This window comes from Oncorhynchus mykiss, chromosome 9 (genome assembly GCF_057628025.1).
Source record: "Oncorhynchus mykiss isolate SJ-2025 chromosome 9, ASM5762802v1, whole genome shotgun sequence".
In the NCBI taxonomy this organism is placed as follows: Eukaryota; Metazoa; Chordata; class Actinopteri; order Salmoniformes; family Salmonidae; genus Oncorhynchus; species Oncorhynchus mykiss.
The window spans coordinates 19,885,820-20,008,651 of NC_143030.1; the positions used below are offsets into that span (position 1 = coordinate 19,885,820).

General features: G+C 44.8%; 8 protein-coding genes, 1 long non-coding RNA gene, 3 other non-coding genes and 4 pseudogenes across 31 annotated transcripts; 10 read left to right on the top strand and 6 right to left on the bottom strand.

Annotated features, from left to right (window-relative positions):
- The first annotated feature begins 268 nt into the window (after window positions 1-268).
- On the top strand, window positions 269-1,515 carry LOC149980816 (uncharacterized; annotated as a pseudogene).
- Window positions 1,516-12,063: 10,548 nt separating this feature from the next.
- LOC149980817 (uncharacterized) lies at window positions 12,064-15,314 on the bottom strand (annotated as a pseudogene). The gene has a single exon (XR_016483491.1). The product of XR_016483491.1 is annotated as an uncharacterized LOC149980817 (transcript).
- Window positions 15,315-15,322: 8 nt separating this feature from the next.
- On the bottom strand, window positions 15,323-19,323 carry LOC149980818 (uncharacterized). The gene has a single exon (XM_090183692.1). The coding sequence runs from the start codon at window positions 17,589-17,591 to the stop codon at window positions 16,026-16,028; it is 1,566 nt and encodes a 521-aa protein (XP_090039818.1). The 5' UTR covers window positions 17,592-19,323; the 3' UTR covers window positions 15,323-16,025.
- A 735-nt stretch (window positions 19,324-20,058) lies between these two features.
- On the bottom strand, window positions 20,059-21,382 carry LOC149980819 (uncharacterized; annotated as a pseudogene).
- A 2,382-nt stretch (window positions 21,383-23,764) lies between these two features.
- Window positions 23,765-29,476, top strand: LOC149980820 (uncharacterized; annotated as a pseudogene).
- Window positions 29,477-30,367: 891 nt separating this feature from the next.
- On the bottom strand, window positions 30,368-36,688 carry cideb (cell death inducing DFFA like effector b). Of its 2 annotated transcripts, none has more exons than XM_090183704.1 (5): window positions 36,540-36,688; window positions 34,235-34,358; window positions 33,687-33,845; window positions 33,082-33,272; window positions 30,368-31,491 (listed from the first exon to the last, which is right to left on the bottom strand). In XM_090183704.1, the coding sequence occupies exons 3-5, from the start codon at window positions 33,828-33,830 to the stop codon at window positions 31,350-31,352; spliced, it is 477 nt and encodes a 158-aa protein (XP_090039830.1). In that variant the 5' UTR covers window positions 33,831-33,845; window positions 34,235-34,358; window positions 36,540-36,688; the 3' UTR covers window positions 30,368-31,349. The 2 variants fall into 2 exon arrangements, with proteins under 2 accessions (XP_090039830.1, XP_021470604.1); XM_021614929.3 differs by lacking the exon at window positions 36,540-36,688 and adding an exon at window positions 35,308-35,354.
- LOC110531630 (TERF1 (TRF1)-interacting nuclear factor 2) lies at window positions 36,148-50,357 on the top strand. 6 transcript variants are annotated; one of them, XM_090183698.1, is made up of 8 exons: window positions 36,149-36,454; window positions 40,634-40,836; window positions 41,068-41,166; window positions 41,315-41,410; window positions 43,316-43,550; window positions 43,673-44,536; window positions 45,240-45,296; window positions 49,430-50,357. In XM_090183698.1, the coding sequence occupies exons 1-6, from the start codon at window positions 36,274-36,276 to the stop codon at window positions 44,359-44,361; spliced, it is 1,503 nt and encodes a 500-aa protein (XP_090039824.1). In that variant the 5' UTR covers window positions 36,149-36,273; the 3' UTR covers window positions 44,362-44,536; window positions 45,240-45,296; window positions 49,430-50,357. The 6 variants fall into 6 exon arrangements, with proteins under 6 accessions (XP_036843364.1, XP_090039824.1, XP_090039825.1 ...); XM_090183699.1 differs by having other exon boundaries at window positions 43,673-44,521; XM_090183700.1 differs by lacking the exon at window positions 36,149-36,454 and adding an exon at window positions 36,685-37,814.
- Window positions 50,358-51,694: 1,337 nt separating this feature from the next.
- Window positions 51,695-52,626, top strand: LOC149980821 (uncharacterized). The gene is made up of 2 exons (XR_016483140.1): window positions 51,695-51,824; window positions 51,931-52,626. It is a non-coding gene; the product is annotated as an uncharacterized LOC149980821 (long non-coding RNA).
- Window positions 52,627-52,672: 46 nt separating this feature from the next.
- Window positions 52,673-58,507, bottom strand: dhrs4 (dehydrogenase/reductase 4). 6 transcript variants are annotated; one of them, XM_090183703.1, is made up of 9 exons: window positions 57,903-58,507; window positions 57,155-57,297; window positions 56,698-56,875; window positions 56,336-56,437; window positions 54,064-54,134; window positions 53,934-53,985; window positions 53,674-53,808; window positions 53,465-53,520; window positions 52,673-53,217 (listed from the first exon to the last, which is right to left on the bottom strand). In XM_090183703.1, exons 2-9 carry the CDS (start codon window positions 57,292-57,294, stop codon window positions 53,103-53,105), a joined length of 849 nt encoding a protein of 282 aa, XP_090039829.1. In that variant the 5' UTR covers window positions 57,295-57,297; window positions 57,903-58,507; the 3' UTR covers window positions 52,673-53,102. The 6 variants fall into 6 exon arrangements, with proteins under 6 accessions (XP_090039829.1, XP_090039828.1, XP_021470615.1 ...); XM_090183702.1 differs by having other exon boundaries at window positions 53,441-53,520; window positions 57,903-58,467; XM_021614940.3 differs by having other exon boundaries at window positions 57,561-58,063.
- LOC110531629 (embryonal Fyn-associated substrate) lies at window positions 58,082-69,809 on the top strand. Of its 2 annotated transcripts, none has more exons than XM_090183693.1 (8): window positions 58,082-58,221; window positions 59,313-59,675; window positions 60,861-62,294; window positions 62,474-62,593; window positions 63,452-64,435; window positions 65,953-66,027; window positions 66,806-67,063; window positions 67,383-69,809. In XM_090183693.1, exons 2-8 carry the CDS (start codon window positions 59,664-59,666, stop codon window positions 67,563-67,565), a joined length of 3,066 nt encoding a protein of 1,021 aa, XP_090039819.1. In that variant the 5' UTR covers window positions 58,082-58,221; window positions 59,313-59,663; the 3' UTR covers window positions 67,566-69,809. The 2 variants fall into 2 exon arrangements, with proteins under 2 accessions (XP_090039819.1, XP_090039820.1); XM_090183694.1 differs by lacking the exon at window positions 58,082-58,221 and having other exon boundaries at window positions 67,383-67,608; window positions 67,776-69,809.
- A 271-nt stretch (window positions 69,810-70,080) lies between these two features.
- acin1b (apoptotic chromatin condensation inducer 1b) lies at window positions 70,081-97,235 on the top strand. Of its 5 annotated transcripts, none has more exons than XM_036987458.2 (16): window positions 70,081-70,294; window positions 71,714-71,779; window positions 72,080-72,191; window positions 73,880-73,968; window positions 74,113-76,119; window positions 76,579-76,655; window positions 85,650-85,788; window positions 92,477-92,522; window positions 92,679-92,815; window positions 92,971-93,120; window positions 93,211-93,379; window positions 94,071-94,324; window positions 94,577-94,684; window positions 95,037-95,397; window positions 95,587-95,687; window positions 95,774-97,235. In XM_036987458.2, the coding sequence occupies exons 1-16, from the start codon at window positions 70,160-70,162 to the stop codon at window positions 96,170-96,172; spliced, it is 4,350 nt and encodes a 1,449-aa protein (XP_036843353.2). In that variant the 5' UTR covers window positions 70,081-70,159; the 3' UTR covers window positions 96,173-97,235. The 5 variants fall into 5 exon arrangements, with proteins under 5 accessions (XP_036843353.2, XP_036843356.2, XP_036843355.2 ...); XM_036987461.2 differs by having other exon boundaries at window positions 95,599-95,687; XM_036987460.2 differs by having other exon boundaries at window positions 92,682-92,815.
- LOC118966195 (small nucleolar RNA U6-53/MBII-28) lies at window positions 71,494-71,593 on the top strand. Its single transcript, XR_005053461.2, has one exon. It is a non-coding gene; the product is annotated as a small nucleolar RNA U6-53/MBII-28 (small nucleolar RNA).
- On the top strand, window positions 72,580-72,681 carry LOC118966194 (small nucleolar RNA U6-53/MBII-28). The gene has a single exon (XR_005053460.2). It is a non-coding gene; the product is annotated as a small nucleolar RNA U6-53/MBII-28 (small nucleolar RNA).
- LOC118966193 (small nucleolar RNA U6-53/MBII-28) lies at window positions 76,216-76,315 on the top strand. Its single transcript, XR_005053459.2, has one exon. It is a non-coding gene; the product is annotated as a small nucleolar RNA U6-53/MBII-28 (small nucleolar RNA).
- A 182-nt stretch (window positions 97,236-97,417) lies between the features above and the next one.
- On the bottom strand, window positions 97,418-109,297 carry LOC110531634 (LIM domain-containing protein ajuba). 2 transcript variants are annotated; one of them, XM_021614944.3, is made up of 9 exons: window positions 109,212-109,297; window positions 106,495-108,057; window positions 101,386-101,487; window positions 101,203-101,270; window positions 100,695-100,757; window positions 100,419-100,549; window positions 98,950-99,001; window positions 98,742-98,810; window positions 97,418-98,427 (listed from the first exon to the last, which is right to left on the bottom strand). In XM_021614944.3, the coding sequence occupies exons 2-9, from the start codon at window positions 108,026-108,028 to the stop codon at window positions 98,296-98,298; spliced, it is 2,151 nt and encodes a 716-aa protein (XP_021470619.3). In that variant the 5' UTR covers window positions 108,029-108,057; window positions 109,212-109,297; the 3' UTR covers window positions 97,418-98,295. The 2 variants fall into 2 exon arrangements, with proteins under 2 accessions (XP_021470619.3, XP_036843363.2); XM_036987468.2 differs by having other exon boundaries at window positions 100,419-100,552; window positions 109,212-109,277.
- Window positions 109,298-109,785: 488 nt separating this feature from the next.
- mrpl52 (mitochondrial ribosomal protein L52) lies at window positions 109,786-120,406 on the top strand. 2 transcript variants are annotated; one of them, XM_090183708.1, is made up of 6 exons: window positions 109,825-109,881; window positions 110,671-110,736; window positions 110,976-111,045; window positions 111,177-111,244; window positions 119,890-119,954; window positions 120,111-120,406. In XM_090183708.1, the coding sequence occupies exons 2-6, from the start codon at window positions 110,703-110,705 to the stop codon at window positions 120,255-120,257; spliced, it is 384 nt and encodes a 127-aa protein (XP_090039834.1). In that variant the 5' UTR covers window positions 109,825-109,881; window positions 110,671-110,702; the 3' UTR covers window positions 120,258-120,406. The 2 variants fall into 2 exon arrangements, with proteins under 2 accessions (XP_021470621.1, XP_090039834.1); XM_021614946.3 differs by lacking the exon at window positions 110,671-110,736 and having other exon boundaries at window positions 109,786-109,881.
- Window positions 120,407-122,832: the final 2,426 nt, after the last annotated feature.

Consider the following 122,832-nt stretch of genomic DNA (forward strand, 5'->3'; position numbering starts at 1 on the left):
CATCATGCACGTTTGCATCGTCCTAGACCTTATTATCTCACAAGAATTTGCATTATTTCAGCAAATAGGCGAAACCGGTATAATAATAATAATGAACCAGAACAAATACAAATAGAACAAACACTCCTCTATATATTCTGTATGTTGTTTGTTATACTTGATGGCCTGTGATTAGTTGCATTAACAAGCTTTAATAACACAAAGAAATTTAGGTGAAAGCAACCAATAGAATATTTTCTTGTCTTTATCTTAGGTCAGGGTGAGGTTCATGGTCCAGCTGCTGTGCTATGGGATCAGCTGGGTTACAGAGGAGATCTGCGAGGCACGCAGAAAGATTTGCAGACCAAACCAGATGCAGGAGAAGGAGGAAGACAAAAAGGAGAAAGAGGAGAAGGTATTGGAGGTGCCTCGCCTCAGTAAGGAGGATGACGGGAGAAACAGGAGGGAACATTCACCCGTCTCTTTTCTTGCAGGGCCCCAAAGCCCTCCACTTCCTCCGCGCTCAGTGGCGCCCCCCACAGCCACAAGGTCAAACCTAGAAAACCAAAACAAAGCCCATGAAAACAATGTCAAACCCCACATGCTCTATCAGGTCTCTGCTGTGGTGGAGCTTCGATCGTAACAAAAAGCCTTTGAAGGAGGAGCCCCATCGTCTGCAGGCCCTCACCAGGCTCCACATGAAGTACATCCGCAAGTGGTTCTGTAACCGACGCTTTTCGCTTGCGCTTTCCACTGGGTCAAGGCCGACCCAGAGTCAGAGGAGAATGGCCAATCACAGCCCAAAGGCCTCCTGTCGTCACAGACACTGCTCTTTCAGCATCTGACACAACCAGCACCACCACAACGTGACTGCATGGACAGACCACCACCGAAGAAGAAAAGGGTCTCTCAGGCAGATGATGTCAACATCATAAGCAGGAGCTGCAGTGGTAGCCATGACAACCCTGCTAACACCACCCACCAGATTAGGTCAAGCTTGGAGGGGAAGGAAGTAGAGATAGAACCACCAGAAGTACAGAAGAAGAAGAAAACACAAGACCAGAGCTGGAGTTAAGAGATGCAAAGAAAACAGCAAGAATTCCCCAAAGGACAAACTGAAGGAGGAGCGGAAAGGGGTGGGGATCACAACATTCATAAACAATCCACGGAGAAGAACAAGCTTTCAAAATGGGCCCGTGGTCGAAGAACAACACCATGGCCCAGCTGGAGCTCCTGAGACAGAAGCAGACTGGCTCTTGTGGAAGGTCCTCACCAAGTGGTTCGGAGACACCCGTTACCATCTCAAGCAGGGCATGGAGCCCTGGATGAGTGGGGAGGAGCGCCTGAAAGTCCTGGCGCAGATCAGGGAGAAGCAGAGGCTCCGGGAGAGGGACCAGTTGATGACTGGAGACAGATCCATCAGAGTCCACCATGCTGTCGTTGTGTCTTGTGACTCGTTGTGCTGATGAGGTGGCTGGGAGGGAGGAGGAGGGAGAAGGGCGGTGGAAACTTGCGGATGGGGTGAAGCAGAAGTGACCGCTGGGACAGACTTGGGGTACATCTCAATAGGGGTACATCTCAATCTCAATAGTGTAAAGAGGCTTCCTCTCTGGCATGACCTACTAACAGATGAAATTACATGTTGAAACTTGAAAGCCTATCTTAACCTTTTATCTGTTTGCAGTGTGTAGTGGATATTTTAAGCAATAATGAGGAGAGACAAGGTTAATCACCAATCAGGATATTACCTTTATTCAAATAACTTATCAATTAGGGGGCTGGTCACAATACACACACCAAAGGAAATAGAACGAGTTGGGGCTTGCATTATATAGCCCAACCTTGTTACATTTTCTTCATCCACCACAACTGTCTCAATGTGTCGAACCAATTGATAGTCTTCTGTGTTCTCGTACTAAGAACTGTTTATTCTTAGAATAGAGGATAAGGAGAGAGTTGTACGGAACAGAGATACCTCTTTCCGAACATGCAAGTTTCAGACTTACAGGGGTCGGGGTAAGAACAGCCGTGGTGGATTTAGATACAGAGTTAGGTGACAACAGCATCTTACACAACCAGAGTAACAGGATTGTACATACCGATCATTTAAAGTAATGCTAATACTAATCCCCCCCCCCCCCCACACACACACACACACACACACACACACATTCCCCTCTCAAGGGACTATGTTCCTTTCAGGAAAAATGATGAACAGTAGCATGGCAAATCTTACTAACATTTGTTACAGAGTATATAAAACATTTAAAAAATCGGGAATCAAACCCCTTCAATGTCGAGTACCTTATTTCCATGTAAGATTCCTCCGTTAGGAAACTGAGTTTACAATCTTTATTCCTCAAGACATACTTGCACATGTTTAATCATACAGAATAATACATTGTTGAGGAAAATACAGAAATAAGAAACTGCTCCCCAAGTAACAGGAGAACAATGTTTAGAGCAGTACAGTAACTTACCATATCATCATCGCAGCCCATCAGAGTCAGCTTGTTCTGTGGGAAAGGGGTATTTAGCATTCTTATAGGTCTACCCGTCAAAATCTTATGGGGGGCCAGCCCAGTGGTTCTGTGTGCCCGCCCCCTCATGTACATCAATGCGAGTGGCGTTACCGTGACGGGGGGAAGCCGGTTTCTGCCATGAGTTTCACCATCCTAAAAATATGAATTCTTACTTCCCATTTCCTTTCTTTCCCACTTTCTTTGTTACTTTCACTAACTACATATCTGTTTACTTTACTCAGAAACCCTCTCAATCACCATCACCCAATACATTTCTCTTCCCCTCAAACTTTCCAAACTATTTCCTTCTACAATCTTTACTATACTCTACCTCTGTCTTTCCGTCTAATGCTCTAGTTTCCTTCTACAATCTCTACTATACTTTACCTCTGTCTATCCGTCTAACGTTACTTTACCAGGTAAACAAAAAGTTTAATTATTTACAAAATCGACCACTCCCCCTTTGACACATGGCACTGGCCATGTGCCAAATTAGCAAGGCAGGTAAAACAAGAATGTGGCAGAGTTGGGAGCCCACAGTTTCTGCACACTGTCTTTTTTACACAGTCTCTTCCACTTCCTCAACTGGGCAGGACCTACAGAGGATTGCAAGTCTGAAATGTCAGTGGGGGAGAAGAGATTCATAATAGGAAGTTAAACCATCTGCAACACAGGAGAATCAGCAGACACAACTGCTGCTTTGGCTGCCAAATCAGCCATTGTGTTGCCCTTGGAGACAGGATCAAAATAGTTAGTATGAGCCAAACATTTACATACAGAACAGCTTTAAATAGGTTATCAACAAGTTTCGAGCGAGAAATAATTTCCCCACTGGACGTGAGGAACCCACACTGTTTCCACAATGTACCAAAATAATTCACTACCCCAAATGCATACCGGTTATCAGTGTAGATAGTAACTGACTTATCTTTCACCAGTATACAAGCTCTTTTGAGTGCAAAAAGTAATGCAGCCTGCGCTGAGAGTTGTGATGGCAATTTAGCACTTTCAAGTGTGGTTGCCACTGTTGTTACAGCATGTTCTCAGACCTCTGAGCAGAGCCATCTACAAAGATTTCCAAATCAGCCTTCTGGAAAGGGACATCAGTCAAATCTGACCTTGGTTTAGATACAAGCTCCACTAGAGCTGTGCAGTCGTGTCCTCGATTGAGCACAGTGCACCTTTTCAGGGTCACATGAGACATGGTTGAAGAACATTCTGATAGTGTAGCAACCTCGCTGGAGTCAGATGAGTAGTCTTAGCCTGTGAGGTGAGAGCATAAACAGTGTGTGGTACATGCACAGTTAGTTGACACATAGCAACAATGTCAGCACAGGCCAGTACAGCCTCGGTAGCCGCAGCCACCACCCTCAAACAACACACCAAACCTCTCGCCACACTATCCAACTGCTTAGAATAGTAACCCACTGGTCTCTCTCTGGACCCAGCTGCCTTTCTCTTTCTCTCTCTACATCCCCTCTTTCTCCTAACACTTCTATGCATTGTCATGCTATATGAAAGCCATATGCAAAAAAATAGATGTAGAGTATTTCACTTTATGAAGTATTTACTATATCAAGAGTACAGGTCAAGATTATCCCAAAAACATTGTTTTAATTATTTTAGATATATTCAATAGATGAAAATATTCCTTACAATTAGCAATATTGATATTTCTTAGTCCTTAAATAAGTGAGTTGAATGATTTGCAAATGTTTTAGATGGTATTGTATTGATCTTTTTTTCCCAATAGCTAGTTAGTTGTGTTATTTTCATGCAGACCAAGTATTAAAGCTAGGATGTAATAAATAGAGTGAAACTACTGTCAAACATCTGTTTCATGCTCTGTAGAGACACACTAGTACCTCAGTCAAATTACACCCAGTATGTTGAGAGGAAACTGTTGGTGGAATACAGAATGTGTTCAAAGTATGTTCTTAACATAGGCTAAAGAGGTGAGGGAGACTGTCATGTATTGTCATGTTGTGTCTTGTTCCTGTCCTTTCTCTTCACTCCGTCTCCCTCTGCTGGTCCTATTAGGTTACCTGTTCTTCCCCTCTTTCCCCCAGCTGTTCCTTGTCTTCTCTAAACTACCTCGTTCACCCCTTTTCCCACCTGTTCCCTTTTTCCCTCTGATTAGGTCTCTATATCTCTCTCTGTTCCTGTTCCTGTCTTTGTCGGATTCTCGTTTGTGTTACTCATGCCTGAACCAGACTATCGTCATGTTTGCTGCAACCTTGTCCTGTCCTGTCGGAATCTGCCTGTTCAGCTAACCTTGTCCTGTCCTGTCGGAATCTGCCTGTCCATCTGAGCCTACGTGTGTTTCGTCATTAAAGAAACTCTGTTTTGTTAATTCGCTTTTGGGTCCTCATTCACGCACCTGACAGAGACAGGACAGCTTTGAGTGTTACCTTGACTTACTGTTGATTTCACACTTTTCTCAATATTTTATGTAGTCAATGACTATATAAAATGTCTATGCAAACAGCATTTCACATTATTGTACTTGACTGTGTCAGTTATTTTGAGAGAATGTTGTTTCTGTCTATGCATTATTCTGTACTTGTAACTGACTCGTTTTCGCAATGGAGGATAATTCCATTTTATATGTGTCTTGTTTTGCACACTTTGTACAAAATAATAAAATGCAGTACTACAGGATATTTCTTAACGTAGCTCTTTATTAGCTAGCTATAACTGGCATGTTCACGTATCGCCAACCAGGATCCAACTGCCGATGACCTAACCATGTGGGTGGTCTTAACCAATCATAGCACAGTATGATATGGCGGTAAAATGCATCCAATTACAATTCAGTATGTTTACACATATGAATATTACACCCCCCTTCTTTTAAAACAAAATAAAAATGTTTGCATATTCTAAGGGTTTCTTTTGATACATGCTCTGTAGTTTGATCTCAAGGTAGGTAACCATTTATATTGCATACTACACCAACTGATTCAACAGACTCAAACAATAATCCAACATACTGTTACTTTTCAAACAAGGGATTCTCAGCAACTCAGCTTTCACTGTAGAAATAACATCTTAACATTTCAAACAAATACAAAACATTTCAAGTGAACTTTCAATAACACGTTTTCAGTCTGGAACTCTTTTAGGGCAGCGATCCGCCTACACCCTTTGACATTTCACAGGTCTAGGACAGCTCTGGGCCTGACCTCTCTTCCTGACCTTGTGCGATATGATGCTGAGCATGCTTCTGTGTCAGTCAACAGCTCTTGTGGTGTTGCAGGTAAGTATGGTGTATGTTGTGCTGTGTGTGTGTTTAGTCCATCACGTTCTCTTTCAGGGGAACAGTTCATCTCATCAGTGTGTTGTTCTTTGGTGTTCAGTAGGTGACGACAATTGCGGCGGTACACCGCTCCTTCTGCGGTGCGGACGTGATATGAACATTCAGTGTCAGCTGGCTGGATGACGACTGCTGGCTTCCAGAGGCCATACTCCTGGATTCTAATTGACTCTATGTCGATCAGTGGTGGCAGTGGTCTAGCTGACTTGTCGTAGTATCGCTTTTGTTGTTGTTGTCTCTGTGTACGTTTTCCATGCATTTCCTTGTAGCTGACGACCTCAGGTTGCAGCTGCTGGTTGGTGCTGGGAAGTATTGAGCGAAGTCTGCGGCTTTGGTGAAGTCACAGCTGGGCAGGTGATTTGAAGTTGTCAACTGGAGTGTTGCGGTATTCAAGGAGACTGAGGTAGGGGTCTCTTGTCTGCTTTTGCTTTGTCCATGAGTGATTTATCAATCTGCACAGATTTTTCAGCAAGGCCATTACTTTGAGGGTAATGTGGGCTTGTGGTGACATATGTAAACTCCCATGCTTTTGTGAAGGATTCAAACTCATTTGATTTGTAACAGGGGCCATTATCAGATATCAAAGTCTCTACAATGCCATGCCTGGAAAAGGCTGCTTTCAGCTTGTGTATCACAGCTGCAGATGTGGTGCTGTGAAGCTTGTCGAGTTCGAAGTATCTGCTGTAGTAGTCCACTGTTACGATGTAGTCCTCGTTTTTCCAGGTGAACAGATCGGTTGCCACAACCTGCCAAGGTTGGTCTGGGATACAGTGAGGTAACATTGGCTCTTTGGTGTTTGAGGGGGGTCGTTGAGGGGCGTCGTTCAAGACATATGGCACATTTACCAACAAATGTCCCGTGCTCTCTGTTTGCACTTTTCCATGCCCATGTGTACAGCATGGATCTTTGTCAAAATCTCTTCTCTGAGACTGGTAGTGATAATGATTTTCTCTCCTTTGAAAATTATTCCGTTGATCTGTGATAGTTCATCACGATGGTTCCAGGATTCTGAGACGCTCTGAGGGCATTTTCTCCTCTCCTCAGGCCATCCATCCTGTATGACTTTACTCAGCTGTGCGAGTTGTGAGTCCTTTTCTGTTTCTGCTTGGATCTCCTTCAGTTTTGTGTCACTAACTGGTAAGTTGCTGTACACCATGTGCAGTTGCATGTCCACGACTTCACTGAGGCTGCTGTCCTTATAGGTAAGAAACTTCCTGGAGAGTGTGTCTGCAACAGGGATGTCTTTGCCTGGACAGTGAGTTATTGTGAAGTTGTATTTTTGTAGTTGAAGGATCATTCTCTGTAGCCTTGGCGGGCTGCGGTTAGTGGTTTCCTCATAATTGACTCAAGGGGTTTGTGGTCGGATTCCACAATGACTTGTCGTCCATATATGTACTGATGGAACCGTTTACATCCGAACAGAATGGCGTAGAGCTCCTTTTCAATTTGAGCGTAGTTGATTTCACAGTCTGTGAGAGATTTGGAAGCGTAGCTGATGGGCTTTCCTTCTTGCAGTAGCGCTGCACCTAGTCCATACTTTGACGCGTCCACTTGGAGTCTGAGCTCTTTGTCAGGGTTGTAGTAGGCAAGGATTGGTCCTGGTTCTCTCGTGATTAAGTCTTTCACATTCTGGAAAGCAATGTCGTGTTGCTTGTCCCAGAGAAACTCACTGGACTGCTTTAGCAGTTGACGCAGGGGTGCATTAGCATTGGAGAGGCTGGGTGCAAACTTGGCTAAGTAGTTGACAATGCTAAGCACAGTTTCCAGCTCTGCACGGTTCTTTGGTGGCTCCATTTCTTTTATGGCTAAGATCTTCTGTGGATCTGGCTTGATTCCAGTCGCTGTGAGAGGATGTCCGAAGTAGCTGACCTCTGTAGTGCCGACTGTGCTCTTTTCGGGGTTGAGCCGGACTCCTCTCTCGTGGGACCTTTGCAGCATCGCGCGGAGGTTTCGGTCGTGCTCCTCTTTGGTTCGACCATAGACAAGGATTTCGTCCACAATTGCCACAACTCTGTCGAGGCCTTCATACACTTCGTCGATCTTTCGCTGAAACTAGTCTTGGGCTGAGATAATCCCAAAAGGCAGGCGACGGAACCTGTAGCGTCCGAACGGTGTGTTGAATGTTGTGAGCTTAGATTACTCTTCTGTGAGCTTGATAACCCAGTAGCCTGATCTAGTGTCCATGACACTGGAGTAGTGTGCTCCTGCTAGCTTGTGTGTGATGCCATCTAGCGTCGGTAAAGGATAATGGGGGCGTTTGATAGCCTTTTTCAAGTCTCTTGGGTCGAGACATGCTCTGAGCTTGCCTGTGCGTGGTTTAAATCAAATCAAATCAAATCAAATTGTATTTGTCACATACACATGGTTAGCAGATGTTAATGCGAGTGTAGCGAAATGCTTGTGCTTCTAGTTCCGACAATGCAGTAATAACCAACAAGTAATCTAACTAACAATTCCAAAACTACTGTCTTATACACAGTGTAAGGGGATAAAGAATATGTACATAAAGATATATGGATGAGTGATGGTACAGAGCAGCATAGCAAGATACAGTAGATGGTATCGAGTACAGTATATACATATGAGATGAGTATGTAAACAAAGTGGCATAGTTAAAGTGGCTAGTGATACATGTATTACATAGGAATGTAGTAGATGATATAGAGTACAGTATATACGTAGACATATGAGATGAATAATGTAGGGTATGTAAACATTATATTAGGTAGCATTGTTTAAAGTGGCTAGTGATATATTTTACATCATTTCCCATCAATTCCCATTATTAAAGTGGCTGGAGTTGAGTCAGTGTGTTGGCAGCAGCCACTCAATGTTAGTGGTGGCTGTTTAACAGTCTGATGGCCTTGAGATAGAAGCTGTTTTTCAGTCTCTCGGTCCCAGCTTTGATGCACCTGTACTGACCTCGCCTTCTGGATGTTAGCGGGGTGAACAGGCAATGGCTCGGGTGGTTGTTGTCCTTGATGATCTTTATGGCCTTCCTGTAACATCGGGTGGTGTAGGTGTCCTGGAGGGCAGGTAGTTTTCCCCTGGTGATGCGTTGTGCAGACCTCACTACCCTCTGGAGAGCCTTACGGTTGTGGGCGGAGCAGTTGCCGTACCAGGCGGTGATACAGCCCGACAGGATGCTCTCGATTGTGCATCTGTAGAAGTTTGTGAGTGCTTTTGGTGACAAGCCAAATTTCTTCAGCCTCCTGAGGTTGAAGAGGTGCTGCTGCGCCTTCTTCACGATGCTGTCTGTGTGAGTGGACCAATTCAGTTTGTCTGTGATGTGTATGCCGAGGAACTTAAAACTTACTACCCTCTCCACTACTGTTCCATCGATGTGGATAGGGGGGTGTTCCCTCTGCTGTTTCCTGAAGTCCACAATCATCTCCTTAGTTTTGTTGACGTTGAGTGTGAGGTTATTTTCCTGACACCACACTCCGAGGGCCCTCACCTCCTCCCTGTAGGCCGTCTCGTCGTTGTTGGTAATCAAGCCTACCACTGTTGTGTCGTCCGCAAACTTGATGATTGAGTTGGAGGCGTGCGTGGCCACGCAGTCGTGGGTGAACAGGGAGTACAGGAGAGGGCTCAGAACGCACCCATGTGGGGCCCCAGTGTTGAGGATCAGCGGGGTGGAGATGTTGTTGCCTACCCTCACCACCTGGGGGCGGCCCGTCAGGAAGTCCAATACCCAGTTGCACAGGGCGGGGTCGAGACCCAGGGTCTCGAGCTTGATGACGAGCTTGGAGGGTACTATGGTGTTGAATGCCGAGCTGTAGTCAATGAACAGCATTCTCACATAGGTATTCCTCTTGTCCAGATGGGTTAGGGCAGTGTGCAGTGTGGTTGATATTGCATCGTCTGTGGACCTATTTGGGCGGTAAGCAAATTGGAGTGGGTCTAGGGTGTCAGGTAGGGTGGAGGAGATATGGTCCTTGACTAGTCTCTCAAAGCACTTCATGATGACGGAAGTGAGTGCTACGGGGCGGTAGTCGTTTAGCTCAGTTACCTTAGCTTTCTTGGGAACAGGAACAATGGTGGCCCTCTTGAAGCATGTGGGAACAGCAGACTGGTATAGGGATTGATTGAATATGTCCGTAAACACACCGGCCAGCTGGTCTGCGCATGCTCTGAGGGCGCGGCTGGGGATGCCGTCTGGGCCTGCAGCCCTGCGAGGGTTAACATGTTTAAATGTTTTACTCACCTCGGCTGCAGTGAAGGAGAGTCCGCATGTTTTCGTTGCAGGCCGTGTCAGTGGCACTGTATTGTCCTCAAAGCGGGCAAAAAAGTAATTTAGTCTGCCTGGGAGCAAGACATCCTGGTCCGTGACTGGGCTGGTTTTCTTCTTGTAGTCCGTGATTGACTCTAGACCACCTCTTGTGTCTGAGTCGTTGAATTGAGATTCTACTTTGTATCTATACTGACGCTTAGCTTGTTTGATAGCATTGCGGAGGGAATAGCTGCACTGTTTGTATTCGGTCATGTTACCAGTCACCTTGCCCTGATTAAAAGCAGTGGTTCGCGCTTTCAGTTTCACGCGAATGCTGCCATCAATCCACGGTTTCTGGTTAGGGAATGTTTTAATCGTTGCTATGGGAACGACATCTTCAACGCACGTTCTAATGAACTCGCACACCAAATCAGCGTATTCGTCAATGTTGTTATCTGACGCAATACGAAACATATCCCAGTCCACGTGATGGAAGCAGTCTTGGAGTGTGGAATCAGCTTGGTCGGACCAGCGTTGGACAGACCTCAGCGTGGGAGCTTCTTGTTTTAGTTTCTGTCTGTAGGCAGGGATCAGCAAAATGGAGTCGTGGTCAGCTTTTCCGAAAGGAGGGCAGGGCAGGGCCTTATATGCGTTGCGGAAGTTAGAATAACAATGATCCAAGGTTTTTCCAGCCCTGGTTGCGCAATCGATATGCTGATACAATTTAGGGAGTCTTGTTTTCAGATTAGCCTTGTTAAAATCCCCAGCTACAATGAATGCAGCCTCAGGATGTATGGATTCCAGTTTGCAAAGAGTCAAATAAAGTTCGTTCAGAGCCATCGATGTGTCTGCTTGGGGGGGAATATATACGGCTGTGATTATAATCGAAGAGAATTCTCTTGGTAGATAATGCGGTCGACATTTGATTGGAATTCTAAATCAGGTGAACAGAAGGATTTGAGTTCCTGTATGTTTCTGTGATCACACCACGTCTCGTTAGCCATAAGGCATACGCCCCCGCCCCTCTTCTTACCAGAAATATGTTTGTTTCTGTCGGCGCGATGCGTGGAGAAACCCGCTGGCTGCACTGCCTCCGATAGCGTCTCTCCAGTGAGCCATGTTTCCGTGAAGCAAAGAACGTTACAGTCTCTGATGTCCCTCTGGAATGCTACCCTTGCTCGGATTTCATCAACCTTGTTGTCAAGAGACTGGACATTGGCGAGAAGAATGCTAGGGAGTGGTGCACGATGTGCCCGTCTCCGGAGTCTGACCAGAAGACCGCCTCGTTTCCCTCTTTTACGGAGTCGTTTTTTGGGGTCGCCGGCTGGGATCCATTCCGTTGTCCTGGTTGAAAGGCAGAACACAGTTTATCCACCACCACTAACGCGTTTACCCAGTCAGTCGGTTCTGTAACCTTGGTGACTATGTCAGATTGCTCCATGCTCTCCAACTGGCTAGTAATCTTGTTCTTATGTTCTACTGTCTTTCAATTCTTTATTATGTATTTTCTGAATGTCTTTCTGTTTACACACCTGTCTGTAATCTGAGCCCCTCACTGGAAGAAAAAAAAAAAAAGTTTCCCACAATTATTTTTAACACTAGCCAGGATCCAAACTTCTACATGGAGCCCCAAAGAGTTCTACCTGCAACCAAAACTGGTTCTTCAAAGGTTCTTCAGACAAAGAACCTTTAAAGGTTTTGAATATCAACTTTTTTTCTAAGAGTGTAGACATTACACCAGTTCACAGAACACCCCTATATACGGCGTACCGATAACTCTCTTACATGTGCACATTGGATCCTGTTGAGACACATGCTGGTGGTAGAAAGACTGCTGAGTCTGCTGAGTCTTGGGTTGATCATGGACCGCTCCACATGGGCACCCCCACTGCTGCTCTGGCTGAATGTTCGCTCCATAGAGACCGTACTCTCCATAGTGCTTTTATTGACTGTAATCTCCATACTGTCTGGCTCTGGCTGGGCTACCTCCTATTCCCAGGGTGACAAAGGGAGTTAGGTCACCCTGATGATGCTCAATCTCCATTCTGTGCAGTTCCGTCCTCTGGTGATATCTGCCCCTGCTGGACACTGTAGCTAGCCAACCTCTACCTCTGCTCCTTGTCCCACCTCCTTAGTTTCAGGCTCTGGTTCTCTCTCTCTGGGCCAAAGCCTTCTGCTCCTCCTTCAACTTCTCCCTCAGCCCTTTGTGTGCTATAGGAAGGGTCTTCATGTTGTCGACGCAATGCTGGTCCTCGATGACGCAAGACAGGCACACACTGGTTGGGTCGTCCAAGCAGTAGTACTCGAGAATCTTACCGTGGTGGGGGAATTTCGTGGACAACCCAGCTCCCTCAGCCCCCGGTGCTATGGGTTCAGCATGTGTCTGCAGCAGAAATGGGACTGAAAGGTGTGGCTCCAAATGCTGGGCACACATGGACATTTCACATTTGATGCATGTCTTCAGTGCTGGCTTCCTTTCTTCTGTACATAGGTCTCAATCAACGGCCTGGCTCTCCGGTAGCGGCAGAGCCTGGCAGACCTCAGACATGTCTTGTGAGCCCTGGATCAGTTGAAGCTGCCACAGTAAATGGTGGTGGGAATCGGGTGCTTTGCGTTGTCCTTGACCTTCGCATGCTAAAATACCTCTACCCTGGTAGCCCCTATGATGCTTCTAATCTCAACTTTTTACCTGTCAGTCCGTTTGCTTTTGTTCGCTCTGTCTCTGGTCTAATCTACGTTTGAGGCCACCTCGTGTAATATATGCATCAGTCCACCAAAAGTTCCTGGTTGCTAAAATTATAATGGTTCACTTAATTTTAGTTTGTGTAACAAAACATGCTAATCGTTGTACAATCTAAAGCATTGTGAAATATCCTTTCAATAAAATATTGTATTTTCAGCTGTCAGATGTCGCAATACGAAACCGAATGTAAAAAGATTTAAAAAACACAATTTTACAGACATTTTAGAAAAAAGGCACATAGAACAGATCTATCGCTTCTTAGACTTATTTTCAATTAGTATGAGAGATCTATACTTAACATTTCAATGTGAATTTGGTCACATCGCCCAAAAATCTGCCTTGCTATGTACATGACTGGCAATGGGTGTGTTCGAGAAGTTAGGCTAATGCAGTCGGCTACACACAAATACTGATTGAAGTCAACAGGGGAGACGCATCTGCAGCAACCGAAAGTCAGAAACAGTTTGATGCGAGTCAAATACAGATTTTTTCCATATCCAATTTGAATCTGTTATTTTTCCTGGAGTCTGATCAGCCAATAAGAATATATGAAATGGGATATTTCAAGCCACATTTCAAACCACCTACAAAGCCACCTCCAACTTTGTTTTAGAGAATTTCGCAGTATGCCCAACCGGCCTCACAACCGCAGACCACGAATAACCACGCCAGCCCAGAACCTCCACATCCGGCTTCTTCACCCATGGAATCGTCTGAGACCAGCCACCCGGAGAGCTGATGAAACTGAGGAGTATTTCTGTCTGTAATAAAGCTCTTTTGTGGGGAAAAACTGGGGTGGGCCAATACCCTCCCAGGCCAATACCCTCCCAGGCCAATACCCTCCCAGGCCCACCCACTTGAAAATGGGCCCGCGGCCGAAGAACAAGACCATGGCCCAGCTGGAGCTCCTGAGACACTTCTTCTTGACCTGCCAGTGGCCCACCAATAGGGACTGCATGAGACACCCGTTTCCACCTCAGGCAGGACATGGAGCATTGGATGAGTGGGGAGGAGGGCCTGAAAGTCCTGGCACAGATCAGGGAGAAGCAGAGGCTCCGGGAGAGGGACCAGTTGATGACTGGAGACAGATCCATCAGAGTCCACCATGCTGATGTTGTGTTCCGTGACTCGTGGTGCTGATGGGGTGGCTGGTATGGAGGAGGGAGCAGAGGGGTGGAAACTTGTGAATGTCGTGAGGCAGAAGTGACCCCTGGGGCTGACTTGGGGTACATCTCAAAAGTGTAAAGATCTTTCCTCTCCTTGTTTTGTTCTCTCCTTTGCGAGCACTGATCTGGCATGACCTAACAGGTGAAAAGACATGTTGAAACTTGAAAGCCTATCTTAACCTTTTATCTGTTTGCGGTGATGATGGAAATAGAAGCCTTGAGTATTGAGACACTCCCCTGCTATAATGTTACTGGAAATGTCTGGAGGGTGCTACAGGTCAAGCTGATCCCGAATTAAAACCATCAATTTGTATTATTTTAGATAGATTCAACAGATCAAAATATTCATTATAATGAGCAATATTGAAGATTTTTATGTTAAAATATTTCTGGTTATTTAAATTAATCCTTTTCAAACTCACCCTTAATAATTATATATTGCCTTTAATGATTTGCCACTAGTACCCCTGTCAATCAAATGACACACTGTGGGAGAATGTCAGTTGCAGTCCTTGGTTCCTCCAGTCCGCTCTACTTCTCAAAACCAATTGTATGAAAAGGTCAGAGGGGCAGGAAACTGTTGGTGGAATACAGAATGTGTTCAAAGTATGTTCTTAAAATAGGCAAAAGAGGTGAGGGAGACAGGACAGCTTTGAGTGTTACCTTGACTTCACACTTTTCTCAATATTTTATGTAGTCAGAGACTATATAAAATGTCCATGCAATCAGCATTTCACATTAGTGTACTTGACTGTGTAAGGGAACATTTTATGGTCAGAAGAGATAGCCTTGAATTGTACATTATGACTGTCCTCTCACTCTATCTTGGTTCGTGCAGATGACTATGACCACCTCCTCAGACCAAATGCCCAGAATATGTTCTGGAAGTTAAGATAGGAGACATGTTCAGTTTCTTAGGAAACTGAGCCTGCGCAATAACAGCCAGTCACCTGCAGGAACCAACCCTATGAACCATGCCTACGTAGCTTTTTTTGTGTAGCAGAAAATAAGAGAACTGAAGGGACCACCCTGGAGGAACTTGTGGCAGACTTGTAGTTTGTATGTGTTTGTTGTAACTTCTCCAGTTAACTGATAAAAAAAAGAGTGATTCATTTCATATTGACTTCAGGTGTCCCTGGTGTTGAATTTCCAACACAACTGTGTATTCAATTACTTTGCGAGAATGTTGTTTCGGTCTATGCATTATTCTGTACTTGTAACTGACTAGTTTTCCATATGGCGGTATATTTACTTTACTTCACTGTGTTTTGGAAGATAATTCCATTTTATATCTATCTGGTTTTAGCCAAACGTGTTATGCAGGTTTTATGGCACTTTTCTTCAGTCTTCTCACTTCTGACCAATAAAGAGCATTCCATATGATTTGTGCTTTAGAGTTCATTGTTTATTTTTCATAATTTTAACATTAAATCTCAACATGAAAATTAAAGATCCACCCATTTATACAAAATACAGTACAGATATTAATTGTACTGTTTGTTAAAATGTCAAACTGTTAAGAAATTCAGGATGTAATTAGACCTGTTTGACCTGTTAATTACCCAGTTGAAAATATCTGAACAGAAACATCAGCATCAACATTAAATCAACTGACTATTTACATGATTTATTGTACAATAATATATCAACCGTACTCTGTTGTGTACTATCTCATGTCATTTCATAATTGACAATGTATAAAAATGTTGTAAGCTATAAGAAAATAATTTACAGAAGAATTACAGACTCCTTAATGAATTAATTAATTTGAACTAATTAAGCATTTGTTTTAGTTTGGTGTTTTGGCTAGTAATCTTGTTCTTATGTTCTACTGTCTTTCAATTCTTTATTATGTATTTTTTTAATGTCTTTCTGTTTACACACCTGTCTGTAATCTGAGCCCCTCACTGGAAAAAAACAACAAAAAGTTTCCCACAATTATTTTTTAACACTAGCCAGGATCCAAACTTCTACATGGAGCCCCAAAGAGTTCTACCTGCAACCAAAACTGGTTCTTCAAAGGTTCTTCAGACAAAGAACCTTTTTAAGGTTTTGAATATCAACTTTTTTTCTAAGAGTGTAGACATTACACCAGTTCACAGAACACCCCCATATACGGCGTACCGATAACCTTCCCACATGTGCACATGGGACCCTGTTGAGACACATGCAGGTGGTAGAAAGACTGCCGCTGCTGAATCTTGGGATGTTCGTGGACCACTCCACATGGGCACCCCCACTGCTGCTCTGGCTGAATGTTCGCTCCATAGAGACCGTACCCTCCAAAGTCATTTAACTGACTGAAACCTCCAAGGAATTGGGCACTAGATTGTCTGGCTTTGGCTGGGCTACTTCCTGTTCCCAGGCTGACGAAGGGAGTTAGGTCACCCTGATGATGCTCGATCTCCATTCTGTGCAGTTCCGTCCTCTGGTGATATCTGCCCCTGCTGTAGAAGGACAGGGATGGTGGGTTGGAGGTTTTGTCCCAGAACACTTCTAATTCTATGGGACGGGGTATTGTTTCAGGTTGAGCTGCAGTTTTCCCAGGAAGATAGAGTAACTGAGACTTTAAGTCTGCCTGTGAACTCAGTTGGCCCTTCTGCCAGCGCAGAGCAAACACGTTGGCATTCCCAGAAGAAGAAATGTTGACACATAAGCCAATGGTCCAATCACAGTCCTCAGATAGTTTGACCACCCACCTAGGATTGGCATCAGAGCCGCTATCCTGGCACAGAAGAGTATGGGTGGTGAGTTTGGCAAGCGGGGTGTAGAACACTTTCCTGTGGTCCTGGGAAAGAGACATTCCCCTTCCCAAGCTCTTGGGGTCAAAGGTCATTGTGGTGGAACCCTGTGCTTTCTGGTGGTTCTCGGGGTCGACCAGAGCCAGCAGAGAACTCCAAAGCTGTGTCATCTGCTCCACGAGCTTTCCTCCACTCTGCTGTAGCTCCTGGACCAGCCTGTCCTGGTTGGCCCCAGGCTCCAGCCCCTTCCTCAGATCCACAGCACGGGCATTCTCCACAGCCTGGTGCACCCCTGCATAACCCTGGAGGAAGCGGAAGGAGTCCCCATCAGACAGGGCAGCCTGCATGGTCTTCTTGGAGGTATTTATGGACACTATGCGAGCTGAGACGGAGGTCTTGACGCTGGTTAGGGCGCTGTCGCACAGGACGGACACTCCCTCGATGAGCCGGACACTGGAGCTAGACAACCTCTCCCTCTGCTCCTTATCCCACCTCTCTAGATCCTGAATCTGTCTCTCTCTCTGGGCCAACTTCTTCTGCTCTTCCTTCAGCTTCTCTCCCAGCTCTTTGTGTGCCTTAGGCAGGGTTTTCATGTTGTGGACACGGTGCTGGTCCTCGATGGCGCAGGACATGCACACACTGGTTAGGTCGTCCAAGCAGTAGTACTCAAGAATCTTACCATGTTGGGGGCATTTGGTGGCTGCCCCAACTCCCCCAGCCCCCGGTGCTATGGGTTCAGTCAGGGTATGTGTCTGCAGCAGCAATGGCACTGTCAGGTGTGGTTCCAAGTGCTGGGCACACATGGACATCTCACATTTGATGCAAGTCTTCAATGCTGGCTTTTTTTCATCCACACACATGTCACAAACAACAGCCTGGATCTCCGGCAGAACCTGGTACACCTCAATCATTTTCACTTCTGGGATCCCTGGTGCAGTTGAAGCTATCTCAACGAATGGTGGTGGGAATCGGGTCTTTCGAATGTTAAAAATACCTCTTAGTAACCTCTCTCAATCTTACAGAGCGTTTTAAGCGTTTTACTTGTCGGTCTGTTTGCTTTTGCTTGCTTTCTGTCTCTGATATGTTCTGCGTTTGAGGCCACTCCTAGATTCATCTCATGCAATATTGCTGCATTCACAACCAGGTGGGAAGGTGGTAATTACCAATTGTGAAGTCGTAAATACGAGTTGGGTACAGAAATGTAATCACTCAAATTCATAGACAGGGCTATGGATGGCCATCAATTGACATATTACAGTTTAAATCATGTTTTGAGGCTATACAGGGTCTGTTTATAATTATTCGATCTATTTACAAACATTGGAATAAAAAAGCTTATTTTGGGTTCTGATTTGGGTTCTGATATTTTGCATTCTAATGAGGTTGGTCAGTTGAATTAAGCTCATGAGGCATTTATAAGTTATATTCTTCAATAATAAATGGTACATACATAGCATTAATTTATGTCCAAAAATTAATGTAGCAACTGCTGATTCCCCTTTAATGGTGACATTTCTCCACCATTTCCTGGTTGATAATATTCTAATTTCAGTTTAAGTGACAACAAACAATGAATAGTGTAGATAAGCATTGTACAATCTTTTTTTTTTTTTTACATAAATAAAAAAAATGTATAAGCAAAAATATCGTATTTTCTAATGTTTGAAGCTCGTGTACAAAAACGAAAGTAAAAATACGAGAACGGGAAGAAGCATAGTTATTGCGCACATAGATCGGTCTTCCACTTCTCTGGCTTCTTTTGAACGAGAATGACAGATCTATAATTCACTATTCATTTAGGAATTTGGTCGGGCAGCCCAAATTGCCAGAGAGGAAGAGAGAGGCCCAACTCAACGGAAAATCTTTCTCCCTCCAGCAGTTGGGGTCTTTTTGTTGTTTCGCCTACCAAGAAATTTGTTTTTAAAGTAAATATTTATATGGAGGTAAATGAGAGTTTCGAATTTGATCAACTAAAAAATGTATGGCTTATTTGCTACGTGAGGTTAATTTGATCGAATACACGTTTCGTAATTATAAAGTTGTTACGAGTGTACTGAAATAAGTAGGACACGTGGCATCCCGTCAACTTTGAGAGAAAAAAAAAGACAAATAACAAATAAATCAATCAACAACAAATAAATAAATCAAAAATCATCCCACTCCTTCAGTCACAGTTCAAATCACATCCCGACACAGGCTCAGGGGCCAAAGAGGACGGGGCACCCACTGACAGGCGACAGGACTCCCTGCAATAACCCCGCCGCAAAAATCCTGGGTCCCTAAACACATTCAGCCGCGATCACAACGATGCCTGCCCATCCTCTACAACTTTCTCGCTTGAGCTGCGCAGCAGACAACCAACGCAACAAACGCTACGAAGTCCACCTTCCTAACTTGCAACATGTCAGTATCCCTCTGTATAGAGTTACCTTGCGAGAATGTTGTCTCTGCATTATTATGTTAAGGTGTGTAACTGACTAGTTTTCACTAGGGTGGAATATTTACTTTACTTCATAGTGTTTTGGAGGATAATTCCATTTTATATATTTTGCTTTTAGTAAAACGTGTTATGCATTTTGTAACGGTTCTGTTTTGTTGTTACAGTCTTGTCAGTTCTAACCAATAAAGAGAAATCTGTATGATTTGTATTCTAGAGTTCATTGTTTATTTTTCCTTTTAGCATTAAATCTAAACATGCCCATTAAAGACCCACCCATATATACAACATACAGCACAGATATTAATTTTACAGTTTGTTAAAATGTCAAACTGTTAAGAAAATCAGAATGTACTTCTCAGACATGTTTGTAAATGACCCAGTTGAAAATATCTGAACAGAAACATCAGCATTTACATTATTTATTGTACAATAATGAGGTCAGAAAAATGTGATTAAGGGACATGAAAAAGTGAAAGTTCTTGGAACATTGGGACAACGTTGTGATAGGTGGCTGACTTGAGTTACAGGGGGAGACAAAGTCCTGCCTTGCATGTAAACTCAAATCCAACCAGTGAGTCCAACACACATAAGAATCCTACTGTACCAACAACAACAACACACTAGTGGAGATCCAAACTGAACTCAATACACTTAAGACATAGCCTACATTACACAAGCTGACAAAACACCTCTATATTCGGCATACCGATAACCCTCTCACACTTGCACTCAGAAGCCTGGTAAGACCCATGCTGGTGGTAGGAAGACTGCTGCTGAATCTGATGGACCTCTCCACATGGGCACCTCCACTGCTGCTCTGGTTGACTGTACTCTCTATACTGTCTGGCACTGACTGGGCTACTTCCTGTTCCCAGGGTGACAAAGGGAGTTAGGTCACCCTGATGATGCTCCATCTCCATTCTGTGCAGTTCCGTCCTCTAATGATATCTGCCCCTGCTGTAGAAGGACAGAGATGGTGGGGAGGTTTTGTCCCAGAACACTTCTAATTCTATGGGATGGGATATTGTTTCAGGTAGAGCTTCATTTTGACCAGGAAGATAGATAAACTGAGAATCGACGTGTGTCTGTGGAGGTTTATCTGTATAGGTCATCCCGTCACTACGCCTAATACTGTCATAGTACTGAGTGCAAACAGAGCTCAGTTGGTCCTTCTGCCAGCGCAGAGCATAGACATGGCCATTATTGAAATTCCCAGCAGCCTCCTTGTCACATACGCCAACGGTCCAATCACAGTCCTCAGAGAATTTGACCACCCACCTAGGGTTTGCATCAGAGCAGCTATCCTGGCACAGAAGAGTATGGGTGGTGAGTTTGGCAAGGGGGGTGTAGAACACTTTCCTGTGGTCCTGGGACAGAGACATGCCCCTTCCCAAGCTCTTGGGGTCAAAGGTCAATGTGGTGGTGGGAGGGCACCCTGGGGAACCCTGTTTCTCCTGGTGGTTCTCGGGGTCGACCAGAGCCAGCAGAGAACTCCACAGCTGTGTCGTCTGCTCCAGGAGGTTTCCTCCGCTCTGCTGTAGCTCCTGGACCAGCTTGTCCCGGTCGGCCCCGGGCTCCAGTCCCTTCCTCAGACCCACGGCACGGGCCTTCTCCACAGCCTGGTGCACCCCTGCATAACCCTGGAGGAAGCGGAAGGAGTCCCCCTCGGACAGGGCAGCCTGCATGGTCCTCTTAGAGGTCGTGATGGATTTTACACGAGCTGAGACGGAACTCTGGACACTCTTCCTCTTCAGGGTGATGTCGCGCAGGGCGGATACTCCCTCAATGAGCCGGATACTGGAGCTAGCCAACCTCTCCCTCTGCTCCTTGTCCCACCTCCTTAGTTTCAGGCTTTGGTTCTCTCTCTTGGCCAAAGCCTTTTTGCTTCTCCTTCAACTTTTCTCTCAGCTCTTTGTGTGCCTTAGGCAGGGTCTTCATGTTGTGGATGCGATGCTGGTCCTCGATGGCGCAGGACATGCACACACTGGTTAGGTCGTCCAAGCAGTAGTACTCGAGAATCTTACCGTGGTGGGGGCATTTGGTGGCCAACCCAACTCCGCCAGCCCCCGGTGCTATGGGTTCAGTCAGGGTATGTGTCTGCAGCAGAAATGGGACTGAAAGGTGTGGCTCCAAGTGCTGGACACACATGGACATTTCACATTTGATGCAAGTCTTCCGTGCTGGCTTCCTGTCTTCTGTACATAAGTCACAAACAATGGCCTGGCTGTCCGGCAGCGGCAGAGCCTGGCACCCCTCAGACATGTCTTCTGTGAGCCCTGGATCAGTTGAAGCTGCCACAGCAAATGGTGGTGGGAATCGGGTGCTTTGCGTTGTCCTTGACCTTCGCATGCTAAAATACCTCTAGCCTCGTAGCCCCTATAATGCTTCTAATCTCAACTTTTTACCTGTTGATTCGTTTGCTTTGGTCTGATCTACGTTTGAGGCCACCTCGTGCAAGATATGCGTCAGTCCACCAAAAGTTCCTGGTTGCTAAAATTATAATGATTCTCCTGATTTCAGTTCATGTAACAAAACAAGCTAATCATTGTACGATATAAAGCATTGTGAAATATCCTTTCAATAAAGTATTGTATTTTCAGCTGTCAGATGCCGTTGTACAAAACCGAAAGTAACAAGATGAAAAAAAACACAATTTAAGGGAAAATTTAGATATAGGGTACATAGAACGGATCTATCGCTTCTTAGACTTACTGTCAATGAGTATGGGAGGTCTATACTTAACATTTCTATGTACATTTGGTCGTGTCGCTCAAAAATCTGCCTTGCTATGTACATTTGGTCATGACTGGTGACTGGGAATGGGTGTGTTCGAGTAGTTAGGCTAATGCAGTCGGCTTGTGCGCAACTACTGATTGAAATCAACAGGGGAGTCAGACACAGTTTGAAGCGACTCAAATACAGACCTTTTGCATATCCAATTAGAATCTGTTCTTTTCCCTTCAGTCTGAACAGCCAAAAAGCACATGGAATGGGATATTTCAAGCCACATTTCAAACCACCTACAGTGGCAAGAAAAAGTATGTGAACTCTTTGGAATTTCCTGTATTTCTGCATAAATTGTTCATATAACTTGATCTGATCTTCATCTAAATCACAACAACAGACAAACACGGTGTGCTTAAACTAATAACACACAAATTATTGCATTTTTCTTGTCTAAATTGAACACATAATTTAATCATTCACGATGTAGGTTGGAAAAATTATGTGAACTCCAAGACTTCTCCAAAAGCTAATTGGAGTCAGGGGTCAGCTAACCTGGAGTCCAATCAATGAGACGAGATTAGAGATGTCAGTTAGAACTGGCCTGATCTATAAAAAACACTCACAAAAATTGAGTTTGCTATTCACAAGAAGTCTTTCCTGATGGGAACCATGTCTCAAACAAAATAGATCTCAAAAGACCTAGGATTACCAATTGTTGACTTGCATAAAGCTGGAAAGGGTTACAAAAGTATCTCTAACAGTCTTGATGTACATCAGTCCATGGTAAGACAAATGGTCTATAAATGGAGAAAGTTCAGCACTGTTGCTACTCTCCCTAGGAGTGGCCGTCCTGCAAAGATGACTGCAAGAGCACAGCGCAGAATGCTCAATGAGGTTAAGAAGAATCCTAGAGTGTCAGCTAAAGACTTACGGAATTCTCTGGAACATGCTAACATCTCTGTTGACGGGTTTACGATACGTAAAACACTAAACAAAATGGTGTTCGTGGGAGGACACCACGGAAGAAGCCACTGCTGTCCAAAAAAAAACATTGCTGCACGTCTGAAGTTCGCAAAAGAGCACCTGGATGTTTCACAGCGCTACTGGCAAAATATTCTGTGGACAGATGAAACTACAGTTGAGTTGTTTGGAAGGAACACACAACACTATGTGTGAAGATAAAAAAAGGCACAGCACATCAACATCAAAACCTCTTCCCAACTATAAAGTATGGTGGAGGGAGCATCATGGTTTGGGGCTGATTTGCTGCCTCAGGGCCTGGACAGCTTGCTATCATCAATGAAATATGAATTCCCACATTTATCAAGACATTTTTCAGGAGAATGTAAGGCTATCTTTCTGCCAATTGAAGCTCAACAGAAGTTGTGTGATGCAAAAGGACAAGGACCCAAAACACAGAAGTAAATCAACAACAGAACGGCCTCACTAAAATAGAGTCCTCACTATAATAGAGTCCTCACCTCAACCCGATTGAGATGCTGTGGCATGACCTCAAGAGTGCGGTTCACACCAGACATCCCAAGAATATTGCTGAACTGAAAAAGTTTTGTAAAGATGAATTGTCCAAAATTCCTCCTGACCGTTGTGCAGGTCTGATCCGCAACTACAGAAAATGTTTGGTTGAGGTTATTGCTGCCAAAGGAGGGTACACCAGTTAATAATTCCAAGGGTTCACATACCTTTTCTTGCCACTGTACGAAGCAGCCTCCAACATCGTTTTAGGGAATTTAGAAGTATGTCCAACTAGCCTCACAACCGCAGACCACGTGTAACCACGCCAGCCCAGGACCTCCACATCCGACATCTTTACCCATGGGATCTTCTGAGACCAGCCACCCGGAGAGCTGATGAAACATAAGTATTTCTGTCTGTAATAAAGCTGTTTTGTGGGGGAAAATGCATTCTGATCGCCTGGGCCTGGCTCCCAAGTGGGTGGGCCTATACCCTCCCAATGCACTTTTGCAACAGTGCCTGACTTGGGCAGGAGCTCACTGATACTCTGTACCATCAACTCTTATTTTCTACTGCATAAGATCCTGCACGTCTTATAAAATATTGGCTAAAAGTATTGTGGAGTTCTTGCACCTAAATATAAACAGTACAGGCACCCAAAATGAGTACCAGCACCTATTTCCTTCCCAGTCAAGCACTGGAAACAAACATGGAAATATAGCTGCAAACAGCAATGCTGGGGTTCAGCTAAGGGGCCACTGTGCCACCACCAGGAAAAATTTGACACATTGACCTAGGACTAATTACTTCTGTACTGTTTACCACACTTGGCAAATATCAGATCTTAAAATAAAATGGATCATGCAATATGCAGTTAAACATGCATGCCAGCTGTTCTGGAAGACGGTGTGATCACGCTCTCTGTAGCCGATGTGAATAAGACCTTTAAACAGGTCAACATTCACAAGGCCGCAGGGCCAGACGGATTACCAGCAAGTTTCTTCACTGACATTTTCAATCTCTCCCTGTCCGAGTCTGTAATACCAACATGTTATAAGCAGACCACCATAGTCCATGTACCCAAGAACACGAAGGTAACCTGCCTAAATGACTACCGACCCATAGCACTCACGTCTGAAGCCATGAAGTGCTTTGAAAGGCTGGTCATGGCTCACATCAACACCATTATCCAAGAAATCCTAGACCCACTCCAATTTGCATACCGCCCTAACAGATCCACAGATGACGTGTGGAGCGCAATCTCCAGTGTGGAGCGCAATCTCTATTGTGCTCCACACTGCCCTTTCACACCTGGACAAAAGGAACACCCATGTGAAAATGCTATTCATTGACTACAGCTCAGCGTTCAACACCATAGTGACCTCAAAGCTCATCAATAAGCTAAGAACCCTGGGACTAAACACCTCCCTCTGAAACTGGGTCCTGGACTTCCTGACTGGCCGCCCCCAGGTGGTAAGGGTAGGTAACAACACATCCGCAATGCTGATCCTCAACACAGGGGCCCCTCAGGGGTGTGTGCTCAGTCCCTTCCTGTGCTCCCTGTTCACTCATGACTGCACGGCCAGGCACAACTCCTACACAACTCCTACACCATCATTAAGTTTGCAGATGACATAACAGTGGTAGGCCTGATCACAGACAGCCTATAGGGAGGAGGTCAGAGACTTGGCCATGTGGTGCCAGGACAACAGCCTCTCCCTCAACGTGATCAAGACAAATAAGATGACTGTGGACTACAGGAAAAGGAGGACCGAGCTCACCCACATTCTCATCGATGGGGCTATAGTGGAGCAGGTTGAGAGCTTCAAGTTCCTTGGTGTCCACATCACCAACAATATAACATGTTCCAAGCACACCGAGACAGTCGTGAAGGGGGCACGACAAAACCCATATCCCCTTAGGAGACTGAAAAGATTTAGCATGGGTCTTCAGATCCTCAAAAGGTTCTACAGCTACACCAGTACATCACTGGGGACAAGCTTCCTGCCATCCAGGACCTCTATACCAAGCGGTATCAGAGGAAGGCCCTAAAAATGGTCAACGACTCCAGCCACCCTAGTCATAGACTGTTCTCTCTGCTACCACACAGAAAGTTGTACTGGAGCGTCAAGTCGAGCTCCAAGAGGCTTCTGAACAGCTTTTACTCCCAAGCCATAAGACTAATGAACATCTAATCAAATGGCTACCCAGAGTATTTGCATTGCCGCTACCCCCCCCCCCCTTTTTATACCGCTGCTACTCTCTGTTATTATCTGTGCATAGTCACTTTAATAACACTAGCTACATGTACATATTACTTCAATTACCTTGATTAACTGGTGCCCCCGCACATTGACTCTGTGCCGGTACCCCTTGCATATACAGTGCCTTGCGAAAGTAGTCGGCCCCCTTGAACTTTGCGACCTTTTGCCACATTTCAGGCTTCAAACATAAAGATATAAAACTGTATTTTTTTGTGAAGAATCAACAACAAGTGGGACACAATCATGAAGTGGAACGACATTTATTGGATATTTCAAACTTTTTTAACAAATCAAAAACTGAAAGATTGGGCGTGCAAAATTATTCAGCCCCCTTAAGTTAATACTTTGTAGCGCCACCTTTTGCTGCGATTACAGCTGTAAGTCGCTTGGGGTATGTCTCTATCAGTTTTGCACATCGAGAGACTGACATTTTTTCCCATTCCTCCTTGCAAAACAGCTCGAGCTCAGTGAGGTTGGATGGATGGAGAGCATTTGTGAACAGCAGTTTTCAGTTCTTTCCACAGATTCTCGATTGGATTCAGGTCTGGACTTTGACTTGGCCATTCTAACACCTGGATATGTTTATTTTTGAACCATTCCATTGTAGATTTTGCTTTATGTTTTGGATCATTGTCTTGTTGGAAGACAAATCTCCATCCCAGTGTCAGGTCATTTGCAGACTCCATCAGGTTCTTCCAGAATGGTCCTGTATTTGGCTCCATCCATCTTCCCATCCATTTTAACCATCTTCCCTGTCTCTGCTGAAGAAAAGCAGGCCCAAACCATGATGCTGCCACCACCATGTTTGACAGTGGGGATGGTGTGTTCAGCTGTGTTGCTTTTACGCCAAACATAACGTTTTGCATTGTTGCCAAAAAGTTCAATTTTGGTTTCATCTGACCAGAGCACCTTCTTCCACATGTTTGGTGTGTCTCCCAGGTGGCTTGTGGCAAACTTTAAACAACACTTTTTATGGATATCTTTAAGAAATGGCTTTCTTCTTGCCACTCTTCCATAAAGGCCAGATTTGTGCAATATACGACTGATTGTTGTCCTATGGACAGAGTCTCCCACCTCAGCTGTAGATCTCTGCAGTTCATCCAGAGTGATCATGGGCCTCTTGGCTGCATCTCTGATCAGTCTTCTCCTTGTATGAGCTGAAAGTTTAGAGGGACGGCCAGGTCTTGGTAGATTTGCAGTGGTCTGATACTCCTTCCATTTCAATATTATTGCTTGCACAGTGCTCCTTGGGATGTTTAAAGCTTGGGAAATCTTTTTGTATCCAAATCCGGCTTTAAACTTCTTCACAACAGTATCTCGGACCTGCCTGGTGTGTTCCTTGTTCTTCATGATGCTCTCTGCGCTGTTAACGGACCTCTGAGACTATCACAGTGCAGGTGCATTTATACGGAGACTTGATTACACACAGGTGGATTGTAATTATCATCATTAGTCATTTAGGTCAACATTGGATCATTCAGAGATCCTCACTGAACTTCTGGAGAGAGTTTGCTGCACTGAAAGTAAAGGGGCTGAATAATTTTGCACGCCCAATTTTTCAGTTTTTGATTTGTTAAAAAAGTTTGAAATATCCAATAAATGTCGTTCCACTTCATGATTGTGTCCCACTTGTTGTTGATTCTTCACAAACAAATACAGTTTTATATCTTTATGTTTGAAGCCTGAAATGTGGCAAAAGGTCGCAAAGTTCAAGGGGGGCGAATACTTTCGCAAGGCACTGTAGTCTCTCTATTGTTATTTACTGCTGCTCTTTAATTACTTGTTACTTTTATTTCTTATTCTTATTCATCTTTTTTTAAACTGCATTGATGGTTAGGGGCTTGTAAGTGAGCATTTCACTGTAAGGTTGTATTCGGCTCATGTGACAAATACAATTTGATTTGATTTTAACTGATTTATAGGGATTTGTGTGCGAGACCACGTGAATGTTTTAGGTCAATGTTGTTTTTGGTACAAGCCTGGAAAAGATAGCGCTGAGAGACCTTGGTCTGTAGATGCCACTTGTTAAGTTTGGTCATTGGGTTCCAGAGGAGTAGTGTTTTAAGTGACTTGCCTAGTTAAATAAAGGTTACATTTACCATCATGCACATTTGGGTCCCTCCAGGCCTTATTATCTCACAGGAATTTGAATGATTTCAATAAATTGGCGGAACCGGTATAATAATAATAATGAACCAGAACAAATACAACAGGTTTTCACCAGCTTCACTCCTGAACCCCTAATGACACCTTCATTGTTTATTGTACATCCGACAGTAGCCTATATTACATTTTATATTCATCATAGTAGGAGATCGGTGATGACCAAGAGAAGACTGAGTTAGCTCTCCTAACATACAGATCAGCCAACCTAATTGATTTATAATTTAACTTGGCAAGTCAGTTAAGAACAAGTTCTTCTTTTCAAGGACAGCCTAGGAACAGTTCTGCCCCTGCCTTGTTCAGGGGTAGAACGACAGATTTTTACCTTGACAGCTCAGGGATTTGACCTTGCAACCTTTTGGTTACTAGTCCAACGCTCTAACCACTAGGCTACCTGCCACCCCAATGCCAACACCACCATGCACTGCCTCCCTCCCTGGCCCAGATCCCTTCCCTCCCTCAGGGCCTGCTGTGGGAAGCGAGTAGGGCATTCACTCCGAGTTGACTTCGAGATAGCGTGGGAAAACTACCAATGCGTTGTCCTTGCTCAGCATCTTTCCATTAGCAGCTTTTTACAGCAGCCATTAGGGGTCAGCAGCCATGTATCAGGGCAACCACTCCTCTATATATTCTGTGTGTTTTTGTATGTGCTGTCCTGTAATTAGTTTCATTGACAAGTTTTAATAACACAATGCACATTTTGGTGAAAACAACCAATAGAATATTTTCTTGTCTATATCTGAGGTCAGGGTGTGGTTCATGGTTCAGCGGCTGTGCTACGGGATCAGCTGGGATACAGAGGAGATCTGCGAGGCACGCAGAAAGATTTGCAGACCAAACCAGACGCAGGAGAAAGACAAAAAGGAGAAAGAGGAGAAGGTATTGGAGGTGCCTCGCCTCAGTAAGGAGGATGACGGGAGTAACAGGAGGGAACATTCACCCGTCTCTTTTCTTGCAGGGCCCCAAAGCCCTCCACTTCCTCCGCACTCAGTGGCACCCCCCACAGCCACAGGGCAACACCTAGAAACCCGAGACAAAGCCCATGAAAACAATGTCAAACCCCACATGCTCTATCAGATCTCTGCTGTGGTGGAGCTTCGATCGTAACAAAAAGCCTTTGAAGAAGGAGCTCCATCGTCTGCGGGCCCTCACCAGGCTCCACATGAAGTACATCCGCAAGTGGTTCTGTAACCAATGCTTTTCGCTCGCGCTTTCCACTGGGTCACAGCCCAATGGTCTCCTGTCGTCACAGACAGCTCATTCAGCATCTGACACCACCACTGCCACCACAACGTGACAGCATGGACAGACCACCACCGAAGAAGACAATGGTTTCTCAGGCAGATGATGTCGAGATCATAAACTGCACCTGCAATGGTAACCATGACAACCCTGCTAACACCACCCACCAGATTAAGTCAAGCTTGGAGGGGAAGGAAGTAGAAATAGAACCACCTGAAGTACAGAAGAAGAAAAATAAGAAAACACAAGACCAGATCTGGAGTTAAGCGATGCAAAGAGAAAGGCAAGAATTCTGCAAACTGAAGGAGGAGCGGAAAGGGGTGGGGATCACAACATTCATAAACAACCCACGGAGAGGAACAAGCTTTCAAAATGGGCCCGTGGCCGAAGAACAAGACCATGGCCCAGCTGGAGCTCCTGAGACAGAACTGTTAAGGGAATTTTTATCAATGATGACTAATTATGTATACATTTTAATCAGGACTGACTAATCAGAATACTATTATGTTACTGTATATGTACTAATCAGAATACTATTATGTTACTGTATATGTATGAATTTTCTTTTTAATCCTAGTACTGAATATAATGTGTGTAAATATAATCAAGAATTAGAACAATGACTGTCTGTACCATGGTAGAAATGAATGAACTTATAGCCAAACTGGCTAGAAGGCTTATCTACACAAGCTGGCCTTGGCTCGGTCATATATTATCTTAATAGGGAGAGACGATGTGAGAACCATACAGCCATTGTACTGGAACGGAGATGACACGGGCTAGTAAGTTGAAACTTTAAAGCCTATGTCTCTTTTCCTTTTACCTGTTTGCGGCGACGATGGAAAAGGGAGCCATGAGTATTGAGACACTCCCCTGCTATAATTTTACTGGAGAGGCCTGGAGGGTGCTGAAAATGGACTGTTAGGCTACATGTTAGGAGTTGTCACGAATAAGACAGCATTCTGTTGTATGTTACAAGCTGCTGATTATGTTAATGATGAAGTTCTACAGTCTGCTGTCATTTTAGCACTACTAACTTCCTGTTCACATGGTTCCTAATTCAAATGTCAATTTATGTTTCAAGCTCTATCACAGGTTTGTGCTTGGAAGTTTCTAACTATGTCATTGCATTGATGTCCCTTGTTTGATATGTTCAGCGTGTAAAGAATTGGGGAAACTAGCGACAGCATATGTCCATGAGTGCGTTCCAATAATCTCTCCTTCCTCCTGAAGCGTTCGCTACTCCCCACGAAATGTAAAGCATTGGATTGATGTACTTGGAGTGCCAGTCATTTTCTTTCAAATCCATGAAGGGAAGTGAACAAGTTCTCACTTCGGGAGAAAGATTATTGGGATGCAACCATTGTTTAAACAGAACTGAACAAATCAAATCAAATTTTATTTGGTCACATACACATATTTAGAAGATGTTATGGCGGGTGTAGCGAAATGCTTGTGTTCTTAGCTCCAACAGTGCAGTAATATCTAACAATTCACAACAATAGACACATCTAAAAGTAAAAGAATGGAATTAGGAAATATATAAATATTAGGACGAGCAATATCGGAGTGGCATTGATTAAAATACATTAGAATAGAATACATATGAAATACATATGAAATGAGTAAAAATGAGTAAAGCAGTATGTAAACATTATTAAAGTTAGCAGTGTTCCATCATTTAAGTGACCAGTGATTCCATGTCTATGTATATAGGGCAACAGCCTCTAAGGTGGAGGGTTGAGTAACCGGCTGGTACCAGTTTAATATTTGATAATGTTGTTGGTAATGTTACTCAGTATATTCACTATCTGACCTCATACTGTGCTTATGCAGTCTGTGTCCTTGCCTTTTGGCAGATCTTGTGTGGTCATGAGTAAGAAAGTAATTAACTTATATATAGCCTAATTAAAGGTACAGCAACAAAAGGCTCATGTTAAATCGTATTGGTTCCTCAAGTGCTGGTCAGGTTTCCTCATACCCTTCTATGAATGAACAGAACTGTTTCTCCTTGTTCTGGAAGTGGGTGTCTCTGACAGTGGACTGAGTGGATGTAGCAACTGAAAGCATTCATTAAACACAAGATGAGACAGTGATTAGAAACCACAAAGAAAGTGACAAATAATGCATACTCAGTTTTTAAAAATTCATTGCTTCTATTTGTGGACTTCGTGGTACATTCTCAGAATTGTTAGAGAAAGATAAGTCCTATTTTACAACTAACCTTATAAAAAATCTAAACAACGTGTAATTATCCTCCTGTTTGATCACAACACACAACCTTGCATAACTCAATCATAAACATACACTCAAGTTAGGATTGATTTGGTCATTAGAGAGCGGTCGGTCCCAGTCCTGCCTTAGTTCCAGTACTCTGTGGCCTCCACCCTCTGAGGCTGCCAGAACTCTGCTCCCTCGATTATCCGCTTGATCAGATTGGCTGAGGTGATCAACATGTGACCTGCCATCTGGAGGAGGGTGGAGGCCATGCGGAGGGCCTCTCTGAGAGAGAGAGAGAGAGAGAGAGAGAGAGACAGACAGACGGGAAGTGGGAAAGAGAGAGAGATCGTCACCTCAAACAGGTATCAGGTTAAGATAGGCTTTCAAGTTTCAACATGTACATTAATTTCACAGCACAACAGATTTTGTACCTTGTCAGCTCAGAGATTTGATCTTGCAACCTTTTGGTTATGAGTCCAACACTCTAACCACTAGGCTACGCTGCCAATAGGCTACGCTTGCCTCAAGTCTTCTTGGGTAAGACGCTACAAGTTTGGCACACCTACATTTGGGGAGTTTCTCCCATTCTTCTCTGCAGATCCTCTCAAGCTCTGTCAGGTTGGATGGGGAGTGTTGCTGCACAGCTATTTTCAGGTCTTTCCAGAGATGTTTGATCGGGTTCAAGTCTGGCTGGGCCACTCAAGAATATTCAGAGACTTGTCCCGAAGCCACTCCTGTGTTGTCTGGGCTGTGTGCTTAGAGTTGTTGTCCTGTTGGAATGTGAACATTTGCCCCAGTCTAAGGTCTTGAGCACTCTGGAGCAGATTTTCATCAAGGACCTCTCTGTACTTTTCTCCGTTCATCTTTTCTCCCAGTTCCTGCCGCTGAAAAACATACCCACAGCATGACGTTGCCACCACCATGCTTCACTGTAGGGATGGTGCCAGGTTTCCCCCAGATGTGATGCTTGGCATTCAGGCCAAAGAGTTCAATCTTGGATTCATCAGACCAGAGAATCTTGTTTCTCATCTGAGAGTCCTTTAGGTGCCTTTTGGCAAACTCCAAGCGGGATGTCATGTGCCTTTTACTGAGGAGTGGCTTCCGTCTGACCACTCTACCATAAAGGCCTGATTGGTGGAGTGTTGCAGAAATGGTTGTCTTTCTGGAAGGTTCTCCCATCTCCACAAAGGAACTCTGGGGCTCTGTCAGAGTGACCATCGGGTTCTTGGTCACTTCCCTGACCAAGGCCCTTCTCCCCCGATTGCTCAGTTTGGCCAGATGGCCAGCTCTATGAAGAGTCTTGGTTGTTCCAAACTTCTGCCATTTAAGAATGATGGAGGCCACTGAGTTGTTGGGGACCTTCAATGCTGCAGAAATGTTTTAGTACACTTCCCCAGATCTGTGCCTCGACACAGTCCTGTCTCGGAGCTCAACGGACAATTCCTTCGACCTCATGGCTTGGTTCTTTCTCTGACATGCATATAGACAGGTGTTAGCCTTTCCAAATCATGTCCAATCAATTGAATTTACCACAGGTGCTCCAATCAAGTTGTAGAAACATCTCAAGGATGATCAATGGAAACAGGATGCACCTTCGAGTCGCATAGCAAAGGGTCTAAATAGCAAAGGGTGTAAATAAGGTATTTCTGTTTTTTATTTTTAATCAATTTGCTAATTTCAAAAAAACGTTTTTTGTTTTGTCGTTATGGGGTATTGTGTGTAGATTAATGAGGATTAAAAAACAAACAATTTTAGAATAAGGCTGTATGGTAACAAAATGTGTACGAAGTCAAGTGGTCTGAATACTTTCCAAATGCACTGTACATCTCAGCAGGCTGGAGACGTCCTCCCATCCCCTTCCTCTCCACTTACCTGAGGACTTTTTTGGGCCCCAGACATTGGAAGTCAGCGCTGACGGAGTACCGGCCTGAGAAGGTGCCCTTCACATTCAGGGAGCCAAACACGTCCTTGGGGTTCTGCCGGTACAGGTCAAAGGTCACCCGGGCTATGTCTTTTCCTGTCCGCGACTGGTTAGGGTCCTGGCCTTTGGAGAGCACTGCACCCTGTGGGGTTAGAGTAAGATATGGGGCAAGGTGAGAGACAGCGACATGGTCGGTGTCACCGTGTAACCGAAACAGGAAAAACTCTGGGCATTTAATATTTTCCTGAACAGGGCCCATATCCACATAGTGACTCAGAGTAGAAGGGCTGATCCAGGATGAGCTTTGCCTTTCAGATCAGAATGAATAAGATTATATGGACAGATCCTAGATCAGCACTACTACTCTGAGATGCTTTGTGGATACGGGCTCAGGTCACGTGATAGGCCTAGAGGAAAAACTCAGGGCCCTACTCATCTCACTTGGCAGCAGACATGAGTGTATATACCTGCACATACTGTCCAATCACTAACACAGGTCAGACGAAACAAATGATAATGTCCAGATCACGACAGAGACAGACAGTGTCAAACCCACCGGAGGAGGTTTCCATGTCTGTCCAGGTTCCAGGGCCATGAGGACAGTGTTGTCGGGCAGATACATCAGGAAGTCTTCAGAGTCTACCACTGTCCCGTCCTCCTCACACACTAGCACTACAGCCAGACTGGACAGGCACAGCATCAGGGCCTGACACACCTGGGGAAGCAGCACAGAGAGACATGTTCAGAGGACAGACAGACACCATGTGGGTATTTTGTAGGCACAATTACATTCTCCTTTGGCATTCACTCCATGGTTCTTTGTAGCTCAGTCGGTAGAGCATGGCACGTCTAACGCCTGGGTAGTGGGTTTGATTCCTGGGACCACCCATAGGTAAAATAAGTGCATGCATGACTGTAAGTTGCTTTGGAATAAAGTGTCTGCTAAATGACATCTATTATTGTCCCAGATCTGGCCTTGCTTGGGTCGTCACTAATTACCACAGCCATAAAGTTATAAACGCCCCCTTACTCATAATACCCCCCACCCTTTTTATTTAGCTTATTTCATTTTTTTTTAAATCAACATGTCTGTCTTTCTCTCACCCTCTCTCTCAGCTCCTCCAGGGTAGCTGCTGTGACACCCTTCCTGGTGCCCCTGTCATGGGAACACACCCTGAATGGTCTCTGGGGGGCCGGGGCCAACGACCACACCCGCCTCGTCACAGACCTGTGGAGGAAAAGGAGGAAGAAGATGTTCACAAGGCCAAATACTGCCAGCTTGAGGTAGAATTTGCCTAACCTGGTCCGAGTTCTGTTTATGCTCTCTAACCAATGCCTACAGTCATTGACATTTTTCACGCTAACAGATCTGAATCAAGCTAGAAGTTGCCCTGTTCTTGGATCAGTTTACCCCACACACCAATCTTAACCTGAACCATGAAGAGGATATACAACCTGACCCTGTATCAGTGGTTTGGGACAACTTCTACCTATTCCCTAGTCCATAGATACACAGATAACACATTTGTACTGCACATAATTTCATTTGGCCTAGGAAAGCTACCATAAGATTATAGTGCAGAACAGATACAGTGATACAACTGTATCTATATGTTTAGATGTTAACTAGATATGTTGCTATGTTTTTCTAATGCGTTCTGTAATATTTACTACTGCTGCTGAGGTATAGTATCTCGTGGACAGACTACGTCATTCAGGATCTGACTAAATTGCCAAGATTTGAGTTCTTGGTTAACCGAGATTAGCTGAGGTATAATGTGCTTTAATAAGGGCCCGTGTGGGCTGAGAGGGATACAAAAAGAGATTGAGACTGATTGGAAGACAAAGACAGATCAATCCTAGCTTCATCTGGTGGAGACAGTGTCTGTTTGACAACAGAGGGTTGAAACAAGTATAGAAAACCATTACTATTCTAACTGCCAGTCCAACTTCAATTAAAGCCCTCAATGATATACGTTTTCCAGTGGTTTGTTGCCATTGTGCCTTCTTGACAAATCTCTTGGCACTCAACAGCGTACACCTTTACAAGTACAGTGATAGAGTATTATTAGAAAACTCAGAAAACTCAGATATAGAACAATTGATTGAAAAATGTACACAAAATGTGTGGGGGAAACATTATCCAGACACAGCTATTAGGAAGTAAATGTACTTGCTTTATTAATGATGATGTTGACTCCATATCCCACTCTCTTTCTTTCCTTCTCTCTCTTCTTTACCTCCTATTTTTCCTTGTGTTGTTTTGGTAGCGTTGGTGCTATGTCGACTCTGATTCTGAATGTGTCTGACCCAGCTAATTCTTTAGGACAGACTTTGCCCTGATGAATCAGATACAAGACACATAGGGCAAAGTTCTCTGTCTGTGTGTGTACATGCGTGTGTGAGAGAGAGCGAGTGAGAATTGAAATGAAATTGAATTTCATTGAGACAGAGGGAGAAAGAGAGAGAGAGAGAGAGAGAGAGAGAGAGAGAATAACACTGGCCTATATCATTGACTTCACCATGGCATTACATCTACACTTGGAACATTTTTTACATGATATCAGCACATACTTTTGATTTAATTTATCAGTGAAGTTAAGGTAATCATGAAGATTATTTCACAGAACAATGAGACAGATATTTCACTGGATGTATAAATATGAAGCCTCCGCTTGGAGTTTCCACTCATTAGCAAATAAGGTAGTGAGAGGAATCCCACTGGTGCAGTGGGAGAAGATGGAACGAGATCGATTTTGGCCTACATGCTACAAATATTGTCATCGATGAAACATTTGATCTCAATACAGTTTTTTTCTGTTCCCAAAACTAGAATCTGTTATGAACAGAGTGGACTACGTTTTGTAGACTTTAGACTTTGCCAAAGTTTTTAAAAATGGCGTTGTTTAGGAGCGCAAAGTAGGCGTTCCCTAACGGAAATATGCAGATGTTGGCTATAACGGGCCAATAGGATCTCGCTAGCTCGTGTTTGACTCTGTCCACCTCCTTGCTTGTTCTGCCCACTATGACTCATCTGTTCCCATTGGAAACAACAGACGGTGGTCTATCTTCATTTAGTTATACAATCTTTGATTATACATTAATTCAGACGTCACATCCAGCAAGTAGAGAAGGCGGGGGAAATGTGGTTTTGGAGAAAGAGATGGCGGAAGCTGATGTGGATCTTGAATCAGGGAGTAGCGTACAGTGCTGAGAATGTTCCTTATCTTGTAGCACTATGGGTTATTAATGAGGAGAAGCGGATCGGATTACCAATCTTGAAGAACCCATTTGAGATATCCAAATTGGTGGAGAAAGTGCTGGGTAAATTGAAGGCTGTGAGAATTACGAGAGGCATGTTTGTTTAGATTTAATGTATTTCTGAGGATCAGAAAGAACGTAGTCTTACCCGAATTGAAAAGTTTGACGTGTCTTCGGAACACGGCCCCGTTAAGGGGATAATACCTGGCGTCTCGTGGGAAGTCTGTTACAGAGTTGAAAAATATTCCTGGAGTGATTGAAGCACGTCGGATGAATCGTGGGTGTGGGTGTGTGTGTGTGGGGGGGCTCGTAAAGTCTCTGTATTTTTTTTATATGGAGTCTCTTCCCTACTCAAGTGCAGTTGGGGTATTTAAACTACAGGGCCGAGCATTTACCCCCAAGACCAATGCAGTGTGATCACTGTAAAGCTTTTGAACATGTTTCAATCAAGTGTTTGCAGAAGGGGAGATGTTACATTTTCATCACTTCTAAAACAATTTCCACATGTTGCAATTGTAGTGGGAACCATGAAGCTTCTTTTGAATGCCCGACCAGGGTAGAAGAGAATTTGGCCAAAATCCGGGTTTCCCAAAGCATTTCATATGCAGCGGCTGTTAAGTGTTCGAATGGTACTCCTAAAGACTCCATGGTGTCATGGTGGTGGATAGGCCTTTGCTGCAGGGGTTGCCTTTCACCAACAGGACCTATATGTTAAGAAGGTGGACTGTGTGGCCTTCATAGCTATGGTGATTAATGGCACTACCAAGGTGGAGAGGAAATTCCAGAAAATAGATATCATTGTGGATGCGGCAGAGCGGTTCCCGGGACTGAACTGAAAGACTTCTCGGCGGAGGAGTTGCATGGAGTATTGTCACCAGCCATATCACCCTCTCAGGTCCTAGAGTCTGAGAAGGGAAATATGGAGATTTGAAAGAAGGAAGTGGGAGTTTTAGGGCTCTATTTCACTTTCTTAGAGGAACAGGACTAATGAGGACAATTTAATGTAGTTAGGCCGTGACTGGCCTTACACTCCCAGTACAGTAGGTGGCGATGTATGCACCTTGAAAGTTGGATGCGATCCGCCAACCCAATCCTGAAGAAGAGAAAGCAGGAGAACCCAGCGTGTTTTTATGCCTAAAATTAACAAACTCTTATGACCAAAGTCAGTGTAATAGATACAGAATAGCAACCTCGAGCGTTGCATGTTTTCTGTTTGTATTGCTAGATAATCACTTGTTATTGTAACCTTGTCGTTAACTTATCCAGCAATCTCAGAAGATACGCTTTGTTAGCCTAGCTAGCTACAAAGTTGTCTACAAAGTTGGCTTGGGAAGTGAGCTAAAGCTAGCTAGCCATTCTAAGTATAAAAATCGACCTAAATTCGGACGGGACAATATGGCAACTAAGAAGCCATCTGAAATGGGTAATTACTTTAGTCTTTGGTTTCCAACAGTTTTCTCTTTGCACTTACAGCTCGTGAGCTAACACTAGGAGTAGCAATCATTAACTGCAAAGAAGCAGTAGGAAGCTATTGCCGGTTAGCCAGACCTAAACAAACAACCTGATGGTTGCCCCTAGCTAGCTATATCAGTACAGTAGCCAAATAGTCTCCTAAAACAAGACGGATAGTCACAATGTTAGTAAAAGCAAAGTGACATTGACAGTTTCCTAACAGTTTTGCAGCCAGTCAATACATGCGGGTGTCTTTATCAACCATTATATAATAAGGGCTTATAGAAAATGGCTGCTTACAACTACTTGAATTTGAAGTAAAGTAGTAATTAATTACACCCTAACTATCTTAAAGGGATAGTTCACCCAAATTACAAAAAATACCCAATGGTTACTTCCCCTTTAAAACAGCACCGTTACTATGGTTACTCCATGGATTTTCAGTATGAGGGAATCCACCCTAAAAAAGACGCAATAGTCTCTAAAATCCAGAATGTTGAATAAAATGATATTTACACTTACTTTACCGGTTGTACATGCTGGTGCTTTTGGCGGTAGGAGGTGGAGATAGGGTATCCACAGGAAAGTGTTGTTTACTTGACTTTTTTGCGGTGCCGATAGTCATGGGTCCAATATTAGCTTTTTTTTTGTGCATCATGTCCAAATCATCCAAGATGATCTAAAATTGATTGTGAAGCTCAACAAAGTCACTTATATGATTTAAACATGACGCTCAAAAAAGGCTAACAGCCAGTCACTCTTCTAGTACTGAGCGATTAACCGAAATGTATATTTTTTGTTTTTTAAACATCTAATTGACTGACTTCAGTTCAATTATTATAATTGTTTTTTCTTTTTCTGTGAGCTCAATGTGCACATTGCAGTTTCTGTAGAGATAAATCAGATCAAGCCTGAACTATGCGATGTAGTGGGGAGTTGTAGTTCCCAACTGGCCAATATTCTACATAATTTAATGCAGAAAATGTGGTCATTAACTACAATGACACAATCCCTTGCACGCCTACTCCGGTATGTTTCTCTTTTATGCCTGCTACGTTAGGTTAGTGTGGGGCAGAGAAGAGACAGAATGTGCGATCGAGAGGAATAAGAGAGCAGTTGCTTCGAGGTATCTTTACCTGGAAATGCATGATCTTGGCCTTATTTACTTTGAAGAACTACTAAAATAGTGATTTTTGTCAGACTGCATAGGCGGCAGCTCTATAGAGATGACGGCCACCCTCGAAGCAGCGTTACCCATGCAGAGCAAGGGGAATAACAACTCCAAGTCTCAGAGCGGGTGACGTTTGAAATGCTATTAGCACGCACCCCGCTAACTAGCTAGCCATTTCACATTGGTTACACCAGCCTAATCTCGGGAGTTGATAGGCTTGAAGTCATAAACAGCTGCTGGCAAACGCACGAAAGTGCTGTTTGAATGAATGCTTACGAGCCTGCTGCTGCCTACCATCACTCAGTCAGACTGCTCTATCAAATCATAGGCTTAGTTATAACATGATAACACACAGAAATACGGTTAATATGGTCGAATCCGGAAACCATCATCTCGAAAACAAGACGTTTATTCTTTCAGTGAAATACGGAACCGTTCCGTATTTTATCTAACAGGTGACAACCATAAGTCTAAATATTCCTGTTACATTGTACAACCTTCAATGTTATGTCATAATTACGTAAAGTTCTGGCAAATTAGGCGGCCCAAACTGTTGCATACACACTGACTCTGCGTTCAATGAACTCAATTTCACCTGGTTAATATTGCCTGCTAATCTGGATTTATTTTGGCTAAATATGCAGGTTTAAAAATATATACTTCTGTGTATTGATTTTAAGAAAGGCATTGATGTTTAGGTACACGTTGGAGCAACGATACGCACCGCATCGATTATATGCAATGCAGGACACGCTAGATAAACTAGTAATATCATCAAGCATTTTTTTATTTTTTTTTATTTTATTTTTTTTACCTTTATTTAACCAGGCAAGTCAGTTAAGAACAAATTCTTATTTTCAATGACGGCCTGGGAACAGTGGCTATGTGACTGCCTGTTCAGGGGCAGAACGACAGAACGACAGATTTGCAGAACGACAGATTTGTACCTTGTCAGCTCAGGGGTTTGAACTCGCAACCTTCCGGTTAATAGTCCAACGCTCTAACCACTAGGCTACCCTGCCGCCCCAGCATGTGTAGTTAACTAGTGATTATGATTGATGTGATTGTTTTTTTATAAGATAAGTTTAATGCTAGCTAGCAACTTACCTTGGCTTACTGCATTCGCTTAACAGGCAGTCTCCTCGTGGAGTGCAATGTAATCAGGTGGTTAGAGCATTGGACTAGTTAACTGTAAGGTTGCAAGATTGAATCCCCCGAGCTGACAAGGTAAAAATCTGTCCTTCTGCCCCTGAACGAGGCAGTTAACCCACCGTTCCTAGGCCGTCATTGAAAATAAGAATGTGTTCTTAACTAACTTGCCTAGTTAAATAAAGATTAAATAAAGGTGTACATTTTTTATTTTTTTAATATGGTGTCCAAAAATACCGATTTCCGATTGTTTTGAAAACTTGAAATCGGCCCTAATTAATCGGCCATTCTGATTAATCGGTCGACCTCTATAATATATACAACACCTGAAATAAGAATGAATAAGTGATAGGCAGTAATGGGATGTCACTACCGTCATGGGACTTTAATTTAAAGATTATTTTATCAAACCAACTGACCTCAAAAGGCACTATTTGCTCCGCGTTACTCTCCCCTCTCTATCCCCTCAGACATCTTCCTTTCCTTCTCCCCCCTACCCCTCCTGGCCCCTCCCATCCGGCTGGTTTCTGCTGCCATGTGGAAGGTGATGAAGCAACGCGATGTAATGCATTATGGGACGCTGGAGGAGTTTGTGACATCCTGCTGTGAGGCTGTCCCTGGCCTGCTCACATCTAGACACCAGGCCAAGCTGGCTCTGGGGCTGAGATCACGGGTGTGTGTGTGGAGGATGATATTGTTGACCCATGGCCATAAGTCTTTAGACAGTTCTGTTGTAGTAAAAATGGGTTGCATTCATTTGGCACCAAATGGTTGAAAACCTGAACTTGTCCAATAAGAAAAGCTCAATTTTGTTTTCCGTTGCGACTTAATGAATATCACCCTGTATGTGCTTCCACTGTCAGACTGTTCAGTCCTTAATTATCATGTCTCTGGCCATTTGTAGCTGATCTTAGAGCTGTGCAATGGCTCAGACCCACCAGATCCAACGGTTATCCTTACCCAGCTGGAAAGGATCCGTGCTCCCAACCCGTCCTCTGCCCTGGTGAGTGACAGTCAGTTCTCTGTACTGCAAGATGGGTGTGGTATTTGAATGGTCTTTCATCACTTCACTGCTTTGTACCCTAGGAATGATTTTGTGAGAAATACAGTATGTTTGCTGTAAGTGATGTCTCTGCATGCCTATGTTGCAGAAAAAGGATGTGAAGATTGAAACAGCAGTGACCAACCTCCGGGACCTGGTTGAAAGCTTTCTGAAAGACCCCACAGAGAGAGAACTATTCTACAAGGTCAGACTGGCTTTGTTTTGTTTGACTCAGCAGCTTTTCGGGGCGGCAGGTAGCCCAGCTGTTAGAGAGGCAAGCCAGCAACAGGTGGGCTGTCCTGTCGAATCCCGGGGCCGACCGAAAATATCAGTCATGAAGTGAGCTGGCCAACCGGAGGGTTGCTGGTATCAAATCCTAGATTGCATTGTCTACTGTTGTGCCCTTGAGCAAGCCACTTAACCCCCCCACAACAACAGCTCCCCGGGCACCCAGTGTGGCAGCCCCCCACACCTCTCCACCCAAAACACTATGTACAGTGCCTTGCGAAAGTATTCGGCCCCCTTGAACTTTGCGACCTTTTGCCACATTTCAGGCTTCAAACATAAAGATATAAAACTGTATTTTTTTGTGAAGAATCAACAACAAGTGGGACACAATCATGAAGTGGAACGACATTTATTGGATATTTCAAACTTTTTTAACAAATCAAAAACTGAAAAATTGGGCGTGCAAAATTATTCAGCCCCCTTAAGTTAATACTTTGTAGCGCCACCTTTTGCTGCGATTACAGCTGTAAGTCGCTTGGGGTATGTCTCTATCAGTTTTGCACATCGAGAGACTGACATTTTTTCCCATTCCTCCTTGCAAAACAGCTCGAGCTCAGTGAGGTTGGATGGAGAGCATTTGTGAACAGCAGTTTTCAGTTCTTTCCACAGATTCTCGATTGGATTCAGGTCTGGACTTTGACTTGGCCATTCTAACACCTGGATATGTTTATTTTTGAACCATTCCATTGTAGATTTTGCTTTATGTTTTGGATCATTGTCTTGTTGGAAGACAAATCTCCGTCCCAGTGTCAGGTCATTTGCAGACTCCATCAGGTTCTTCCAGAATGGTCCTGTATTTGGCTCCATCCATCTTCCCATCAATTGTAACCATCTTCCCTGTCCCTGCTGAAGAAAAGCAGGCCCAAACCATGATGCTGCCACCACCATGTTTGACAGTGGAGATGGTGTGTTCAGGGTGATGAGCTGTGTTGCTTTTACGCCAAACATAACGTTTTGCATTGTTGCCAAAAATTTCAATTTTGGTTTCATCTGACCAGAGCACCTTCTTCCACATGTTTGGTGTGTCTCCCAGGTGGCTTGTGGCAAACTTTAAACAACACTTTTTATGGATATCTTTAAGAAATGGCTTTCTTCTTGCCACTCTTCCATAAAGGCCAGATTTGTGCAATATACGACTGATTGTTGTCCTATGGACAGAGTCTCCCACCTCAGCTGTAGATCTCTGCAGTTCATCCAGAGTGATCATGGGCCTCTTGGCTGCATCTCTGATCAGTCTTCTCCTTGTATGAGCTGAAAGTTTAGAGGGACGGCCAGGTCTTGGTAGATTTGCAGTGGTCTGATACTTCTTCCATTTCAATATTATTGCTTGCACAGTGCTCCTTGGGATGTTTAAAGCTTGGGAAATCTTTTTGTATCCAAATCCGGCTTTAATCCGGCTTTAAACTTTTAAACTTTCACAACAGTATCTCGGACCTGCCTGGTGTGTTCCTTGTTCTTCATGATGCTCTCTGCACTTTTAACGGACCTCTGAGACTATCACAGTGCAGGTGCATTTATACGGAGACTTGATTACACACAGGTGGATTGTATTGTATTCGCAAAGTTCAAGGGGGCCGAATACTTTCGCAAGGCACTGTATGTGTGTCTTTTAGGGGGGTTGGGTTGAAACAGGAAGTAATATTTTGGTTGGACCTTGTGCGTAATTGAACAATAACTTTATCTTAATTAGAGACAGTCACTGTAGCCTCATACTACCATCCTGGTCTCGCAAGCTTACATTCTGTTTCGCTATGGTCGTACGAGGCTACATCCACTGAGGAAATCTCAAATTCTCTGTCCCAATCTCGTCTACCCCATACAGGTGGAGTTTCTGTCAGAGTATGGGCCTCAGTTTGACCAGGAGCTGGAGAAACTGCTGTGGGAGTTCCTGCTCCGACTGGACCAGCTTCTCCCTGTGCCCAACCTGGCTCAGACGGTGTCGTGGCTCACTGCTGCCCCTCCTGTCCTGGAGGAGTGTGCGCAGGCTGCCTCCCAACCCCAGCTCCTGAGGACCCTGCTCCAGCACCAGATCTGCCTGGGACACCTGGATTCTGCAGGTGGGTCTACATAGGGTGCGTTCCAGGCCGACTACATTGCAGTCGCGAGCCAGATTTCACAACGCCTGGGATAGATTTTTAACATATCGACTAACCTCATTTCTTTTGTTACCTCCTATCAGCTTCTCTCTCTCCGTGTATGGGCGACTACCTCCTCTCATCACTCTCCCTCCCTCCCTCTGGAAGAGTGCAGCAAAGCGTCAAATCAAGATCTAAGCCTGCCTTGGTTTCCACCCCAAGCCCTCTGTCTTTAACCCCATTAACCGATTACAGACAAACGAACTTGTCATTGCCCGTCGCACCTGTGATTGGCGGGATTTTTAACGAAGACCTTCCAGTCATGGCTTCAGCCAATAAGAGGGCAAGAACTTTCCAGGAAGACGTTGTTATCCAATCGGTTTCAAGAGATGTGGAGGAGGACGCTGAGTCAACGGAGAGGTCCAAATATACATGGGTCAAAAGCAGAGAAGAGGAATCCGAAGAGGACGAGGAGATCATGGTCATGAGAAGAGGGAGGAAGAGGAGGAGTGTGAGAGACAGAGGGAGTGAAAGAGTGCTCAGGAGAGGGCGTGGGGGGGAGTTTGTTAGAGATGGAGAGGAGGATATGACGAGCGGTAGAGATGGAGAGACTGAGAGAGACCTTCTTAGGGACTGTTTGGTCCAGTTGGGGATCGCAAACCTCAAGGTTCCGGAAGACCATCGCCTCTATTCTTACATCACAGCCTGTCTCCTCAACAAACCCAGGGTGCTCATCCCCCGACTGACTTCAACAGACATCCCTGCTCTTTTGAAGTCACAACCTCCTTCCTGAGCAACGGGACACCAACAGCAGGGGTAGGGAGCTCTCAATGGGGACAGAGGCCCAAGTTGCCGGCGATAACGGCATGTCAGCTTCCTTCGACCTGGCAACGGAAGTTGAGTGACAGGTCATTGACCCTAGATATGGGGCTTCCAGCATCAGCTGACAAAGAGTAAGAGAAATACAGGTGCTGATTTAAACAACCAAGGATACTTTCCTATACTAGCCTGGTTGCCAGATCTGGCTGTGCTTTCTTTTGTAAAATGATGTTGTTCATTCATCGTTCCATACGTTCATCATCTCATACATGTAAGTGGAATGATGGCACACAACTGTAATTGTTTAAATCAGCAACGGATCGAGCAATCAGGCTAGTCAAATACCCACTAGTACTACAGTTTTTTTAGTTTTTAAATTGCTTTTATGCTATTTTCACAAGTATGTGGTGAATTTTCGAAAGGCTTCGTACAAAACTTCGAACTGGTAACACTTGTAACGCAGAAAGTCTCATATTCAAAACTTCATTCTACGTTCATTTTGAAGAAAACTTTCACCACACAAGGTGATACACCTTGAATTTCTCTCCCCCACCTCATCCCATTTTTCCCTTGACATGGCGGAGACTCTCACTTGAACCTTTTAATCTTGGTTTTGGCCCACCAGCTTCAAACAGCTGTACAAAAATAAATATATGTGTATATATATATATATATATATGTTTTGTTATTGAAAATGTCAGTGATTTAGATGGTACAATGATTCCCTAAACTATTCGCTGCTTGTTTTCTCACATAAACTGGAATTGAATTGATTTCTACATTGGCCCCTTGACCAGATTTCCACTATATAACAGCCACAAAGTCAAAACGGCTTTCCCATTTTGATAACAGATGCTGCTTCGGGAGAAATCAAAAGGCGAATATCACAGCCAATCACAACACTGGCGGGTAAGTAGTACTGAGAAACACTGTCATTCCACCATTACTGCAGATATATTATGGACTCCAAAATATACATTTATTGTGAAGTACCATGAACATTGCCAAAACGCAACACTATGATCTCTTCTCAATTGAGTTATTTTAACTACCAGTTAATCCAATATCAGAAACTGCAAGACACATGTTTGAAAATTGACCTTTGAATGTAATATGCTACAAGTGTGATTGAAGATGTCTTTCACGACCGTTGATGAAAAAAAAACGGATGTATTGTTCAGATCTCATTACAACATAGGTGTACAACAGTGCTAGTGTCAACAAAATGCATGTTGTGCTTTACTGGCTTAAAGTAGAGGAGCGATTTTCTGCACCATTTCTCGTTTTGTTAGAAATATTAACGTGTTGAACTCCAAACTGTCTATTCAATCAACTAACATACAGCTCTGACAAACATTCATATTCCACAAGACATTCAACCAGAGCTCTCTTCACTGTCCCTAAAGTCAAAACGAACTCAAAGCAATGCCCAGTAGTACTGTATATAGAGCCATGATAGCATGGAACTCCCTGCCATCTCTAATCACTCAAGCAAGCTGCAAAATTTGCTTTAAAAAAAAAAGAATAAAACTGCACACTGCCTCTGACCTAAATAGCTGGTAGCATCTCCCTTCCGAGCACCTCTGGTGCTTGGGGTAAAGATAAGATGTGTCCTTGGCATTAGGATATTGGGACCTGCTTAGAGAAAGCAATGGTAAAGCAAAGCCTCAGTAGAGTAAGGACTGCAGTTTCCTCTATTGCCGCAGGGTCGGTAAAGGGACCTGTTCTGTTTACTCGTTTATATAAATAATATTGGTCTATGTATTAAATCCTGTCATATTCATACAGTTCATACGGTTATGTACGCCATTGCACTGACTTGTATCAAGCTATGATAGAGCTGCATTCTGATTTTGTTGCATTACAGAAAGCCCTTGTTGATTTAAAACTTGGACTTAATGCGGGCCAAATGAAATCTGTTCTTTAATTCACTGATACATTTCTGATGGTCTACATATTCACTCTTTGGATGGCTCGTATCATCAAGTGGGTTCCCGCCTATAAATATCTGAGCGTCTGGATTGATAAATATCTGAGCGTCTGGATTGATAAATATCTGAGCGTCTGGATTGATAAATATCTGAGCGTCTGAATTGATAAATATCTGAGCGTCTGGATTGATAAATATCTGAGCGTCTGGATTGATAAATATCTGAGCGTCTGGATTGATAAATATCTGAGCGTCTGGATTGATAAATATCTGAGCGTCTGGATTGATAAATATCTGAGCGTCTGGATTGATAAATATCTGAGCGTCTGGATTGATAAATATCTGAGCGTCTGGATTGATAAATATCTGAGCGTCTGGGTTGATAAATATCTGAGCGTCTGGGTTGATAAATATCTGAGCGTCTGGATTGATAAATATCTGAGCGTCTGGGTTGATAAATATCTGAGCGTCTGGATTGATAAATATCTGAGCGTCTGGATTGATAAATATCTGAGCGTCTGGGTTGATAAATATCTGAGCGTCTGGATTGATAAATATCTGAGCGTCTGGATTGATAAATATCTGAGCGTCTGGATTGATAAATATCTGAGCGTCTGGGTTGATAAATATCTGAGCGTCTGGGTTGATAAATATCTGAGCGTCTGGGTTGATAAATATCTGAGCGTCTGGATTGATAAATATCTGAGCGTCTGGGTTGATAAATATCTGAGCGTCTGGGTTGATAAATATCTGAGCGTCTGGATTGATAAATATCTGAGCGTCTGGGTTGATAAATATCTGAGCGTCTGGATTGATAAATATCTGAGCGTCTGGATTGATAAATATCTGAGCGTCTGGATTGATAAATATCTGAGCGTCTGGGTTGATAAATATCTGAGCGTCTGGGTTGATAAATATCTGAGCGTCTGGATTGATAAATATCTGAGCGTCTGGGTTGATAAATATCTGAGCGTCTGGGTTGATAAATATCTGAGCGTCTGGATTGATAAATATCTGAGCGTCTGGATTGATAAATATCTGAGCGTCTGGATTGATAAATATCTGAGCGTCTGGATTGATAAATATCTGAGCGTCTGGGTTGATAAATATCTGAGCGTCTGGGTTGATAAATATCTGAGCGTCTGGATTGATAAATATCTGAGCGTCTGGATTGATAAATATCTGAGCGTCTGGATTGATAAATATCTGAGCGTCTGGATTGATAAATATCTGAGCGTCTGGATTGATAAATATCTGAGCGTCTGGATTGATAAATATCTGAGCGTCTGGATTGATAAATATCTGAGCGTCTGAATTGATAAATATCTGAGCGTCTGGATTGATAAATATCTGAGCGTCTGAATTGATAAATATCTGAGCGTCTGGATTGATAAATATCTGAGCGTCTGGATTGATAAATATCTGAGCGTCTGGGTTGATAAATATCTGAGCGTCTGGATTGATAAATATCTGAGCGTCTGGATTGATAAATATCTGAGCGTCTGGATTGATAAATATCTGAGCGTCTGGGTTGATAAATATCTGAGCGTCTGGATTGATAAATATCTGAGCGTCTGGATTGATAAATATCTGAGCGTCTGGATTGATAAATATCTGAGCGTCTGGATTGATAAATATCTGAGCGTCTGGATTGATAAATATCTGAGCGTCTGGATTGATAAATATCTGAGCGTCTGGATTGATAAATATCTGAGCGTCTGGGTTGATAAATATCTGAGCGTCTGGATTGATAAATATCTGAGCGTCTGGATTGATAAATATCTGAGCGTCTGGATTGATAAATATCTGAGCGTCTGGATTGATAAATATCTGAGCGTCTGGGTTGATAAATATCTGAGCGTCTGGATTGATAAATATCTGAGCGTCTGGATTGATAAATATCTGAGCGTCTGGATTGATAAATATCTGAGCGTCTGGATTGATAAATATCTGAGCGTCTGGGTTGATAAATATCTGAGCGTCTGGGTTGATAAATATCTGAGCGTCTGGATTGATAAATATCTGAGCGTCTGGGTTGATAAATATCTGAGCGTCTGGATTGATAAATATCTGAGCGTCTGGGTTGATAAATATCTGAGCGTCTGGATTGATAAATATCTGAGCGTCTGGATTGATAAATATCTGAGCGTCTGGGTTGATAAATATCTGAGCGTCTGGATTGATAAATATCTGAGCGTCTGGGTTGATAAATATCTGAGCGTCTGGGTTGATAAATATCTGAGCGTCTGGATTGATAAATATCTGAGCGTCTGGATTGATAAATATCTGAGCGTCTGGATTGATAAATATCTGAGCGTCTGGATTGATAAATATCTGAGCGTCTGGATTGATAAATATCTGAGCGTCTGGATTGATAAATATCTGAGCGTCTGGATTGATAAATATCTGAGCGTCTGGATTGATAAATATCTGAGCGTCTGGATTGATAAATATCTGAGCGTCTGGGTTGATAAATATCTGAGCGTCTGGATTGATAAATATCTGAGCGTCTGGATTGATAAATATCTGAGCGTCTGGATTGATAAATATCTGAGCGTCTGGATTGATAAATATCTGAGCGTCTGGGTTGATAAATATCTGAGCGTCTGGATTGATAAATATCTGAGCGTCTGGATTGATAAATATCTTTAACGTTTAAAAATACATTTTAAAAAAACGTATAGATGCGCTACACAAAGAGCTAAGATTTAAAGGGGCTTCTTTTTAGAAATTGCATATTGTACAGTCTCTGCCAGTTCTTGACTATGGTGACACCATTTACCAGAATGCAGCAGCCACTACTCTTAAACCATCGAATGCAGTCTACCATAGCGCCCTTCGCTTTATTACAGGTGAGGCTTTTTTAATACTCATCACTGCATCCTGTATCAGAAGGTCGGCAGGACCTTGGTTGGTTAATTCTTTGAGGTCCCACTTGTCTCTTGTATTTTACCAAATTTTTCTCCAAATTTCAATTATTTTCACGATCCGGTTGTGTGAGAGCCTGGGATCGATAGGGCAGTTTAAAACTAAGTGTGCAATTGCTTTAATGAGCTATTATAACTTGTTAAAATAGCCTGATGTGTTGTTTTGATTACATTTTTGTCCCCAGGGCACGGTGGCTGAGGTGAAAGCCTCAGTGGGAGCCAAGGACCTTAGGTGAAACTCCCATCTGGTTCAGTTTATATGAGCAGGAGCCTGGCGGCTCCATCTGATTCACAGGGATCTTGTTCATTTCATGAGCAGGTCCAAGGCCTTGTAAATACCTCAGATAACCCTTCATGGGCGGTAGACTGTAACACGTTACACTGTACCTCAACCCTTCATGGGCGGTACACTGTACCTCAGGATAACCCTTCATGGGCGGTACACTGTACCTCAGGATAACCCTTCATGGGCGGTAGACTGTACCTCAGATAACCCTTCATGGGCGGTAGACTGTACCTCAGATAACCCTTCATGGGCGGTACACTGTACCTCAGATGACCCTTCATGGGCGGTAGACTAACAAGGCTCAAGGAATGTAGCTCATTCTGAGCAGGGGTGACGGAAGCGAAGTGAAGCCTGTATGTCTGTTTAGTTCATTTTATTTTCTGGGGTGAAGGACAATAGGTGGAGGAGCCCTGTATGAACGGACATAAGTGTAACTGTCTTGGAATGTTTCATTTTACCTAATGGTAACTAACAAAAGGCCTACAAGTTTAAGAGATGACATGTTACCATAAGAAACCCATTGCGGGTAGTAACTGTAAAACGTCTATACTTTACCCCAGGATACCCATTACAAGAGGTGCTATAGAAACAAGGTAGCGTTATTCACGTCAGGGAAATTTATCAAAAAGTATCAGCCTATTTGCAACGCACCTTATTATTGTATTTTTGTTTTCATGGTTTGCACATGATTATGAAAGTGTATGTAATTCTGTCCTTGTGATGCACTTGTCTATTAATGTTCTGTGTCTTTTGTGTGGACCCCAGGAAGAGTAGCTGCTGCTTTAGTAGTAGCTAATGAGGATCCGAATAAAATACCCTGAAAAGTACTACTGTAATCACATGGAAGAAACAATGTTTAGCATACCACTAGTTTGCATCAAGCCTGACTTGAGAATTTTGGTCATACTTTAGGTTTTCATTGACATCACAGTGAATATCCTCATTGGGCATACCTTAGGTATTCATTAACATTACAGTAAATGTCCCCATTGGTCATACTTTAGGTTCTTATTGACATCACAGTAACTGTCCTCATTGTTCATGCACCTGGGGATAAACCTTTTGATATGGTGAATCCAAGCCTGACATTCTGTAGGTCTGGATTAATGTCATTGCACACCTCATCCATGGCCTGAAGGATGGTGGCACGCTCATGGGGATGTGTTCCTAATGTGTACAAAATGTTACAAACACCTATTTTCATGATCGTCATACCAGGTGAATCCAGGTGAAGCTTTGATCCCCTTTTGATGTCAATTCAATCAGTGTAGATGAAGGGGAGAAGGCAGGTTAAAGACGCATTTTTAAGCCTTGAGACAATTGAGCCATGGATTGTGTATGTGTGCCATTCAGAAAATGTGTAGGTGCTTTTGAACAGGGTATGGTAGTAGGTGCCAGGTGCTCTTGTGTCAAGAACTGCAACGCTGCTGGGTTTTTCACACTGAACAGTTTTCCATGTGTATCAGGAATGCTTGTGACACATTGTAGTCCATGCCCTGACAAACAGAAGCTGGTCTGAGGGCAATAAGGGGTGCAACTCAATATTGGGAAGGTGTTCCTAATGTTTTGTACACTAAGTTTCTTCTTCACAAACATATATTTTCATTATGTAGTTCTCAATCTGTAGTAGACAAACCTGTAGGTTTACCAAACGGTTAAGCGATTATCAATTAAGAGCAGTCTGATTAAGAGTAAGAGTAAAATGTATTTTAACAAAAGAGAATCATATTAAAAGTAGTGTGGACATTGTGAAAGGCAATTGCTTTATATAAACATATATTGCAATGTGGAACATGTATTTCTAGCTGAAACAGTGTTTGGTAAAATAGTGACCTATAATTGTGTGTTGTACTTAAGGCAATTGAAAATGTGCTTAGAGATTTGAAAACTGCCGTTTTGATCTGTTGAGGTTTGTACTAAGTTGTGATCACAAACTTGTGAAAATTGCACCGAAGCGACTGGGGGGGGGGGGGGGGGGATAATCAAAAAATACATAGTGTCATCACATTGATATTGTAAATGTCCAGTATTAGCAGAAGTGTAGGACTTTTACTCCACTGTTTACACCTCCAGGAACTGTGCATTGATTTCTGCATGTACTCTCAATTCTATGGTTAAGTGAGTACGTTATTTCAGTGCAGTTATCGTTGCCTAGCCATTACAGTGTTATTCCAAGCCTTACGTTTCTCCCATCTCGTTTCCATCTAATGGAATGTTAACTTCTCCAGTAACCGGTGACACAGGATGTCATTGGATATTCAGAGGATGAAGCGACAAAGAGTTTCAAAGGCAGTGTAAGTAGAGCCTTGGGAAGCAACTTTTATTATTAACCTTGCTTGCCCTCGTGCGTCTATGGTTCCTGAAACCACTGCAGTCTAATGTGCTCTCTGTCTCCCCCAGTTGTTCGTGAAGCCCTACTACAGGTCTAAGCACGACACAAGTGCCCAACCCTCAGGGAGTTCTTTAAGCCCGGCATGACCCGACACCACCTGCTGTCTCACGGCAACGGACACAGATGACACTCAATAATTCACAGGTCTACGGCAAAATCATTTCTCCTGGTCCCAGATCTGTTTGTGCTGTTATGCCAAATTATATGGTTTGTTTATTAGACATGGCAAAATCATTTCACCATCCACTGTAAGAAAATATTTAATAGTGACTGACTAGCAGAGTTTTACGATTCTTTGTATCTGAATCACTTTGGAATAAGCATTTTAAAAAACCTGGGTGACTTTTATTGTGAAGTCAAAAGGATTGACCTGTCACCAAAACTGCACTACCTGTGTGCTGTAATACTTGTCAGTTCAATTGGCCAACACATTTTCTTTTAGGGGTAATAGGAATATCTTGACATATTGATAACTGAGGAAAAAACTTGCACAAATTGAGAAGAGTTTTGCTAATTAGTTTGACTTATATATAATTATAGTTCAATTGTCCTTTTCTAATAACCAGATGCAGGATCTTCAAAAAGCAAATAATGAATCAAAGAGAAATGTATGCATCTGCCAAATAAGTTATTTTTCACACATCCAATGTCTTAGTGTGAAAACTACAATTTAATTGTGTATAGTATAATAAATGTTGTATTTACTAGTTCCTGTATCTATATTTATGAAGTCCAATAATCAAACACGTATGACAGCGTTAACTCTTGTTTATTAAGGCAATGTAGTTATAGTTCCTAAGGGCTTGATGGTGGGACAGAGCGAAAACAGACATTTGGACCCTGCTTGTGAGCTCAAATGCTTTAGAGTGCTATGACAGTCTTTGAAGTGTAGTAATAATACATTGTGTTCATTTGTTATTAACCCAATACACTGTATAGAGCCCACTGAAAAGCATACCAAGAATGTCAGTAATAATCTCAGCAGTGGTGTCAACACTGTCCACTTCCTGCCTTAGTGTCCTCATGTCACTACAGTCTTAGAGGATTCCATTTCTCTGCAATGTAGAATAAATCTACCTGTCTTACAGTCCATTCTTACATTACAAGCATGGTTTCCTTTTGAGCGTCACAGTCAGTCAGCGTGGCCAGATTCTATTGACACTTTACAGCCCGACTAGTCTCACAACCTGCAGCTCATCCCTCCAGTCACAGTGATGGTCTCTCCAGTGATGTAGGACGCGTCCTTAGAGCACAGGAAAGCGATCACTCCACCGATCTCCTCAGGCTCCCCAACCCTGGGAGAATAATACACAAGTAACAAATCAAACAGACCACCACGGTGAACATGCATAAAGACAGCCAAATACAGATATGACGTCAACACTGCAACATGTCTTTCAATGTTACACAAGCAAATTCTACCAATTCAGTCACAATGGGTCAGACACATTTGTGGACACACTACATAAAAACAATAACACTTGAGGGTAAGAATGTACACTGAACTAAACGATGTACCCTAAGAATGAAGTTGAAGGCAACCTTTTAATGCTAAGCTGCTTCTTGAGCTCGTCCAGAACGTCTTCGTCGTGCCACAACTGCGAGAGAATAAGAACACCGCATGATCAAAAACTCCTATTTGTGTGAATGATAGGAAAACAACAGCCAAACCAGTGATAGAAATAGAGGGTAAGCAAAGATGAAAAGAGTAAACCGGTGAAGATGACGATAGAAAGGGAGGGGATCCTCACTGCTTGGCTGAAGCGGGTCTTGATGATGCCGGGGGCCACACAGTTGACACGGATGTGGCTCTGGGCCAGTTCAGGGGCCAAGGCTCTGGTTAGGCCTAATAGGGCCGTCTTACTCACACTGTAAGGACCCAGGGCCTGGGGGGAATCAAAGGTCAAGTTGAAAAAATATTTCTTCATACTAATGTAAATTAACACTACACACAACAAATTCTGAGATGATCGACCGAGAGCCATTCAGAGGGAAAATCAGAGGAGCTTACCTGCATAGGCTGGTAGCCAGCGACAGAGGACACAAACACAACACTCCCGCCCCTGGGGAACACATACATTGTAATTGGTATAGTTCACATAACACCTTCCTACTTCATTATTTACATCTCACTCTCTCACCCCCTTTTCTCCATGTGAGGCACCACCAGTTGGGTCATAAGAAAGGCTGCCTTAACATTCACATCCAGGATCTGCATGGAAGTGAAAAGTAGAGCATTAGATCATGTAAACAAAGCAACTATGTTAAACCAACCAATGAATACCTAAGCATCTATGTGAATGTGTGAAACCTTTATTTAACTTGGCAAGTCAGTTGAGAACAAATTCTTATTTACAATGACGGCCTACACCGGGCCAAACCTGGACGACGCTAGGCCAATTGTGCGCCGTCCTATGGGACTCCCAATCACAGCCGGATGTGATGCAGTCTGTATTCGGACCAGGTACTGCAGTGACGTCTCTTGCACTGAGATGCAGTGTCTTAGACCGCTGCGCCACTCGGGAGGCCCAACTAATGAATAGTTGGTTAAACCAACTAATGAATACTTAAGCATCTATGTTAAACCAACTAATGAATACTTAAGCATTTACAGTTGAAGTCAGATGTTTACATACACCTCAGCCAAATACATTTGAACTCAGTTTTTCACAATTCCTGACATTTAATCCTAGTAAGAATTCCCTGTCTTAGGCCAGTTACGATCACAACTTTATTGTAATAATGTAGAGTGATTTATTTCAGCTTTTATTTCTTTCATCTCATTCCCAGTGGGTCAGAAGTTTTTACATACACTCAATTAGTACTCGGTAGCATTGCCTTTAAAATGTTTAACTTGGGTCAAACGTTTCAGGTAGCCTTCCACAAGCTTCCCACAATAAGTTGGGTGAATTTTGGCCCATTCCTCCTGACAGAGCTGGTGTAACTGAGTCGGGTTTGTAGGCCTCCTTGTTTGCACACGCTTTTTCAGTTCTGCACACAAATTTTCTATAGGATTGAGGTCAGGGCTTTGTGATGGCCACTCCCAATACCTTGACTTTGTTGTCCTTAAGCCATTTTGCCACGACTTTGGAAGTATGCTTGGGGTCACTGTCCATTTGGAAAACAAATTTGAGACCAAGCTTTAACTTCCTGACTGATGTCTTGAGATGTTGCTTCAATATATCCACATAATTTCCCTTCCTCATGATGCCATCAATTTTGTGAAGTGCACCAGACCCTCCTGCAGCAAAGCACCCCCACAACATGATGCTGCCACCCCCATGCTTCACGGTTGGGATGGTGTTCTTCGGCTTGCAAGCCTCACCCTTTTTTCCTCCAAACATAACGATGGTCATTATGACCAAACAGTTTTATTTTGGTTTCATCAGACCAGAGGACATTTCTCCAAAAAGTATGATCTTTGTCCCCATGTGCAGTTGCAAACTGTAGTCTGGCTTTTTTTATGGCAGTTTTGGAGCAGTGGCTTCTTCCTTGCTGAGCGGCCTTTCAGGTTATGTCGATATAGGACTTGTTTTACTGTGGATATAGATACTTTTGTACCTGTTTCCTCCATCTTCACTAGGTCCTTTGCTGTTGTTCTGTGATTGATTTACACTTTTTGCACCAAAGTACGTTCATCTCTAGGAGACAGAACGTGTCTCCTTCCTGAGCTGTATGATGGCTGTGTGGTCCCATGGTGTTTATACTTGCGTACTATTGTTTGTACAGATGAACGTGGTACCTTCAGGCGTTTGGAAATTGCTCCCAAAGATGAACCAGACTTGTGGAGGTCTACAATTTTTTTTTCTGAGGTCTTGGCTAATTTCTTTTGATTTTCCCATGATGTTAAGCAGAGGCACTGAGTTTGAAGGTAGGCTTTGAAATACATCCACAGGTACACCTCCAATTGACTCAAATGATGTCAATTAGCCTATCAGAAGCTTCTAAAGACCTGACATTTTCTGGAATTTTCCAAGCTGTTTAAATGCACAGTCAACTTCTGACCCACTGGAATTGTGATACAGTGAATTATAAGTGAAATAATCTGTCTGTTAACAATTGTTGGAAAAATTACTTGTGTCATGCACAAAGCAGATGTCCTAACCAACTTGCCAAAACTATAGTTTGTTAACAAGACATTTTTGGAATGGTTGAAAACGAGTTTTAAATTACTCCAACCTAAGTGTATGTAAACTTCCGACTTCAACCGTATGTTAAACCAACCAATGAATACTTATCACATAGTTATTACACAACTTATTGAATACTTCAAATAACTTGTTACATTAAACTAAGGGAAACACTGTTAGACATGTAACATATTTCATTGCATCAAGGCTTCAGTATATGGAGCAGATTTTCGGTCCAGTTGCTTTTCAAAACATTTGTAAGATGCTTGGACGCATAACGCACCTTATCCCAGACTGCTGCTGTGGAGTCCATGATGTTTCCAAAGAAAGGGTTGACTGCTGCATTCGAGACCAGGATGTCTATACCTCCACAATGTTCCACTGTCTAAACAGAATGGAAAATAATAACACTGACATTCTGTAAGGGCATGTGACTGATGGCTGTGCCTGTGACCCTGTGTCAAGAAGTGGGAACTACAGTATCGATGATGTACTGGAATGTCACTGTGCTGAAGTTGAGTGTGATGGTGGTCACAATTTGAAGGTGTATAATTTCAATACGATATTGTTGCGTGATGATCAACTGATGTCTACTCTGTGTGCACCTTCTAGAATAGGAGCAAAATGTATTGGCTTTTTCTTTACCATGTTAACCAGTCTTTCTCTGTCTTCACTTTTCCCAACGTTGCAAGTCGTTCCGGTCACTTGTATCTTCTCACTCTGCAGTAGTGCCACGGCCTTGTCCACGTTGGACTGACGTCTGCTGCTCACCACAACGTGAGCTCCTCTCTGACCGAGAGCCTGAGCTGCAGCCAGACCAATTCTGAAAGAGAAGAAGTAGAAGAAGACACAGTCAGTAGGAGAAGGATGATATATAGGGCCTAGAGCTTTCCCTGACTGTGTGGTCTGACCAGGAAAAACTCTGGCCCCTATTCCATAGACACTTGTTATGGCTTATAGGCTGACTTGGTGCCCATAGTTTTTCCAGGTCAGGCTAAGCGGTCTGGAAAAACTCATCATAGGACCATAGAGCAGGTGGGCAATTCACTATAAACTAATTAAATACATCCCCAGCAAAACAGTAGGCACAGTTATTCCTTACCCATCAGTTGAGGCAGTCACTATGGCGACCTTCCCTGCAAGACTGCTTTGAGACCCAGCAAGACTGCCCCCAGACATCTTTCTTGTTTGACCTGCGACAGGATTGGTCAAAAGGCTCCTGCTAACAAAACACCTCAGCATTACCTGGAAAGAGAGAAGATTTCTCAGTGCACACACATACAGTAGACACACAAATGCAGGTGCCAACCCACAAGTGACCCTTTCAAAACATTATGCCTTAGTTACTAGGTCCCTTAGTTATTACATTGCTTTATCCACGATGTGCCTCCTTATTGTGGCTATCAGTGTCTAGACCTCGGTTATGAAGAGCAGAAATTAGGTGAAGGTTGAATTGTGCAAGAATACAAGTGTTATGTTTAATTCAAAATACAATGATATGACCTTACCTTTGACTTTCTGATCAATAACGGCTACATGTAACACCAATAATCAAGGTTTGGCGTACTGTTGGTTTACAAATTGTAAGTTCAAAGTACCTCTGTGCAAAGTCCTTTACGTCCAGTAACAGAAGACAGGAATAAAAACACGAGTTTAAAGACGACGTTTCCGGTACTTCTCCAAAGTAAAAGTCCTATCCTGGGTGTACTGCTTTGTTTACAACTGCGTCTATTGACATTGCGCCTGTACTCTCGTCTATACGGCAGCCTGTGCTCCATTCAAACAGAATCCAAAAACCCGCAGCAAAGCAAATAGCATATAACAATTTATTGCGTTTACCATCTACTTACATTAAACGTAATTAGTTGGTTACAGCATCTCTCCTTGCCAGATAAAAATGGCCCAGATTGAACTATCTGTGTATGTAAAAGCACCAGAGTCTCCCGAGTGAAATGCTGAAGGCGGAGCTGTAATCTTCGGTTTCTCCATCCTCAAAAATGTTGCGCTTTACCGCAAGAGGGTCGTATCCAATTACGTAGTCCTTCTCCGGAGGGAGACATACGAGAAAAACCTCGTTTGCCACGAATTCCCTCAACTGAAATAAGGGAACGCTCGATAGCTGTCTTTCTTTTCTCGAGTATTGCATGAAATGTTTCTATTTCATCAAGGGTAAGTACGCTAGCGAACAAAACAACATGTGAGTGTCATTTTCAATGCAGACTGAAGTTTGCTTGTTAGCGAACTGATTTCATGCCCCCTTTTGTTTTGCCCATTGGCTATAGGCTAGCTAGCGGTTTACGTTACAGTAACAAGCTAACCTCCGCTCCATCGATTTAGATACAATTTGGCCCACATTATCCAAGTGAGCTAACCAAATATTGAATATTCATTTTTATTTTTTATCAGCGATCGGGTGAGCTGTGTGCTAACTTTAAGGGGCTAGCGAACGTTTGTTAGCAAATATTTACGTCATCTGAGTCAATCCATGTCATGGTCTAAAATTTCGTCTTGGCTGACTGATCCAACTGCCTGGTAACTTGATATGCAACCTCTGAGTTTTATGCTGTCAATTAAGTTTTTACAGAATAATTTGATATACATTTTTCTAATAACGCTTGTTACATATTTTGAACGCTTGCATTTTAACTGTAGATCTGTCATTGGGGTAGCATTTGCAGGATGAAATCTCTTGAGATGCTTGTTTTCAAGTGTTCAAAGGGAGAAAAAACTAAACAAACAATACTTAGTAACAATAATAATATGCCAACTACTGTCTAATAATAATATTTTTTAAAGTACATTAACAGAATAGCAAGTTATTGTACAACTACTAATGGGCCTACAACTAATAAAAACTAATGCTACAACTACTAATAAAACTAAGTGTATATAATACATACATATTTACAAATATCTTAAGATTGGTGATGTTTCTATTAGTTAAAAACAGTTTGTTCTTAATATTTGACAAAAGGCTTTCTTAAAATGCCCTGATTTCTATAGGTAAATTATTCCGGTCAGTTGAGCCTTTTTATCTGAAGGATCTTACTCTGTGATGGACCCTTGGAGTTGTTTGTCGAATGCAGTAGTGAGTCTTGTAAATCATGGATGTGTGACCACAACATGGGATATGGTAAGAAGACAGAAGTTATGAATTGGCTCTAAATACAAGTGGTAGATGTTGACATCCTCTAAGGATCTAGACTATGTTGTTTACAAAGTGAGAACAACACTAATGATTTCATCGTTTCCCTGACTAGGATTCTCCTTCAGTGGAATCAGGAGTGTGAAATGACGATTGCATCACAATCCGGCCGAACTGGCTTTTCTAATCTTAATCTCAAGAATGATCGACAACACTGAGCCAAGAAGAAGCAGTTCAATCATGCCCTCAATACAGAAGAACCCTATGGGCGTTGGTGAGTGAAGAAGGCAGGACATCTCGCAGCCTTGAAGGAGGCTGGTGGCGTTTCCCTTGAACACAACTCGGATCGTGTGTTTGGACTCCGCAGCAGTCCGCAGTTCACCTCTTGGTTCTAGATGGAGGACTCTGTCTGTTTGTGAGCCTGACCCAACGTCCTGACGGGAGCACTGTCTGAGGAAGAGTAAACATGTCCCTCTCAGTGAGTACCAATCGTGTGTGTGTGTGCGCACTTTTTGTATGAGATATGGTGGGTAAGCAGCCACTGATGAAATGAGCCCAACTGGTGACATGGCACTAGTTATTTTTCAAACCAGGGCCATGTTTGAATACTTAAAAATGTATCATCCTTCTTTGGGAGAATCACTGATATGACATAACTGGATCGGTGAAAGGCCATTGGCTGACGTGAACTTTTTTGTTGTCCCCATCCAGTACTCTCAAATCAGTGATTACATCATTCGGGGAAGGGAGGGAATGAAGGATGCGGTTTTTAAGTAATTGAACATTGCCCTGGCTTCCATCCACTGTTTCCAGCAGGCACGTTTCAGAGTAGAGCTAGTAGTGCAAAACGTTTTTCAACTGAAAACAAAATGCTGTGTTCTAATAAGACAAGATTGGACACTTTGACTTTTACATTTTTTAAAATTTAAATTTCCTTCATACTGAACGCAGCTCAGGGCTCAGCTTGTCTCTATAGCCAATCCCCAGGGGGTTAGGGTTTTGAAAAGGAGAAGATGAGAGGAGGCCCATGGGACGGCAATTAAACCCCAAACTAGGGACAGATGTTGCCTCCCTTCCCCCCCCTCCCTCTCTCTCCCTCCATCCATCCCTCTCTTTTCTCATGACCATTTACTCCTCTTGTCTTTTCAATCGTTCCTCCCTCCTCTGACTCTCTTTTTTACTCACCCTGAAAGTACTGTGTGCAGTAACTAAGTATATAGGGATTCAGCACTTATATCATTATGTGTTTAGTCATGATGGGACTGATGGGACTGAATGTGTTCTCTCTCTTTCTCACCACCACACTGTTTTTGTTTAGCTCCTCCCTCTTGCTCTTTAGCTCTTCTATTCACTTAAACCGTTATACAATCAGCTATTCTCAATCTCTTTCTTGGCATCAAGTCAATGCATTTGTCTGTGTGCAGTCCTGTCAGTATGCTTCCGGGTGTGATGTTAGGCTGTCTCTGTGTGTGCATTCTTGTCATCACTGCCCCCTATGACTAGTGTCCAAAGTTTTTCCTGACCACGTGACTTCATTAGGAAAAACTCTGGATTAACGCTGGGATAGTGATGGGTGTTTTGTGGATCTCTTATTTTGGAGAAATTCATGAGTTATTTCTGTGTTATATATGTTTTCCCTGTCCCTCTTTCCCCCCCTCCTCAGACGGTGCTGGCGAAGGCCCTGTTTGACAATGCAGCAGAGAGCCCTGAGGAGCTGGCCTTCCGGAAGGGGGACATCCTGATGGTTCTAGAACAGGAGCAGGGAGGGGGTCCTGGCTGGTGGCTCTGCTCCCTCCATGGGCGCCAGGGCATCGCCCCCGCCAACCGCCTCCGCCTCCTCCACACCACCCCGGGGTCTGACCCCCAACCCCCTAGCCGCGCCCCCAGCGAAGACTCTGTGTACCTCTCCCCTGGCCCGCTGGCCCGCACAGCAGTCTCCACGGAGGACATAGACGGCGTCTACCGCACCCCACCTAGCCTGGGGGAGGCCCTGTACCAGAGCCCAGGGGCGGTGCCTGTTGCCTCTAGACCAGGGGTCCTCCGACAGGCCGAGGTAGGGGGTCGCCCACGCTCCCGCTCCAGCTCTGGCACACGCCCCCTACCCGAATGGGACGGGGGGGTGACGGGGCGCCCGCGCTCGCCTTCCCTCCGAGGCAGAGATGTAGACTCAGCCGGGACTCTTTACCAGACCCCCTCCACCCCCACACTTCTTGGGCCCCAGCACCACAGATCACCAGGGGGTCTGACTGGAGTCCCTGGCCCAGAGAATGTCTATCTGGCCCCCAGTGGGATGCCCCGAGCTGTGGGTCTAGCTCCAGAAGGGCCAGAGGACAACACCTACCTTGTCCCCAGGGAGACTGTAGCGGCTGCAGGCCACTCTGACAGCTGTTACCTGGTCCCCAGAGGTACTGTACTGCCCAGCGAGGAGTTCTACCAGACCCCCACAGGAGGGGCAGCAGGGGTGGCCGTGGGGACCCAGGTTACCCCCATCGCTACCAGGATCCTGGAGACTCAGAGCCTCACCCCTTCACAGGTCAACGGGGACAGGGGGGCCCCCCTCAAGCCCCTCACCCCTCATTCCAAACTGGCACAGGGCACCCCTGGGATGATGTACCAGACCCCCACCCATGTGGGAGCAGGGATTCTCAGGACTCCACCCGTCCCTGCACTGGGATCCCCCAAACCTCAGCTGAAAGGCGTGATCCCAATAACCCCCAGAGGTCAGAGTGGTGTGCCCTCCACCCCTCCCATCGCCAGGGGGAAGCTAGCTCCGGCTACCCCCGTCAGGGGGTCCCCCTTGCTGGCCAGACCAGGACAGGGACAAGGCAGAGTGCCCAGGTCACCAAACTTTGCCCGTAAGCCACCTCCTCCAGCCCCTCCAGTGAGGGGTGTCACCAGAAAAGACTTGCCCCAGCCTGGAACCCCTGTGTCCACCTCTAAGCCTGCCATCTCCACCCCCCAGTCGACTCCTGTACCCTTGCAGCAGGAGAGCAAGGATGGGAGGATGACATCGGATGAAAAGAAGAAGAATGGGCAGAATAAGAAAGGAGAGGGCAGAGAGTATGCAGATCCTGATGACGAGAACCTTGATGAACAGGTGACAGACCGACAATCTCGTCATGACTAGGCCCCAGAGTTATTCCCCGTCAAGTCATGCATTCAGGAAAAACTCCAACCCTAGTTAACCAATGTGAACTATATATCTGACGTTGACCTTGTGCTTATAACAAGCATATAACAGTCTTATGACATGTTGTGTTGTGCCTGGTCTACTAGGTGTATGATACTCCTCCCAGCAGTAGGTGGCATCGGCAAGCCCCAGCAGTGCTGTGTGACGACGAGAACATCTACAACACCCCCCGCTCCCTCCCCCCACACACTGACCTAGAGTCAGAGGTCAGTCAGGATTCTTCCTCCACAGTGCAGACACCATCTCTCTCCTCTCCTACTCCATTTCTCTCTCTCTCTCCCTGGCTCTCTTCTTTCTCTGTCTTTTTCTCACTCCTCACTCTCACTTCATCTTTCTTTCTCCCTCTCCTTTCGCTTCTTTGTCTGATTCTCCCTCTCCCCCCTCAGCTCTCAACCTTCCCTCACCTGTTCTTCCCTTCTTCCCTCTGCCCCTCACTCACCCTCTCTTTCTCTCAGTACTCCCCTCTTTCTCTCAGTCCCCCTCTTTCTCTCAGTCCCCCTCTTTCTCTCAGTCCCCCTCTTTCTCTCAGTCCCCCTCTTTCTCTCTCGGCTCAACTTTCCTTCACCTGTTCCTTCCTCCCACAGCCCCTCCCTCCGTCTGTCTCTCTCTCTCTCTGCCACACCTGTTTCTCTGTCAGCTGCATTCCAGTCTGTCTGATCTGAATACTGCTGTTGCTATTTTCTCCCAGTCACACCCAGCTGTCTATACCGCAGTGGGAATGTAATGACCAGGCTATCCAATCTCCTCCTCTGTTCTTCTAGAACATACATAACAAACAGTACTACTGACTAGGAGCTTAGAATGACTGAATGGAATGACTTGAAGAACAATAACGGTCAAGGAAGACTTGCTCTGCGCCATATAGACCCACCTCGTCCTGTTGAATGATCTAGGTGCCCTTTACACTGGTGCTTTAGACATTATTTTGTCTAACTGAGCAATTGGTGTCTGGGCAAAATAGAGAGCAATATCCCCTTGAGGAAAGTAGCTATTAATTTTCTTTCTCCATTTCTCTCCATCTCCTTCCATTCCTTTCTGTCTTCATCTCCATTTCTCTCTTTCAGGTGTACAATGTTCCCACTATAATACTGAGCACTTCATCAGACCCCCAGCAGCAGACCTACAACGTCCAAGCGTCTGTTACAACTGCTGAATCAGAGGAGGACGTTTACAGCGTTCCCTCCCTTCCTGGCTTACCCCTGGCCCCGGGGGACATGTCCACCATCATCCCCCTGGAGGAGACGGAGCACGGCCAAGTCTACTCTGTCCTCGGCCAAGGGAAGAGAGCGCCGCTGGGGCTGGGTGAGGGCAGCGACTTGGGCTCCACCTCCGAGCCGGACTGTGGCATCTACAACATGCCTGCTCTCACACTTGACGTCTTGCCCTCTTCGGCGATGTCAACGTCGTCTTCCACACATAGGTTATCTGTATCCAGTAATGGGTCTGGTGACATCCAATGGAGATCCTCGCTTTCCAGTCTTGTCCAATCGGTGCTGAGCACTGCCTCGGGTGCACCCGCCTCCTCAAGGGACCTGGCTACCTCATTGGCTGAGATCCTGTCCGTCTGGAAGTTGAGTCAACCCAGCGAGGTCCCTCCCTCTCTCCAACTGGCTTGGGCCCGCCTCTCAGATCTACTTCCTGCTTTGTCTTCCTGTGGCCACGCCCCTCCGTCAGACACCCTGCTCTCTATGGTCCAACGGGCGCTGGAGGACTCCACCATCCTGTTACAGACGCAGGGGCGGCCCCGCCTCCCTTCCCAGGACTCCCTGTCCCGGAGACCCCTACCAGCCCTTCCCGTAGCGGAGATCAAACCCGTAGGGAGTGGTATGGGACCACGCAAGAGTAGCTGGATCCAGGAAAGGCCCTTACCCCCGACCCCGCAGCCAGCGTTCCCCCTGCCCCTCGCACAACCCTCCATGACCATGTCCATCACGGTAGGGCAGAGCGATGGAGAGGAAGAGATGGGGAACGAGTACGCTGGGATAGGTCTGACTCCCGCCCCGGCACCACTTCCTGTTGGAGACAGTGTGGGATACGTGAAGCTGCAGGTCAGTCTTCAATCTGCTGGCTTTTGTTTCTCGCTCACCTCTCCCTTGCTGGCACTTGTCTGCATTTTACATTGTGTTTGAGTTATTTTTTACATTGTGTTTTAGGGGGATTTCAGGATACTACAATTTAAGGTTAGATGGTTCAGAAGAAACCGCTTATCTTTAAACAGCCACTACAAATTGTAAAAATACTTCCCCTTTAAGCAGACTCCTTTATCCAGAGTGACTTATAATAATCGCTCTTGTATGTTTGCCTCTCTTCTTCTAGTTGTTTTATTGGACAGTTTCTGCTCTGTGGGCCCATGGCTGTTTCTAAAGTGATGTATCTACATTATATTTACAAAAGTATGTGGACACCCTTTCAAATGAGTGAATTCCTCCATTTCAGCCACACCTGTTGCTGACAGGTGTACAAAATTGAGCACACAGCCATGCAATCTCCATAGACCAACATTGGCAGGCAAATGGCCTTTCTGAAGAGCTCAGCGACTTTCAATGTGGCACAGTCATAGGATGCCACCTTTCCAACAAGTCAGTTTGTCAAATTTCTGCCCTGCTAGAGCTGCCCCGATCAACTGTAAGTGCTGTTATTATGAAGTGGAAACGTCTAGGAGCAACAACTGCTCAGCCGGGAAGTGGTAGGCCACACAAGCTCACAGAATGGGACCGCCGAGTGCTGACGCGCATAGCAACACTCACTACCGAGTTCCAAACTGCCTCTGGAAGCAACGTCAGCACAAGAACTGTAAGTTGGGGGCTTCATGAAAAGGGTTTCCATGGCCGAGCAGCCGCCCAGACACACAAGCCTATGATCACTATGCGCAATGGCAAGCGTCGGCTGGAGTGGTGGAAACGCGTTCTCTGGAGTGACGAATCATGCTTCAACATCAGGTAGTCTGACGGACAAATCTGGGTTTGGCGGATGCCAGGAGAACGCTATCTGCCCCAATGCATAGTGCCAACTGTAAAGTTTGATGGAGGAGGAATAATGGTCTGGGGCTGTTTTTCATGGTTCATACTAGGCCCCTTCGTTCCAGTGAAGGGAAATCTTAATGCTACAGCAAACAAACATTCTAGACGATTCTGTGCTTCCAACTTTGTGGCAACAGTTTGCTGAAGGCCCTTTCCTGTTTCAGCACGACAATGCCCCTGTGCACAAAGCGAGGTCCATACAGAAATGGTTTGTCGAGATCAGTGTGTAATAACTTGACTGGCCTGCAGAGAGCCCTGACCTCAACCCCATCCAAAACCTTTGGGATGAATTGGATCACCGACTGTGAGCCAGGCCTAATCACCTAACATCAGTGCCCAACCTCACTAATGCTGAATGGAAGCAAATCCCCACAGCAATGTTATAACATTTAGTGGAAAGCCATCCCAGAATAATGGAGGCTGTTATAGCAGCAAAGGGGGGGACCAACTCCATATTAATCTCCATGATTTTGGAATGAGATGTTCGACGAGCAGGTGTCCACATACTTTTGGTCATGTAGTGTACTTTCACCATTCCTCCACAGGGAAAGCTAGAGCCTCCCTCAGATGTCCAGACGGAGAATGTGTCAAACCAGACTGTCCACACCACAGAGCCTAGGGTAAGTAACACACACTCACATCTTATGCTCCAATTGTCACACATATGCTTGTCTCATTCTCACACACTTTGTTTTCACACCAATCACCCCGCACATACACGCACACACACTCATCCTCTCACATCTTCACACCACATACACAAACTATGGCCTCGGATGAATCATTAATTCTCTCTTGTGTATTTACTGATGAGCTTTCTCTGTCCTTCAGTCCAGTGAGTCAACATTGATCTACCTGACTTTAGGTTACATTGACAGTAAATCTGCTCTCTGTACTTCTTTATCCAGTTTCAACCTGCCTGGATCAACTGAACTTGTTTACCTTTACAGTATCTCTACCTCAATCTCAATGTCTCTTTATCTTTCTCTCATTTTTTCTCAGCCTATATTTTTGTAGGCTTAGGTTGCGTCAACTTGTGTCATAGCCACACAACAAGAGGTCATCTGTGGTTCTAAGAACTTGACATAATAGACAACGGGGGCCCATTGCACAATAGATGGCAGTTCCATAAGTGACAATGTTCATCCCTGCCATTACAATGATGACCCTATCTCACTGTCTCTCCCTCCCCCTGTGTCTCTAACTCTCTCCCTGTCTATCTTCTCTTCCTTCTCCCCTCTTTGCCTGCCCTCTCTCTCTCCCCCCTCCCCTGTCTCTCCCCCTCCCCCCCTTCTCTGTCTCTCCCCCCTCCCCCCCTTTTGTCTCTCCCCCTCCCCTCCCCTCTCTGTCTCTCTCCCTCCCCTCCCCTCCTCTCTCTGTCTCTCTCCCTCCCCCCAGTTGAGCCCCTCCCCTCCTCTGCCCATCTCTCTCTCTCTGGAGGACTCTGAGCTGCTGTCCTTCTACTCGTCTCAGAGCCTGTCCCACCTCTCCTGTCTGGCCGACTCCATCGACGTGCTCTTCAACAGTGTGCAGGGGAACCAGCCTCCCCGCGTCTTCGTTTCCCGGGGGAAGAGTTTGATCGTGACGGCGCACAAGCTGGTGTTCATCGGGGACACGCTCTCCCGCCTCCTGACCTCTCCTGACCTCCGAGCAAAGGTCAGCACACATTTCATGCCAAAATGACACGGTCGTGACTCGTGTTCATGAGGGCACACTGTAGCAAAACATTTTACAACAGAAAAAGAAAATGAATGTTTTTCATAGGACGAGTTTAGGTAGTCCCTACCTGTTGCAGTCAGTTTTCTTCCATTCTATGCCTAATGAACACGACCCTGCATTTCATTCCAAATGTAGAGTTTGATACGGTAGTCAAACAAAGAAGAGCTTGCAGCAGAATTAATTAGAGTTTTAGGTCAAGGTGAAAGGGAATAGGGACATTTAGGTAAGATTTATTTTGGTCTTTCTCTCTCCGTAGGTCACAACCTCAGGGGGGCGTCTGTGTCAGGCCCTGAAGGCTGTCGTCGTGGCTACAAAGGGGGCAGCACAAAACTATCCATCGGTCTCTGCCACCCAGGAAATGGTGGACCGCGTGGCAGAGCTGTCCCAGCATGCCGCAGGATTCTCCAGCCTGCTAAAGCGCCTCGCAGAGATATCTTGACAATATTTCTTCAACTTCTCTTCTTGAAATGCCTTAGTCCAGGGTTTCCCAAACTCGGTCCTCGGGACCCCAAGGGGGGCACGTTTTGGTTTTTGCCCTTGCACTACACAGCTGATTCAAATAATAAATGAATCATCAAGCTTTGATCATTTGAATCAGCTGTGTAGTGCAAGGGCAAAAACCAAAACGTGTACTCCTTGGGGTCCCGAGGACCGAGTTTGGGAAATGCTGCCTTAATAGTTGTTTCAATGTGTGGTCTTTTTAATTGAATGGTTTGACGTTGGAAGTAAGTGACTTGGAATCATTGATTATCAGTGCTGAAGAAGAACTGAGATCTGTGCCTCAAATTTGTCATTGAGTTAGATTTTGTGTGTGTTGGTTGGGCTTTGTTTTTATACTTATTGACTTCTGTGCTCTTAGTGCCAACTGCCAAGCACAGTTGTCTCGTTGTGTGTCTAACTTATTTGATTGATGGATGTTTGGTTTTGCTCATGTTTGAACCAGGTTTGTGACATTATTGAGTGTCCCTTTTGGGCCACCGTATTATGGGAGACAGCCTAGTTCTGGTTGGTTGCCATACGTTCCTCTTCCTTTGACATTTGTTTTCTTATCTTTGCATCCTTATTTATTTGAAGTAACTCTCCACCCCCCCCCCCTCTCTCAAAAATAGCAAGTGTGCCCACATCCTGTTTGTTGCGATGGAGGAGAACAGGGAGAGCTGGATGAAGGTGCAGGTGGTGGGTCTGTATATAAATGCTGTGGCAGCATTACTGTGTGTTTCTGCCTGGTGTTGCATTGCAGATTGTGTAAAACTTGTATTATCCAGAGGACGTTGACCATAGGAGCTTGCAAGATGACAAGATGGCTACTCTTTTACCCCTTCAGTTTCCCAGCTTGTAGTCTGGAAGAGGGGGATTGGAAAGAAGATTAAGAATTCTATGTGGGACTGAGATTGGTTTCAAGTAACCTGTTGTTGGAGTGGTGCAAGAGCGGGCTCAGTCAGGCATGCCCTTTCCCACGGTTGGGCCATCGAGAGGGAAGAACCTGTATTCCAACTTTTACCTGTCTACACCTGTCTCGCTTTTCATTTCTCCCTTTCCTCTCGCTTTCTCACACATATTACACCTTCCGTCACACACCCTCACTTTCCTACACAGTCCCCGACATGTTGTCCAAAGGACGAGAAAGAAAGGGTTGTCTTTTGTCTATGCGGGTAGCTCCCAGACAGACATGCTGGTGTACTGTTGCCTGTCTGTTTTCTATTCAACTCTATTGTCAGTGAGGCATCCATAGCAGACAGGTGGGTTGCAGACTTGCCAAATGGGGTATTTCTGTAGTGCGTGTGTATCTCCATGAAGTTAATCTTTGTCACCATCGCCCTCCTTAAGTCAATGCTTAAACTAATCTTCTGTGCCCAAGCATTGCTCCTACCTATCTAGTTCCCTGTAGCCTCTGATAGGCTAGGTGGAAGTATCGCCATATTGCTTCATGGGCTACTCTTACCCAATCCTCTCAGATCCTAATAAGAAGTGCATAGGGGGCTAAGGTATGATTGGGGCGCAGGCTTCTAGGCTTTCCTATTGTTGAAAGACTAATCGCACCCTGCAAAGTCAATGCTGCCACCCTCCCTAGTATTGCTGTCTGACTCTGCAGCAGTGATAGGAGGGTGAAATGAACAAATATGCGTCTGTGCCAAAAAAAGTAGGAAGTAGCTTTGTCAAACACTAGTGTTTTGCCTTTGTGCTCCCCCTAGTGGAAAGTAGCAGGGTTTCTACAGAATGCCTGCCTGCACAGTAAAGTCACATCCATAGCCGGAGGGCCTAATAATAGAAAGGCGTCATCATAATTAATAACAATTGTATTTATCATTTTTCCTAGTGGCTTTGTGATCTGCATGGCTTTAAGTTGCTATATTTGTTATATATGCACATTTAACCAGGGATGTTTTCACTTCACACCGTGATTTCAATTTTACTACAATGTTTGAACAGAACAAATGGAGAAGAGCAGTTAGTTTGATTAAGCTACATTTGATTTTTCCCTTTTTTGTACCAGAATGTATTTTTGAAAGCTTTTCATGTTGTTTTTTTTTTTTTACACTAAAGTGAATTTGTTGGGATTGACTCAATGGCTATATAAGGCATATGGATCTATCCAGTCTACAGTTCATGTAAGTTGAACACTACAATAAGTCATTTGACTCTGTTCCCTTCTAAAATGTACAAATACATTTTTACAATTACATTCTGTCTTGGTGTGGATTATTTCTGATGAGAGTATATGTATTTTAAAAAGGTGTTTCAGTTTTCACCTTGTTAGTGAAGCATCTGACTTATTAATTGTGGCTTGTTTTTTAGGACATTATACTGTGCACTGTCTGTAAAAAGCGTCAGACACATGGGATAAGGCTAATTTAAATGATGGAAGATTTGTGATTTGTAGAGATGGCTAGCACTGTATCGGCTGGTAACTACAGTAGGAAGGTCTCTCCACCCTCTCCGGGGACTGCCGAACCGTGACGTTGGCGGGGATTCGGAGGACGTAGCGACGCCTGTTGGAGCTCCCGTGAGTCGACAGAGCGGCAGGAAAGCAAAATGGCGGATGAAGATGTTACGCTGGATGGTAAATCGCTACAATCGCTCCGTGTGGCGGATTTGAAAGCCGCTTTGGAGCATCGACACCTCCCTAAAAGCGGGGCAAAAAATGCGCTCATTAAGCGACTGAAGGGGGTAAGTTTGGCGCCAGTTATTGCTTCTACCGACGAGCTGGTCAAGTTAAGCAGGAGGCGAGAGTGAATTATAGGCCGTGGTTCGGGTGCGGGAATCAATAATATTAGGCACGCGTTCGGAGGATTTCAGGTCTGGCAAATTATCCGTCGGTGTGTTGAAATAAGTCGAACCAATTGTATAATTGTCTTTTGTGGTGCAACACACTTCAAAGTTGAGATGTGTTGCACGGACCGAACTGAAGGCCCATTCGGAGCGTGTGTTAATGCTAGCGAACTATCTAGCAGCAGTTCTGTCGTCGGGCCTGCGCTCTGTGAGAGGAAAAGGGGGCAGGGTGATTAGGTACGCGCCTGCCCATATGCGCTGTTTATAGGAACATTAACTCGCTAGCTACGTGATTAGCTAGCTTAGTTTTAGATAATTAACGTGAAGTTGATTTTATTTTTCTCTTCAATTAGCTAGCTATATTATTTAACTAAGTAAAATGTTCCTTAACACTACCACCACTGAAAAACGTTAGGTTTCCAGCAAACTACTGTTACTGCTGAATATTAATTTGGACACCATCATTAGAAAAATACATTTCCCAATTGCATTATAATTGCCTCATAAGTGTCTTAACTTAGAATTGCACACAATGCTCAGCAATCACAAATAATGTCATACATTATAACGACCCGTTTTTCAATCAGCCATGCAGTTTCCTATACTTGTATTATGGGCAATATCCTGTGTGTTAAAATGGGCTATTCTTCCGAATTTCCAATAGAATGCAAGCTGAAGGTTTGCAAATGTCAGTGGAAGGGCGATCGAAACTGTTTGGCACTAGAAACTCAATGACCCAAGTCGATTTGGATTTACCCATTCCAATGATGCCCCTCCTCCTATGCAACAGGCCAACGATCAATTTCGCTTCTACGTTCCCTATTTAGCCTATACAGAATTAAAACGGGTCTGTTCATTAGAAGAGAAGCTCCAGAGGGCAGGACAGAGAGTGTTTCAGAGACCATGCTTCCGACCACTGACGAGTTTTGGGCATCACTTGCTGCTGGAGTTGGAATGGGAAGATGGGCTTGTTGTCCTGTCTAGGATGCTATATTTGTTGACTGATTTCATGTATGTGCCTCCAATAATTTGGTTAGTTTTTCTACAATGTAAATGTTAAATGTTTAGTACTGTCTGTATTGCTTTTTTCTTATTCTCTCCTATGATGATCCCGCCATGCTAATACTGATGCACCAGACTGACAATGTGTCTCTGGGTGCAAGTGAGTTAAACTCATTTTTGCATACTGACTGGGTCAGTGTGGGCTGAGGAGAATAAATCAATAGCTCTTATTAGCCTGCATTTCTGTGAAAACACAACAGCATGGTTACGTTTGTGTTTGATGTGTTTTAACCAGTAGTTTGCTCGCTGTTTTAGGCTCTGATGTTGGAAAATGTTAAGAAGACTTCCACTTCCCACATTGGGCTCCAGCCCAACTCCCAGGTAAGAGACCTAGCAATACACTACTGTTTGGAGAGTCGGTACTAGACGTAGAGGCAATATTACGGAGGTTACCTGATTTAATTGTCAGTCATCTGTGTGTTTCAGACCAGATATATATATTTTTTTACCCTCACGTGAATTAGAAAATAATCCAACCTGTACCGTTCAATGCACAAAGGTGATCATTTTACTGATTGTGTCTATCGTTTTAGATTGTGGTGAAAATCAGTCCTGTATCATTAAAACGTACAGATAGCCTATTCTTTCCCTTCCCTGCTTTCTAATGTGCTTATGTTTCAGATTGGGGAGGAGATGAGCCAGAACAGCTTCATAAAGCAGTACCTGGCTCAGCAGCAGGAGCTCCTTCGCCAGAGGCTGGAGAGAGAGGCCCGGGAGGCGGCAGAGGCCGATGGTAAGACACACAACCAGGCTCTAATATCCACACTAGCACACTACTTAACATAGAATGCTAGTGTTGAGTGGACATTGGAACATAGTAGTCTGTTCCAATATCCACACTGAAGCAAGGTTTTGGGCATGCATTGTAAGTGGTATGTGAGTTTGGACATGTAGTTCAAGTCTGCGTTCTATCTGAACAATGTACAACGGCCCTATAGCTTAGTGCAGTTAACAGCTGTAGAGTGATACCAGTGAATGAATGGAGGGCAGTTAGCTTAGTGCCATTGACATCTGCATATAAACAGTGGCCTAATAGCTGAGTGCCCTTGTCATCTGCATATATGGATAGTGGGCCAATCTCAGACCTCTTGCACCATGTAATGTCCCCAAGTCCTTATTGTCTCCGATGATGATCCCGCCATGCTAATACTGATGCACCAGACTGACAGTGTGTCTCTCTGGTTGCAAGTGAGTTAAACTCACCTTCTCATACTGACTGGGTCAGTGTGGGCTGAGGAGAACTACTAGGAATAAACCACAATAACCACTTTAATATATTTATTATTTTACCCGAAGGTGTACTAACAGCTTGTCTTTATTTATTTTAACCTTTTTTTAAACCTTTATTTAACTATACAAGTCAGTTAAGAACAACTATTTGTGACGCAGATCGCTCTGCAAGTCCTGCCTCTCCCATCTCCTCATTGGTTTATAGAAGCAGGTACCCACGTGGGTGATTGAAAGACGAACTGTATTTATGGTCATCGTGGTAATACTATGAAAGTTTAGATGCCAATCACCATATAAGTTCAAAGATGAAAAGGCCTGGAAGGAGGAGAGATGACTAGAAATGATTCGGTTGACCGTTTTATGTGTGGATTAATTGTCGGAGTAGAGGACCTTGTGCATTTCAGGTAAAACAATAACTCAATGTTTATATCCCAGGACAAATTAGCTAGCAACAGCAAGCTAGGTAGCTAAATTGCCATAAATGTTTAATGCTTTTGGACCTGTCCCCAAATTAATGTAATTGGTTCAGAGTTTGCTTTGATATTTTAACCTGCGTGTCGTGATCACGTTTGGTGTTGGGGGAAAACATACATTTATGCACGATGGTGCACGCGTGCAGCTGGTTTGGATGCCATGTAAGACAACACATCATGGCAGCAACACAACATGACAACATGGTACAAACATTGTTAGGCACAGATAACAGCACGGGCAAGAAAGTAAAGGCGATAATGCATCACACGAAGCAGCCACAAGTGTCCGTAAGAGTGTTCATGATTTCTATTTATTTTATTTTACAAGGCAAGTCAGTTAAGACCAAGTTCTTATTTACAATGATGGCCAAACCCTAACCCGGACGATGCTGGGCCAATTGTGCGCCGCCCTATGGGACTCCCCACCACGACCGGTTGTGATACAGCCCAGGATCGAACCAGGGTCTGTAGCACTGAGATGCAGTGCCTCAAACCGCTGCGCCACCCGGGAGCCCCCCTATTGAGTCTTGAATGTAGAGATGGCGATAAAGCTGTCCAGTTTAAATGATTTGTATATACCAGGTTATTTTTGGTATGTTGGATGAGTAGTCTTTCTTGTTCTCTCCATTCCCAATTGAGTTGTAGTGCAGAGTCTGAGACTGCAGAAATCCCAGTTCCAAACTCTGACCCCTAACATCTAACCTCTGTTTCCCCTCAGGGGAAACAGGCCCAGAGGAGGAGGACGAGGACGAGGAGGAGGAGGACACAGAGCAGGACAACGACAGTGCTTCCTACCATCCTGACAAGGTCAGTAACACACACACAGGAGCAGAAGGCGCTCAAAAGGCAATTACATTCGAACGGTCCAAGATATATTTATTCTCCTATAATTTCTTGTTCATGTGTTCATATCAGGCTAGCTAACAGTCTCAATTTCTCTCTCTACCTCAGCATTGCCCCATACCCTCTCAGCCCCCACTGACCCGGGCTGAGGAAGGAGGTGGGGGAGGGACAATGATGATGGGGCAAGGAATAATGTCCCAGGGTATGGGCAAAGGGACGATGTCTCGCAGACCACACTTTGGCCCAGGCTCCATGCCCCAGGAGTCCCCTGACATCCCTGGCTCCTGGACGCAGCAGCGTCTCTCACTCCACGCTGGCCTCCGCCACGAGGAGCTCACCACCCCCTCACCACCCCGCGCTGTGGCCTCCCTGTCTGTGCGTGTCCTGGGGGACCCCGAGCGCCAGGGCCTGCCACCCTCCATGCCCCCCCGCGTCCAGGCCCTTGAGAATGAAGGCACCGCCCCGGCGGATGACGACCGACCCGCCCACTATGTGCTCCACCTCAGCCGCTCCGCTCGGGCAGCACCCAGTGCCGGGGGTAACCGCGTCCAGGAAGACAGCGATGATGATGACAGCAGTGAGGAGGACGAAGATGAGTGGGGACCTGCGGCGGGGGCAAGAAGAGGGGTCGGTGGCGGTGGAAGAGGACGTTCCCCTCCCCCTCGGCCCCAGCAGCCTTCCCCCAGCATCCCAGTGGGCCGAGAGAGGTCCAGACGCAAGCTCCAGCCTCCGCAACACATCCCCCCTCAGCAGGTAGTACACCAGCCCCCCATGCAGCTCCGCCAGCCCACCCCGCCCCCCTCCCCTCCCCCAGAGCTCTCCTTTCCTCTACCCGACACGCCCAAGCAGAGCCCGCCCGACATGGATGAGGAGCCAGAAGGAGCAGGGGCTGGGGTAGCCGTCCGCTCCCCTTCAGGTGGCCTCCAGAGGCACGACTCTGACTCCAGCTCCCGCTCCAGCAGCCCAGAGCCCCTGGCCCAGCGGCGGCCCGGACCCCTCTCCCTGCTCGCCCGCAAGATGGCTTCCGAGGGAGCATTCGGGAAGAGAGGTGAGGGTGCCTCAGACGGCCAGACAGGTCCTGGTGGGGAGTCGTCCGGACCAGATGGCAGTAGCAGCGTCCCAGGAGCAGGACCGGGGGTTGGGGTAGTCCTGTTCCCTGGGGCTGCTATCACCCACATCGGAGGCAGCAGCGCAGAGCACTCCGGAACCGTCCCTGTACCCGAGGTCCCTGCACCAGTGTCTATGTTTGGATCAGGGGCCCAGTTCCATCCTCTCTCTCTGGTGTCTGGAGCAGCTGTCCCAGGCATCACCCTCACCGTGGAGCCCCAGGGTACATCTGGAGAGACGGCACAGAAGAGAACGGAGAAACAGGTAGAGAGTGAGAGTTGCCTGCCGCCATGGAAGCACGGTCGTGATGTGACGTCTGTGTCCTTGCCGTTTGGGTCTGGGGGGTCAGAGGTGCCTGCGGTGCACCAGGGGGACAGCCCGAAGAAGTCACCCTTCGGCAGGGACGAACCCCTCTCCTCCCCTCCCGGCTCAACCGCCTGCCTGCCTGCTCTCGCCCCCAAGAAGCCCCGCATGTTCTCCGACACCTCATCCGGCTCCATGGCACCCCCTCCCAAACCTGGGCAACAGGGGTCTGTGGTGGTGACCACGCCAGGGGAACCCCCCCTCAAACAGGAAGTCCTCGTCTCAGGGGCCCAGCAGGACACAGACAACACCATAGAGGTCACCTCACCGAACAAGGCATCCGCGGAAAAGCCTGGATGGAAAACTGGAGAAATTGTAAAGATGGAGAAGGAGAGTGACAGCCAGGCAGAAAAGGTGACACCGAAAGCCGCCGGCGAGACCAGGAGAAGAGGACCTGAAGAGGCTGTTGAGGTTGAGCCCATGGGGCCTGCTCTGCCCCCCTCTTACCCAGGTAAGGGAGAAGAAGAGAAGAAGCGGAAGGAAGATGTGAGGAAGAAGGAAGAAGAGCGGTGCAGGCAGAGGAAGAGGGTGAGCGACAGGAGGTCGTCGCCCTCCAGCGGCGGCGACTCTTCATCCTCTGACTCGGATTCTGGATCCTCTTCATCACATTCCTCTGGCTCCACCTCCTCCCGGGACAAAAAAAAGGTTAGTGACTGGCTAATCCAGGTGTCAATCAAATCTTTCTCTCTGCAATGACAAGCTGCCATCACCCGTCAGTACTAGAGCAGTGTAGACGTTAGTCTCCGATGATGATCCCGCCATGCTAATACTGATGCACCAGACTGACAGTGTGTCTCTGGGTGCAAGTGAGTTAAACTCACCTTCTCATACTGACTGGGTCGGTGTGGGCTGAGGAGAACTAGTGAAAGATGCTTCACCACCTGTGACATGCTTCTTTATATTATGGAACAGAATAATTTGAAATACTAACCCCTCTTCCTTCATACAATCCCAGTAATCTTTCTCGACATGCTTTAATTTAATCGTATAAAAAGGGGATTCTTTACTGCTACAGAAGTGGCTTCTTGCTTTTGTCTCTTAACACGGCGCATTGATATTTTGTCATATATAGTCTGTCGTTTGCTCATTCTATTTGTTTCTCAGAAATCTGTCCCGGGAAAAGGAAGAGGGGATGAAAGGAGAAGACTGGAAAAAGGAGGAGAGAAGAAACAGCCTTCCAGGTCAGCCATAATACCATTTGAGTTTCTCTCACAACGCACACACTTCTTGCAGTTCTTTACACACACACACACCAGGGTTTCTGTTAGCCGGTAATAGCTGGATTTTGGCTGTTGAACAAATGAAGGCGATAAATAAAATTGTCGCCTGTTGATGTAAATAAGTTTGACTGGTCATGGTTAATTTACGCCAATTTAATTCCACTAAATGATGTGTGTGTGTATTGGTTATGTATCTGGGGCAGCAGCGTAGCCTAGTGGTTAGAGCGTTGGACTAGTAACCAAAAGGTTGCAAGTTCATATCCCCGAGCTGATACGGTACAAATCTGTCGTTCTGCCCCTGAACAGGCAGTTAACCCACTGTTCCTAGGCCGTCATTGAAAATAAGAATTTGTTCTTAACTGACTTGCCTAGTGAAATAAAGGTACAAATATATTTATTTATTTATCACACGCACAGCATACAGACTCGGAGCCCTTTTAGAAGAAAATCAGACAGCACTTGTATAATCATTACGCCACAATTCCAAATGCAATCACGTGTTCAAACGTTTTTTGGCCACGATTAAAGAGGTCATATTTTTTATTTCTCAACTGGTAATTGAAGCGCGCTTCCCGTTAACCATTTAAATGCATAGGCAAGGAAGGCAGGCTTCATCAGTGTCACACACCACTTTGTAATGAGCTGGAGGCAGTATGCATTTTGAAAGCATTTACCTGTTTGTTTGAAACCTGAACATTTTACTAGATATGAGGCATGTTTTAGCTTGCTTCAAAGTAGCTTAGGCAAAATCCGACGCTATCCATGGAGGCAATTATTTAAAATAAATACTTCCATATGCCATTGAAACCAGGAGCCTATTTCTCTCATGTTCTATTGGTTTTCAACTTGCTTTCACTGTCCTCTGGCAAAATCCACATTCGCCCGCGGCCTCCTGACTTGTGAACTTTGCTGCGCTAATAATGTTAAGAAATAAGTTTATCAACATTTTTTAAGCTAAACGTTTTGATCTCTTGCATCAGACTCATTGCCTTCAAAAAAAAATATATATATTTTTCAATGTCTCCTAGGCCTACCGGTTGTATGAATTTGGGAGCACCGTGGGCAGACACCCTAATCAGGTTACGCACCCAATGCATATGGGTCTGAGAAATGTACCGGTAAATTAAAATGCTGCCAGTCAAATGTCCAGCGCCACATTTTCAGAACAGAAACGCTGACACACACACTTCACAAAACAAACCCTTGGTGAGCTGCTAATATTTGCACACATACATTTTCCAATGCATTACCGATTTGTACAGTGCTGTGAAAAAGTATTTGTCCCCTTTCAGATTTTTGCATATTTTTTTAAAAACTGAATTTTATCAGATCTTCAACCGAAACTTAATATTAGATACTGGGAACCTGAGTTTACAAATAACCCCAAAAAGTGTGACTTATTTGTGTGTTTTGCTGCATGACCTAGCTGCTCTTCAACTCACAGACAGATGTCCTGACATTCTCCTGTAGAATTCTGATACAGAGCAGAATTCATGGTTCCTTCTATTAAGGCAAGTCGTCCAGGTCCTGAGGCAGCAAAGCATCCCCAAACCATCACCATGCTTGACCTTTAGTATGTGGTTCTTACTGTGGAATGCAGTGTTTGGTTTTCGCCAGACATAATGGGACCCATCTCGTCCAAAAAGTTTATGCAAGTTTGCCAAAAAGCACCTGGATGACTCTTGGAAGAATGTTCTATGGACAGATGAGTCAAAAGTATACATTTTTGGATGACATGTCCCGTTATTGCTTTTTCAAAAAATGTCTTCTGAAGGAATTTGCCTGGCGGTTTGTATTCTATGCATGTCCAGGCAGTAACAGGCTGCACTGACAACTTGAGCTTGGCTCCCAAGTTTCTAAACCATTCCAAGCCATCTTTGGTGTAGAGTCGCCATAATGTGTGATCCTAATCATTATTTTGGATCTGCAGTAGATGTCCTACATGCCCCCTAGCTTGCACATGTGCGCTAAACAGTGTACTTACACTTGAGATGCATTTTAAGACAATGGATGAGAAGGTGAACTTGACATTTCCAAAAATGTAGTTTAGTTGGAAGGCTGCATTGTGATCTATGAACAGCATGGGTTGCATTAAATACACTTTTTTTCACTGACTCATTTGGCAATGTTCAATTCATTGACAGAACGTATAAACAAAGGCATTCACTAAAAGTTGACACGTGTAGGCTCTTTATGGGCTATGCGCAGCACTTCGTTTTAAGCATCAATTGATCGATTCAGTTAGGCCTATTTTAATTCTCAAACTGCCAGGCACACCTGTCAAATTCAGACATTTCTCTCAAAACACAGGGATGTCGATTTGCACTAGATTAGTACTATAAGAGGACTTGACTTTTTTTTATGTATTTTTCGGCTTGAATTATTACTGTAAAATGACCGACGTGGCAGATTCAGACAGGACTTAATGATGGATATGTTGATTTGTGCTCTTGCACATAATTCCATAACCCTATCTCCCCCAGTAAAACTAATCCTGTGTGAATAGGACTTTACACACAGGTGTTCAGAGCACGCTAGAGAGCATGCTAGATACATTAGGGAACTATTCAGACCCCTAGACTTTTTCCACATTTTAAGTTGCAGCCTTATTCTAAAATCGATTAAATCACTTTTTTCCCCCTCAATCTACAAACAATACCCCATAATGACAAAGGAAAAACAGGTTTTTAGAAAATGTTGCACATTTGATTACAAATAAACTAAAATATGACATTTACATAAGTATTCAGACCTTTTTACTCAGTACTTTGTTGAAGCACTTTGGCAGCCTCAAGTCTTCGTGGGTATGACGCTACAAGCTTGGCACACATGTATTTGGAGTTTATCCAATTCTTCTCTGCAGAACCTCTCAAGCTCTGTCAGGTTGAATGGGGAGCGTCACTGCACAGATATTTTTAGGTCTCTCCAGAGATGTTCAGGTCTGGGCTCTGGCTGGGCCACTCAAGGACATTCAGAGACTTGTCCTGAAGCCACTCCTGTGTTGTCTTGGTTGTGTGCTTAGGGTCGTTGTCCTGTTGGAAGGTGATCCCAGTCTGAGGTCCTGAGCTTTGCTCCGTTCATCTTTCCCTTGATCCTGACTAGTCTCTCAGTCCCTGCCGCTGAAAAACATCCCCACAGTATGATGCTGCCACCACCATGCTTCACCTTAGGGATGGTGCCAGGTTTCTTCCAGATGTGACGCTTGGCATTCAGGCCAAAGAGTTCAATCTTCGTTTCTTCAGACCAGAGAATCTTGTTTCTCATGGTCTGGGAGTCCTTTAGGTGCGCAAACTCCAAGTGGGCTGTCATGTGCCTTCTACTGAGGAGTGGCTTCCGCCTGGCCACTCCACCATAAAGGCCTGATTGGTGGAGGGCTGCAGAGATGGTTGTCCTTCTGGAAGGTTCTCCCATCTCCACAGAGGAACTCTAGAGCTCTGTCAGAGTGACCAAACGGTTCTTGGTCACCTCCCTTACCAAAGCCTTTCTCCCCCAATTGCTCAGTTTGGCTGGGAGGCCAGCTCTGTTGGTGGTTCCACATTTCTTCCATGTACGCATGATGGAGGCCACTGTGTTCTTAGGGACCTTCAATGCCACAGAAATGTTTTGATACTCTTCCTCAGATCGGTACCTCAACACAACCCTGTCTCAAAGCTCTACAGACAACTCCTTCAACCTCATGGCCTGGCTTTTGCTCTGACGTGCACTGTCAACTGTGGGACCTTATATAAACAGGTTTGTGCCTTTCCAAATCATGCCCAATCAATTTATTTTACCACAGGTGGACTCCAAGTTGTAGAAACATCAAGGTTGATCAATGGAAACAGGATGCACCTGAGCTCAATGTTGAGTCTCGTAGCAAAGGGTCTGAATACTTATTTACCTAAGGTATTTCTGTTTTTTTTTTAATATAAATTAGCAAAAATTCCTAAAAACCTGTTTTCACTTTGTTTGGGTATTGTGTGAAGATTGAGTTTAATTTTTTTTGAATAAGGCTGTAATTTAACAAAATGTGGAAAAAAGACAAAGGGTCTGAAAACTTTCCAAATGGACTGTAGCTAATTATTTTACCAGGTAAGTTGACTGAGAACACGTTCTCATTTGCAGCAACGACCTGGGGAATGGGGAGAGGGGGATGAATGAGCCAATTGTAAATTGGGGATTATTAGGTGACCGTGATGGTTTGAGGGCCAGATTGGGAATTTAGCCAGGACACCTGGTTAACACCCCTACTCTTACGATAAGTGCCACGGGATCTTTAATGACCTCAGAGTCAGGACACCCGTTTAACGTCCCATCCGAAAGACGGCACCCTACAAAGGGCAGTGTCCCGAATCACATGGGGATATTTTTTTTTAGACCAGAGGAAAGAGTGCCTCCTACTGGTCCTCCAACACCACTTCCAGCAGCATCTGGTCTCCCATTCAGGAACTGACCAGGATCAACCCTGCTTAGCTTCAGAAGCAAGCCAGCAGTGGTATGCAGGGTGGTATGCTGCTGGCACAAGATACTGCTAATTAACACAGGTGATTCCGTCTGTCTTCCGTAAACAAGAGCTGTAACATGGAGATATAGGCGTTTGTGAACCCTAACCCTATAAAGGTGCAAAAGCTGGTCCAAAACACACATGTGCGCCCGGGCCGACATGAATAGATCCCCCCTGTATCATCCCTGCCTCAGTTGTCTGTAATGTGAATGTTTCTTTGGAATTGAACATGTTTAACACTTTCTTCTGGGCCCGGTTTCCCAAAAGCTTCCTAAGTCATCGTGAGAACCTTCGTAGGAGCATTGTTACATTTCTGAACCATTTCCCAAAACCAATGTTATTAATGTCGCACTTGAACCTGCTCGTAATCTAACGCCTAACTCAGACCACTCGTTGAACAGCTAAGTGTGACATTAGATGTATGTTTGCCCTCCGCGCGTCACTTTATACACATCTCTGCTAAACATAGAATCCCATGGTTTATATGTCTCTCTCTGACCTCTGATAACTTCAGAACAAAGTAGCCAATGTCTTTGCAATTTATACAAACTAGTAACATATAAAAAGATGCTTCAAATGAATATTGCGATGACTGCATTAAAATAAACAGTACGGGCCCGGGGTAATCATAATGAAATACATTTGATGTTCAATTGACTTCTATTTTGATACTAATTTGTCGCTATATTTCATGTGTAGCCCAACATGTGTGCAATGATGTGCCAAATCAGTGATTTAGTGCATGTTGATTGGGTAAGCAACTAGAATAAGCCACCTCAATATTTGCAGCTATAGGTGGTGATAGGAGCTGATCCGTCATCAGTATTGTAAAATAATTGTTTGGTAAGATTTGAATGGAGAAAACTGATCAGAGTTCAGTGCTCCCTTTCTTTCGATACTATAAGTATGGACACATGCGTGTTGTTTTGAGAAAAGCATGTTACATCTTTGGCCGTTGTAGGAAGGAAACCGGGCCCTGGTCATTGATCTGTGGATGGATGATTGGACTCCAGGTGTGGATGGACGTCTCAATGTAGCGATTGTGAGTTTAGATTATAATAAAAACAGGAAGCACCATTAGAACATGTGTGAATGTGTGTGTGCAGATATGTTTTATGTGTCTTGCCTTTGCCAGAAGATACCCACCCTACCCGTACGGTCAGAACGCAATCATGATTACACTTGAGCCGGCATGAGATATGGGTCGGAAAACTGCACTTTTCCACGTTGGGCCCCCGAGTGGGGCAGTGGTCACTGCATCTCAGTTCTAGAAGTGTCACTACAGACACCCTGGTTCAAAGCCAGGCTGTATCACAACCGGCCATAGGGCGCTGCACAATTGGCCCAGCATTGTTCAGGTTTGGCCAGTGTAGGCAGTCATTGTAAATTATGAATTTTCTTAATTGACACGCCTAGTTAAATAACTCTTGCCCCATTATCATTAAGTGTCTTGAAGTATGTTTCATGGGTTTTGATGAATGACATGACACATGGATTTATTGTAAAGAAAATGTTAACTGTTTATTCCATATAGAGATGACACATTAAGTTGGCCAGAACACCAGTGTCTTAGCTTGATCCATTGTAGCTACTGGTACTCTACTACTGCCAAGTTCGTTGTTACAATATGGGGCGGCAGGGTAGCCTAGTGGTCAGAGCGTTGGACTAGTAACCGAGCTGACAAGGTACAAATCTGTCGTTCTGCCCCTGAACAGGCAGTTAACCCACTGTTCCTAGGCCGTCATTGAAAATAAGAATTTGTTCTTAACTGACTTGTTTAGTTAAATAAAGGTAAAATAAAAAATATCGTCCCTACACTTACCGACAGCATTGTGAACGGTCAAAACGCTTACTCGCGACTACTAGTTATAGAAAAGGAAGTGGCAGTGGTATTTATTGTTAGGCGTTTAATGAGGCACCCCACAGCCGAAGAGAGACGGGTTAGTGCAATTCTAGATTGGGACGTCCCTTCACTAAATTTAACCAAATAGTATCTATTATATTGACAAAATAGCAGGGTGACCGCTCTAACAATAGAAATACACGTCCTCAATTATTGAAGGTCTGGGAGATCGGGTGGGACTGTTGTAGCCAGTGAGGGCAGATACGCGTGTGAACAACAGGCACACAGCTGTCGTTTTTCTCCAAGTAGCCGGGATGCCATCCACTTACCAGTACATTTGTAACAGGCTAAAACATAACGAAACTTCTATACGATAAAAGGAAGCCTCACGTAGTTCGACACTGTCAGACCTCCATACAGCGTCGGGGGGTAGTAAATCATCCCGCTTCGTCTTTTCCATAATAACCCCTACAACAATAACCCGAATCTTTTGAGATGTAAACTTCAATGGGCTGACGTCAGAGCTGGAGGTCCCAAGGATCCCGGCTAGTTTCCCCTCTCGGCTCGCTATCCAATATGGCCGTCGTGTATGTTGCTACTCTGATACCGTCGCAGTGCACAAACCCGGCAGCCGCATAAGGATTTCTCGTCCTCAGTTTCAATCCGTGGAGCAACCGATTGCGATAGAGCGTTAGGTGTCCGCGGTTCCAGCCAGACAATATGCTGTCGGAAGGGACCGAAAACGGGTAAGATGGAGAGCGAAAGGATAGGCATTACGTTGCTAGATTGGCTTCACCGGTAGTAGCTAAGGCGCTGCCAGTGCTGATTGTGTCATGTCTCAACCGCTCGTTCACCCTGCCCGCCTAGTGTCCTAATTAAATGATCGTTTAACTGTCGCCACACACGTTTTTAACTGTCAGTGGTGGGCGTTTTAATTACTAGACTGACACGAATTGTTACATTACATACATGCGTCGTGCACGTGAGTGTCGCTCTCCGCGTCCACGTGGGGTGTGGATCTATCGGACTCGGGTTGGGGGGAGGGGATGGGAGATACCGGGTAACTCCAGTCACTCAAGTTTACTAGTACCAGAGAATCCTTATACGCAGGTAAGTAAGTAATAAAACTGGTCGTGGCTGGATCAAACGCGTCATACTGAGAATCATGCAGAAGCTTTTAAGCTTATGAATTAAACAACGATTTCCTTCCTCCTTGACTGTCTTAACATGTTTCAGGTTATGCTGTGTGTGTGAGTGTGCGCGTGCGCGTACTAAAGCTCACCTACACTCTGTGAATCCAATGGATGTTTAAGGGACATTTTCTATCTGAATGTACTCGGTATGACTTCAGTGCATGTATAGGTGTACTGCATGTCTCACTCTCTATGGGAAGCCAGTGCAAGTGTAGATACACTGGCTGTCTTACTATATGAATCCAGTGTAGGTAACGACTCTGTCTCATTTGAGAGGTGGGTATGACTGATTCATTGTCCAACACCTCTGTCGTCTTTTATGCTTCTTTTGTCAGGTTAGTTATTGTCGTGTAGAGGAGATGGTGTCAGACAGATCCATGTATAAATATATGACTCTGGTGTCAGATTGCTAACTCGTGACCATGATAAAGAATACTGCTCATGATGCTAATGAGCAAGTGTCACCATGGGAGATCATTAATACACAAGACATCTGTTGGCAATTGTGGGGGTGTGTGCCCTTAAGGTGTGTCATAATTCTCCAACTGGCTAGGCTGTCTCTTGAGGGTACTACATGGACTACCAGTGGTCAGTGTGGAGTAAGGGTTTAATTATATAAAGGGGGATGGGGGGCCTCTTTAGCAAAGAGGCAGTTTCGTCCCAACAAACACATACTCTTAATGATCACATCAGGGACCGGGTTCTCCTCCACTGCTGCCCCACTGGGGTGATGGTCTAGTTGACATCTGTCCCCTGGCCTCTCATAGGTCTCAGATGGCAGGTGTGTTTTCGGAGAGCGTAAGAGACATGCGCAGAACAATGACTTCGCCTTTTTTTTGGTGTGGAGGATGTGGAAGGCTTTAGGGGTCTGAATCGGTTATCAGTCAGTGACATTAGGATGACCCTGTAAGTGATCTCAATGTGTGTACGCGTGTGATCTTTGGTTAGACAGCGGTGCATGTCTTGGTTGGTCAATCAGTGTGTGTGACTGACCGAATCAGGAGTTTGTTTTGAGGAGTATTTGTGACCTCGTAGCTGGGTCGCTGGGTGTCAGTTGGCTGTATTCTGGTGTGAGTAAGTTATTTATAGTTGCACTGTCCCAGATAACTGGCCTCAACCAACCTTCTCTCTCTCGATCTGTCCTCTGTGTGTCTGACTCTCTTTACTAGAGGTAGACTCATCTATCTAATCCTCTCTGCTTTTTGATGATGGTCACAGTTTTGTTCCTTCCTACTAGATTTTTTTTTTGTTTTTAGCTTTCATGGCTAATGGTTGTAGGTAGGACGAGCCGGCTTCTTTGCTGTTGTTTGTTATCTATGTATAGATCATTTACGATGACGTTCTTTATTCAGGTCTTTGTATGAGAATACATCTCTCTACTATCCTCATTCTCGCTCTCTTTCCCCCTCGCGCGTTCTCTCTCCCCCCCCCCCCAGGGAGAAGAAGCAGTCTTCCCTGTCGGAGCCGTCCGGCCCTGGCCCTATGGAGGTGGAAAGGCCAGATCCAGAGGACTCCAGGGCCCCCCAGCCCACCCCCGAAGGGGACCCAGAGAACAGTGAGGGCCGCATGGAGGAGGTAAGGTCGCTGAGAGGGAGAGGTGGGGGTCTGGGAGCATGGGGATAACTGGGGGGATGTTTCAGGAACTAACCCCCCTCGTCCTATGGCTTAGTCTGGTACAGGATGTGTCCCAAATGGGACCCTATTCCCTACATAGTGCACTACCCTGTTTTGACCAGAGCCCATAGGGTGCACTATAGGGAATAGTATGCCAATGGGGACACAGCCCTGGTTTGCGACAGTTAAAACGTCCGTTGATGGATAGTTGTGGATGTTTCAGGTTAACAGTGGACCAACCTACTAACCCCCCTGTTACTATGGCTTAGTTTGATACAGTTCAAATACCCATAGGTAGAATCTTCTCTCCGCAAATGGGACTTAACAAACTAACCTAACCTCTTTGAGCTGAATGTCGATTAGATACTCACACATTGACATGCCACACACACGTTACTCTGGAGGTTTTCATAGAGCAGTTGCCTTAGCGACTTGACTGCAGGTGGTTCATCTCTAATGGGGTGTGAAATTAGACATGACCTCCACACGGACTACATGCATGCTCCACATCGATGTCGTTGGGTCGTGTGTGTGCGAGGGGGTGTTTGTGTGTGAGAGAGGGGATGAGTCAGGCTAATCTACAGTCACATTGCTCATTATTATCACAAGCTAAACTAATACTCACACACACGCACATAAATATGCATTTAACATTTTCCAAATCCTCTAATGACCATACACAGTCTCCTAATAGGCTGACCACACAGCTCGCGTCGTGTACGCAGGCGCTGCAAAAATAAATGTAGAAATCCCTGTTATTCAATTATTGCACCCACACTGCTCGCGCACGCCAACGAGCGTCTGCGACACCAAGGGCTAAAATAGAAATCAGTTCTATTTCTGACGCAGATCACGCTGCAAGTCCTGCCTCTCCCATCTGCTCATAGGTTTGTAGAAGCAGGTACCCACGTAACCACCCTCATTGGTTATACCCACGTGGGTGACTGAAGACAAAGGAGATCAGTGGTGGTAATGCATCTAATTTATGGAAGTTGCCGATCGCAATATAAAGTCAATAGAAGAAAGGGCCTGGAAGAGAGATGACTAGAAACGATTCGGTTGACCATTTTATGTGTGGATTAATTGGCGGAGTAGAGGACCTTGTGCATTTCAGGTAAAATAACAACTCAATGTTTATATCCCAGGACAAATTAGCTAGCAACAGCAAGCTAGCTAAATAGGACAAATTAGCTAGCAAGTGCAAGCTAGGTAGCTAAATTGCCATAACTATTTAATGCTTTTGGACCTGTCCCCAATTTTAATGTAATTGGTTCAGAGTTTGTTTTGATATTTTAACCTGCGTGTTTTGATCGTGTTTGGTGTTGGGGGACAGAATACATGTATGTACGATGGTGCATGCGTGCAGCTGGTTTGGGTTCAGAGCCATCAAGGGGAAACGGAGTTAAATGTATTTGGTTGGCCATTTTGAAATGAGCGTAAACCTTCCTTCCCTTCTTGTTAGTCAGATCCAGTAGGGTAAACCAACAGTATTCAGTGGCTGAACGGACCCCTCATTTTGATTGACGATAGTCCATTGAGAGAAATTCAGAGCATTCTGTGCTTTTACATATTTCTGATTATAAACTAATGTAATTGGTATTCAGCGAAGCAATTTCTTTTGAAAGGGCTCACCCTCACTGTGTGTGTGTGTGTGGGGGGGGGGGTGACCTCAGGGTTTGCATGAGTAATAGCCCCTGACAGTGTGCAGAGAGAGATGCATCAAATATCTCTTCAGCTTTCCCTCCTTTTCTCTCTACTTCTCTCCTGACTCTCTCTCTCTCTCTCTCTCTCCTGACTCTCTCTCTCCTGACTCTCTCTCTCTCTCTCTCCTGACTCTCTCTCTCTCTCTCTCTCCTGACTCTCTCTCTCTCTCCTGACTCTCTCTCTCTCTCCTGACTCTCTCTCCTGTCTCTCTCTCTCCTGTGACTCTCTCTCCTGTCTCTCTCTCTCCTGTCTCTCTCTCTCTCCTGTCTCTCTCTCTCTCTCCTGTCTCTCTCTCTCTCCTGTCTCTCTCTCTCTCTCCTGTCTCTCTCTCTCCTGTCTCTCTCTCTCTCTCCTGTCTCTCTCTCTCTCCTGTCTCTCTCTCTCTCTCCTGACTCTCTCTCCTGTCTCTCTCTCTCTCTCCTGACTCTCTCTCCTGTCTCTCTCTCTCTCTCTCCTGACTCTCTCTCCTGTCTCTCTCTCTCTCCTGACTCCTGTCTCTCTCTCTCTCCTGACTCCTGACTCTCTCTCCTGTCTCTCTCTCTCTCCTGTCTCTCTCCTGACTCTCTCTCCTGTCTCTCTCTCTCTCCTGTCTCTCTCCTGTCTCTCTCTCTCTCTCTCTCCTGTCTCTCTCTCCTGACTCTCTCTCTCTCCTGACTCTCTGTCTCTCTCTCTCCTGGCTTGCTCTCTCCTGGCTTGCTCTCTCCTGGCTCGCTCGCTCGCTCTCTCCTGACTCGCTCTCTCATTCCCATTATCTCTTTATTTCTTTTGGTGTGACTGCTGTTTTAAAACCCCATTGATTGCTTTGTTACGAAGGTGCCCATGCCTCTTCCATTGCCCTTAATGGTACCTGCGTACTACTGCTACTGCCACCACCTCCTCCTCTTCCTCTACTACTACTACTACTCCTCCTACTCCTGTCCCGCTATGCCCAAGCGCCTCGGCTGGACCTGAGCTAGGCCCCAGAGTGACCACTACTACTACACCTGGTATCACTGAGTTACCCTCAGAGAGAAACCCAAGGCCTCCCCTCTAAGCCTCCAGCACTGACCCAGAGCCTGGCCCACCAAGGCCTCCCCTCTAAGCCTCCAGCACAGACCCAGAGCCTGGCCCACCAAGGCCTCCCCTCTAAGTCTCCAGCACAGACCCAGAGCCTGGCCCACCAAGGCCTCCCCTCTAAGCTTCCAGCACCGACCCACCAAAGCCCAGAGCTGAGCCAGTCAAAGAACCAGAGGTTGAACCAAAGCCACCCCTAACCTCCAGCCCAGTCGTTCACTGAGCCAGCCAAGCCAGCAGGAACACAATAACATCACACCAGAGGCTTTCTGTTGTCACAGCAACCAGCAACATAACCCTGGGGAGGGAATCCCACTCACTGGACTGCCTGCTGGAGAGAGGGGGAGGGGGGGGACGTTGTCTGCTGTCGTCGCCCTCCCTTCCGCCATTTTGTGGAGAAACTAAAGCGACAGCTACTCGCAACGCCCACACCGAGAGAGAAGGAGCATATTCTGCCAACCTGCAAACAAGAACGTGGAAAACAGACTTATCACAGACACGATGACTTCCTGCTGTTAATCCTCGTTTCCATGCCAGTATGCCCCCTACTGGGCGAGAGGACTGTAATCAGGCAGGTGCCTTTCTGCCTCATGGACTTGAATGAACAGGGCCCACCTACACACTGAGGCCCACCCAGATATCATCACGGCCTGGTAATCTGAAACGACACCAAATAGACTTTCTCCTGTGCATCTCCCAGCTGTGTCTTCAATGTAGACACTCAAATGGATTATTGAAGTGGATTTAAAACATTATTTTGAACTTCCACCTTTTTTTTCATAAAATACCATTTCTGAGTGCAAGAAAATATGGAACTGTTTTGTAGCTATGGGCCCTTTCATTGGCTCATTCCCTTGTTCCGAATGCTCCTATTGGCTTGGCCTGCCAGGCCAGCAGCCAACCTGGACCATGATCGGCTGGTCAATCCTCATCATAGACTATTACAACCTTCTGGATCTGATTTGAACTTTCACTTGCATCAAAGACAAAAGGACATAATTTAGTAGAACTGGTGGCAGTGCACACACAGAATAAGTCATCAGTATAAGTGTTTATAGCCTACAAACTGAATTCACAGCTTTTTAAAATGTAATTACATTTTTTGAACCTATTGAACATCTCCCTACGGCTTCCCTCTCACTGAACTTTGACCCTACACGAGCCGCTATGGATTTAAACTTTAATCTGTGATCTCATTGGACTATTGGTTATTACACAACCAGAGGTTTTTCAGTTGGAACTTTTCAAGTTTACAGGGCATGCAAGTTCTGTCATGGACATCAAGCTACCCGATTTGTTTATATTGGGACTTCCAAAGTTTTGTCCCCCTTCTACCAATATTAAATGACAAACCAACAATTATTGAACCCCTTGCCTGACAAGCAAAAGGCAAAATGACTATCAAGCAAAGCACCAGTCAAAAAAGTCCAAGGTTAAGATCCCTGCCTGCCTGCTAATCACCATTCAAATCGAGTCCCGCCCTCACACCTCTGCCTTCCCTGATTGGACCCTTGTTGCCTAGATACAGTACACACTGCCGTGCGGTTGAGCCATAGCCAAGCCAGTGAGGAATCAGGTGTCAATGGTACCAGGAAATGACTTGTAATTTTTCTCTCTATTTGAGATGTATATTTTTATGTATTATTTTTTTTTTTACAACTGTTCAGGAAATGTCAGTTAGTTTCTTCTCAGGTCTTTTTGGTCGTTTACTTCTACGACCGGAGGATTGACTTCATTTTGCTATGTGTAACTCAGTACAACCCCTTTTTTAAACTCACGATTACTACACTTTCAATTTGATTGAAAACACATCCTAATTTGATCTCCTAAAGCAGGTATCTAGCCGATCCTAAGTGTCTGCATACATTTCCTGCAAGATCACCGTCCACTCTGTTGGAACTGCAGTATCAGCCCAGACCTGTTCAGGTGTCTCTGGTCTGACAGACGAGGTCTCCGGCACCCCTCCACCTCTGTGACATCGAACACAGTTGCGACCCAAACAGCGACTCGCTACATTAGTTCCTGTAATATTTCATGTACATTTTCAGCCGCCAACACAGGCCTTTTGTAAATGCCAAACGTAAGGACAACGACATGTAACTGCCATAATGAAGTTTAGTATAGCCGGTCTCTGCTTTAACACATACAGGAAGAGCCAGACACTCAAGTCATTATTAACGATCAGCTCCAGGGTGTCCTCCTCTCGTCTGCTGGTCTGAGCGTTAACCTCCCAGGGCCCATGAAGATGCGTTAACACAACGCCCGGTGTCACTCCACTTGGAGCTGAACGGTATTAGTCAACGTCAGTCTTCTACTCAACCAGCTGAGGTCTGGGATCAGTGTAGCAGAGGAAAGCTACTTGAGGCCTTCAATTAGACCCCTTCACGTATTCATTTCTATGTGTTCGGTTTGTGCACGACACCCACACCACAGGATTATATTCCGTGAATTACCACCGTGTCTACAGGAACGCACCAACACACACAGTAGGAGTTGTCTAGTGATTAGTCTAGCTACCCCCACAGTAGGAGTTGTCTAGTGATTAGTCTAGCTACCCCCACAGTAACACAGTAGGAGTTGTCCAGTGATTAGTCTAGCTACCCCCACAGTAGGAGTTGTCTAGTGATTAGTCTAGCTACCCCCACAGTAACACAGTAGGAGTTGTCTAGTGATTAGTCTAGCTACCCCCACAGTAGGAGTTGTCTAGTGATTAGTCTAGCTACCCCCACAGTAGGAGTTGTCTAGTGATTAGTCTAGCTACCCCCACAGTAACACAGTAGGAGTTGTCTAGTGATTAGTCTAGCTACCCCCACAGTAACACAGTAGGAGTTGTCTAGTGATTAGTCTAGCTACCCCCACAGTAACACAGTAGGAGTTGTCTAGTGATTAGTCTAGCTACCCCCACAGTAACACAGTAGGAGTTGTCTAGTGATTAGTCTAGCTACCCCCACAGTAGGAGTTGTCTAGTGATTAGTCTAGCTACCCCCACAGTAGGAGTTGTCTAGTGATTAGTCTAGCTACCCCCACAGTAACACAGTAGGAGTTATAACTAATGCGCACAAGGAGGGGTGTACATTAGTTGTCTAGTGATTTCTTAGTGCTACAGCCACACCAACACACAGCAGGAGTATATTCAGTCCTTCTCTAGTGATCACCTCCCTGTGTTCTTTGAACGAAGGTGGAGGCGAACGTGTCTGGAGTCTCTCTGTATCGACCAAGCCCCCCCCCCATCTTCTCCTTATGTGGTTTAATAGGAGTCTGTCAACCATTTCTCTCTATCCCCCCTCATCGGGGTGGCAGAGTAGCCTAGAGGTTAGAGCGTTGGACTAGTAACCAAAAGGTTGCAAGTTCAAATCCCTGAGTTGACACGGTAAAAATTTGTCGTTCTGTCCCTGAACAAGACAGTCATTGAAAATAAGAATTTGTTCTTAACGGACTTGCCTAGTTAAATAAAGTTGTTTTTACATTTTTATCTCCCCCCCTTCATCTCTCCTCTGTCCATCCCCCCCTCATCTCTCCTCTGTCTATCCCCCCTCATCTCTCCTTTGTCTATCCCCCCTCATCTCTCCTCTGTCTATCCCCCCTCATCTCTCCTCTGTCTATCCCCCCTCATCTCTCCTCTGTCTATCCCCCCTCATCTCTCCTCTGTCTATCCCCCCTCATCTCTCCTCTGTCTATCCCCCCTCATCTCTCCTCTGTCTATCCCCCCTCATCTCTCCTCTCTGTCCCCCCGCCCCTCCTCTCTCTCTATCCCCCCGCCTCTCCTCTGTCTCTCCCCGCCTTTTTCCGACCCCCCGCCTCTCCTCTCTCTGTTCAGTCTGTTTAGTCCCAGTATGTGGGTCTGATCTCTCCCCACACCCCTGGGGTATGTGTTATGTCTCTGTCGTTCCAGAGCACCACTCCTAAAGCTTTGGCCACACGCAACATCTCTTTAACCAGTGAGTATTACCATTTTACCTTGTTACAGATTCTCACCTCAGTGAACATGGAATTTTATGTCTTCAATCTGTAATTGACCATCAAAAAGGGTTAAAGTCCCCCCTCACGTTATCACCGTCATACAATCTGTGATACTAACCTGTTGTTTCTCCCAGCAGGCAGTAAGACGTCTCCAGAGGGAGCAGGAGAGGCAGAGTCTGGGACCGCCGCGGGGAGGAAGAGGAGGTGGGGATCCTGCACGGCCGTCACCACCAAGAAACCCTCCATCAGCATCACCACAGACTCTCTGAAGGTACTGGAGGGACATGCATTCTGACCCTCCACTGACTTCTGGACAAACAGCAACACATTGAAGATGAATAAAAACACTACGTTTCACTTCGGAAAGAACATAAGTTCAAAGTTACATTCAAAGTGATTGTCCTTTTTTTGCCCCCCCCCCATCAGTCTCTGATCCCAGACATCAAGCCCAGTCAGGAGGCTGTGATGGATCTCCACCCAGACGACAGCCAGCTGTCTGGGGACGAGGACACCTCCACCACCAGGGAGGACCAGGGCCTGGACAAAGACCTTAAGATCAGACGCACCGTCACACAGGTGGGGAGTACATGCAGAAAGCCACTGTGGTATTATTAGTATCGTCCTGCAATCCGCTGTAGTGATTAGTTTTCTCTCCTTTATTCGCAGGTAGTCCCAGGTGAAAGCCATGAGAATGGCCAGGGAGAACGAGAGGAGGAAGAGGAGGAGAATAAACGGGAGCGTGAGAGGACACACAAAGAGAAGCGAAAGAACAGCTACTCAGAAGATGGCATGGTGTGTCAGTCCTCCACAACACACGACGCCAACGCCAAGAAAGGTAACAAACCACAGGGTTGAGGTCAATACCGTTTAAATTCAGAAAGTAAAACAAATTCCAATTTGACATTTTCCTCATTGAAAAGCACTGAGGAGAATTGGAATGTCAGTGTATTTCTGAATTGACTGGAATTGAAATGGATTTGACACCAACCCTGAATTACCACACAGCAGTTCTGAAGTGTAACACAATCTCCCAAGCCTCTCAGGCAAATACACTACCTACAGTGGGGAGAACAAGTACTTGATACACTGCCGATTTTGCAGGTTTTCCTACTTACAAAGCATGTAGAGGTCTGTAATTTTTATCATAGGTACACTTCAACTGTGAGAGACGGAATCTAAAACAAAAATCCAGAAAATCACATTGTATGATTTTTTAAAGTACTTAATTTGCATTGAATGAATGAATGAATTGGCTGAATGGAAGCAGGTCCCCGCTCCAACATCTAGTGGAAATCCTTCCCAGAAGAGTGGAGGCTGTTATAGCAGCAAAGGAGGGACCAACTCCATATTAATGCCCATGATTTTAGAATGAGATGTTTGACTAGCAGGTGTCCACATACTTTTGGTCATGTAGTGTATGTGACAAACTTCTTAACCACTTTTCTTTCCTAATTTCCCACTTCTCTCTTTTTTTCCCCTTTTCATTTTGCTCTCTCTTTTCCTTCCTCTCGTTCTGTCACCCTCAGTCACTCCCAGTGATACTCTGGTGCGTCGCTCCATCAGTCAGCAGAAGTCTGGTGTGTCTGTTACCATCGACGATCCAGTCCGCACAGACAAACTGCCCTCTCCTCCCAGAGGCAAAGTCTCCAACATCGTCCACGTCTGTAACCTGGTGCGACCTTTCACCCTGGGCCAGCTGAAGGAGCTGCTGAACAGGACAGGCTCTGTGGTGGAGGAGGGCTTTTGGATCGACAAGATCAAATCTCACTGCTACGTCACTGTGAGTGGCTCTCTCTCTCGCTCTCTCTCTCAGCCGGGCTCTCTCTCTCACCCGGGCTCTCACTCTTTCTCTCACACGGTCTCTCTCGCTCTCTCTCATACCAGTTATTATTGTCTTGTCTGAGAATCAAGTCTTGTCAGATCATTTATTCCCAAATGACTTAATTGAGTCCTGATGGCTTTGAAAGACCACACCATTGTTTCTCAAAGAATTGTCCATTGTTTGTTGACCTGTCTCTCCCCCCCCCCACAGTACTCCAGCACAGAGGAGGCTGTGGCCACACGAGCTGCTCTACACAGGGTGAAGTGGCCCCAGAGCAACCCTAAGGTCCTCAGTGTGGACTTCTGTGAGCAGAACGAGGTAATTCTACTCTACCCTCTCGCACCCAACAGGGAACAACCGGATAGTACTAGTAAACACTATGATCCCAGGAATAGCCCTGATGAACTGATGGGGATCATTATAAAGTAGCTTGGGAAAGACCTGGCTGGCGCTTCACTTAGGACTAAAGGAATATAGGCCAACAGAATGAATACCTCGGTTTATGGTGTGTAGATCACGTGTATAAAGAGAGTAAATCATATATTTTAACACACATTCAACCAAACCCTGGGCAACACTGCTGCCCATGTAGAAATTAACCTCTCCTCTCTTCTCCCCCCTATTTTCCTCTAATTCATCCTTTCTACCCCTGGTTCTCTCCCTTCTCTAGCTGGACTTCCACAGAGGTCTGCTGACCGTGGACCCCAGAGAGGAGCACCGGCCCCAGCCTGCCGTGGGTCCTGGAGGTCCCAAAGTCCGACCGGCGGGGCTGCCCCCTCTGATGCCTGAACGGGACGGGCGTGCGGACCGCGGGGCTGTCGGAGGGGTGCGGGACCAGTGGGCGGAGAGAGAGAGGGAGATGGAACGCCGGGAGAGGACCAGGGCGGAACGCGAGTGGGACCGGGACAAGGTGCGAGACTTCGGAGGCAAACCAGGAGAGGAGAGGGAGAGAGGGAGGAGATCTCGCTCCCTGGATAGAGAGAGGAGGCGAAAGGAGAGGGAAGGGAAGGAGAAGAAGACCGACAAAAAGGGTGAGAGAAGAGGGGGTTTTATGCCTTGCAGGAGCTCCTGCTGTCTGATAGCACATTAAAACAGACATTTGAAAGTCTGTATTTTTACTACATCATGCTAGTGAACACCTCATAATGTCCTAGCTGTGTTCGTAGCCTATAGATATGATGCTCAGACGCTCACTCTCTTCCCCCGTCCTCCATTTTGAGCTGTTCCAACAGATGAACCTCCTGTCAAACTACTAGACGACCTCTTCAATAAGACCAAAGCAGCTCCCTGTATATACTGGCTTCCCCTCACTGAGGAACAGGTTTGAGACACACACACTCAGTCATAATGCAACAACTTGATAGGTGTGTGTGTGTTGTCATTAATTACCTTTGTTGGTATCTCCAGGCAAACCAGAGGGGGAAGGAACGGGAAGAGCGACAGAAAGAACGAGAGAGGAGGCGGAAAGAACAGCAGGAGGAGGAGGACAAGAAGCGAGAGGAGGAGAAGAAGGAGAGAATGAAAAGTAGAGAGGAGGGAGGCGCTGCGGTCAGCACTGGGGGTGGGAGTGTCCGGGGATCTGAGGGAGACAGGGACAGAGAGGGGGAGCGAGGGAGGGATAGAGAGGGGGAGCGAGGGAGGGATAGAGAGGGGGAGCGAGGGAGGGACAGAGAGGGGGAGCGAGGGAGGGACGGGGACAAGAGGAAGGACATTGGTGGTTTCAAACCCAAAGGTCCCGATGTTAAACCCTTGTCGGGGTTCCGACACTCCCGTAGCCGTAGCAACCTCCGAGACAGACGCCGCTGAGCGGGGTCACAGTGACGGAGAGACGGAGGCAGGGACGGGGGGAAAAATGAAGGATGCAATCATGTCCCCCTCCTTTCACCTTAAAACACTTCCATTATCTCCATGGTAATGGTCTGTTCCTCCTTACTAGTCGACTGTCCTTTAGGCCAGGGAGACTCCAGTTTAGAAAAGCCCTCCTCACATTTACATGTATAAACTACCTGGTCACATGTTGATTGTTAGTGAAGTGAAAAGGGCTCCTAAATGGTACCCTATCTCCTGTATGCAGGCCCTCGTTGACAGTATTGGGAATGGACATTCTCTCTTCCTCCGTCGTCTGTCTGTCTGCCCACGTATTGGGTGTATGTGGGTCTTCCTCATACGAAGCAGTTGAGAGGCCTATGCTGAGCTCTGTAAATAGTCCTACATTTTAACCAGAGATGGAAACAAAGGGTGGGGGTTTGGCTCCCTCTAGCTTATGTGTGCGGCACTCTTGAGGCTTGGAACAAAGTAATAATCCATTTAAAAATAGCAGACCAGCCTACAAACAATTTTACTATTCCAAAATCCTCTGAAGTAATTTTTTTCTACTACCCGTACCAATGCCCTTTGTAGGTTCATGTGAAGGTTATATTTTCTCCTTTGATGTTTTATGATGAATCTCGTTCATCTCAGCCTTGGATGGGTGTTCTAGTGTGTGGTGGTCTGATATCCCTCTCCACACAATAAGGTTACAGCCGGTGATGTCATTACACTGAAATCACACTACGAAACTGTCCTTTTGCCTTGTCAGATGGGTAGGGACATTTGTGTGAGGTGGGGGACTGATTTCATAGACGCACACTTGGCATGCATACTGTCATGGGTGGTTTGGGTGGGGAGGGTAACCAAAAGCACTGAAAGAATCCGTGTGGCACTGGAATGACATAACTGTCCCATTTGTCTTTATCCAGTCATTCATCATTGGATGAGAGTGAAACTTAATTATCTACCGTTTTAATATTAATTTTATGATTTTAGTTTGAAACTTTTGTTTGTCTCCTGTAAGTGCTGAATGTACAAATTAAAATATATGCAAAGTTAAGTGTTAGTCCATTCTTTATCACATGGTCTTTGTCAGGCAGTACTGTTGAGTCAACCATGGATTATCTGTCAGATTAGCGCATGTATTTTCCCTGTGTAGTATACGTGTAAGCATGCTATCCTGAATGCTACGTTTGAGTGCCACCTGGACAAATTGTAACTGCAATAGAAAAGACCACTTAGTCAAACACACAAAAAGGAAAATATTTATTAATTACAACAGATACAGGAATGTTTTTAAAAACTTTTACAAGAAACACTTAATCTCTTAAGGGAAACATGTCCAATTTTAAGTGCAAATTGTTTGCTAGTGATAGATAAATACAAAAAAAACGAGTTAAGCAGATCGATAAATCCCTTCTATGGCCTTGAAGCCAGTGTCATTGTTCCCCTCTAATCAGGAACTGATTTAGACCTGGGACACCAGGTGGGTGCAATTAATTATCAGGTAGAACAGAAAACCAGCAGGCTTCAGACCTCGTAGGGTAAGAGTTGAAATACCTCTGGTCTATAAGCAAACAGTCAGGGAATAATAAGAAAGCAGTAGTTTTGTATTCCTAGCCTGGCTCCAGATCTGTCAAATAATGGCTTGCCAATGACCATAGGTGTTGGCAAGAAAGCACAAACTGATCTGGGAACAGGCTATATTCTCCCTATGAGAATGTTACGGTACAGTGATCGTAGAACAGCAGGACTTCTGTTGCACCTGGGTGCTGTTCAGTAGCCACTAAATGGACATGTTCCAGGAGGTACTATCTGTACTTGTCCAATAAAATGCTGGCTTTCATTTTCTGTTGCAAAACGTTCTGATACAGTGTGCCCTAATGAACTTGGCCCAGGTCACAGACAGGTGTTCAAACTCTGGACCATACAGTAAATTCACCTGTTCTGTGTTGAAAGCCTTTACCAGCATTTTTGTGTGAGAGCTGGTCTGAGTAGAATTTTAAAAGTAAAGTAAAAGTAAACAGCAACCCATATGATCTGGGTGTGCAGGAGTGAGAAAGGGTGGCGGAAAGAAGGAATGTTGAAAGGGTATCAATGTTTGCTGCATAGTTTCTTCCTCAGTTCGTGCTGTGAGGGGGAATGTTATGCGAGGCGCACACCTGCATCATGTGACATGAGTGACAGAGGAGATGAGAGTCCAGAGGGAAGCACTGGGAACCCGGCTGATCCGAGAGCTGCTTCCCACAATCCTGAGGAATCAAACGGACACAGAGAGAACATTAAATCTGATTCGAGTTCAGGTTTAATGCTTATTAAAATAAATACAGTACAAGCAGTGAGTCACTTCTTCATTTATGGTCCTGGCGACTTGCAGGGTTTTGTTTCCGCCCAGTACTAACACACCTGATTCAACCAATGATGCCCCTTGATTACTGTGGTTGAACCATGTGTGTTAGTGCTGGGTAGGAACAAATGCCTGCTCAGCCTGATTTAAGAACCCGGGTACAGACCGACCACATTACATAGTTGTTAGCCGCTATTATTAGATGAAGGCCATCCTAACCTCACAGTGGTAGCACTCAAAGTGATAATCTTTGTTCATAGACACCACCCTGAGTATCTCCTCGCTGTCCTGTAACCCAAAACAGCAGCAGTGAGATTAGTCAGTGCATTACAATCACGTAGCGGTATGAAGTTGGTCAGAGCGGCATTGAGTTATGTCTCGATATAGGTTAACACACACAGAGCAAAGGAAACACAATGAGACTCACCTCAGCAGGTAAGATGGGTTGAAAACAGGCAGCACATTTAGGAGCGAACGTTCTACAGGACAACAAGAGTTCCAATATTAGAATATAACTACATATAGCCCTAGTAATGTAGTGCCCTAGTAATGTACAAACTGGTCAACTGAATTGTATCCTCTGACCCTAAATAGCTTGACAATTAATTACAGTCTACTCTGTAGTATATCAAAGCCTCAGTCTGGCCTACTGGACACCCTGTCTGTAGTATATCAAAGCCTCAGTCTGGCCTACTGGACACCCCGTCTGTAGTATATCAAAGCCTCAGTCTGGCCTACTGGACACCCTGTCTTTAGTATATCAAAGCCTCAGTCTGGCCTACCGGACACCCCATCTATAGTATATCAAAGCCCCAGTCTGGCCTACTGGACACCCCGTCTAGTATATCAAAGCCTCAGTCTGGCCTACTGGACACCCCCGTCTGTAGTATATCAAAGCCTCAGTCTGGCCTACTGGACACCCCGTCTGTAGTATATCAAAGCCTCAGTCTGGCCTACTGGACACCCCGTCTGTAGTATATCAAAGCCTCAGTCTGGCCTACTGGACACCCCGTCTGTAGTATATCAAAGCCTCCGTCTGGCCTACTGGACACCCCGTCTGTATTATATCAAAGCCTCAGTCTGGCCTACTGGACACCCCGTCTGTAGTATATCAAAGCCCCAGTCTGGCCTACTGGACACCCCGTCTGTATTATATCAAAGCCCCAGTCTGGCCTACTGGACACCCCGTCTGTATTATATCAAAGCCTCCGTCTGGCCTACTGGACACCCCGTCTGTATTATATCAAAGCCCCAGTCTGGCCTACTGGACACCCCGTCTGTAGTATATCAAAGCCCCAGTCTGGCCTACTGGACACCCCGTCTGTAGTATATCAAAGCCCCAGTCTGGCCTACAGGACACCCCGTCTGTAGTATATCAAAGCCTCCGTCTGGCCTACAGGACACCCCGTCTGTATTATATCAAAGCCCCAGTCTGGCCTACTGGACACCCCGTCTGTATTATATCAAAGCCCCAGTCTGGCCTACAGGACACCCCGTCTAGTATATCAAAGCCCCAGTCTGGCCTACTGGACACCCCGTCTGTAGTATATCAAAGCCCCAGTCTGGCCTACTGGACACCCCGTCTGTATTATATCAAAGCCCCAGTCTGGCCTACTGGACACCCCGTCTGTATTATATCAAAGCCCCAGTCTGGCCTACTGGACACCCTGTCTTTAGTATATCAAAGCCCCAGTCTGGCCTACTGGACACCCCGTCTGTATTATATCAAAGCCCCAGTCTGGCCTACAGGACACCCCGTCTGTAGTATATCAAAGCCCCAGTCTGGCCTACTGGACACCCTGTCTTTAGTATATCAAAGCCCCAGTCTGGCCTACAGGACACCCCGTCTGTAGTATATCAAAGCCCCAGTCTGGCCTACTGGACACCCCGTCTCACCTATTGTAGTCGGAAACACAGTAGATGTTGCTGAGGTGGTCGACAGTGAAGGAGACTCCGTCCAGGGCTTTGGAACACACCACACAGCGGAAACAGCCAGGGTGGTAGGAGTTCCCCATCGCCTGGAGGATCTGCTGGACAAACAGGACCAAACAGTAGATAAGGGAAGGTCCCTTGACATTAAAATAAATTATATTTAACGCACACACATTTAGATTCACAAATGAAACATTGGACATACAAGGACCCCCCAAAACCATTTAAACACACACACACCTGTTCCAGGATAAGGTGGCCACACACACTGCATTTCTCTGCTGCAGCCTGGAAGCCTGAGAACTGAGTATGGAGAGAAGAGAGAACATAGTTTTACATCATACCATAGAAAGCACCAGGGTTGGGGTCAATTCAGAAAGTAAACCAAATTCCAATTCCACATGCTCCTAATCGAAAAGCATTGAAGAGAATTGGAATGTCAGTGTACTTCCTTAATTGACCCCAACCCTGAAGAGCAATATGTAAAACTCCAGTAAGGAATTGATTAAAAATGTAAGGCACTGATGTCTAGGAATTATCTCTTTATGTAGTGTTGTGTATTTTTTGTGATGTGTGTTTTGTCCTATATTTTTAATCCCAGCCCCCGTCCCCGCAGGAGGCCTTTTGCCTTTTGGTAGGCCGTCACTGTAAATAAGAGTTTGTTCTCAACTGACTTGCCTAGTTAAAGGTTATATTTAAAAAGACACAAAGAATGCCACTGAGTGAGATAAAGACCTCGACCTCTTACCATGTAATCCTCTTTACAGTACACAGAGCCATTGACGTTGTAGAAGTCCTTGTTTCTCAGGGTGCGACCTGGGACAGATGGACAGACAATCCCAGGACAGTCACGCTAAGTTGATAGAGCTGTTTTCCTGACTATAAACTGCATATAGTGTATTGACGCAGTGTGTGTGTGTGTTCAACTCACCACAGGACACACAGGTGAAGCAGCGTGTGTGATAGAGGCTGTCCAGAGCCTGGCAAGCATTATCCGAGCCATACACACCTTTCCTACACTTCACACATGTACCTGCAATACAATCAACACAATCAACAACCATTACTCAACAAGACATGAGCCCAGATTCCTTCCGGATGAGGTCACTTCATCAAGAACATGTCTTGGTCTGCCGAGTCAAACAGCACAAGCCAAAGTCAACAACAAAAAATGCCTGGTACTTTTTCCTGGTCAGGTACATTTGACAAACCTAACTACTTAGAACATATCATTAGGCCTTTTAGATCATAATGAATAAGATTACATGGACAGAGGGAACCTGATCCTAGATCAGTACTCCTACTCCGAGATGCTTTGTGAATACAGGCCCAGGACTACGAATGGATCAGAAAACCAGTCAGTATCTGGTGTGACCACCATTTTCCTCATGCACTAGGGAACCATTTCCTTTGCATAGAGTTGATTGTGCAAACCCAGTTTAATTAGCTGCCCGGGTGGCTGGTCTCAGACGATCTCACAGGCGAAGATGCCAGATGCGGAGGTCCTGGGCTGGTGTGGTTACATGTGGTCTGTGGTTGTGAGGCCAGTTGGACGTACTGCCAAATTATCTAAAACAACGTTGCAGGCGGCTTATGGCAGAGAAATGAACATTCAATCCTCTGAAAATAGCTCTGGTGGACATTCCTGCAGTCAGCATGCCAATTGCAAGCTCCCTCAAGACTTGAGCCATCTGTGGCATTGTGTGAAAAAACTGCACATTTTAGAGTGGCCTTTCATTGTCCTCAGCACAAGATGCACCTGTGTAATGATCGTGCTGTTTAATCAGCTTCTTGATATTCTACACCCGTTAGGTGTATCAATTATCTTGGAAAAGGAGAAATGCTCACTAACAGGAATGAAAACAAAATGTGTGCACAACATTTTAGAGAAATAAGCTTTTTGTGCATATGGAAAATGTCTGTGATCTTTTATTTCAGCTCATGAAACCAAAACTTTACATGTTGCTTTATACACTGCTCAAAAAAATAAAGGGAACACTTAAACAACACAATGTAACTCCAAGTCAATCACACTTCTGTGAAATCCAACTGTCCACTTAGGAAGCAACACTGATTGACAATACATTTCACATGCTGTTGTGCAAATGGAATAGACAACAGGTGGACATTTTAGGCAATTAGCAAGACACCCCCAATAAAGGAGTGGTTCTGCAGGTGATAACCACAGACCACTTCTCAGTTCCTATGCTTCCTGGCTGATGTTTTGGTCACTTTTGAATGCTGGCGGTGCTTTCACTCTAGTGTTAGCATGAGACGGAGTCTACAACCCACACAAGTGGCTCAGGTAGTGCAGCTCATCCAGGATGGGACATCAATGCGAGCTGTGGCAAGAAGGTTTGCTGTGTCTGTCAGCATAGTGTCCAGAGCATGGAGGCACTACCAGGAGACAGGCCAGTACATCAGGAGACGTGGAGGAGGCCGTAGGAGGGCAACAACCCAGCAGCAGGACCGCTACCTCCGCCTTTGTGCAAGGAGGATCAGGAGGAGCACTGCCAGAGCCCTGCAAAATGACCTCAAGCAGGCCACAAATGTGCATGGGTCTGCTCAAACGGTCAGAAACAGACTCCATGGGGGTGGTATGTGGCCCGACGTCCACAGGTGGGGGACGGCATTTGCCAGAGAACACCAAGATTGGCAAATTTGCCACTGGCGCCCTGTGCTCTTCACAGATTAAAGCAGGTTCACACTGAGCACATGTGACAGACATGACAGTCTGGAGACGCCGTGGAGAACGTTCTGCTGCCTGCAACATCCTCCAGCATGACCGGTTTGGCGGTGGGTCAGTCATGGTGTGGGGTGGCATTTCTTTGGGGGGCCGCACAGCCCTCCATGTGTTCGGCAGAGGTAGCCTGACTGCCATTAGGTACCGAGATGAGATCCTCAGACCCCTTGTGAGACCATATGCTGGTGCGGTTGGCCCTGGGTTCCTCCTAATGCAAGACAATGCTAGACCTCATGTGGCTGGAGTGTGTCAGCAGTTCCTGCAAGAGGAAGGTATTGATGCTATGGACTGGCCCGCCCGTTCCCCAGACCTGAATCCAATTGAGCACATCTGGGACATCATGTCTCGCTCCATCCACCAACGCCACGTTGCACCACAGACTGTCCAGGAGTTGGCGGATGCTTTAGTCCAGGTCTGGGAGGAGATCCCTCAGGAGACCATCCGCCACCTCATCAGTAGCATGCCCAGGCGTTGGAGGGAGGTCATACAGGCACGTGGAGGCCACACACACTACTGAGCCTCATTTTGACTTGTTTTAGGGACATTACATCAAAGTTGGATCAGCCTGTAGTGTGGTTTTCCACTTTAATTTTGAGTGTGACTCCAAATCCAGACCTCCATGGGTTGATAAATTTGATTTCCATTGATAATTTTTGTGTGATTTTGTTGTCAGCACATTCAACTATGTAAAGAAAAAAGTATTTAATAAGAATATTTCATTCATTCAGATCTAGGATGTGTTATTTTAGTGTTCCCTTTATTTTTTTGAGCTGTGTACTTTTGTTTCAGTATATACTTGAACTTCTCTGCCGATTGTCCATGGAGTTGGTCCTTCAGTGGGTCGAAATTTGAGGAAAAATATCCACAGGAAAGTATTATTAAACAGACTTCAAAACACGGGTCTCCGTGTGTGGCATTTACATGGACGAGACGTACATGCACGTGATGCATACATATTAACCACAGTCTTGCAGGTGTTTACATGGTTTTGCACATGTGCCAGGTAAATTAAATTTCAATGGCAGTACAGGAACTCTAAAAGTCAGGTATATTATACTTTCCTGTGGTTATTTTGTCCCACTGAAGGATCAACTGCACTGACAACTGGTAGAGTAAGTTCAACTGGTATTTTATTCCAACATTCCAAGTTGTTGCAGTGCTTCGTTTCAGACTGTATCCAAGAAATTGATCACTAACCAGCTTTCCATCCAACCTTTCTATGCGAGTCCAGTACATGTCTGATAAAAAATGTAACGACAGGTGTGATGGAAACAGCAAAGATTGACCAAACAAAATACACTAGACAAGGTTGGATCTTTTTGTGTCTGTACAAAGACTGGAGGTGGAAACACCTTTATGGGCAAATATTGATATAATAACCGTCATATCAAAGTAAACTTGGGAGTCACGCGGTGACATGTTGTGTGGTCCTCCCACTACGACTCGGGGAACAAGTTTATTAGACTACAGATGAAATAAGTTGAACTTCACAGGGTGGTGAAAGTACAAGGTGACGAACTTGATCCTCCCTTCCAATAAATATGGAGGGTCTCTCATTCTGGTGCCTAGTTAAATAAAAGAACGATTCTGGTTCCATGATGAGCAATACTGCCGTTTGACTAATAACATTAATCTAGTTTTTGTCCATAATAATCTCATCATGTAGGTAGCCTACCCTCACTGCATCTGCCAGCTGTTGGCTAGATCACATGCGTATAAACACATTAACAATTTTTTGGTGACAAAACCATCAGTGGAGTTGAAAATGCAATGGAAACCCATTTAACTAGTTTTCTTGGGTACATGGGAATTTAACTGCAAAAGTTATTTTTTCATGTGCACTACGTCATATCAGACTCAATTATCCGCAACAAGTCAATTTGATGGAAACATATCTGGTGGGAAATGTGCACATTGTTTTTATGCAGATTTTAGAATATTCACATTACATCTGTCGGCAACTGAACGGAAACCTAGCTAGTCTGACTTATTAGGCAACTCCTGGTCCTACTAAAAACACAGTATTTTCACAGCCTCTGTCTGAGCTCCTGTAAAGGAGGAGTTCTTTGTAGTGTTAACAGCTCTGAGCCTAGCCGAGTTGACACAGTTCCCATCCCCCGAGGGCTCACATACCTGGGCAGAAGAAAAACAGGCTGCAGCACACCGCCCCTGCACACGCCAAGGCAGGGTGACACAAACCAGCACACGCATGACTCACGCCCTACAGACACACCCAGGGCCGGCTTACACATGCCCTTGGGCCCCCAACCCCCCAAAAAACAGATTGCTTATGACGTGTTCATATGCTACGACAAAATGTGTAGAATTGCATGAAATTTGCTTTAAAACTGATTTTTCTCTCAGCCTCATCACTAAATGTGTAGAATAGCACTATAAAACTGCTAATTTTTCTCTGCGCCTCATAAAATATGTTGAACTGCAGGAAGTTATATTTTTTAAAGAAACTATAAGCTATAATAATTATATTTTGGGGGGCCCTGGAAATAGGTGCCCCAAATGGGGTAGTCCGGCCCTGCACACACCCACTATATTATTATGGCCTGGAGTCACTCCGAACACACAAACACCCTGCCACACAATACACACACACATCCTGCCACACTACACACATACGCAAGACATATACACACAGTGCTGGTCCAAAGCTGTAATCTTCTCGATGACTCATACTAATGGTCAGTGCTGTGTTCATCACTAACATGTCATTTGTGTCTGAACACTACAGCTGAGCTAAGGTTTGCAGTTCAGTGTATGCATAGCTACCTTTCATCAGCCCTCTATGTGCAACGTCTTGGTCTGTGCTTAACCCAGCCTAAAACTGTTCTATACCAAGAGTCTCTTGGAGAATGTGATTCAGTGCTCTAAGTTGTGGCTGAGTGACTTTGTTGCACAGAGACTCTTTGGTGCGTGTATAAATGCATGTCAGCTATGATAATTCCTCCTCATTTGTTTTTCTCTGCGTCTCTCTTCTCCTTTCTGTCTGATGTGCCCAGCCTAGCAGCTCTACTTGTCTGGATAGGCCTCTGACTTAGCTAGCTCCCTGAGGGCCAAACGTTTCTCTTTCCCTTTGCTTGTGTGATAGCTAGGCCGCCCTACAAGTTCATGCAGGTCTCGAGACACGATCCATCCAATTTTCTCTCTTTCATCTATCAAAATCTGACTATCCATCTATTCACCCATCCAATCCTTTCATAAAAAATGTAAAAAGACATGCACGCGACACTAACAAAACAAAGTGATAAAGATGACAGCGATGAAGAGGTTTGATGATCTCACCAAAGAACTCCTGCCGATTCTCGGACGACGGCTCCCTCCCTGTTCCCGGCTCCTCCTGGGCTTTGATTGGTCTGGAAGCCGTAGCCGTATTGATGAGTGTTGCCAGCTTGGCGAGGGCATTGATTGGAGGATTGACCTGTTCTTTGAGCATCAGCCCACCCATGTGTAGCCCCTCACCCTCCAGCGCTGCATCTCTTAGCAACAGGCGTGTCAGCTCCTCCTGGTAGTGAGTACCTGGGAGGTCAGAGTAGCGCGTCCGCTCCCCGGCAGCACTCATGCCAGTCTCTTCTCCTTGGGCTGCCCCTGCTCCCTTCTCATCCCACCACTCGGGCCCAGCCCGGTAACATGCAGCCGCCGGGCTCCCCAACGCAGGTGGGTAGGAGTGCCGGCCATCCTGAACCCCTGCTCCTCCAGGTGAGAAGACCCCGTCCAGGTAGTCCTGCCAGCCTCCAGCCCCAGAGGGCGTCCCGGCCCTGCTTGAGACTGTGTATCCCTGTCCGCTGGTGGAGCCCCCTGTGTGCAGGGAGAACTGCAGCTGCTGTGCCATGGTGGAGGAGGCTGAGTAGCGCGTGTCATAGCCCAGGCTGATTCCACTGGTGCGGTTGCTGCTACAGCGGCTGCCCATAGGGCTCCCTCCCCCTCCACCGCTGGCTGTACTGGAGGCAAAGCTGGACCTGGGACTGACCAGCACCGACTCCTGTAGGCTGAAGGAGGAGCAGGGGCTCAGTGCTGGGCCTGGGGGGAAGAAGAACCCTCCTCCTCCACCCATCTCAGAGGGCCGGTGTGGGGAGTGAGAGAGCGAGGCCGGTCTGGTGCTCTCCCAGAGTTCCCCTCCCGTGCTCAGCCTCTTGTAGAACATCGCCTCCTGCAGGGAGAGGCGTTTGTGACGCTCAGGCTCGGGAAGGTAGTGTGGCTCAGCCATGGCCCCACTGCGGGGAGCAGAGCCATAACCCGAGGAGGGGACGGGGTACGCCGGAGGGGGGCCAGAGGAGTGGGACAGAGGAGGCTGGGAGAGGAGCTGCTGGCGTCGGACCAGCTGCTGGAGCTCCAGAGAGTAGCGGCGCTGGTTCAGAGAGGCCTTGGACCCAGCTGGATCACAGTCCCCCAGGCCTGACTCACGCCTCATCTGGATGTCAACGCCCTCCCCCAGGTAGTAGGAGGCACGCTGCTGGGTCGACCGGCGCCGTAGGGGGGCGAGAGTCGAGGGAGAGTAGGGTTGATGTTCGCAGTCAGTAGGTTGGGGGATGATGGAGGTTGAGAGGTGCTGGGTAGAGGAGACTCTTTCTCCCAATCCCTTCCCGCTACTAGTCAGCCCACACGCCTCCGTTGAAGTTGGAGAGGTGAGAGAGAACTGACCAGGTCTTGAAGGTGAGGAAGTGGCAGTGTTCTGGCTTGGTGGTAGTCCACTACTGTTGTTCCCATTGCTGTTGCTGTTGTTGACCAACTCATTTTTCTTTTTAGAACTGGCAAATTTCACACTTCCTGAGTCAGTCAGTTTCAACTTCTCCAATAACTTAGTTCCAAGTCGGTCCATCGTAATGTCTAACCTGGTCGTCTAAAACTCTGAATAATCAAGTAAAAAGAAATGCTGTTAATGAACCACTATGGTATAAGTTAACGTTCTCAATAAATACAGCGTGTGAGTTGGAAACAAATTAAGTCTCAAGTATGTCTACAGTACAGTTGAACTACAGTAGTTGAATGACAGAGACCCTGCAATATTATTGCAAAAACCAACAAATAAGCCCCAAATGAGAACAACCAACAGACAGACAGACAGGCTATATGTACACAGACAATAAATAAAAACAGACGTTAAATAAGACGATTAAGACATTTTGGGAGGATCACATGACGACGTATTCATGTTTGAACAACGGTGTTCACAGTCATCTTGTCTTGGCTGTGGAGACTACAGGCAGACAGGTAGATGGTAACGCATGTGAATCCATCGAGTTAGAAGTGGAATACTTCTAATGTTGAAAATAAAAACAAAGAAATAGGGCTAATTAGGACAGGTTCAATAAGTTGAAGTTGTTGGTCTCGTATGATTCTAGGTGGCTCCACACCTGCATTAGTGTGAACGAATGGTCCTTTACATTAGGCTAGACTTGTTGCCTAGCGGTCACGTAAAGACGAGTTGCGTTTCTGCTATGTGTTGTTTCGCACGCAGCTGGCACCAGTATAACTTTTCTACTCTTGTTTGTGATATATATTCCCCGTTACAATGTTTTTTAAAGGCAAATGTAGTCCAGTGTGTGAAGTTATCCTTTCTTCAGGATGTTCCAGAGCAAAAGCTTTTTTGAAAAATCACTCGTCGCGCTCGTGGGGTCCAGTGGAAGGAGGAAAATAAGTCCGTTTTTGTAGTAAATGTTGCCTGTCTAAACTTTTCTATTCACTTTTTTTTATGACATTAAAACGATATTGAAAAGGGAGAAGAAAATGTAAAAAAAACAGATGATCAAAAAGCGGACTGAAAGAAAACATAAACCATTCGATGTTTCGAGAATGCGTTACGCTATCATTCCCGTTTTTAAATCATTTTACTCCAAAAATTCAGCGAACACATTTGAGAACGGGACGCATGGTGCCGTTAACTCTACTGACCATTGCCAAACCATGTTCACAGGAGAAAAAAAAGTCTACAATTAATCCACTCCGTGAATGTATCACATAGCTCCACCAACTTGGTTTCTTTCTTCCCCAAAATGCCTTACCTCCCCCTCTCGTTCCTTTATCAGCCACTGGCTCGTTGCTTTTCCTTAACGCCGGAACACCTTTCTGACAGCAATCGCGGATGGATAACATCCCACCACATCTCGTAATTCATACGCAGTCCACTAGTTTGGGGAGACACCAAAATACATAAACTGTATTTTTCTTAATTATGATCTGTAAAACGAATTAGAGGGTATACTTTTTATTCAATTAGGTGCTTATAAAATATGAATACATGTGGGATTGTGGATAAAGAGCATATATGTTATACTCAAGTACAATCTTTACGTAGGACGTACATCATTGTGTTCTCACATTTTTCACATGGGTGGGTACTGATTTATTACACAATTATGACCTCTCTTAAATACCTCCCAGTCTCAGGTATGTTAATTGCCCCAGGCCTTATCAACAGCACACCTATATGTTGTGCCCTAAGGCTGAAAGCTATATCAAAGGGTCCGTTGCTTGTTTCCAATTCCTGACACAGTTGAAATATGGTTTTGGCAGGCCTACGTGCCTAGAATAACATGGTTCAAATGGCAGTAGACCTATTTAGGGGACTACTTTATTATGCTCCCAGTCTGTGGAATGTGTGGAAGAACATTCTCTAGTGACACGGTTCTGAGATTTTTCCGGAGTGTATGTGTTCTCCAAGGACGATACAAAGTAAATATCTCGCTATTATTTCAGTGCCTTTTTGCTTGCTACTGCCATACGCTTCAATGCACTCTGTTTCGTTTTGGTGACGTTAACCCTAACATGAATCAAATATTTATGAAACCATTTTTTTGTACTTCGGGTAGGCTCATTTAGCCTACCCCGAAGCCCCCCTGCTCGCTCCCTAGTCTTTCATTGCCCTTAACGGTAGCCTAAAATGAAACGCGCGACCGTCGGTGTGTGCCTGGCTGCCTCTCCCCTCCCCGCTATGCTCCCTTGAGTTGACTGGAGCATTCACTGAATGCGAGTGAGGACTTGTCTGTAAAGTTTAACAGAAAAAATACTTCATGGCTTACTCAGTATAGAAAGAGCAGCTGGAGCATGGGAGAAGATGGTTCAAAATCATGGCTTATCAACTTTGTGGGACAAAACGTTATATGATGACAAACTCAAATGGTGTATGTGTGTTTGTGTGTGTAATTAATACTTTAAAAATAATTCAAGTGTACTACATACATTTAACTACTTTTTGGGGGGGGATAGTAACATTTTAAGAAAGTGTGTAATTTTACGATGATAAAATAAGACTACACCACAACCAATTCATACTTCAAACCCTTATCTGGCTAAATTGTATTTTGTAAATGTATCATCATTATAACCTGAAGTCCAGCTCATCATTGGCTACTGTAACATAACGTGATTAATTAACAGTGTTACAATATAACACACGTTGCTGCATGTTGCTACTTGGTTTCAACTCCACAATTTATTTGGCGTATTTTGACCACCATCTAGTGGTATATATAGTTCTTACATAAAAATCCAAAATGGCGGCGCCCTTAAGGACATTGTGCTGTACAGGTGAGGTTATTTACAAGTCAATTACTTATCATTTTCATAAGATCTAATGGTAATTTTCTGCTGTAAATATGAATATCAGTCGGCTCCCAGTTTACAATCTTTTTTAACATTTTTATATATTGAGCTAGACAGATCGCTAGGTTTGATAAAATGTTTAGGCAACTAGCTAACGTTAGCTAGCAAAGCAAAAAAAAACTAGAGAGCCTAAATGAACTGAATTCCTGATGGTCTGTTTTCAGCTTTGAGGCATTCCAGTCGTTGTTTTACTACGACGTGTGGGACACAGGCTGGAATCAAGTGGAGGACCGAGTAAGTTCTAAACGACACAGACAAACAACTGTCAGAACAAAATGAGACACACACACACACACAATTGTAGCTATTACAGCTCTATTTTGATATGCTTTGTTTTTTACAATTTCACATGGGTTTTTCCATAGAAATGGTCTGGCCCGCAGTGGAACAGAGTATGGCCCCATGACAGATCTCCCTGACTGGTCCTTTGCAGGCAAGTTCACATGTAGGAGCATGCATTTTTAGGTTGTTTTCACATATTGTCCTAATTAAAATAACTGCTCTCAGTCCTCTTTAAAGTGAACTCCTAGAAGAAAAAAAAACCAACAACAATAACGTATCTTTTGTATTCACACTGCCCTTGCCTTTTGAATGAGGACTCAACTATTTTGGCAGTTCACTTCACTTTGTGGTCCAAGTCCTCTTTGCATTCAAGTTGCTATGTTTAGAAAGGAACCACAATATTTTTGCAACATTCACTCAATGCACTCTGGGTTATTACAAAGTTAAGGACAAGCCATTCTCAGCAGAACGTGTTATCGGACCGCTAGATACTTGCAAGTCAAATGCTCCTTTAAGTCGCTCTGGAGACAGCAGAGAGAGCACCCCCCCCCCCCCCCCCCATCGCTCTGGAGACAGCAGAGAGCGCACGCCTGCATCCACATTAACAAGGCCGGAGTGGAGAAGGTGAAAAGCTTCAAGTTCCTCGACATACACATCCCTGACCATTTGAAATGGTCCACCCACACAAACAGTGTGATGAAAAGGCGCAACAAAACGCTTCACCATCTGGCGGAGGAATCTGGGTTTGGCAGATGCCAGGAAAACGCTACCACTGTAGCAACTAATGATTGGTGGAGGAGGAATAATGGTCTGGTGCTGTTTTTCATGATTCGGACTAGGCCCCTTAGTTCCAGTGAGGGGAAATCTGAATGGTACAGCAAACAATGACTTTCTAGGCGATTGTGTGCTTTCAACTTTGTGGCAACTGTTTGGGGATGTCCCTTCCTGTTTCAGCATGACAATGACCCCTTGCACAAAGTGAGGTCCATGCAGAAATTATTTGTCAAGATTAGTGTGGAAGAACATGACTGGCCTGCACAGAGCCCTGACCTCAACCCCATTGAACACCTTTTGGATGAATTGGAACGCTGATTGCAAGTCAGGCCTGATCGTCCAACATCAGTGCCCGACCTCACTAATGCTCTTGTGACTGAATGGAAGCAAGGCCCCGTTGCAATGTTTCAACATCTAGTGGAAAGCTTTCCCAGAAGAGTGTTAGCTGTTATAGCAGCAAAGGGGGGACCAACTCCAAATTAATGCCCATAATTTTGGAATGAGATGTTCGACAAGCCGGTGTACATACTTTTGGGTATGTATCTCACACACTCCGGACTCCGACGTTGGTCATCCTAATATAATGTGTGTTTTGTTGCGTGAGATATTACTTCTGTTGAAGCTAGGAACACAAGTTTTTCACTACACCTGTAATAACATCTGCTAAATAGGTGTATGCAAACAAGAACATTTGAAACTTTTTTTGGGGGGGATTGTCTGCTAAATTACTCAAATGAAACTATTGGTCACGTACACAGATTTGCAGATGTTATCGCAGGTGCGGCGAAATGTTTGGGTTTCTAGCTTCAACAGTGCAGTAACACCTAGCAATAAAACACACATAATATCAGAACGGGCAATGTCAGAGATCAGTGTGTGTATATATTACACATAGTACCAGTCAATCAAAAGTTTGGACACACCTACTCATTTAAGGGTTTTTCTTCATTTTTACTGTTTTCTACATTGTAGAATAATAGTGAAGACATCAAAACTATGAAATAACACTGCGGTCCATCCCAAACCTTCTCAATTGGGTTGATGTTGGGGGATTGTGGAGGCCAGGTCATCTGATGCAGCACTCCATCACTCCTTCTTGATCAAATAGCCCTTACACAGCCTGGAGGTGTGTTGGGTCATTGTCCTGTTGAAAAACAAACGATAGACCCACTAAGCGCAAACCAGATGGGATGGCGTATCGCTGCAGAATGCTGTGGTAACCATGCTGGTTAAGTGTGCCTGGAATTCTAAATATATGACTGATGGTGTCACCAGCAAAGCACCCCCACACCATCACACCTCCTCCTCCATGCTTCACGGTGGGAACCACACATGCACATCTGTTTACCTACTCTGTATCTCACAAAGACATGGAGGTTGGAACCAAAAATCTCAAATTTGGACTCATTAGACCAAAGGACAGATTTCCACCGGTCTAATGTCCATTGCTCGTGTTTCTTGGCCCAAGCAAGTCTCTTCTTATTATTTGTGTCCTTTAGTGGTTTCTTTGCAGCAATTCGACCATGAAGAACTGATTCAGGCAGTCTCCTCTGAACAGTTGATGTTGAGATGTGTCTGATACTTGAACTCTGTGAAGCATTTATTTGAGCTGCAATTTCTGAGGCTGGTAACTCTAATGAACTTATCTTCTGCAGCAGAGGTAACTCTGGGTCTTCCTTTCCTGTGACGGTCCTCATGAGAGCCAGTTTCATCATAGAGCTTGATGGTTTTTGCCACTGCACTTGAAGAAACTTTCAAAGTTCTTGAAATGTTCTGGATTGACTGACCTTCATGTCTTAAAGTAATGATAGACTGTCATTTCTCTTTGCTTATATGAGCTCTTCCTGACATAATATGGACTTGGTCTTTTACCAAATAGGGCTATCTTCTGAATACCAACCCTACCTTGTCACAACACAACTGATGGGCTCAAATGCATTAAGGAAAGAAATTGCACAAATTAAATTTTAACAAGGCACACCTGTTAATTGACATGCATTCCTGGTGACTACCTCATGAAGCTGGTTGAGAGAATGCCAAGAGTGCACAAAGATGTCATCAAGGCAAAGGGTGGCTACTTTGAAGAATCTCATTTAAATATATTTTGATTTATTTGTTTAACACTTTTTGGGTTATCACATGATTCCACATGTGTTATTTCATAGTTTTGATATCTTCACTATTCTACGATGTAGAAAATAGTCAAAATAAAGAGAACCTGGAATGAGTAGGTTTGTCCAAACTTTTGACTGGTACTGTATACTTATAATGTATACAAACATATAATAGTGTTTTAAAGACAGTATATGAATAGAAAAGGTGTGTACAGCAGTGGTTATATACTACTGCTGGTAATCTGAATAATCCTTCCAAATTTGGTTAAGTAGTGAAGGTTTAGTGTGCCCCAAAAAATGCACAGCTCCCTAATGAGAGAACCCCTATTCTGAACTATTTTAATAAAAAATGTCTTGATGCAGGCAGATTATTTGATAGGGTTACATGAGCCCCATGTGAAATTACCTGACACTCCCGAGTTCTCCTTCTTTCCCTTCTCTGGCTCAGGTGCGTAGTTCCCCGAAGGCAATTGATGAAAAAAAGAAAGAATTCCCCTGGATGATCTAGACCCTCACCTACTGCAATTAGATGCAGACATCATTGCTCTCCCTTTAAATTTAACATGCATCTTTAAAACACCCTAGAATGTAATGAAAGTCCCAGGTTGTGGAAATCACATTTGGCCTACCTCTTTCGAAAGGAGGTGATCCCCCTCTACTGAATAACTATAGGCTCATAGCTAACTTGTCTATTCTGACAAAGGTATTGGAGTGCCTAGTCAGTAAGAAGCTTAAGGCGTACCTCCAGTAAAACAATATTTTGAGTGGTATGAAATCGGCTTTCAGGTCAAGCCACAGCACTGTCACAGCAACACTGAATGATGTTCACTGAAGGTTTTGAATGATGTTCACTGTGCCCTGGATAGGAAGCGGCATTGTGTATATGTATTCAGACTTGTCAAAGGCATTTGACACTGGATCATACTGTCTTGGTGCAGAGATTGAGGTTTGTTGGGACTACTGGTCATGCTCTGGAGTGGTTTGTGAACTGTCAAATAGAACCCAGTGTGTTAAGGCAGATGGTCCTACGTCGTAGAGCTGCGCTCAGGTGTGCCTCAAGGATCAACTTTAGCTCCCCTGTGGTTTATTATCTAGATAAAGGGGTAGGCAAACCCTGGTCCTGGAGTGCTGCAGCCACTTCATGTTTTTGAGTTAACCAACCTGGAAAACCAGGTGTGTTGAATTGAGGCTATCACTGAGCTGATCAATGTACTTAAATAGCTCAGTAGTGGTGCCTAGTTGAGACAAAATCATGCAGTACATTTTGGAAGCCAATAGATTGCATTTAGTTAAAAGATGATACCAATAAAATTTACAAGTTAATGTTATGTAACAGAATAAATAGCAGAATAATAACTGCAGATTAAATAATGCTTTAATTGAAAATTGTACTCCCAATGTACGTTACTGCCCCTTTAAGAGCTAGGACTGATTTTGTACCCTATGTTGTGATTTTCACCATTATGTTGTCTTCTCTCACTATTCAAACCCCACGATCAATAAACAGTTTATGAAGCTCTCTTAGCCTATAGTCACATATTGCAAACAAATAATCTGAACTAAAAACTCTACAGATATTTGGAATTTCTATGCATCCTTGACAATTGTTAATCAATATCCCAAAACAGCACTTTTTTTTACACGAACATGCACATCATAATCTTCCTCCTTTTTGTGGCACATTTGGGTTTATTGCAGGGCGAACGGTGTTGCAGTAGTGTGGTGTGGGAATAATGACAAGCGAATTTTGGAAGCTTTGTGTTTACATTGCCCTAAAAATGGGAACCGGACCGCGGAATTCAAGCGAACCAAATTCAGACCACCTCTCAAGATCGTCTCACTTCGGGGGTTCTTCTGAGGGGTCCGAGTTTCTTTGGAGTGTTCACACTGCCCAAAAAATATTAACGAACCACACTAAGTTCCCCAAAATTGGCTGAAAGGGACCAAGTGCGAAAACAGCCTCTTGTGTAGTCTTAACATTCTGTATACTCCCCCTGTCCTAAGGGTAAAAAATGACCCGCATTTAAAATCCGTGGACCCCACTTGTTTTTATTACGACGCACCTGTCATAATTGTTTCCTTTACTAAAGTAGAGGATTATTATTGCTAAAGGTACTGCATAAGTGTAAACATTACTTTTTTCGTAAGAGATGGCACTTGTATAGCCTAAGAAACTAGTTCGAAATGTGCAGAAAGTAGTTTTTAATTGCATTTTGTTGAAGGGAAACTAACAGTCTTGAACTTTTTTGGCAACATAGTGATATATACTGTACAATGAGGAATTCAACTTCAAAATACTAGTCTTCTCCCATTTTTTTTTAAACCATTGCCTGCACACACAAGGTGTATAAATAATAAAATAAGATGACCAATACAAAACCAAAAATGTGAAGAACATAAATCAATCGACTTTAATTAGGACATGTATGTGTGCATGGACTTTGCAGATGTATTTCTCACATGTACAGCAGATAGTATTTGGTTTACAGTCCTTCTTTTGGGAGCAGAATTGGCATCTCCTCCTCTTGCCTGCTGCAGCCTCAGGTGGATCTGGACAAAATTCAGCCCCCTGAACAACTTTCACAAGCGCTGCTGTGCGGGGGAGGCGCTCCCTTCCTTGAATGTGTGGGGTTACAAGTGCCTTTCCCAGCTGCTCCAGGCACACCCTCCTCTTGTTCCGCTTATTAGGCATCCAAGTAGGATTGATATTGTTCCATATTACGAAGGCATTGTATGAGGACACATCCAATGATGTTATGGAAGATGACCAGGGGCCAGTGGGCAGTCATCCTCCTGCAGCTGTAAGTTCCAATCGCCTTGTCCAGGTTGTCCAAGCCTCCTTTGATGTGGTTGTAGTCCAGGATGATGGCTCTTCCTGTCCTCACGAACAACGATCTCAGCCGTTTTGTGAAGTGTGCTCAGGAGGACCACATTCTTGTTCCTCTTTGGGAGGTAAGAAACTAGAGTGGTGGTGGGGGTGAAGACAAACTTTTATGAGAATGCCTCTCTCCCCCTTGTTGTGAGGAATGCAGGGGGGAGGGGGGGGGGGGGGTCAGGCTTGTTCTTTGTAATTGTGTTAACCATGATGATCTTCCTCTTCAGGAGCTGCTGGCTGAGTTCATAAGAGGTGAAGAAATTGTCACACGTGACATTGTGTCCCCTCAGTCCAGCTGTCACATCAAGTACAACCTGTATCCCCTGGTTCTTCCCCGGGCCTCCACTGGTCGGCTTCCCTGTGTAGACTTGCATCTTCTATGCGTAGCTGGATTGTGCGTCACAGGCCAACTATATCTTGATGCCATACTTTGCTGGCTTGCTGGGCATATACTGCCAGAAAGGACCGTGACCTTTTGACAAAAGAGATTGTTTTCTGTGATACTGATAGTAATCACATAAATCAATGATATTACAGCAATACATAATACAATTAAAATGAAAATCACTTACATTACAGATATGAAAACAAAAATGTACCTCTGAATGGAACCAGTTGCTCAATCTCTGTTACTTCAGGCCCAGAGTTGTAGAGGTATGGCAGACGCCCCACCCACTTCTCCCAGACCTCTCTTATGGCAGCCAGTTTGTCTCTCACAAGTCCTGCAGGTCTTGACTCACGGTTATTAAATCGTAGCATTCTTGAGAAAGTGTGAAAGACTTTCAGTGGCATCGTGGCACGGAAAATAGCCCTTCCACTCTCTGCATCCCAGAGACTACATGTAGCCTCGCCTCAGGACCTGTAAACACCCGCTAAGATTATCAGCCCTATGTTGGCACGCAGGTCAATCTCATCCATCCTTTTCCAGTTGTCTCCATATTTACAGAAACCCTCTGTCGTGTCTTTGGCTATGCCGGATTAAGTGATATGACATGCTATTCTATAAAATAATTTCTCCGTAATTAATATTACCCGATTTAGCTAATCATGTAAATGTAATTAACTAGAGAGTCGGGGCACCACAAATATTTATAGAGCTGTTATCTTCCGAATAAACTCTTAAAGACCTAATAATATTTTACATCAATAGAAGTCAATATTAATCGTCACCTTAATTCAGTCTCATCTGAAAGTTGTAAATTCTTGTTAGCCAGGGTTCATGAAGATAACCAAGTTGAATCCGCAATACAAAATTGAGTTTCATTATTTAATTACTAAATACCAAACTAATCACAAGAATTACATATACACAGAATTAATCATACCTTGTTTACAAATTATGTCATAAAGGGGCGGCAGGGTAGCCTAGTGGTTAGGCGGAAGGTTGCAAGTTCAAACCCCTGAGCTGACAAGGTACAAATCTGTCGTTCTGCCCCTGAACAGGCAGTTAACCCACTGTTCCTAGGCCGTCATTGAAAATAAGAATTTGTTCTTAACTGACTTGCCTGGTTAAATAAAGATAAAATAAAAGGAAAATGTCCCTAGCGGGTGGAAAAGGGCTGGGTTTGAGTGAAAGAGCGGGAAGACTGAGGACCAAAGGAAGAAGCTGTGCTATCGTAAATACAGTATTTTATGCATTCTAAATTACCGCTGCGCTTCGGTAGGTTGGTGGTAGATGGAAGGCCGTGTTGCCAAACCGAGTCCTTTGTCCTTTTGAAGAATGTCTCTGCTGGTCAATTGAATACGTTGTTGTGTGATAGACGGGATACTCTGTCTGTTCCTTCCTAACCCTCGTTTGCAGCTGCTGTTGCTAACTCAACGGCTAGGAGGTATCACTGCTGTAGTGAATAAGAGTTCAAAGTTCATACCATTCGCAACTAAAGCTCACGCTGATGTTGGCTTCGTTCTGTAGTTATTATCTGAACCATTCTGACGTCCTCACGTCGTCCTCACTTCCTCAGAACAGGAGTTTACATTTTCGTCAAGGCTTTATATAGTGGAGCGAGAAGGGTGTGTCTGAAAAGTTTTATAACCCATGTCTCTTCAAAGGGGCGGGCCACTGATTGAGCAGAGCCTTAACCTTATGAAAACCCAAATCTCTCATTTGGAAGCTAAAATTACGTTTCATCTCTTCACCAATAATTTCAAATTCAAACATTTAAATTGAACAACAATTCCATGTGAATCCGATAACTCTGATGTGTAGACTTTCCACTGTAGAGTTTGTCATCCTATCATTGATGAGAATGTCCCAGATGACAAACAAACTGACATCATATTCATTAAGTACCACCGCATATGTTCAATTGGTCGGATAACCAGAATATGGTTCATTTCCCCCCACCTTCTGATGTTCCCAGAATCTCCATGTTAACCAAGGGTTTTTCAAATTTCACATCAGTAGGGTAGAGAGAGGAAAAAGGGGGGAAGAGGTATTTAGGACTGTCATAAACCTACCCCCAGGCCAATGTCATGACACCTCCAAATGTGCATCTCCAGGATGATTTTTTTTCGATGGCTGGTGTGATGAACATGTACAATGTTGAGGTGATGTCCTGTGCAACTGCATGTCTTGTGGGTCCTGGGGTCGTCCTTAAGATATTTTGTGCTGCCATCCTGCCCTGGTTGTCATATGGTGGCAAGGACCATGTTATTTTGCTGTTCTTTGACAAAAATGTCTCTCTTTCAGCTTGGGGGAATTTCTTTATCTGAAGATAATACATTGTGCTCTGGGTTGTATTCTTCCCCATCTTCTTCAGATTCCTCTTCTAAATCATTGTGCTCTTGTTCCTCCTTGGACAACTGAAAAATCAGATCTATGACCTTTTGGGCACTGAAACGTGCACTCATGACTTCAGCAACGAGATCATTTAGGGGGTTTTCTCTGCTGTTAAATATAGTGGTGGGTCATTTTTGACCCTTAAGACAACACAAGGGTTAATGTGTCAGGTACCTATGTGTGTGTGTGGTTGGGTTGGGAATATGATTTAGGCCTACATGATATGATTGTTTGTATTTGTGTTTTACACACAGATGGCCGGCCTGCACCCCCCCTGAAAGGACAGCTGAGGAGAAAGCAGGAGAGAGAGACGTTAGCAGTCAGTATCTTATGTTAACCTTTTATATTACCTCCATAAAGTTGAATATTTAATTTCAATACAGTTCACATATGATGTCCTTTCCACCTCCTTTATATTTCTTCTCCTTTTCACTTCCTCATCTTCTTTTCTCATCTTTTTCTCGGTCTCCTCCAGAGACGTGTAGTGAATCTCAGCTCGGAGGTGGATAAGGGGATGGAGGTGTGGAGGGAGAAACAGGAAGAAGCCAAAAGAATGCAGGAACGCAATAAATCTCTTCTGCTTAAACCCAAAGGAAACCTTTTATTGAAGAAAAATAAGTAATCATCACATTTTCTGTTCTAGCCCACTTGAGTTATTGACAAAATGGAGGAGATTTGCGCAGTTGGTGTATGGCATTGTCTTTCCATTTATGTTTGTGCTTATTTAGCCCTTTTCAATGTTTTCTGAAATTAAACTTGAATGTAAATCCACTGCCTACTGTTAATCTACTGTCTTACTTGTTCTTGAACTTCTTTATGAAAATATATTAGGAACATGCCCTTTCCCTTATTACTGTGGCTTAGTTATTAACAATAGTTTGAGTAATATATTTATTTCCCTACTCCATGTCCTCCTTTCCCCACTAGAATGCAGCATTTTACCAGTTTAGGTCAATAGCAGTGCTTCGCCGCCATTTTGTCTCCAGCAGTCTCTAGTCTAGAGCAGTGGTTCCCAACCAGGGGTACTAGGACTCCTGGGGGTACTTGGCCTATCCACAAGGGGGGTACTTGAGAAGACTCATGAGGCCATAGTCCTACTGGTAAAATGCACATGAGGGGGTACTTCAGGGGTACTCCGGGTAGAATAAAATTCAGTTGGTGGTACAGTAACTAAAGGGTTGGGAACCACTGGTCTAGAGGGAGTGCTGTGGGGGCTGGTGAAAAGAGGAAGGGGTTGTCAGACAGAAACGTGACGTTGTGCAGCTGTGTGTTTTTGTATCTTCACATCACATGTAGGCCTAAGCTATGAGCGGCTGCTCCGTTTAACTAGACACAACGTTTTAGAGTTAATGTGTTAGAAGCTAATGTTGATACACTGTTTTAGGGTTAATGTGATAGAAACTAATGTTAAAATATGAATATGTGGTATTACTTCGGGTAGCCTGCCTTCAGACTGCCCTCTTGCCACTTGGCGGTGTTATAAAGAGTTCCATTGTGGGTGTGAATCAGTCTCCTAATGAAGTGCAGTGTAAGGCTGCAATCAAAGTGTGCATTCCTGTGTAGCCTACTGTAGGTGACACTTTAGACACAGGGAAAGTGTGTTATGAGACTGTGTGCCATGCTGCTGTCTGGTAAGATGATTAAGAGGCTGTTCCTGAAGAAATGGCAGTTTAACCATCTCTGAAGTGATCCCAATGGCATCTCCCGGTGTTAAACCTCTGCTTTGTGTGTGCCACTCTAACACAGTTTCCCAGTTCACGTCCCACCAATGCTGCTCTTATACAATAGACTAGAAGCTAGGCTAAACTAAGCTAAGTGATACGAAGTCCAGTTCTAATTTCATATTTTTTCTTGCTCTTTCTGTCACAAGCGTATGGTAATTTTGAGTACTAAAGGGGTACCGTAGACTGCCCTCATTAACCTTGAGCTCACTTTGTATATGTAGCGTCAGCTGTAATTTAGAGTGACTTTGACTAACCAACAGTCTGTGTTTACAAAGTGAGGTAAGGCACTTAAGCTCCCAGTCTCTCTCTCGCTCTCTCACACAACCTTTCTACCTCTCCTCCCTCATTCTCTCCTCTCCCTCCCTCTTTTTCTCTCCATCTCCCTCCCTTTCATCTCTCTTTATCTCTCCCTCATCTATCTTTTTCTTGCTCTCCCTCTTGCCTTCCCTCTCTCTTTCTCTCTCATTCTCTCCCTCTCTCAGGTCTTCTTGCCAATCTCAGCAGAGCACCACTGTAATTAAGGCGTGCTAGCCACTAAGTTGCAGATTTTTTATTGTTTTTTGTGTTAACTGTTTGTGGTGTCAATGGGTGAACAATAGAATTGGAATAGAACGATTCTAAATTCTGTAGGATGAACAATGAGCATTAATAACAGAGGACATGTTCTTTAATGTGTTAGAACCATGTACACAGAGTATACCAGACATGAGGAACACCTTCCTAATATTGAGTTGCACATCCCCTTTTTGCCATCAGAACAGCCTCAATTCGTCTCAAAACTGTTGAGCGTGAAAGGTGCGCCTGGCACCTACTACCATACCCCGTTCAAAGGCACTGAAATATTTTGTCTTGCCCATTCACTTTCTGAACAACACACATACACAATCCATGTCTCAATTGTCTCAAGGCTTAAAAATCCTTCTTTAACCTGTCACCTCCCTTTCATCTACACTGATTGAAGTGGATTTAACAAGTGACACCAATAAGGGATCATAACTTTCACCTGGATTCACCTGGTCAGTCTGTTATGGAAAGAGCAGGTGTTCTTAATGTTTTATACACTCAAGTGTATTTTGTTGCCGAATACAAAGTCTCTCAGACTGATTCTCTCACTTATTCGCTCCCTCCCAAGTGAGATTTGTAAAGCATTGGAACAATGGCTTGGCATGAACTTCACACCCGTATTCACATTGTTCTACTACACATTTAATCCAACTTAACATGTCCTTTGGAAGAACCCAGAGGTGTGTGTGAAACAGCCAGGACGTGTCTTCTGGAGAGGAAAAAGTAGAACTCTTTTCCTCTTGATTCCTCTATTCTCACTTCTACTTCTTACTGTATTTCTCTTCTCCCTCTGTTCTCCCCCTGTTCTCCAACTTCCCCTCCTCTCCACTCATACCTCTCTCTCCTCCCATACTCGTGTTGTTTGGGAAATGAGAACCAGATGTTGCTTATTGTGCAGAAGTCACTGAG

What these genes read in the sequence shown, in the direction of transcription:
- LOC110531629 (XM_090183693.1), top strand. An exon ending in ACACTGACCTAGAGTCAGAG is followed by an intron (nt 62,594 to 63,451) that starts GTCAGTCAGGAT and finishes TCTCTCTTTCAG; the next exon opens with GTGTACAATGTTCCCACTAT. An exon ending in TGGGATACGTGAAGCTGCAG is followed by an intron (nt 64,436 to 65,952) that starts GTCAGTCTTCAA and finishes ATTCCTCCACAG; the next exon opens with GGAAAGCTAGAGCCTCCCTC.
- LOC110531634 (XM_036987468.2), bottom strand. Translation starts at nt 108,028, where the DNA reads ATGGACCGACTTGGAACTAAGTTATTGGAGAAGTTGAAACTGACTGAC. An exon ending in GAATCGGCAGGAGTTCTTTG is followed by an intron (nt 101,488 to 106,494) that starts GTGAGATCATCA and finishes ATTGTATTGCAG; the next exon opens with GTACATGTGTGAAGTGTAGG. An exon ending in ACTGTAAAGAGGATTACATG is followed by an intron (nt 100,758 to 101,202) that starts GTAAGAGGTCGA and finishes CTCCATACTCAG; the next exon opens with TTCTCAGGCTTCCAGGCTGC.
- cideb (XM_021614929.3), bottom strand. Translation starts at nt 35,333, where the DNA reads ATGGAGTCAACATCATCATTAATAAA. An exon ending in TCAACATCATCATTAATAAA is followed by an intron (nt 34,359 to 35,307) that starts GCAAGTACATTT and finishes TTTCCTCCACAG; the next exon opens with GTCTGTGACGAGGCGGGTGT. An exon ending in TGGAGGAGCTGAGAGAGAGG is followed by an intron (nt 33,846 to 34,234) that starts GTGAGAGAAAGA and finishes CTGCTTCCCCAG; the next exon opens with GTGTGTCAGGCCCTGATGCT.
- acin1b (XM_036987458.2), top strand. Translation starts at nt 70,160, where the DNA reads ATGGCGGATGAAGATGTTACGCTGGATGGTAAATCGCTACAATCGCTC. An exon ending in CTTCCTACCATCCTGACAAG is followed by an intron (nt 73,969 to 74,112) that starts GTCAGTAACACA and finishes TCTCTACCTCAG; the next exon opens with CATTGCCCCATACCCTCTCA. An exon ending in GTGAGGGCCGCATGGAGGAG is followed by an intron (nt 85,789 to 92,476) that starts GTAAGGTCGCTG and finishes CTGTCGTTCCAG; the next exon opens with AGCACCACTCCTAAAGCTTT.
- dhrs4 (XM_090183702.1), bottom strand. Translation starts at nt 57,294, where the DNA reads ATGCTGAGGTGTTTTGTTAGCAGGAGCCTTTTGACCAATCCTGTCGCA. An exon ending in CAGCAGCAGTCTGGGATAAG is followed by an intron (nt 54,135 to 56,335) that starts GTGCGTTATGCG and finishes ACTTCCATGCAG; the next exon opens with ATCCTGGATGTGAATGTTAA. An exon ending in AGACCCGCTTCAGCCAAGCA is followed by an intron (nt 53,521 to 53,673) that starts GTGAGGATCCCC and finishes ATTCTCTCGCAG; the next exon opens with TTGTGGCACGACGAAGACGT.
- LOC110531630 (XM_036987469.2), top strand. Translation starts at nt 36,274, where the DNA reads ATGTGGTTTTGGAGAAAGAGATGGCGGAAGCTGATGTGGATCTTGAAT. An exon ending in ATTGGTGGAGAAAGTGCTGG is followed by an intron (nt 36,455 to 40,633) that starts GTAAATTGAAGG and finishes CTATCCCCTCAG; the next exon opens with ACATCTTCCTTTCCTTCTCC. An exon ending in GGGACACCTGGATTCTGCAG is followed by an intron (nt 43,551 to 43,672) that starts GTGGGTCTACAT and finishes ACCTCCTATCAG; the next exon opens with CTTCTCTCTCTCCGTGTATG.
- mrpl52 (XM_090183708.1), top strand. Translation starts at nt 110,703, where the DNA reads ATGGCGGCGCCCTTAAGGACATTGTGCTGTACAG. An exon ending in GGAATCAAGTGGAGGACCGA is followed by an intron (nt 111,046 to 111,176) that starts GTAAGTTCTAAA and finishes GTTTTTCCATAG; the next exon opens with AAATGGTCTGGCCCGCAGTG. An exon ending in AGGAGAGAGAGACGTTAGCA is followed by an intron (nt 119,955 to 120,110) that starts GTCAGTATCTTA and finishes GGTCTCCTCCAG; the next exon opens with AGACGTGTAGTGAATCTCAG.
- LOC149980818 (XM_090183692.1), bottom strand. Translation starts at nt 17,591, where the DNA reads ATGATTGAGGTGTACCAGGTTCTGCCGGAGATCCAGGCTGTTGTTTGT.